At 39.0% G+C, this 144,179-nt stretch overlaps 1 protein-coding gene across 1 annotated transcript; it reads left to right on the forward strand.

Annotated features, from left to right (window-relative positions):
• Positions 1-1,236: 1,236 nt before the first annotated feature.
• Positions 1,237-98,333, forward strand: nxph1 (neurexophilin 1). The gene is made up of 2 exons (XM_041809689.1): positions 1,237-1,575; positions 96,592-98,333. The coding sequence occupies exons 1-2, from the start codon at positions 1,522-1,524 to the stop codon at positions 97,345-97,347; spliced, it is 810 nt and encodes a 269-aa protein (XP_041665623.1). The 5' UTR covers positions 1,237-1,521; the 3' UTR covers positions 97,348-98,333.
• The last annotated feature ends 45,846 nt before the right edge of the window (positions 98,334-144,179 follow it).

The following is a 144,179-nucleotide window of genomic DNA, read 5'->3' on the forward strand; positions in this document are numbered from 1 at the left end:
CTAACCATCGTGGTTTATATGGAGCAGAAAAAAAAAAGCAGCCACTGTAGATCAGTGTTGTCCTTTGCTTATTGATGACTCTTCCTACATTGCTGCTGTTGATTAGTCAGGATGCTCTGAGCGTGAGATGTCGCTCTTGCTGCGTTGGCCTTATCGATCCATGCCTTTCTGCATGATGTGCTTCTGTGTCTGATACAGTTTCACTTAGAGAATTTGTCATAGGTAGATTTACCCACTCATCTAAGTCCTGCTTGGTGCAGGCCCGTCCTAGTCCTGGCATTCTGGCGATTTCTTCTGCTTTGTTGAAAATACTACCGAAGCATGAAATGATAGCAGAGTTTATCCCTAACCCTAACCCTTGCCCTAACCTTAACCATTTCAAAATCATTCAATATCGATGATTTCCCAACGTTGTTTCTAGTTGCTCTGAACTCTCCCAGAGACAGCCTTTGCCTGACATCATCCACAATGATCACATGATCATCATGTTCACTGCCTAAATTAGCCATGTGCTGCCTACCTAGATGAAAAACCCCAATAACAAACCGGAAATGGGTCGTAGTGAAATTACTTTAGGTTTATTACTTTTGTAAGTTTATATTACAGGATTCTTGCAACATCATTTCCAAGTAACATCATTTGTAATATTTTATAACTTACTTTTTACTTATTTGAAAATTGGCCCACTTTAAAGCAGGACATTTTGATCATTAATGTTTTCTCTCTGTTATCTGTCTGATATCCGCATGTGAAACCAGACATAGACGTAAATGCCAGCTAATGGAAACTCTGAACTGACTGCAAAAGACAAATCAAACCTATAAAATAAGGCAAAGTTAAAGTCATTTTAACCTGAGAATGAATTAGTGCCTGACTACTAGTTATCCAGGGAATTGAGTGGGAACTGACTCCTTGTGCCAGCTCGCTCCTCTACCTCCAGCGCACAAACCATCAGCCTTGAGGTGAAGCGCACTCCCTCACCAGCGCCTCTTTAGGTAAAAAAAGAGAGAAAGGACCGAGAAACTTCTCTTTCTTCTTCCTCCCGCCGTCTTTGACCAATCTCCTCTCGTTTTATTCGTCTTTTCCTCCCTATTTTCCTCCCCCCATCTCATCTTGTCCCTCCCCCCTGCAGAGAGAGTCTCCCTCTCTGTGTTGTTATAAAGCAGAAAGCCTCGCAGTTCGCCTCACACCGGAGCGCTCTATCAGACAATCAGGACGTGGAGGTGCTCTCAGCTATGACCCCGCTGCTCCCTCTACCTGGATTAACTCCGCACTAACCGCTGCTCGTCGCCCCCACCCTCCTCTTCCTCCGCCAGCCCCCACAAGCAGCAGCAGCAGCAGCAGCCTCCTTCGGCTCCTCTGTCCACGTTCAAACTCTCTCTGTGTTCCACCCGCGGTCATGGGGTGCGTTGTGTCCATGTTTCCCGGACTGCTGAGGGGTTTCACCGCGCTGTGAGCTGGACACCAGGTGGATTTATACCAGCCGAGGGAAATTAGTGGAACTTTGAGCTTTCTAGGAGGATGCAGGTGACGTGTTGGTGCGCCGTGTTCCTCCTGACGCCGGCACTTTACCTGGTGAGTTGATCCACCTTTACTTTAGATCAACTTTTCCCCCTCCAAGCTGCTCTGACACGAAGTCCTGAACCAATTTTCTGCTTTCGTTTACTCCATATGAAAGGACTTCTATGGATGCGTAATTTGGAGACGCGTCTCCACTGCGGCTGTGGGTTTTCACCCGGTGGTCCATGCATAAACATCTAGTTTGTCCACTGGGATTTCAGACATTATTTTCAAGCTTTTTACACGAAACTTGTGTTAGTTTAGGCTTCTCTGTGCGCATCAGCGCTGTGCGTAAAACGCGCGCACCGTATCCGGATGTTCATTCAGCCTTGTATTTAAATCTTAAGGAACTGCTTGGAGCATGCCTTAATCTTTGGTTCTGTCAACATGCGAGAAAAATTGAAAGTTAAAACAGAAGAAAATAGCGATAGTACAAATATAAAATAGTTATACGCTGAGGAATACGAGTAAAGAACTGTAGTTTTGGATTTAATCCAAAGGTACAAGTGTGTTTAATTATCATGTTGGTTTCAAAGTTTTCAATATTGGAAGTTAAAAGTAGTTTTTCATCTCAATTTTTCGAGTAACAGTTCCATGAACTAGTTTCTAGTGATTATGACACACACGTACAATAAAGAAATAATATGTGGTGCTATACTTCAAAGACAGACTTCATATATCGACTTTATAAATGAATAGGAATCAGTGAGAGGTTTACACACCGGGATAAAACTTCCATAAACACTCGATTTGTGTAAATGCAAGCTTTCAGAAACTACTGCAGTTCCATATTTCAATATTAAAGAAAAATAAAACCTCAAACAGCGGTCACACACCTGCACATGCAGTGGAATCGTCTCACGGGGGCGCCATAACAAACCAAAACGCACGTCTTCACGGCTACCTGGACAGCAGAGAACACTCTATACGGCCAGTTTAACTGGAAACCAGTCACATGGACCAGTTGGGATGTGTTTTTACTGGTTATTTAACTAAGGCAAGCTAGAGAGGAAATATCATATGTGGACATTTTGGCATATCTTCCATTATTAATGAAAAGAAGTCAGTATTTTAAAAACTACACACACAATTTAAATAAACTTTAATTTAAAAAGAAATTGCTTTATTTCCTCCGTTTATTTCTTTTTAGATAAGATTATATATTCTAAAACATGTTTATTTAAAGTGATTCAGCATCTATATTTTTAAGCGGAGCCAAATGGCGCTCTGATGTGCGTCCTTTTTCGTTTATCGCCAAATTTTGGTACTAAAACAGAAAATATTACCTATCGACAAGCTTGCCAATAAAACCATAAAGTTTAAAAGAACAGAAATATGATTAATCATGTGTTTGTTCATATAAAACGCCACATTACGGATTATCAGGCCTGGAAACTGAAGGAAGATTGAACCTAATCTGCCCTAATCAGATCTATAAGATTTAAAATACTTTAAGATTTAGATTTTGATTCAGACATTGCATTAACGATTTTCGCCTAAATCATATACATTATCCAAAGAGGACGAAGCATTTCTACATCTGATTGAAATCCTCTTCCATTGTAAAACACACATAATGCAAACGAGAAGTGTGCCAAATGTGTTAAATACGCATATTGGCATTATAATCGCGCTCCCAAGTTTGGATATAAATGCGTAAAAACCTTTCAGTGCTCATACTGAAACCTTTATCCGCGTGTGTGTGAGCATGTGTGACTTAAAAATTTATCTTTAAAAAACACACAAATGAAGGAAAACAGCATGTGGAAGGATTTGGAGCTCTCCAAGGTGCTGAAAGTATTCAGCAAGTATTCAGGCATTCGTCACTTCTTTTTATTTCATTTTCTTCTTATGTTTCACATTAACAACACACTGGTGTGCTTATGAAGCTATTAGAGCATTATTGGGCCTTGTAATTATACATCTCTTAAAAATACGATTTCAATCAAAGTTAAACGCTTTTTTTTTCTCAGGAGGCCACAGTTTGACCTCTTTTTGACTCCACTTGCTGCGTAAAACATTTTTTCCACAGACCTCATTTTAGACATGTGTGAGATAATTCTCCGTCTTCTACCACCTTACACTACATGAATCATGTTGCTTTGTTTTATTGATAAAACAGTGATTTATTACAGTGTTTCTCTGTTGAGGTCAGGTGTTCCGTGGTGGTGAAAATCCTCGCTGTGGTTCTTGTATAAATCGTGTCCTCCGTGTTGAATTGCTCCATCCCGCGCAGAGTAAACGCAGCTTATCGTGCAGCCCGTTAACGGGGAGCCTTCTCCGCGGCGTTGGCGCGGATTAGAGCTGAACTTTGATGGTTTTATTTCGTGTTAAAGGCTCTTGTCTCTGCTTTAAGCCTCTTGTCTGAGAGCCGCGCCTTGACCCCGATAAGAGCAGCAGAGAGAGCGCAGGTAGACGGCACAGCGCTCCTCATAATACACAGTTACAGAGCACCTATGGGTGCAATATTTAATTAACACGGACACTGTTACACATAGCTATGGAGCAGAACTCCATCTGGGATTATCATCACTGAACGTCATACTTTATGATAAAAAAAGCTTTTCTATACTGAATTTAAAACTGTAAGAATAAGGTGGAAGGATTTGTTTTTAAATCGGTGTGTTTTTAATACTTTACTCTGCTTTTATCATCATGAGAATTTAATAAATTACACAGAATTTAATCATCATATCTTGTGTTGATTTTCATTATCCTAAAATAGGTTGAAAATGACCAAAATGATATCTGTATATACATTAGAAACGGACACATTGTGTGGTAACCTCAACATCTTTGAGCCTACTTTAAGGTGCAGGGGAAATGTGAACGTTAATTTGATTTGGTTTGACTTTAAAACAATAATCAACATATTTTCATTCTTTTAATCACTGCCCTCATTTTAAACGATCTTCCCTTTTATGCCTTAAGTCCCTCAGTCTTCTTAATCTCTGCCAGATTTGATTTTAACACACAATATTAGCTTAATAGTCAGATAGGAATGGCTGTAAAGGTTTATTATTGTATTGCAGGTAGGAACATTTCTCCTTATGTGTACCAGCGATGAATGGGCCATACAGATGAACAGCATGTATGAATGTAGCATAATGCTTCACCTTTCAGGTGAAATATCTCGCAAAACCCTTTTTCATCCTCGTTTGTTCCTGAAACTTTAAAGTGTTCAAAGGTGTGAAGTTTTAGCTGCTGGTGTTTGACGCCTTAGATGAAAGTGTTTGTGGTTATTTGTCAGGATTGTCTCGGTGGACCACCTGCTGTTAAACCTGTTATTCAATTAGGAGAATTAATTTTAATTTGAGAGTATAAGCTGAATAAAAAGGCTCATGGTTTTATTTAGTGCTCTACGTCACTCACAAGAATGACGTTTGATGTTTAGAGCTCTCAGAAAGGCACATGAGGCTTGGTTTGACTCTTATATCTAGAAATGATTTTTGTTATTCAGTGTTGAATATTCAAAAGTAATACTTACAATACCAAAAAAATGTCTTGATTTTATGTCTGTTTCTGAAACAAATCAGCCATCACTGTAAGAGAACAGACGCAGTCTTGTACAGGACACACTCGGTGTTCACTATACGTATAAAAAAGAACAAAATAGACATATGTATTTAGGGTGGGCCTAGATAGCAGATTATTAGATGATTCAAATGAAAAACATTTGTGCGTTTCGACTAAAAGTACCCAGAACTTTTAGAACCAGGGATTTCCCTCAAAGGAACTAAATGGTTCCTGTTGCCCCCTGTTGTCTGTGCTCCCACCATGGTCTGAAGTCCCAGGATGATTGTGCAAATTGACATCCTGATGCAACCAGGTTTAAGGAAGACATAGCTAATCATGTAATTTTTTTATACTTTTTATTTGCAAATACTTCATTTGTAGTTTGAATTCAATGTTTAGTGATTTACACCTGGAACAAGGATGATTTCATTGCAGCTGTATGGGAACGAGGACTAAATTGACAACATAGGTGTGTTTATTTTCTCCAGACCAGAAAGAATCTCCCTGTAGGTTCAGTTATAGAAAAGAAACCTTTTACAGCAGATTTTATCTGCATAGCCTGATGGGAGAAAATGCAGCATGTGACTTTGTAATGGCCGATACTGGACGGAAATGTTGGAACATTGCAAATGTGTCCCTGGTGTCTTATAACCCCATGAGTGTTGAGCTTTGTGTGCATGACATGTAAATGAAGAACAGTCAACAAGGCTGCCCATACGGGAGCCCAGCTGCATGGAGGGGGCCATGAAGTTCAGCAAAAGCATAGTCCAATAAGCAATTTTCTTTTATAACACATTACTGATCTGTCGTATCAAAGTGACAACATTTACATTTTACCATTGTTGCTTCAGTAAGTGGAGCCTGTTTAAAAATGTTAACCATTTTCTTCCAATGGTGAGGCCTTTTGAGGAGCCATGACCTGCACAAAAGGAAAAGACACTGAGGAAACCGTCATGGAAAAATCTGACTTAAACTGACATTTTAAGCAGCAACACTACTGTTCCAAAAACACTGGTGCTGATATTCATAAATATTATTCTAGGAGGGCCACAACGTTTTCATGCAATCCTGTAAGAAACTTGTGTTTTAAACCAATCTGTTTGGCAACATAAGAGATAAACTATGTAATGTACCAGCACTGTAATGCAGCTTAAATAAGTGAGAAGAAATATAGATTGAGTCCAATCATACAACAAGTTGTTATTCCAAGTCTACCAGACAAATAGTATCATAACATGGTTTATAGCTGATGAAATTTAGGATCAATGTGTGTAAAAGAAAAGTTTTGATGATCAGTTGACTCAAGTCTGTGGGCAGAACGGTGAGGAGGGTGCAAAAGAACTACCCATGATGGCCAAAAATCCAGAATTTATTTATGTTTTTAAAAATAAATGAATTCATAAATAAAATAAATCAATGTGTCCCCTGTAATAAATAAACTCATCCAACAAAATGAAAGAAGAAAACCAAGAAAGAAGTCCTAATCTGGTAAGAAGCAGTACTTTTGTGATTTTCCTTCCCTTAATGATTGTGTTAAAACCTCACAAATGTCACACTGTATGGTGCAGCTTCATATCATTTGAAGTTCAAATCCATTATAAAAAGTGGGAGGAAACTACAAAGAGGCCCCCTCTTGGAAAAAAGAGCCACCATCTCCTCTGGGCTTGTTACAGGCCTTAAGGGAAATCTGACTAATCAGATTCAGCTACGCAAATCCTTAGTAGAGGACAGTCCATGTGTGTATATTGGTGTCAGCTAAAATAAATTTGGAAATACTGGCATAACAGTGATGGCTGAACTCCAGTATCTTGCATTTGTAATATTAGCATCATCTTCACAACAGTGCATTTATTGATATTTCCTCTTCAGCACATTTTGTCTCCTCCTATTCCCTCTTGTCGTCTCTTGTTGTATTTTTTGGTGCTATTTTCAGTCTCTATCTTAAGATTTTATTTCTTACTTGGGCCGCCTCCTGTTGTCACAGACACGAGCCCAGACTGCAGATGGATTTGAGGATTTGAGCCATGTTGACTCTGTTGGCAGCATTTTTTAGAACCCTGGCAGGCGTGGTTTCGCTGGGCCTCGCTGCAGCACTGAGACTTAAAAGTGCTGAGGTCTCTGTGCCCCCCCCCCATCCTCTCTCTCCTCCTGTGGGAGTCAGAGGCGCGGTGGTCCCACTGGCAGCAGTCGCAGCAGTCACATTAAGGTGTTATTATCAAACGCTGCAAATGGGGCCTGCAGAGTGGAGCAGTGTGCACGCTGGGGAGGAGAGAAAGTCCCACTGAGATCACTCGTGTGAAACCCCCTCCCTCTTTTCCACCTCAACCCCCTACCCTTGCTTAACAACAGCCACTCTTCCAGGGACGCTGCAAGGAACTGTCGGCCCTAGGAAAAAAAATATGACACTGGGCCCCACCACCACAGCCTAAATTGAGCCTGTAGGAATGTTATAACCAGTCTGCAAAAACCTATCCATTACTAGGAGCATGTCCTCTATATCGGCCACAAAAAACCCTAAAAGACCATTCATTTTATCTTTCCTGTCTGATGTGAGCAAGTTATTACAGCAAGTTTTCTGTTTTAAATTCATAAAAGACCTTAAAGATGTGGAGAACAAATATAAAATAAATGTAGGTTCAAGTGAAACAATAAATAAAGAGTAAATAAACCACAAGAATACTCATTTCAGCTGTACAACGTACGTATTGCTGGCGTCTGGCCAAAACTTTGAATCTCCAAAATAACCACTTTTCGGGGAATGAAAAAATGTGGTGTTTCTCAATGGATTTGACACTGAGTCAGCATCTTTTGACAGTTTTTATTGCTTTAAAATAGGTAATAGACAATAGACTGATTGACAGATGTAAAAGGAAATTCAGCAATGATTACTGTACAATGGGCAACATGTAAACACATCTAAACACATATAAATACATCTGAAAACATCTAAAATACATCTAAACACACAATGCATGATGGGAAAACTCCACTCCCCAGATTTGAAGTGGCAGTGGAGACATGGCAACAAAGCTGTTGGGAATGAACTCAGGAACAGAGTTGATTCACTGCTCTCAACACTGTGTGAATGAACTACATTTTTAACACTGCACAGGAGCATCACTAAACACTAGCTGGAGTCTAAGTGTGTGAATGTACTCTGAAAATCTAACTCTTTCACCCTTTTTTGTTTGACTCCCAATTTTTTTCACTTTGAGAATTTGCTGTGTGCTCTCACTCGTTGTCATCCTGTCAGTAACTTTTCTTCACGTCTGTTAAGCACACGTTCTTCATGTTAGTAAGATTGTTTTAAGAGGTGGGAAGCAAATAAATACATTTACACAAATTGCTGTATTTGTGTAATGTTTTTGTGTGCTTTTACTTTTTTGAGTAGAGTTTGAAATCAGTACTTTTATTTCTGATTAAGTAAGTTTTAACGAGCGTAACTATACTTTAAGTTGTTTTGATGTGAGACACATTTGCACCATGAGTGAAGTTATACATCAAGTTAGCGTTCCCGTATGTGACTAGGTGTTCCTAAAGGATGCATGGTTCATATTCTTCACCAGCATGCATTACCTCTCTATGAAGTTGACTCTCAGCTTTGTTCTTGCCAGAGGAGAACCACTTTCGTAGATTTTCAAGAGCTCTGCAGCTCTGCCAATTTGTTAAAAACAAAATAGTAATTGTAGTTAAACTATATGTAGTGTGGAGCAATAAAGACGCATTTATATTGTTAAATTTAAGTCTAAATGAGTTTAATTACGACTAGTAATGCACAATATTGTTTTGTGGTCAGTATACGATGTGCCAATATTTACAAACTAATTTTAGCTATTACTAACACTGATACGATGTTTAAATGTTGTTCATACTGAAAACTCCAGTAATTAAACACTCCAATTTTTAGCCCTTAACCCTTCCAGCCCAACATTGTCGTATACGTCAAGAAGTGTCACAGATTATAAAAAGTTAAATAACTTTTGAACCATAGATCATAGCTACTTCCACTTTTGTGCCATTCAAATGATGCAATCTATGCCTTCAAATCCCTTATGGAAGATTTTTTTTAGTGAGCCTGGAACTTGGGTGACATTCTGAGGTCTTTAGATATTAAATCCACACCAGTGAATCTGATATTGAACATTTTTTTAAAATCCATTTTCGGAGGTGGGTAGTAATGCGTTACATTTACTCAGTTACATGTACTTGAGTAGTTTTTTTTTTTTTTTTTTAAATACTACTTCTGAGGGTAGATATTGAGCAGAGTACTTTTTACTCCAAACCTGCACAAAATGTAACTCTGTTGTATTTTTGATGAAAAAAAACTATACTTCTTCTCAGTTACATCAGGCAATACACTGGTCGCTACTTTTTCTTGTCTATAATTTATTTTCATTAAGTATTTTTTTACACTTAGCCAAGCTCTCACAGCAAAATCCTCAGCACTGCAGAGTAAACGGAGGATTGGCCCCTCCCCCTCAACTGTCAACAGTTGGAGATAATGGCTTAAGCTGTAATACCTGATTCTCCTTCAGAAAAGCATGTTTATCCTTGGTCCAACATCAAGACTCTTTGCCTTTCAAACGACGAGGAACAACAGCCACATAAGAACTATGACTACTGTGTCTACCTAAAACGGTGGAAATGTCAAGCTTCAAAAATAGCACGTCAAATCTAAGAAAGCACGGTGAGTAAGCTAAACAAGCTAACGACGTGTAACGTATCTCTAAACATATCTCTGTTTTAACTCGCATACTGCAAAGACACAGTTGTGGCAGTGATAAATGATGTTACGTGTCCAACCACCTATGAAACTCTGCCACAAATGTGATTTTACACACATTTAACATTACCTTGTAGGCAATACGATTGTCATGTGCATGTGGCATATCTCTTGTATCAGTGATCATACCTAACATGGTTATAACGTGCGGCTAGTGGGCCAAAATTGTCTTTGGTTGTCATAAGTTTCAGTTTGGCTTGCCAAATTTGTTGAGTGATAATCAGGATAAAAATTCATAATTTGGAGCTAAAAATGTAAGAATTGAATAAAAAAGGGCAAAAAGTCAGACATGAGGCCAGTTCATAAGATTAATTTCACAAATATGAGGCAAAAATCATTAATACATGATAAAATAAATATAGTGAGACTTAAAAGTAAGAACTGCAAGGTATTGTCACATCATAGTGTGTCAAAGTACACATGCCCTAACACTCAGATCAAGATGGAGGCAAACTGAATAGATCATAATGGAGGGAAAGAGAGAAAGAGAGTGTTTTGTTGCCCTCTGTGTCGCTGCAGACAGGAACTGCTTTGAACAAGGGCACAAAAACAGCCAATACAAAAAGCTCAAGGACTTTTTTGTAAATATGTGAATATTTTCAAGACTTCTTGTTACAGAATGATTTTTTTTTTTTTCACTTTTTGGTCCTGAAGAGATGTAAAAAAAAAAAAAAATCTCACTCACTTGAGTAGATTTTTAGACAAGCACTTTTAAATAAGTAAAAAGTATTCAGCCAGTGTAACTGTACTTTTACTGGCACACAAAAGTGGTGTTCTTTTTCCTCCTCTGTTGTTCTCTAAAAGTCAGATTCCCATATAAAAAAAGTAATAACCTCTAAACAGGTATGGCAAGCATGGTGGAAAACTGATTAATATAGAGTGATTATTATGTTTGTCTGTTTTATTAATGTGTATTAATAAGGCTACTCTTCCTTGCAAAAAAAAAAAAAAAAAAAAAAACCAAACAAACAAAAAAACCCCCACTACAATCTTGATTTTATTAGTTTATTCATGATCATTGATTCTCCTGTAAAGACACAAGTCTGTATGTTACCAACTTTATTATAAGTGCTTTTTCTGGAAAAGGAACTAGCTAACCCACAATCCAGTGATGTCCCTGGTGAGTGAAAACCTGTAGTTTTCAGCTGTGGACTGCTATTAGTAAATGTTGGCAGAAAAGTGGGTGCAGGTGGGAGCTTCATACATCGGCATGGTGGACGGAGGATGACTTCTAGATAGAGAGAGGATGAGAAAAATAATGACAAGAGAAGAACCCCTGAAAAGACTGAGAAATGTGCATTATGATTATTGTGGAGCAAAGAAAATCATGTGATTATATCAAGGAAACATACCCCATGTTTTAATCTGTATTTATGGCCCTTGTCAGTCATGGACCCTTATAAGCATCCTTATCATCCCCTATACAGGACCCTGCCCTCTTCAGTGGAGAGGCCTCCACATTAAAGCTGAATAATGAAAATAAAATGTTTTAATTGAGCTGTTTGAAGCTCCAATCAGGAGCAGGCTGGTATTAATTCAATTATACAGTGGAGGAATTTGTTCAAATGCCCACATGCTGCGTAGCTGAACCCACACACCAAACACACGCACACACCGACACAGGGGACTGCAGGCTCTCGGCCTTGCTGCATTGTGTGGCCATCAAGTGGGAACCGTGCAGAGAGTGGAGTGTTATGTGTTTTTTCAGAACAGATGTCGACTAAGTGAACATTTCTCTCAGCTCCTTGTTCAACCTTTGTGCTACTTAGCTTTTAAAGCAGCATGGAGGCGTCACTTTGGAGCTTTTCAAGCTCCGGCTGCTGGAGAGAGGCTGAGCACAAAGGGCTGCAAGTTCAGACTCTGAGAACAACGCTGCAATTCCCTCGCTGTACCAACGTCTCCCCCCCGGCCTCGGCTCAGCCCCGTTACCGGCTCTGTTACACTCAGAAGGTCTTGCTCAGAGACTCGCTGCCTCTCAGGGTGCTTAGAGGTGATCTACACCTGCAGAAAAGGCTTCTGTGGTTTCACTGCACTCAGACCTGGGGTTGTTTCAGGATCATAACATGATTTTTGAGAAGGCGGTTTAAATAGCACTCAAATATATTTATCTTGTTGTTTAGGGTGGTCCAAGGTAAGGATAGGCCATCATTAAAATAAAAATCAAATAGAAATCAGTGTATATTGATTTGAATAGAAGAGAATAGAAAATAGTCTACTTTGCATACAAAGGCAAATTTGTTTGTTGACTTAGGTTTGCATTTATATGACAGAGCATGCTTAAAAACAGGACAAATACATACAATGCAATGAAAACCAGCATATGAACAGAGAAACACAGCACCAGATTGTTCAATGAAACAGTTTTAATGGGACTATTTTCACATCTTGAAAGCATATTTTCCACTATTTCCACTGGCAACTTGTTATAATGGTGGTACCATCACTACATGTTGGGTGGTACATTTGAAGGCCATAAACAGCAAAAAAGAAGGCAGCCAACTGTGGAGACCTAACTCTACATCAAAAAATCTCTCGAACTAAACATGGCTGAGTAAATTTTCAAAGTTTTCATAATATATGCATGCAAAAAGACTGTTTCCTAAGTAAAATTGCCATGAACAAAATGCTAATTTGTTACCCTGTTAATGGCAATTTCTGTTATGTGTTAGCATCAAGCTAACAGATTGATCCTAATTTTGACTTTTCAATAACTTCCAGTGATTTTTATTCTTGAAATGCACATTCCTAGTTGAGGTGCTGGAACAGAGAAACAGTTCACTGGAGTGGTTCTGAGTTATTCAGGTGCTTTTTTGAGTCCTTAAAAGGATTCCAGGAATCATAAAGGTCTTGGTAAAGTCCTTGAGAGTATTTCATAGGTACTTAAAGTCCTGAAGAATGTCTCAGGTCATCTTGAGTTAAGTGATTCCACTTAGAGAAGGTTTATCTGGCCTATTTTTAGTCAAGGTTTATTAAAATAGAAATAATCCTCTTTTCCCTGCCACATAGAAGACAAAATGGTTATTTCTGTGCAAGTAAAATCAAAGATCTACACAACTATGGACAATTTAAGGTTAACTGACGAAAATATATATTACAATAGTATTTTTAACCAGCAGAGGGTGCTCTCTACTTTGGCTTCTCTATTCTGATATCAGTAGCTGAAGTAGAGAAGATATTCAGGTATAAAAAATGGTAAAAAATCATATTGGCCATTCTATGTTGTTACATGTATCCCCTAAGTACTTAGACTTCCCTGGGTTAATCAAGTAGCTTACTTTGACTTTCCACAGAGCCTGTGGCTAGAAACCTCCATATGGATAGATATATTTATGACAAATCATACTGAATACAAAAGAATTAGTTCAAAAGCAATTAATCCATAGTAGCATGAATCTGAATGTGACGGTGCAACAATTTTTGTGCTATAAAGGAGGAGGCTGGGGTGGAGGAGGTTAAGCTTTGCCAGCAGCAGCAGCAGCAGTGGTGCATCAGCATTAAGGCAAGCAGGGATAAGTGAGATGTACATCATATTTAAATAAACCACTGTGTTGAGAGAAAGAGCTGTGCTTGGCTGTGGGAGCTAGGAGGCCATAATTAGGATCAGCTGGTCATCGGCTGATCACAGCTGGGCAAATGACTATCGTGTCCTACATGAACCAACGCTAGGCTTCATTTGTCTTTATAGGCCAGAATAAAGTTGTCTTTTTATTTGAGCTAGTTGAAATATGCCATTATTTTTAGGGGTGCTGAGAAGAAATTTAGGGATGCTTTAGCATCCTTAAAAAAAGAGAAATTATTGTACAACTATTTTTAGTTTTGCTTAACATGCAAGAGCAGTCTAACACAGCCTGTCTAGCTCTTACTGGATGGGTTGCTTAAAAAAGAGTGTGGGGTATAAATTCAGAGTATACTTACTTCTGCAGACACCACTATACTAAAACATCAAGGATATTTGATTTCCATTGTTTTTTGGACACAAGAATTCACCCTTTTGTGCCTTCTTTAAACCTTAAAATATGTGACTTTGTTTGTCCAAAAAATTCCAAAGAGAGAGACTGTTATAATTAGTACATGCCTTTTGCAGCCAGTATTGTGGAGCAGAAGTAATTGCTTGACTTTGTCCATTTTCTTTAAAGAAATATGGCATCATACGTGCTGGAGCAGTCTGATTGATTTTGAAGTTTCTTCTTGTGTTGGTCTGACCTTTGGCGTCCTTTCAGACGGCCACTGAATCTTCAGACAGATTGATGTTCACAACTTTGAATCAGACACATGAAGGTGACTCGTCCTTGTTGTTGTGTTAGACTGCGTTAGGTGAACTGTGACCTCAGTGATCCTCCCGGGGAGTCTCGGGGTGTCTGATCCGAGCTTGGCCTCCCCAGGGGGCTGCTCGCTCCGACAAACACACAAAACAACTCTTGACCTTGGTGTGCAGCCATAAAGTCAATGATAATAGCACCTACTGTGGCGTCGGTGGGGTCTGGTTATTTTTCTTCTCTGCATGCATCGCTGCAGAGACGAGTGGAGAGATCCGGAGGGGGCCAGTGAGGGGAATCTGCGTTGGATTTGCAGCTTTGATGGTGTGAAATTAAGGAGGAATCTCGCTCAAATATGCCCAAACCAGACAGCAGGCTGAGTGTTGTCTGTGTGAGGAGGTGGTTGGCTTCTGTGATTAATGACCGCGGCCTCTATTCTCTCCTGCATGCACTGCTCCAGATTTTCAATCGCGTCCAATGTTCAGAGGTCAGAGCCGGAGCTGATGGTTGAAGGGCGTTGTTCTTGGAGAATCCTCGCCCGGCTTGTGACCCAGGTTTGATCCTGAGGCGAGCGTCACCCCTCCCCTCCCCCCGACCATTCCTGCCCTCTCTGCACAGAGCAATCGGTTTATGGCGAAGCGTGCGGTGCCTTGATAGCAGTGCTTTGAAGCGGTCTGGGGGGAGAAGTGTCACTGAAGGCAGTAGGCGATTAGATAACCCCGTCCAACCTGCTTTACATCAGCAGGTGTCTGTGTGCTCCAGCAGACCTCACCAACTCTCGCTGATGTCTGCATTTACATGACATGATTGTTCATTCTTTATTTAAGGCTCTTCAACACAATCCCATTGTCTTTCTTTCTTTTTTTTTTTTTTAAGCTTTACACGCCTTTATTACTACTATTACTATTACTATTACTTTATTTGTTGTAACATAGGTTGGTCAAACATTCAGATAGGGACCTTGTTGACATGAGCTTGTGGTACAATGCGAAATTTTCTCAAGTGTACCTTTCAACACCATGGGAGGTGCCTCAGCAGATAGAAAATCATATCAACTGGGATTAACCAAAACTTCATTCGATTAAGTTTATTTGACATGCATCATGCACAACACAACTGCTGAGCAAGCGTTAGCTATAAAGTTAATTTACATTTGTGGCCCCTGGGCAGGAAGACGTAAAACACAAATAATAACTGATGTTTGACTTGTCTGGAACCAATGCCTGATGGTTATATGTCTCTATGAGGTATCCAATGCCTAGGTAGTTAAAGTACAGTTGTGGGTTGAGAAGATGGGCTGTGGGGCACAGATGGCCCAGTGGTTAGGTCACGCCTCATGGACGCGGTTGGCCTGGGTTCAAGTCCGGCCTCTGGCTTTTTCGCCAGATGTGATTCCCCACTCTCTCATCCACTCTTTCCACTGTCCTATCTCCACAGTAAAGGCAAAAAAGTCCCCAAATACATCTTAAAAAAAGAAGATGGACTGTGGTACTTTTTTTGCTAGCATAATTTGAAACGATACATTGTCTCCTCCAGTTGCAGTGGTGCAAGCCGAAGGCTTGTAGAAAGGTGTCGTGGGCCACTATGGGTCAGTCAGTAGTAGCGGTGGTTGGTTAACTGGTATCAATAATGGAATTTTAAAACACCCGGTTGAAATACATGTGTTTTGTTGTAGCACACCCATAAAGCATAAACAATGCAGCCATTAGCACAGCAGAGTGATATGTGACAGACAACAGTTCAGTCAAACTCAGAGTTTGGTCATCAGCATGTTTTAGGTCGTGACTAAAGAGCAGCCAGATAACAAGCCAAATGGGACCTGTACATTTCAGTGTGTGATTAATATGAAGCAGAATGATAGAATTAATGGTGGGTAACAGGAACATGAAGCAAGTGTGCTCGCTTTGCAAAGCGTCTCTGTCCTGGGCTCAAGACAGTTGCCCAGCACTGTAGGGACACATATTACAACAGCCTAAACAAATGTTCAATGGTGTGTTTTAACTGGTAACACACTTGTTTTAAGTCCATGATGACTCAAAGAAGCAGGTGATGAAGCAACGCAGATTACAAAAAGTTAGATAACTTTTGAACCATAAATCATAGCCATTTACTTTTTCCTCATTGAAGCCAGCCATTGGGCTGGTCCAGTGATGCTATCCATGCCTTTGTAACCCTTATGGAAGCTTTTAGCAAGCCTGGAACTGGAATTATATCCAAACCAGCAGCTGCAACATTGAACATCTTATTACCCATTTTTAATCAATTTTCGATCATTTCAGCTGCTAGCTTTGTATGCTAACCACCATATTGTATCCAACAATGGTTTGGGATGGGCTGTAACAACCAGTGGTAGACTGTTCCACTGTCACCTCATGCTTTCACAAACTGCACATCTATGACTGTGTATATCAAATCAGAGACGGCCCGAATTCAAGTGACCTCTCTTCAGCACACATTTTCTTAAAGCAGAAGATTGTCCTGAAATAAGGATGTTTAAAGTTTGACTTTGCAACACAAGGCTGATGTTTTACAAACTTTTTAAGACAAAAAGTCCATGTCTGACAAGATGGTTGAACAATAGCTCAGGGCTTGAAGGGTAAAGAAACAGCATGGCAGCCAGGAACGCTACTAAAGCTAAGTAAAATCAATGAAAATCAAGGTACCTCTGACAAATCCTTGGCAACAGAAGTCTGTAGTTGTTTGCATTGAGTGCTTTTACTGTGAAGGCCCACATTAGAAAGCTACTGTTAGTAGCAGTTTGACACACCTAAGCAGAAGAGAAATGAAACTTAAAATTACGAGTGCGGCGACAAATTAGTGAGCAAAGAAAGATTTATAAAATATTTTTTCTGAGATTTTATGCTCAGACATGAGTTCGGTATACCATCACAGTCTGAATATGCATTTAAATGCATAATCTCTTAATTTTGTAACAGCGGATATAATACCATATTTTTAAATTGGCAAAGAAATACAGTGATATGAATTTCAGGCCACATTGCCCAGCCCTACAAGGTAGAGTTGATCACTGCTCAGTCATGGTTTAATCATGGTTTTTCCCAGTGTTGTGTGAATGTGTATGGGTTCGTATTAAGTGCGTTAGTTAATACTAATTAGTTTGTCATATCTTTGATTTAAACTGTCTTAAAGACAAATTGTTCACAAAAGAGATCGAAACTTGAGCTGCATGTCCAAACAGCTATCATTAGCATATGTATGTATTTATTTTGGTGTAATATGCTAGAGCTTTGGGCTTCATGGAGGTGCAGTGGTTAGCACTCACAGTAAGAAGGTTCCTGGTTTGAAATCAGGTTGGACGGGCCTTTCTGTGTGAATTTTGCATGTCCTCCGTTTGCAGGTATGGGTTCTCTTTGGGTACTCTAGCTCCCTCGCACAGTTCAGCACATTAGATTAATTGGTTATTCTAAATAACCCATAGGTGTAAATGCAAACTTGGCTTGTTTGTCCCGCTCTACTAGCCCTTGATGTCTCCCTTGATTTTTGAGCAGTCGAGAGATGAATCGTAAGCTTCCTGGCGATCAGTTTTCTAGATTATCCCACAAAAATATGCCCCTTAGGATGAAATTGTGAGGTTTTTTTTTTTGTTTTTTTTTTTTGCATGAACCTGTCTCCTATTATCTGTACATTTAAGATGTTAGTGTTTTGGCTGTTGTGTCTCAGGCCCCATCGTCTCATGTTCAAAGATGTCTCACACTGTAACACTGTCTGGTTCTGACTGGATACATGCAGCTGTTCAGACTGCAGCTGTATAGTGATGGATGTCCTCGCTCTCTAACCTGATGATGGGCTTGACTGACCAGTGAAACAGAGCGGGCTGTACTCCTCGCTCACCGGAGGAGGAGGAGGCGGAGGCAGAGGAGGAGGAAACAGTGGAAATGGAGAGGAGGAGGAGGAGGTGTGTGCATCAGCAGTGATGGATCTGCCATCGGAGCTCACGTCTGCTGCACAGTCGGACGGTCACGGCGCCCGCTGATGGGAATTACCAGCCATGTCCGTTATCTCCTCCTTCAGATCTTTCCATCCTGTGAGGTTACAGTGAGCGGCCATGCGCTCGCTGTCGCCCCGCTCCACAGACACGTATGGATGACTTGTAACAAAATCAATGACTGATGAACACTCATGTGAGCCCTCCAAACCAGCTTTACACCCATATATTGGCTGATAGTATTGGACTGTTTCTGCTGCAGGGACATTTTAAGGTGGATTTATTCAGCAGTGGAAAACCTGCAATGAACCCAGGCTGGGTCTGAGAGTGGAAACAGCCAGTATGCGCTGATTCCTGAGTCATTTTTCAAGATTCTCATCCTGGAAAGGATAAAAATCAAAACAAATCCCCATATAGCATCCCAGCTAGGTAAACATTATTCATCTACAAGTCACTACATGAAAGGGGTATAAACTTAATTCCCTTTTATAGTTTAGTTTGGTGTTGTTCTATTCAATAAATGCTTTCACAGAAAATAGTCAAATCAAATCTCCAAAATGAAACCCAGCATTGTTGGAAAAAGGGAACCGACTGTCCATTTGTGAGCTACCTTTACTCAATGGCCACAATGAAGATTTTAGATTTTAGGTTTTCCCCAGGTAAAACTTATTAATAATTGGCCAATCAATAAGCCACTTTTACAGGTAAATCCCATTTAGTGAGTACTGCTGTATGCAGATACAAACTAACTGTGCAAATAAGGACCTATGTCTACATCAATGTTGTAAAGAAGTAAAGATATTACATTTTCTGCTGATATTTACAACCAATATGAAAATACAAACCAAAATGTGTTGTACATATTGGCTTAAATCTTATCTGAAAATATCAAACCTATACTGGCCCTAAAAATCTGCCTATATGGCTTGTTAATATCAGTCTATTTCCACTGTAAATATAAATCTATATTGTCTGTAAATATCGGGCTAAAAAAATAGAAAATTTTGTCCTACATCTGCTGTATTTATGAATCTGTATGGTTGTAAATATCAGCCTATATCAGCTGTATATATGGTCCTATTTCATCTGTAATCATTGGCCTGTATTGTCTGTAAATATAAGATTTTATCAAGTGTAAATATAATCCTATATCATCTACTATTATTAGGTTCAAGTGTATGTAAATATCATCCTATAATTTGTAACTATCGGCTCATATTGTCTATAAATACTGGCCTATATCATCTATATATACCAGTCTATATAGTCTAGAAATACAGACCTATATCATCTCAAAATATTGGCCTAAATCATCAATAAATTCTGGCCTATATAATCAATATGTACCAACCTATATGTCTATAAATACTGGCCTATATCATCCATAAATATCAGCCCATTTGTCTATAAATACTGGCCTATATTGTCCATAAATATCAGCCTATTTGTCTATAAATGCTGGCCTAGCTTTTATCTGTGTCAGTTAAAATGAATTTGGAAATATCAGCATTTTGTTTATAGTCAGAAATGTATCATCATGCATCCCTAGTTTTTCATTACAGTACTTCTTTTGGTGTAAAGCTAGTAGTACCATTTTCTCTCATGTCTTTGACAACAGTTTTTGTCCATTAAGTGACCTCCGGTTTGATTCAGCAGTTAGATTGAATAATTGAATTGATTAAACTGACTGTACACAACAGATGCACATAATTATCAGTTCATGCTGAGTTATTTGCAGAAGGACTATGTTTGTGAATAGGACTGATACCGGCCAATAAGGATGTTAAACAAAGGAACTGGTGCATCCTGAGTATTTTTGTGATAAAAAATCTCCATCCTGGGCCATGTTCTGGTTCTGTTGGTGCACAACAGTAGTCTCTCTCTCTCTCGCTCATCCCACTCTGCACTATTTCACTGTTTGCTCGTGGAGTGGAGCAGGGAGGCAGTGCCATTTTTCAACAGGTTTCCCCCTCACTGGGTCAAAAACATGAAAGAAAAGAGTCATATAATGTTCAATTAATAAACTGTTTGGGGTGTCATTTTTATTGAAAAGAATTCCACATTCAAGAAACATTACCAGGACTAGGCAGAGTGTTTTGTCATTTATGCAGTGGTTCTGGACTTAAGGGCCACTGTCTTAATTTATTTGAAGAAAACAGACCAATTTAACAATCTAGGGTAAAATGTAGTTATTCTGCCATGTTTGACAAGATGTCTTTGACTCTCCTTGTGGGTTTTGTCTGACCCTCTGCACTTTAATTCAAGTCATTCCATGCTTTTGCATTGCTTTTTCCAACTCTACCCACTGTCCTTATCTGTTAAAATGGTTTAGAGCCCCAAAATAATCTAAAATTTACTGACAGGCAATTTTACAAAATAACCATTCCCCCAAAATAATCCTGATGGAGAAATAGGCCACAGTGACTTGAATAAAATAAGCTTGCACAATGGCCTATTACCGTGGTTCTTAACCGGTTTAGCCTCACAACATTATTGAGAAATCACATCCAGAATTTCTGGTACCTTTTCAACTATTTAGATTTTTAATTGAAAGTAGTGCAGATGCAACCTTAGACTGTACAAAACATATAAGAGGAAAAAGAGAAAAACAAATTAAACATGCACTCACAGGTTTGTTTGTTTTTTTAAATGGGCACACATTCAGGGCCTACTGACCCACCAGTTAAAGACTATCGGTCTATGAGATGCCCCTCAAAAGCATTTATTTCTGAACCAAATCAAGCTCATGGTGTGACTCTTCCTTTTTACATTAAGCTAGACTTTTCATTAAAGGTACAATAAAATCTTTTCATTAATTGCAAAATGACTTAACCTGTGCAATGTATATTTTTGGTTGAGTACTTACATTATCTTAGATATATCCAGAAGGTTTCAGATGCAGAGATGTCCCCCATTTTTTTGATATTACAGTCTGCCATGACAAGAAACAATGTATTTTTATTACCATGTAAACACTGGATGTTTCGCCAAAGACTGCTACATAAGGAAGCTTGAACTGCTACTGGAAGGTGCTGTTCTGTTGCTGTATCATCATTCATGTTTTGTGCTGCTTACTTGTGATGGACTATGATTATTCACTGCCATCGGTGGTACTAGAGGAGTCTAGTACTGAGCTAAGGGGCTACCTCAGTCCTTTTAACATATACTTTTAATCAAAACAGTGATATACTATCAACCAAATAAACATTGTGGGATAGGTGACTGAGTAATGATTAGCTGCTCTATGAAATGGCTTTCTTGAGTTAGCCGCGGTAGCTAGCTCAAGATTGAGTGCCAGTTTCCTTTCCTCTATCCTTATCCGTTATTTAGCCTAATTTTTACCAAGCGCAGAGTTGTTTGGTAGCCAAACACCCAACTCCACTAAGCTGAGCCAAATAATCTGGATCTCTAAAAAGAGATGAATTTCTCATCACAATGAGCAAAGCTGGAGGTTGGTGAGACGGACATCAGCTGAGGAAACACGAGTAAGATCAAAGTTTAATGGGTCACACCATGGCAAAACTGTACTCAACCAAGCTGGACCATTGTGTGATAACAGGCGATACTTGAGCAGCTCAAAACATGGCCTTCCTGGTAGCATTTCTCTGAGTAGAAATCCCTTGGGGTGTTCTTTGTTGCTGTGTGACGTTATCCCCAAAGAACCTATTGGACTTTTGCACTGTAGGGGGCACTTTATCAGGTTTCTTCTCACTTTGAAAGGCACCCTAGAGTGCATTTTATTAAGTATAGTCCACTGGGAGTGCACCCTAGGAAGCACTCGTTCATGTTTATCTACCATAAGCATCCAAAAGATGCTTTTTTTCTGATTTTTTCAAAAATTAGGGCACAGATAGGGCGATCACCCTCCCTATGCCCTCCTTAGCTGGAAGGCCTCTCATCCACCTTATAATTTATGAGTCCTTAAAACTTATAATCTGACTTTTGGAGTTTATTATCAGGCACTGATCTCAATAAAACATCATCCCCAGGTATTGTCAATACTGAAAAGGGGAAGGAGAGTTTTTTATCCAGAGTAAGTCCTCGAACTTCAGTCACTTTGGGCTGAAGTTTACAGAAAAGTTCTGACATCTGCACTTTTGTTACGTTATTTGTTACAAACTTGAGTTATCCATGTTCTACATCTGTTCTCCGTCTCTAATCTTTGCATCTTATTGCAAATTCCTGATGTTAAATCTTCAAAGCAGCGACTCTCTGCGACAAACCTGTGCTTCACTCTCTGACTTTGTAGTGCAAAACCAGCCGGAAAGAGAGAGAGGAAGAGTGTGAGATGTGGCGGAGAACAGGAAAAGGAAGAGGAAAAGAGGTGAGGTGAACATGAGTGACTCTTACACTCCGCCAGCTTCATGGCGTACAGTATAACAATTTGTTTTCGACACCCACATGTCTGTCAGGCCGGGCTGTTTGTGCTGCTGCTGTCACACAAGCAAACAAGCCAGCGTGTAACACCGCTGACAAGACGAGGACACTGGATTGTCAACACAGATGTTTTTTTTAGGAGGAACAAATAATAAAGCCAGTTAGGTTTAACAGCAGACTGACAACCTCTGTGTTGTGTTTCTCGCCGCTCAGAGATGGAAGGAAAGGTAGAACGGCGTCTGTCAGGATCTGAAATACAAATTTAACATTCATAACTGACTCTGTGAGCAGAAAATCTGCAGATTTAGGCAAACATTTGTAAGTGGTGATACAAATAGGATCAAACAGAGGAGGATTGAGATAGTTTATTGTTATAAATGTGCATAAGTATGATGTAAGACGGATAAACATCAAATTATGAAGGGAAAAGTGGCAGCTCTCGTGATGGTGACTCACAAAGAATGGATTGCTGCTGCTAATAGTGCTAAATATTTTACATCCTCGCTACAGTTGGCACCAATTCTTAGTGGATGGTACACTAATGCATAGTGCAGCTGCACTGGGGCCCATGCAGTATCCTGGACTGTGACACGACTGAGCATTGTCGGCTGGTAAGTGGGCATGTGCAAACCATGGAGGAGGGCTTGAAATATAATTTATATTTTTACAGGGATAACAGCAGGGATTCGAGCACAAACTTGCCACTGATTTAAGAGCATGACTGTCATTGTAGATGTTTGTGAACTAGGTGCTTTTTAGAATGGGGCATAGAGTGGTGCCCGTTCTTCAGTGTCTGGGGGCACACTCACACTTAGCAGTCCTTATCATACCCAAGCATGTTTGACCCCTGAAGTCCGGTTAGTTTGACATGTTTAAGTACGTGTTGTATCACACAGGGCTTTTCCTCAGCTCTAGTGAGGTTGGAAGAGGTGTGCTTTGGCATGGTATGTTTGCTTCCGCACAATGTGGACATGACACATAATCTATATAAAAGTTTCTCTTGACAATCATTTTCAACAACAGAAGCAAAGGGTTCTAACTGCTCCATGCCAACATTTTAGCAGACACAAATATGCAGAGTCAGCTGTATAAGCCATGCATGTCGTAATATGTTATGATGTCTATCTGTCTATCCAGCCCTTCTGAATCTGGACCAATGTTACCCTCTTCCACCAATCTAGTTTCAGTGCTGGTTTGAAGTTATTTCTTAATCTAGCATCACTTTTTGTTTCTCCATAACAGAAGAACTGGCTCCAGGACAGAAGAAACGGTTTCAGCGTGGAAGAAACTCCTTCTTGGTCTAGGGAAAAGAGCTGGTTTACGTCGGTGCATGCATGCTTATTTCTGAGGATCATGGTCAAAGTTATCATTAAAACGACGGCGTGTTAAGGAAAAAAAAAAAAAATCTGTCGCCTCCTCCCTAATGATGTCTGTCACTACTCAGAGTATTTTGCCACTCAGTGGCTGGAACTACAGCCACTCATGCTGGCTTTGACATCAGGTATATATCCTCTATTTAGAAACGTGTATCCGTCAGCAAACAGGGGAACGTTTTTCTATGACGATGAAAGACATGAGACTATAGTTTGGCATATCCATGGAAGAGAAATGAAGGCAATATTGAAGTGCAAAAACAAACAAAAAGAAAATCTTCAATTCCTGTAGTGTCCAATAGAGGCTACAGAACCCATTTTAGTCTCAATATGAGGGCTGTCATGATTAATAGTATTAATCGTTAATGATTAAGATCCATTATTAGGGCACTAATTTTGATTAAGTGATTTTCAATAGTCCCTTTCACCACACTTTCCTTAACCCTCTGAGACTGACATTGTTGTAGCTGACAAGAAGAGGCACAGGTTAAGAAAAGTTGAATAACTTTTGAAAGGTAAATCAATGCCACTCTGGAAGCACTCCGCTTTGCAGTTCCAATGACGCTATCCATGCCTTCATAGATGTTTACGCAGGCTTTTATAGCAAGCCTGGAACTTTGGTGACTTTCCAGGGCATTTAGAGGTTAAATGCACCCCAGTCATGATGCTATTGGATGTCTTTTATCAAAATTTTAAATCCATTTGTCAATCATTTCTGCTGCTAGCAGCTAATGATATCTGCTATATTGTCTGTTCTGTATCCCACAATTGTGACTTGGCGGTGACAACCAGTGGCAGGCTGTTCTGTTGTTGCATCAGACTTTGTCAAACTGGGTATGTGCATCCTTGTGGAGACGGCCTTAACAGCTCATAATGGAGAGAAAAGAGGCAGAGAGTCCGTGATATAGCCCTCTGTGTCACTGCAGACAGGAACTGCTTTAGTTGCACAACTAGAGCTAACATGAAGAAGCCCAAGGACTCTTTGTCACAGAATGAATATTTTTCTCACTTTTTTGTCAACAAGAGATGGGAGAACAAGTTTGTGCAAAAAAAAAAAAAAAAAAAAAAAAAAAAACCCTTAGTCATTATTGTTTAATGTGTTACACTGTTTATTTTCCTTTGGTCTGCAGTCCCATAACTTTCTTAAATTCAAATGACATTTCTGCAGCACACAGTCTTAAAGCCTGTGTTGTCCTAAAATAAGGACATTTAGAACTTGACTGTGCACCACCAGGTTGATCTTTTACAAGCATTTTCAGACAGAAAGTCCAGGCAAGAAAAAATGGTTAGAAATAGTTTAGGACTCAGAGAGTTAAGCAACATCAGCATCACTCTGCAGCTACAGTAATGCACAGTAAGTCCACCACTGCTTCTTAATGTCTCATTTCACTTAAAAAAAAAAGTCAGACAGCTCAGAGGACAAGTCAAAGTCAATTGAACCGTGTAATATTAAACATTTACCCTTTACTGTCCCATAATTTCTTTTCCAATCCATAGCAATTTCCTTTTTCTGTGGTTAAAATCATGTTAAAATCTCCCCATAAATGCAGGTCAGTATCCAAACGGGAAGTCAATTACTATTAGTTTAAGGAAACTGTAACATTTAACATGACACAACAGATTTGAGTGCAAGATAGTGGAATTTTAAAATGTGATCAAAAGGATGTGATTAATCATAATTAGCTAAAGACATTTGAAGATTAATCACAATTAAGAATCTGTATCTTCTGACAGTCATAATTAATATACAGCCTCATAAATGCAGTAAGTGGAGAGTCATATTACCCAGAAAAGGAGCAGAAATGTTCTCTTTTCACCAGAGAGTTAAGTGGTTAAACAGTCTTAACCAGTCATTACCCAGCTCTGAAAGGGTCTGAATGTGAGATATGATTTACTCTCATTGGTTATAAATAAGTGACTGTGTGCCAATCAGCTGCTCTCTGCTGTGTTTAACATCTGCAGCTGCTTCAAATCGCCGGTCTGAGTTGAGTTTTTCACGATTCACACTGCTGCGGGCACTATAAAAAAATTATGAAGTGTTTAATGATAACAAAATTAATTTCAGCAGCAGTGCTCTTAAATGTAGCTTATCCCCACTCTCTAATCAATACATTACACTGTGTCCTTTCTCTAGCTGCAGCAGTGATGGAATAGACCAATCACAGCCCTTATCAGCTCCCCAATGCAGCGAATGACAGGCCCTCATTACTTACAGCTGCCCCAGAGACCGAGCTCGTATTGATTCCCTGAATTACATTTTCATTTTTTTGACCATGGATGGTTTTCAGCGGCTGTGGAGGGCACAGGAAACAGCCAGGAGGAGTTTGTGTCTGCGTCTGACAGCTGTCAGTCAGCGGGATGAGAGGTATCCTTTAGAGAGGCGTTGCCATGAGGAGAAGGAGAAAGAGGAGGGAGGCGGCGTCCTCTTCCTCGTCTTATCTCTCTTTCTCATTTACGGCTCCTCTCTGTCTCCTTGTCTGCTTATCGCGCTCTCTCTGACTTTCTATTCTCCACACTCCTCGCCGCTGCTCAGACTCACATGAATAACTCTTCTTATCGCGCTGACCCCGGGACTTCAAACACCGCCTTCCTTCCTGGGAATCAGATGTTCTCCTCCTTATTGTTTGCCATTTTCTAGATTTATTTCCCTCTTATCATTCCAATACCATCAATTCATGTTTTCCAACCTCAGGCAGAGAAAATGGATTCCATGCAGCATGTTGTTCAAACATATAGTGTAAACATGCTCACATGCATTTCTCTGTTTGCTCTCTGCTCTCTGTTAACATTCAGACCAGAGCTATGGAGGGCTGATTAACACCTACAATAATGCAATTCTCCCTCAGCAACAAAACCATAGTCATATTATTCTAACTATCAATAAAAGAGTATAAATATATCTGTGATGTGAGAAGAGGTTAAAGTCAGGGCGCCAGTTGGTGGAGTTTTTGGAGAGGAATGTTGTCCCATTCTTGTCTGATGTGGAATTCTAGCTTTTGAACAGTCCTGTGTGATCTTTGCTGGATTTTTTTGTTTCATGATGCTCAAAATGTTTTTAGTTGGTGAAAGGTCTGGAGTGCAGTTGGGGCTAGTTCAACGTCTGGAGTCTTCTACCACAAAATCATGGTGTTATGATGGATGTGGTATTTGGTTCGGCATTGTCTTGCTGAAATAAGCAAGGCCTATCCTGAGAGAGACGTCGTCTAGATGGAGGCATATGTTCTATACTCTAAAACCTCTTTATACTTCTCAGCATTGATAGTACCTTTCTGGATGTGTAAGCTGCTCACGTCATAGGCACTGGTGCAACCCCATACCCCATAGATGCTGGCTTTTGAACTGTGAACTGTGAAGCTGGTTGGTCCCTCCCCTATTTAGTCAGCAGGACACGACTTCTGTGGTTTCCAAAAAAGAATTTCAAATTTTGATTCATCTGACCACAGAACAGTTTTCCATTTTGCCTTAATCCATTTTAAATGGGCTCCAGCCCACTAAAGTTGGTGGGGTTTGTGGATCAGGGGTTTGCCATCACATATGGCTTCTTCTTGGCATGAAACAGCTTTGCCTGAATGAGTTTGACACCTCTGCTGTAGACCCTTTGAATCCTATGATTATTTTATGTACTATAGATGGTCTTCACAATTTCACATCAACATCTCAAACAGACAGATTTTGCTGTCTGGTGAACCTTCTGAGAGACTGTCACTCTTTAATGCTCCTTTTAATACCCAGTCATGTTACACACATATTGCCGATTGCCAAAATTCTCCTTCAGCTGATTGTCATTACCACCACTCACTTTTCTGGTCCCTTGTTGCCCCGTCCCTACTTTTGTGAGATGCATTGCTGCCATCAATTTCAAAATGAGCTTATATTTTTCATGAAATGGTAAAATGTCTCATTTTTAACATCTGGTATGTTGTTTATATTCTGTTATGAATAAAATATGGGTTTATAAGATTTGAGCTACCCACAATCCTAGAGTATAACAGTGATGTCTGTGATTGGTGAAGCCTGCTACAACTCATAAAAACGTGTGTACTTGGCTACAGCACTGAGGTCTTTTTTTAACTACAGATGATTTAAATGAAGGAATGATGGCATATTGCCTTGATAAAGACAACATCTTGCATGTTATCAACCTTGTTCTTTTATGAAAAACATGGTTTATTTCACATCTCAGGGAAAACACAATCCTAGAGAGTCTCAGCGACATCTCTGATTGGTGAAGCCTATGTAATTCAACTATTGGCTGTTGCCGAAGAAGTCAAAAGATGTGGTAAAAGTGGGCAGCAGTGTTGAGCTCTATGGCAATAAAAAAGATGGCACCTGCCTCCAGATCAGCAAGTAGAAAAACTCAGCTGCAGTAGCTGATTTCAGCCTGTAGAGGGCGGTCATTTATGCATATTTTTAACACAAAATGTAGTATTACAAAAGTTTTCTCAGCTCCAATGTAGAGATTTGGACCCTAAGAGTAACTAAACCCTCTATACACTCCTTTTCTGGGATATGATATGATGTCAGAAGCCCCAAACGTGTGCAAACTTCCCCAGAAACAAATCAAAACACTGCAGGGCAAAATGGTCAAAATCACACAAAATAACTGCATAAAAAGTGTTTCTTTCAGAAGCTAAATGCCTCTTTGGCTTATATAAAATTCACATAAAATAAAAATACATGACCCAGAACAACAGTGAGGACGCTCTGCCCAGACAACATAAAGTGGACAAGTCTCTTCTGTCTTTGTTCTGATGTAAGTTGTTACCCGAAGTTACATCTCTTGACGTTTTCTTTTTTCTCTGCAGTGAAACTTTGTGCTAGAGTCAGAAAGCATTTCTCCTTTTGCTGCTGTGTTGAGTTCTCTCCTTAAGTTTTATTTAAATGGAGCCATGCTTTCAGGGGACTTCATCAACAGTTGCTTTTTAAACTGAACCCACTCGGCTAATTAAAATAACTGTCTCTGAAGTCTTTCCTATTAGATTAAACTGTTATTTAAAGGAGGCATCCTGGGAAATTAAATTGAAATAAAAGCCATGTGAAAATGCTTTTTTATTTCCCAAAATGAAGGCACAACTTTGCTAAATTTATGTGATTGTCAATGGAGTGTGGTGGCTTTGAGAAGAGTAATGTTGGCTGTTTGTGGTTATAAGAAGTCCAAGGTCCATCTCTGCAGGGGTCCTTTATGTATTATCACATGCTCACCCCCAAATTTCACATCCATCTGTCCACACTCCTGTGTACCCATCAGTGATGTTTGTTTTAACAATTTAATGTCAGTGTTTGTGTCTGCAAGTAGGTTGAACTATGAATTAGTACTGCTGTTATTTGTTATTTTTATCTTTAAGAAGCCTAAACTCCAGTTTACACAACATACTTACCTTTGTAGATAGTAAAGAACCTGATCCTTAATTTTTGGATTACTACGCCATGCATCCCAGTCCATCTCTAGTCTGTGCCAGAAGCACCAGTTATCTCTGTGTCACGTAAGAAAGGTGCTGAGTCCATTTTCAGAGAGGTCACTGACAGAATTTGTCAATCTGTGTAGAGCAAATTGATCCAAACAATAAATCCCACACAGAAACACAAAGAGCATCAGTCAATTTCAAAAATAAATACCACATATGGAATGTGGATTTTTGTTATCCCATCATAATATCAACAATGCATTAAAACCAGAAGCAAATAAACAGGGAATCATCCTCATTAAAGGCAATGAAACATGCTGTTTGGATGTTGTTTTTGGGAACGTATGATTCTGTAGGTTGAGCTGAGCAATGCTCTGCTTACTTCACTGATTGGTCTGTAAGTGTGTCAGTAAATCTCAGCATCTTTCCTATCAAAAAAGTCAGTGTTTAACAAAGAGCTGCAGGAGAGGTACAGCTTTCTTGGAACAGTACCAGGCAGTGAATTTGCCTCTTTAGCATCAAACTGAATTATCACTATTGGCAGATATGAACATTGCTGCTGATATTTACAACTGATATTTTGGTTTTATGAATAAGAAAAGTTGTGGAGTTTTTTGCTGTACTAGCAGACCTACGCCAGATGAAGTCTTTCCTTTTGTTCATCATCATTCCTTAAACTTTAAGGTGTGTTTTAAGGACTGAAGTTTTACTTCTGAACTTCATTTAAATATTCATATCCATATTGGTATTGGCTAAAATTATTCAGATTTTTGATACCAGCAAAAATCCAATGTTGTGCTTCCCTAAATTCAAAAGAACCATTCCACTTCACATCCCAAAACAGCTATTGAATTTACTTTATTATAGAGGTGGGACTTTACCTGAAAAACCTGGTTGGAAATGCATGTTCTCATGACTCTACTGTACAACTCCTCAGCAGCTACTCAGTACTTCAAGTAAATTTCAAAGGAAATACCTTTTACTTTACTTGAGTAGATTTACAGACCAGTACTTTTACTTAAGTAAAGTTTAACCAGCTTGAGTATAGTCCTGTACTTTCTCCACCCCTGCATATAACATGATAAAGCCATAATATAACTTGTAAACACAAACGGTTGGTACAGGCTGGAAGTAGCACTGCTGGGACCAACTTCGATGGTGTTGATGATTTTATATAAAAACATTTTTCCAATAAAGGTTTGGTTAAACTTTGGAGAAGTTATTCTCCATCTTCAAAGGCACTTGATGGTGTTGAAAGGTGCACTGATGGAAAAATCCCATTGCACCATGAGTTCATACATGTGGGTAAACTTTGCTGAAAGACTGCGTTGTCTTTATTTGCAGGGTAGAAGATATGGTGATACTTTAAGAGGTTGTTAAAACATTGCTGTTCTAATAGCTCTCAGTCATTGACTACTACGTAGAGCTGCAGCACTTGATGTTTTATTCTCCTTTTGCTTTAAAACAACATGTACAACTGCATTTTAACAGATATTACTCAAAACTGTTTTTGTTCTAATGGACCCCTCTACAGGACAGGGACACTATTTAAAATCACTAAAATAAGAGACGTTCCAGCCAGACCATCACTTCAGTGATGTCTTCATACTGGTTTATCTACAGTAGACAGGAATCCGTCTCCTCACATAACTTCCACTATGAAAGTCCACAAAAGTATGGACAGCTTGATGGATTTATGATGTGTAGGGGTCAATAATGCTGCCGTTTGGGAAGTGAAGAACGTTAGTTAGACAGTTAAATCGTGGTGAAGGATTGAGTCCCAAAACACAGAAGTGAGCAAGCATTTTAGCATTTCTGTGTCCCTCATCTAGACGTTGATTGGTTTTTTGACTGAATTTTTGGTTAAATGCCTGAAACGAGGTCTGTGGTGAACACAAGCTCAAGGGATTTTACTGTTTTTATCAATTCATAAAGACTATCTCAATGGACAAAATTTTAGCCAATCATCTCACATTGAAGTTTGTTTAAGCATTTATATGCAACATGATATGTTTGGCGTCAGGCTCCGACTTAATCACTCCTCACATATTTTACATACAGCATTTGAGGAGTGACAAGATGACAGCTTAACCCCCCCAGTCGGAGCCAACAGGTGGATGCTGGGGTGGAGGTGGGCTGAAGGCGAGAGCGCAGTGTTGATCCAGGTGCAGCGATGCAGCAGAGGAAGAGAAAAGAAATCTTGCAGCTTAAATAGCCCACTATTTTAGGAGGACGTGAGTCATGTGATTTGATTAAGATGCATGTAAGGTGTGAATGATTGTGCTTGAGATTGCTGACAGAAATAATTTGTAGGCTTTGTTTCATTTTTAAGTATTATAAACTGTTTTTGGACACAGATCTTATTTTCAGCAATGATCCAAAAACACATTAAAAAATCCCATAAATGACGCTAACTTACAGGTAATGCCTACAAAGTCATCACTGCGCCACTCAATTATGATCAAGTTCACACAATATCTGATATCAGTATTAGGAGAAGTCCTTTCACTGTTACTGTCTATTACAGCCTTTTCTAAATATCAGTGCCCTTTTTTGGATTTTATGGTATATTGTGAATGGCGTCTTGCAACTCACCTGCAGTGCCTTTGGGGCCCACCAGAGGGCCATGGCCCACATTTTGGGAAGCACTGGTCACCTGTAACCTCTGGCTTTTGAACAATTGAAACTCAACAAACATGACTTTGTACAAAAGAAACTTTGACTTTGACTTTATGAAACAAAAAAAACAGAACATTTACACTTTATTACATTCCAAAATATGTAAAAATGGTTGGGGTTCACATTGGAAACTTTAACTAAAACTACCCTATGACGACAAACAAGGAACATTTTTATTTTTACATTTCATGATGTTTTAAGGCATTGACATTCAATATTTCAGTTGTTTTCATTAGTCAAATTTGAGTTAAAGGCTGGAAAAGTTTCCAGAGGTGAATCCAAAGTTGTTTCCACTGGTAAACAGGCGTCTTATTTTCACAAACCATCTAAAGTTTGAACTTCTCTCTCCGTCATTCAGCGCCACTCCTCGTCCCCACTACCCCGTCTCTCATCCCGTGTACGCTCCGACATTTATCAAATCAATTACTGCTGATGGGAGTTCCTCCTAACAGGTAGTGAGGTGTCTCGCCGCTAATTCATCCTGTCGCTTTGATGGATTCGCTCCCCGCTCGCCGAGCGTCAGGCCCACAGCTCGGGGAGAGCGTGGCCGATCTGTCAGGCCTCACAAGCCATTACTTAAAACATTAGCTGCCCTGGACACATAGAGAGAAAGCTGCACTGTGATGATGGAGGACAGACTTCTGTGGACTCAGAGCTCAAACGTTTCTCTGAGCCGAGCGATGCAGAGAGAATATGCATGAAGCAGGAGGGGCCCCATCCCTCCCCATGGACGTTATAACCATATTTAAACCACTTTAAAGCTGCATTTAGCTCCTAATCTTGCTGCTTGGAGAGGAAAATCCCACAGGATCTTACATCATGCTGTATTCAAGATTTAGTTCAGAACTCTGCTCACAGAATTAGGTTCATTGTCAAGTATGTTTGTGTTTAGGTGCAAAAACAATGAACAAAAAAAAAGAATAAGGATGTAAGGATGTATTAAAAAGCAGTATGACTACTGTAATAGGATTCAAATGTACAATATGTGGAATTCTTTTAAAAGGAAATATTTAAACCAATTCAAAAAAGACTAAAAATACCTTTCATGCATCTGGGCTGATGATAGCAGAAGCTGGGGGCTTTGTCTTCTGATTGCTGATACGTACGTACGTTCTTGAAAACACACTTTCTCAAAAATTTTTTGGCAGATTTTCACCAAACTTTACACAAATTTTCACCCTGAGTAAAGGATTAAATTACTTTTTGTATCATAGGTCAAAGGTCAAGATCATGAGACTTGTGTGCATCCTTTGCTTGAGAATGTAATTTCTCTATTTGACAGATTTCCATGAAACTTTACACAATTTGTCATCCTGACCCAAGAATGTGTTGATTAAACTTCAGGCATCAAAAGTGAGTAGTCTTCCTGGTCAGGCATACTTCTAACATTTTTACTACAGATAAAAATCAGCCTTTCTTCTTAACTGTACTTTTACAGTCCAGCAACTGGAAACTTTGCAAAAGCATATCACCAGCAGGTTGAAGTTCTGGTCAGTTGAATTCTTACATTACCTAAAATATTTCCAGCAGTTTTTAAGCCATTTAAATGCTTCATGTTTATAGTTGTAACAGCATCATATGTCATGTCAGAATACAGGAAGCTGCTGTTCTGTTGCTGGATCTCATTCATGATTTGTGCTGCTTATCGTAAAATCCTGGTATCTAAGGCTGGCCTTACACCAGAGGACTTTGCTAAAACTTTTAAAAGACTCTTAAAAGACTAACATCTGTGAGACCCTCTCACATCTACAGACAATTCGTCAGCAAGTCGTGGAGTTTTTTAAACACATTTGATTTTATCGTAACACCAAGAGTGGAGAAAGACTGCCTTAAAACTGCTCAAATTGAGTCTTATGACCACCCAACAGCTGAGACAACGGGAGTGAGCTTCGACTTTAGCAAGACTCCCATGATTTCAGCCTGACTTTGGAATTTTGTCGGTGACTTTGGAAGTGGAGGAAAAGACATTAGGTGAAAGGCTGCCTTACGTCGCCCCAGTCCATAAGCCACAGTCTGGTTTCAAAGTCTTCCACAGGGGGGGAAAAAAACATCCTCCTGGGTAATCTTTCTTTTCAGCAAAGTCCACAGTGTGCAGTTTCTGTGCAGCTGTGTTGCTGTTTTAGTACCATCTGTTTTTGCAGTATGGAGTTTGCACATCTATTTGCTAGAATACGGTAGATGAGCTCTCAGACTGCAATGATGAAACAGACTCACAGGCCCTTCTCCCCGCCTCTGCCTGTCACCTACGGTACTTACTCAGGGGCACAACTACCCACCTTCTGAGGGATATGCAGACAAATTACAGGTGCCCCTGTAATTTAATTCAAATGCAGTTATATCACTTTATAATTCAATTTACACAAGTTTTTAATCACCTCCACTTCTGTCATTTCATTTTTGGTTGTTCCACCCTTTATATACTCTCCCTGTTTTCTTTAAAGGCATATTTATGACCTACATGATGGAAAGTAGTGAAAATGTGGAGCTGTGATACCTTTTGGCGTTTGTGACTTTCAGGGGTGCGTTTATTCAACTTACTATTAACTTCTTCAGAAATTTGAAAAATGCACAAAAAATGGGCAGTTTGGTTCTGAGAGGAGGGAGGGGAGAAGAACGGGGTTTTCCAGATGAGGCAGGAGTGACAGTGACGTCCCCTTGCCAGAAAGTGACACAGAGTCCCACAGCACTGCTGCCTCCACAGACTATAGAAAGAATTGGACAAACTCTGTGATGTCAGCCGTCTGCTTACAATAGGCGGACTCAAACAACTCTTGAAGCCAATTTGCGGTGGCTTCTATATTGAAATCGCGGTCTCAACTGAACTTTGGATCAACCTAACGGCCCGCCCACTAAGCTCGACTTCCTGTCAGCTAGCTAGCTAGCATTCTGGATGATAGAATTGTAGCTTCTGCCTGTCGAGCTATATGTCAATCAAGAGAGATGCGCCAATCAGTCCGCAGTGAGGTTTTTCCTAAATATAATCTAAACGATTGTGGTACAGAAAAATCACCCCCGTACAGTGAGAGCACATGAAGACATTAGCTAATGAGACACATTTGGCCTTTTGAACCAGGCTGTAAAACAGTTTATTTCTAGTGTAAAAAACAGTTCTTGAACAGGCGTTCAGACGGGACTTCCGGTGTTCCTGCAGCCAGCCTCAAGTGGACACTTGCCGTATGGCAATTTTTTGCATTTCCACATTGACTTCATTTTTCAGGACCAGAGGTTGCCACTTGGCTGTCTCAGAGCAATCTTTTGAGGTGGAGGATTTTTCCCCTCCACAGTCCCCTGAAACAGGCTGTAGTGTGGTGGTGGACGGTGGTGGTCCTGAGCACTACCTGTTTGAGCGGTTGCCTCCAGCACCGGGGTTACAAAACCCGGAGCTCTTGTAGCCGAGGCAGTGCGGGTGCAGGAGAGCATGGGAGTGGTCTCTGAATGGTAAAGTTGGTTAGAAGGGGTAACATTCTACCTTTAATATAAAATTTGTGACGTAGAAACATACCAATGGTAGGCTTTTTTAACTTTTGGGGGTGGGCTTAACTTTCATGGATTGGCTTTTTCAACTTTCATGGGTGGGCTTTATTTGTTGGGGAATAGAGTGGTGCAGTCTTGACGTAATTTTGTAGGCAAACCCGGATGTAAACATCACATGGGTTCCCTATAGGATTTTTCAATGGGTTTTTGGATCATTGCGGAAAATAAGATCTGTGTCCAACAAAAGTTTATGAAAAGTACAAGTTTTGTTCATAAAGATTATCTTCATAGATTAATGATATAAGCATCATTATTATTTGTTAATATAACTGACAAAAGTAAAAAGCTATGCTATACTGAACTACAACATGGTTGACCAAATTTGGCGTCATCACCTTGAGGATATGAGTGAGTGGCAGGCTCAGTTGCTGTGCTTGGGGGGATGATGTATATGGTCACGACAAACACTGCAGTCCTAGTTAGGTGTCCTTTAGAAACCATCTTTATTAAAAGGGATATTTTGGGATTTTTGAAGTTGGGACGTATGAGGTACTTGGCTATAGTATTGGCATTAGCTTGCAGTGATTTCTGTGAAAGTTGATCCTGTGGTTATTAAGAGCTCAGAGAGATCCGCGGTGTAATTGCTGTAGATAGGAATGTTTTATTGGTGTAGTTTAACCAGTTTTATGTAAAAATGGGACAAAAAAATATGTTGGCTTGCCTGTACATTGTGTTGAAAACACACAAAGGACTTAATTTCCCTTGTCAGGCACTAATTTACGATGCAGCTTTTGGCATTTTGTCTCCTTTGGCCACGCACTGATAGTATCTGATAAGCTGTATGGGTCTACAGGCTTCTACAGGGATAATAACACCACACCAAGCTGAAACAAAGATAATATGAGCGATTTTTGCTGAAGTGCTGATGATGTGCCATCTACTGTGGATACGAGAGAATATTTGTATGAGTACACCAAAGAAGAACATATACAGATGGAGAGCCAATAGACTGACAGAGAGAGCAGAAAAACTTTTTTTTTAAGTTTTGAGCAGGAGAGATCCCGAGTTACCTGGTGATGTTGGTGTGGCAAATGCGAAACCATGCTCAGGATCTCATTCCTGCACCACTCTATTAGTTAAAAGTGGCAGATGGACACCTAAGGACAATCCATTGCCATCCACTGAATGGTATCAGACAGGCAATGCTATGAGTATTTTAAGTTATTATAGACATTCAAGACAATATATTTTATAAGTTAGCTGTAGGAATACGTATGGAAAATTTGTAGTTTCGTTTCATGTGAACATGGGATGCACTTCTTGTGTAACATGGCAAATAAAGTTTTTACATCTTTATTTGCAGTTATCATCGTCAGGTTAATGTAGACCAAGTTTACAGTAAATTAGATCAACCTTACCATGACTTAGTCTTTATTGACAATGATGTGGTGTTTAGATGAGTTTCCGCTCTGGACAAGATAATTACAAGTACCAACCGTGCTGGTCTGGTCTGTGTTGTTTAGTATTCCAGCACATTCTGAGCAGTGAGGCTGAAGTGGCCGCTTAAAATGACAATGAGTGGAGATTAATTTTCAATTACGTTAGATCCCGTGTAGTGTGTGGCAGCTGCAAACAGGTGCAGAAATGACATTGCATGTCTCAGCACTTTATACTGGTATAAGTCATCCTTGTATATTATAAGTCACAGTAAATTTTTTAAAAGAAATAATAGGTATCTAAAGTGGGGGTTATATACCAGCATTTGTTATGGACCACTATTATTCTCTGCCCATGGCTGTGTGTTTAGTTAATGAAGTGTCAAGGTGAGATGTTTAGTGGCCTGTAACAGCTCTGGCTCGTGTGGTCACAGCTTCCATACCAGGTGCATATGAAATGTGTGGTGGTTATATCTCCCTGCTATCTTTCTTTATAAGTTTTACCTCAATAAATCTACCTATGAGCAACTTAATTCATTGTTTAACTGAGACAGGAAAAACAGAATAAAAGAATTCTGTGCAAACAAAGGGAGTTTTTTTTTTTTTACACAGGAATGCCAAACTGGACTTTTTCTGTGAAAAGCACAAACCAGTGGTGTACTTACACTGTGTTTGACTTCCCTATAATTTATAATCATCAGTGAAATTCTACTGATGTGAAAACAGAAAGCTCCTGCAACAGTTAAAACTTAGAGAATGATTTTATTAAACCGGTGCAATTTGGCTTTTGGTCTTCATCAACTCTAAAATATGCCACAATTTTATATCACATCCAAGAAAACATGTGAGTTGCTGGCAAATCTCTTTTTCCTGTGTATTATGTCATATTTGGAAAGCATCTAAATTAGAAAATGGACAACTACTTTTCTTCCTTGCCTCTTTGAGCTTCCATATACAGAGCAGTGCAGCAACATTTGCTTTTTTTTTTTTTTTTCTTTTTTGAATAATCAAAGCAGAAAACTTTGGAAGTGCTTTCAAGAATATGTTTCTGGAATAAAAGAGTGATATTTGGAACAAGACTGAATAAATCTTCAAGATCTGGAAGAAAATCAAGGCACAAACACTTTCTCTAACATTTGTTATGCAGTAAGTTGATGAATTTATGACAATATGTTCGACTGCTCCTTATATCTAAGTGAACATATGGTCCCATTACAGCAGCAGGTGGGGAGCGAGTGGATAAATTAATTAAACAATAATTAGACTTCACATTAAAAGAAACAGATTTCACATGATGTCTGATGATGCCAACACATCCACTCTCTATTTTCAGAGCAGTAACAGTAAGAGAGGAGTGTAATGAGTGTACATGAGTTACCGCTCACAGACAGTAATAAGTAGTAAAATTACTTTTTGAGTAATGAGCCGACACAGAGCATTGCTGGATTCAGTATCCCTGCTGCAGAATCTCTCCCGTATTTCCCCAATAAAACTCCAGTTTATATCTTTGACTCAGCTAAAATTTAAAAACTCTTTGGCTCTCGGTCTCGACTTAATGGCTCAGGCAGTAAAGAAAAAAATGAAGCGGAGTTAATTGGATGTGTTTGCTCGTGCAGATTTCTAACAGTCAGCATAAATGTAGAGTTTAGTCTGCAGGAGGAGAGGACGGAGGAGGAGGTTCAGCTCTGATAGCAGTAAGAGAACTAAAATACCACCTCTGGAAAACTCACTTGTAATGTAAGGGATACATGTGTATCAGTGGCCATGTAAACATTTTGCATTAACAATGCGTATTGTGCATTCATATACCAAGTTGCCATACTTGAGTTCATGTGTCTATATTGCACATTAACAGTCTTTCTTGAGTGATGACCTGATATCAGTGCTTCTTATCCAAACGTCAGCCCATACATCATTTCTGTGGCATTCTTACCGTGGCTTGGCTTCCCTATGTGCTGTGTGAATGGATGGCCAATTAGCCACTAGCCAAGAGGCTAGCAGTGCCTCTTTAACAACTTTTCTCCCTCATGTTGTTGTAAACATACCTTTAAAGGACAAGGTGATGTATGATTTAGCCAGAAAATTGATGACTCAATTACATGTGAGAAGTTTTGAGGCAGCTGTGATGTGTTGTACATGGACAAGTCTGCACTAAGAGGTGGCTCCTTTGGTAATTTACAGGAGCGGTCTACGGTTTCTTTCATTTTTGTTGTTTATATAAAAAGACAAAATGATACCAGATGAAGAGCCATTTGGGAGCTGGAAAGCAGGCTCTTATTATCGAGCTGAGTCAAATAAACCTGATCTCTAAAAACAATTCCCATCACTTCACAGACATAGATAAAGCCATGCTTTTTGTATACATACAGAATATAGCAGATCACGTTAGTTTACAGGTGGTCCTTAAGAGTATTCACAGTCCCCACTAGCAACACCCACAACTCCTGGTCCACAGCACTTCTCACCAGTGTTTAATGTGACAGTTGACTTCTGCCTTTCTTGTTGGTACCCAAAAAGATGCTTAATTTTTTGTCTTTATTCAAGGAAAAATCCCCAAGGAAACATACAATAGTGGAAAGGAATCCAGTCTGGTTATTTACAGCAGCTGTACACTCAGAAAAAAAAAAAAAACCCAATCAGATCAGTTCTCCTCCTGTTGTCATATGTCCTGCCCCTTCTTGATTTTGGCTGGTGAGTAAGGGAAGAGTGACACTGATTGACGCTGATGTGATGAAAGTTTAACTTTCTTGTGACAGACAGCGCAGTAAGAATTGTGACAAAAAACAGATGATGCCAAGGATGTTTTTGGGCTTAGGATGCTAAACACTGTAAATACTGGAATACAGTGGTTTTGTATGGATTTCTTTTCTCCACCCCAACACCTCCTTCTGGTCCTTTCTAACCCAAGTGCAGCTTCAGCAGAGATGTTGAACATGAGTCTGCTCTGCATGACAGTCCTGCCTGTTAAAGGAAAGGTTTATGTCGCCACTGCAACGGGGCTAAAAACTGCTAGTGCTGTGCTCATGGTGATCCACTCTGATCTTTATTTTGATAGAGTCTTTATTATAATATTATGATTTACACTGGTATATTAGAGGCCCCAGCAGAGAGTACAGTCTGACCTGCAATCTTTATAAAGTGTCTTCAGATAACTTTGGTTATGAATTGGTGCGGTACAAACAAAGATTGATTGATTAATGAAGTGCTGCGAACACAAAAAAAACACCCTGATGTGTGCCAGTATGAATTGCATGAACACAATCAATCCAGTCTGGATGAAAGCATCCCAGGCCACCTCTGCGTGCAGTCTGAGCTATCAGATATCAAACCATTTTTCAGCATGCATTGAAGTTTGCCCACACACAACATAAATGAGTTTTACTTTGTATCTGAATGCCTGTAACAAACACAAATCCTTGTAAAAACACTGTATAAATGGGTAAATAAGAGGACTTGCTGATTTTTGTCACTTAGACCAAAGGAATCCCTGCAGCTGCCAGCATTTTGGCTGACTTACTTGCTATGTGAGCAACTGATGATTGTCATGAATTACTATAGAAAACCTGCATGTAATACAGGGCAAGTCTCTAACCAGTCTGATTACTCATTTGGAATTTTCTCAAACAAATAACACTCTGACCCACTGTTTGAAGATTAAGACTAGCTTTTTGAAAACAATTTTAACTATATACTCACTTAATGAGAGGCTAACATCACGCCTTAAAATGGTACTGAGTATAGTATCTTCAGTGAGTACGAGTACTCAGGCTATCAGCACTGATACCTGATACTGAGACCTATTGATGTTGCCTTTTACCTTTCACCTAAAAAATCAAATCAGTTTATCCTTGAGTGAGTTTGAACTTCTTTTGAACCTCAGAAAGTTCTAAAAAATATTGTGTCCAAAAGAAAGGCCTTAAAAAAGGATGAGTAGAAGGGCCAGTGACCTTGATCTTTGAACTGTGACCTTCAAAAATGCAATCAGTGCATCCTTGGGTCAGGGGGAAACATTTTTGCAACATCCAAAGAAAATCCTTTGAAAGTTTCTTGAGATACTGAACTGTAAAACCAAAAAAGGTAAAACTACTCAAAATACATATTGAAACTGATTACATCAAAGTTTTTTTGTGGGGGAAATCGATTTTTTGAGTTATCATTCCTTAGCTTAACTTGACTTTCTGAGTTAAACTGCACAGTGGAAACTTTGTTATTCTTAAAACTTCCCTTTAAATCCAACTCAAAACAACATGTAAGTACTCCTCGTTAACACTATGTGGGTCTTCATCCACAGCAATTTTACCTTATTTCTGTCATATATTTTAATCTTGAACATTAATGCCCCTCAAGGTAGTCCTACTAAAGGGACTACAAGTGATTACGTGATGAATGTACACTGAACCAGGAAGTCCTTTTCACCCCTTTGTTGAGTATATCATCGATGTACAATATATCATGGTTGCTCCCTACAGGCAGGACTTTCCCAATTAGTCAGTAACTTCACTCATTGGTGCAAAACTGTCTAATTTCCAAAGGCATTCTGGGAAAACAGATTGTCAAATAAATTGGGTGCAGTTACAAAAAAAAAAAAAAAAAAAAATGAGTACTGTCTACTGAAAATTAAAAATGTGCTCAGTTAACTCAGGAAAATAGAAATTAAATAACTATTCTGGATTTTTAAGCTAACATCTTCAACTGTTTGGTCTTACAGTGTGTGTTCACAAGAATGAGGCAGAGGAATAGAAACTGTGCGAACATGAACAGCATCAATATATACACGACAACCTCATCAAAACCTATCTAAAAATACTAAGCAGGCAGATTTTAAGAGACCCCCAGAATCTTCCTGGCTCACACCCTGTCTGATCACAGTGTGTACGCTACACACAGCGAGCTCACCATATCAGTTGCAATGATTGACAGACTGAAAAGCATCTTTAACAACTTACCAGCATGTCAGAGGAAAGCAGGATCCTCTTGCACATGTTTGACGCCTGAGAATCATTTTCTACAAGCCCCTAATGCTCGCCTGCCTGCTGTTACCGACACCAGAAACAGCTGTCAATCATAAATCATGTCTATCATTAGTAAGACATTAGTGTTTACTAATTCATTCATTACCCCTGAGGAACATTTATGGCTAACACTCAAGCCAGAGCTAGAGCTCAGCTGTCAGTGGGAGTGTTCGACCTGCTCGCTGTCAGTCTTAACAAGCTAAATAAACAGAAAACAGAGCAACAGACCGGTTTAATACATGACTCAGTGAAAAAGCTCCTCAGGGTGACGACTGAATATATTACTTTGTGTTAAACATTCAGATGAATATATAGATGACTAACACTGTGCAATAAGGTACATGGGAATTCACATAGTTAGAAGGTAACAAATGAGTAAATACCTCCTAGTTAACCTATACTGGCATAGGTACAAGGTAACAAATATGTAGCTAACAGCTAGTCAAACATGTAACAAATGAAGAACTTACTACTACCTTATAACTATACCAAGTTTACCTGTCCTACTAACTACTTATTACCTCATTCATACCCTGGTTAAGTAGCCGGTAATAACTCTTTCATTACCTGGTATAGACATCAATATTAATGTTTATTAACCATTGGTTCATTTGTCATTTATTTCTCTGTTTAATGTACTTTTGGTTACTCATTCATTTATTAAGTATCTTCAAAAAATGTTGGAGATGAAGTTGCAGTAAATTACTCATTAATTCCTTGTTAACAGCAGATACTTACTGGTTCTGCTACTGGTTAACTAGCAGTTTAGTTATTCTTCAGTTACCTAGTTAGTATGCCACTTTCTGAAAAGATTAAATAGCGCTTATTTGTAACTAGTCAGTTTAAGTGTTGGTTACTCATTCATCTCTTAGCAAGCACACCACTTTGAGGTAGTTCAAGTAGTAGTTAGTATCTTATTTGTTCCCTGGTGAAGTAGCAGTTAGTTTCCCATCTATTATCTAGTAACTGGTTGATTTCTCTTTCATTTTCTTGTATTAATGTCAATTTTACTTTATTATTAGCTCACTTATTTACAAGCAGATAGTGAGTCAGCTTAACTAGCAATCAGTTACTCATTTGCTACCCTTGTTATCTACTGTTACACATTGATTCTCTCATGTACTACCCGCTTTAATTACTATGGAAATATTGGTGTAGGAAAAAAAGGTGGTTAATTACTGATTTGTTCTCTGCTAAATGAGCAGTTAGTCACTTTGGCCTGTCTAAGTATCTATGCCAGCTAAGTCAAGTTAAACTAGCATTTAGTTTTTCATTTGTTACCTTTAGTAACTATTCCATTTCAGTCTAGGTTAACTAGCCTATAGTACTCCCTTCTAAGGTGGGCTGGAAGTGCAGTACAAAATTACAAAGTCTGAAGCCCTTTTACAAAGCTTGAAACTAATTTACATTAATAAAGACATTTCTACATTTCATGAAACTAATTTATTTTAGCAAGACACTTTTACAAATAAGAAAACAAATTTACAAAAATTCCAATCCAAAAGTACACGTGTGAAACACTTAACAAATACATTTCATGATTTTTTTTTTTTTTTTTTTTACAAAGAATGAAATGAATTAACATTTTACAAAATTAATTTACCTACATTAAACTTTTTTTTTTTTTTTTCCATGAGCTGAGAAAAACAATTAGAAACAGGGGTATCTTATGGAAGGGGATCTACCAATTGACAAAAGTGACCCAAGTTTAAAGTTTTGAAAAGTTTTTGTAATTTTGTGTCAGATTTTGTAAATTTGCATTGCACTTCCTGGCCACCATACATTTCTTTGCAGGTTAACTAGCAGTGACATACTCACTGGTTCACTGGTTTACTGTGACTGATTTGTGAACTAGCAGCTACTAACTTACTGACTTCCTTACTTAAGAGCAGGTAGCAAGTTTCTCATTGCAGAGCAAATGTGTCCGTTTTTGCCGTAGGGACTAGTTACCCAGCACTCATTCCTTCCCATGTTTACAAGCAGTCAGTTATTCATTGGCCCCTTGCTTTACTAGCAGTTCTTAATTGTTCATCCCCTCCCTTTTTACTTTGCAATTTGGTGAAGGTTAACCAGCAGGTCCTCATTTGTTCCCTGGTTAATGAGCAGGTATTCACATATGCATTCACTAGTAAACAACAGTTTTTTACTCATTTAATTATAAGTAAATCTGCCAATTTGGTCAGGGTTGACCAGCTGCTGTGTTCTTGTTTGTTCCCTGGTTAAGCAGCCGTTTGCTTCTCTGTCATTACATGTAACTTTGCCTATTTCTGTGTAGACTATTTTTTAGTTAACCATCCTTTTTCCTGGTTATCTTGCAGTTAACTACTCATAGGTTCCCTTATTTAGTATAAGTTAGTTACCCTTTCATTACCCTGCAACTAAGTCAAATTTGGTGTAGTTTAACCAACATTTATCAAGGTCATTTGTTAAGGAACGAGTAAATTACTGCTGGATAATCTCCACAGATATTGGCATGGTTACTAGGTAATGAAAGAGTAATTTACTGCTGGTTAACAAGGGAATGAATGATGAACTAACTGCTTTGTATCCCACACATAAATTGGCATATTTACTGGTAACAGTTGGTTCCATTTTTCTTTCCTCCTAGCTTATTTGTTACCTTGTAACCATTCCAGTTTTTTCAATCTTAAACTATAAGTCATTCATGTGTTAACACAATGTGATGTATTTAATCATCACCCTGAGGATCCTGCCTACTGAATCTTACATTAAACTCGTCTGTTGCTCTGCTTTTCTCTGTTTGTTTAACTTGTTAAGACCGACAGCGGGCAGGTCGAAGACACAAACCCACCAGCTGAGCTCCAGCTCTGGCTTATAGTGAGGAATGCAGTGATGGAATTGGCTCTCTAATCCCCCTCCCCTTTTTAAAAAGTTGGACTAAATCCTCAGTGGTTGTGAGCAGCTTTCAGTCAGCAGGAGAAATAACCGCACAGGGCTAATACCGCAGCTGTTCAAATGACTGTGAAATACTGTGGAAAATCTCTGCAGCATCACATCAGACAGTTCAGAGGCAGATTCAAATATAGGAGAGCCTTTATGACTGTATATGAGCGTGTGTCAGACCGTGTCTGTGTGTGTGCTGCAGTGAAGCGGGATGAATCGTGGATCAGGAAGACGAAGCTTAGTTCAACGCTTTAAATCGCACATGTTGCCAAATAAAGACAGCGGTTTCTGTATGGATTAACGATGTGTCTTAACATTAAAATCGCTGACAAATTGATCAAGAGAGAAGCTTTATATCACACTAACAGGCGTGTAATGTGCATAACGTGACGTTTGTTTTGTAGATGAAAGTTCATTCTTCTTATCCTCGATTCTGCAGCTGAAAAAAAAACAAAAAAACAACAGTCTCCTGTACTCAGCCTAATGTCCACTATTTTAGTGTGTGTGTGTGTGTGTGTGTTTGTGAAACGGTGTGTGTGAGTGGGTGTGAGTGGGTGCACATGTAACTGTTGTCTCTAGGGTGGTTGATAGTGGGATAGGGTGGTTGCGGGTGTGTGGGTGTGAGGGAATGACTCTAATTGTCTATATTACGCAAAAGGTGGGGGTGGGTGGGTTTGAGGGAATGTTTTTAATTTGTCTATGTACAGCACTTTGAGTTACATGTCATGTATGAAAAGCGCTTTATAAATAAAGTTTGATTGATTGATTGATTGAACAGAAAAAAACTGTTGAGTGCAGTGCAGTCAGAACCAGACGTTGATTTGCATCCAACCCATATGTTTTTATTCCTGGTTCCATATCATTTTAGTTTCTGTTTTAAATTCCCTATCTGCAGCTTAACCTCTTCACCATGTCTCTCTTGTCTTACTCTTTTTGCATTGATTGTATTAGGGTTGTCACAGTATTGTATAATAACTTTAATACAGTGCTTGTAAGACAATACAAAGGCCTATCAACAATGGTGACCTCAGAGTCTTTTCTGAAGGCTGCCAACACCCTAGAAGAATTCCCTTTCTTTGCAGATGATGTCATGTCCTAGCAGGGAACTCCAGATAGGTAGGATTTGTGCAGTTTATGACTGTGTCAACAGTTCAAATTGCAAAATAGAAACAATATTGAGCTTTTTTTGAGTCCAGATAGTAGTGACACATTCAGGCAAAAACAAAGAACAGTCACGGAGATCCTCTGGTGACCACTCAGCATTCATGGGGTTACATTAAATCTTGATCTTTCTCGTGTTCCTGCTGCCCATGTTTATCCAGCCTCGCTCATTCCGAAGGGAAATCCGTCTCTTTCCAGAGATCTAGGTCATCTGAATCAACTCTGTTTCAAGAGCTAGTTGTTGGAGGAAAGAAAACTGGCACTGGCTCATTCATGAACGACCAATCATTACTCTGTCTCTTACCCCACAAGGTTTATTAGCTTAGCTGTATATCAGCTTTTCCATTAAAACAATTTTTTTTAATCACGAAAACTGGGTAAAAAAAAGTGTTAAAACAGCACAGCCTCTTTGCTCAGTACAAGACTCCTCAGGATTCTTTTTACCTTCATCTGGCTAGGCTATGCTAGATGATGGGAGGCCTGAAGGATAGTAAAACAATTGGTGAAACTGTAGGGGACATAACTTTTTTTGTAAAGTGTAGGGATCATACTGGGTGTATGTGGAAATTTCTGGATGATATTGCAGCGTGCCTATCTATGCAGAACTTAAATATTTCAACTTTCCTTCATTCTTATTCATTATTCACTTCTTGCCCCCATCTGGCACTCATCCATATCACGTGACTGCAACCAACTTATGTGAACTGATTTAGAACTTTATAATTTCAAAACATAAAAAATAATAATATAAACTTGAATGTAGAAGGTCAGTTTAAAATACTTTTGAATATTGTCCTTAATCATGATACTAAATGTGAACAAGGATTCGTTCTCAGTTATGCTGGTGCTCTTCTAGGCCAGTGTGATTTTACATGTTAATTTCAGTGGGCGTGAGCATGGGCAGTATCTCACATATACAGTATGATACAATATGCATGGGTAAAGCACAATACATACATACATACATCCGTTTTCTACACTGCTTATCCCCTTCGGGGTCAGGCTGGAGCCTATCCCAGCTGTCATTTGGCGAGAGGCAGGGTACACCCTGGACTGGTCTCCAGTTAATCGTAGAGCTGACATATGAATGATAATACACAACACAAACCAATAGGGTATTCTGAGCAGCTGGAGACAAGAGATGACAAGATATTAGGGATGCACCAAATATTCGGCCACCGAAAATCTTCGACCGAAAATGGCCCAAAAGTGCATTTACGGGTTTCAGCCAGAAGACTTTTATCATCATAACAAGGCCCCCTATGCGCACAGATTGGCTTACCTGTTTGTGTTCCAGACTGGTCAGAGGAGTCAATTCAGTGAGCTGGTTGATCCGGAGCATTTATAAGTCGTATGTCTGAGGTTTAGAGGAGACTGTGTTGATAAATATTTCACAAGACTAAAGTCCCGTTAGTTTAGAAACAGCTCCAGCTGTGCGAGTAGTGCATCTACGCTACATGAGGCAAAAACACAAGAACTGACTACGGACAGATATGAGGAGAGGACAAAGATCAGGTGGTGTTGGAGAGGAGGATGTTTTTGTTCTTCTGTGTGCCTTAAAAATCAGCACCACTACCACATGCACTCGTCTGAACAAAACTTTGAAAAAATATCCGCAGCAATATCACACTCCATTCATAAAAAGGTTCATGATTTATTTTTTTGTGAAGAAATGCTGATCTATAACTAATTTCATGATTTCAATTTAAAGAGAAATCTTTATTATGATCCCAAAAAGGGGCACTAAGTTGTCTTTTTTATAATTAGTTAATTATTTACAGGATTTTAGTTCTCTCTAGTTCTATGTTTTTATTTCCAAATTGTTCCAAAGAGACCACTGCAGCAGATCAGCTTTTTGCACACTTCTGGGTTTTATGCCTTTCCAGTCTCTGTTTTCACTACATGGATTTACGTTTTAAAATCAGGGGCATGTTGTATTTTGAAATTGACTGGATGCTATGTGCATTCTGGCTCCTGTTTGGGTTGATCTGCTCCACGTAGATGAATGGGGTTTTGGGAGCAGCATCCACTGAAAATAGACCTGGTGACTGAAGTGGAGCGGAGTGGACTAGCACTTCTGGTATATGCTGTGGAATCACGGAGACTGAGGGAGCGATTTGCTTTGAGTGTGCAGTGTGTGACTCACTCAGATGTATGATGAAGGATGTGAAATTTTAGGCTTAGCAGTGCAGTCAGGTTGAGTGCTGTCACATGGGACCCCCTTGTGGAGGGTTCTTGATGTCATTATACATAAATGTTTTTGTTTTTTGGTGTTTTATTCTTTTTTTTTAATCGTGGAAAAATTAAATAATGCTGCTTTTATAAGGATAAAATAATCAATATTTGTTTGGGTACCTATGATACTGGCCCTGCATTTCTTTCGTGTCAATGCCAAATTTTGCAACATCATCCACCACTAATTATCATGTATAGCTACTTCAATCATTTTAATTTATTTGCTCAATCCATGTGATGGACATAGCTCTCAGTCAATGTTGTTTTTCAAAGTAGCTCCAAAAAGATGTTGTTTTTTTCTGAAAGATGTTTTTTCTTAATTAGTTTAAAAAGAGTTTTACCAACTTAAAGAGAATACTTGTGTATGACAATACCCTTCAATAGGATAATTAAGGCATCATCCAAAAGCCTGAAACATCAGCGCAGCTCTTAAAACACGTCATACAGTTTGGTTGGATAGAAATTGACAGAACGCTTTCTTAAGTCATTTTCAACAGGATTCTCTACACAGATAAACAGGCCGATATCCCTTCAGAATTTCAGTGATTCATTGTCTTATAAATCACTGATAATGTTGGAAACAATAAAAAATGAAAATATTATGTTTGTTGGGCTCCCTACATTTTCACTATTTGTAGATATAACATACACAACATCATCCTCCTGATACCAGTATTTGGGAATGTGGAGCATGAAATAGCTTTTGTAGAGCTCAAAGTAGCTACCATGTACAGTAAAAAGGCTTTGGAGGAAAACATCCTTGCTGCAGTGGGTTGTCCACATATGTGGTTCTTGAACACGGTACAATGGCAGCTTTCAGAGATTTGTCAGGCAAGAAAAGATGCAGTGAGATAAATAGTCACCTTTGAGATTTCAAAGTTAATGCAGTCGAACACTAGCCGACTTTCAGCATTAATATGTAAAAGAATGGGCAGCAGCAAACACAGCGGAGAATCTCACCATTATTCAAATCAAAGTCTTCGAGAAGAAAATACATTTCTTACAAGAACGTCTCAGCTCTGACCCCCCAACGAGCAGTTGTGTGGAGCGATAACAGAGCGTGGCGAATGCCATTTAAGGTTAAATCTAGCATTTTAAATCCACTTTCATTTGTAAGCTTGCAGCTTTTCCTGCTCTACCACAAGTGTGAGTCATTTCCAGCTAATCTACATTCCACTTCCTCTCAAGTTGTGTGTCAGAAACTGTGAGTTTAAGCTCAGAATATATCAACCAGAGCAGAGAGAGAGAGAGAGACATTCTTCAGATGTTTTTGTGTTTCAAAGACGGCGGCCGGCGGGGCCAGTGAATAGGAAAAGGATCTGGGTATGTGTAGTTGTTGAAGCACTTCTATTTTTACATGGAAATAAAGGATGGACGGATGGAAACGGAGGTTGAAGGCATAGACCGTAGAAAGTACTGGACAAAGTCTGGGTGACATCAGCTATTTATGATACAATATGATGCACTATGATGCAAAACGTTACAACACAAAACATACAAAAGCACATATATGATACAAAACCCAAAGTTGAAGGACAATACAATGCAGTGTAATGCCATAAAACATGAAACTAGCGCTGTAAGATTTGGTAATAATGTGCAGTTTCAATTATACTGGACAGTAATGTTATTTACAATTGTAATAATAATAATAGCTTTGTTTAGAAAGAGTTTACAAAGTGCTTGATGTGTGCACCATCATGATTACTAAACAAAACTTTTCAATGTGATATGAAAGAGTACAAATTAACACAACAGTACTAATGCTTACCTTTTATTTTGAGTATGTGTTGTGGCTGACATTAAATTTTACAGAAATAACTGCAAAGTTAAATGGATTTAAAGCTAACGGCTTTTTTTTAATTCTCAATCCAAAATAGGGTTAACAGTCTGTTGTACTTTATTATGTTTTTAATGTACATTTGATATTCCTTTTAAAACACTCTTTGGACAAAAGTATTGGCCACACCTGTTAATTATTTAATTCAGGTTTGTCATCAGACCTGCTGCCACAGTTGTATAAAATTTAGCACCTAACCATGCAGTCTCCATTTGCAAACACTTGTGATACTAAATGGGTCATTCTGAAGGGCACGTTGGCCTAAAGTACGGTACTGTGATGGATGCCACCTTTGCAATAAGACTTTGCGTAATTTCATCCCTGCTAGATATTCCACAGCCAACTGTCAATGATAGTATTAAAAAGTGGAAGAGTTTAGTAACAACAGCAACTCAGCCATGAAGCAGAAAACCACGTAAAATCGCAGAACAGGGTGAACGACTGCAAGGGCACATGGTGTGACAATGTTGCCAACGCTCTGTGGATTTCATAGCTGAAAAGTTCTTTACCTCCACTGGCAAAAATGTAAGCACTGTGCAGCAGGAGCTCCATGGAGTTTCCATGCCCGAACAGCTGTATGCAAGCCTTACGTCAGCCAAGCATAAGACACTGGACTGGAGCAGTAGGAAAGTGTTCTGTGGAGCAACGAATTACACTTCTCTGTTTGGTAGTCAGGCAGGTGAATCTGGGTTTGGCGGATGCCAGGAGAATGTTACCAGCCTGACTGCATTGTGCCAACTGTGGATGGTGGTGGAGGAGGGGTAATGTTATGAGGCTGTTTTTTTCAGGGTTTTGGCTCGGCCCTTATCTCCAGTGAAGAGCAATCTTAATGCTTCACCATACCAAGACATTTTAGACAACAGTTTGGGAAAGGGCCTTTTGTATTCCAACATGACTGTGCCCATGTGCACAAAGCAAGGACTATAAAGACATGGTTTGATGGGTTTGGTGTGGATGAACTTGACTGGCCCACACAGAGCCCTGACATCAACCCCATCGAGCACCTTTGATGAAGTAAAATGGAGATTCCAAGCCAGGCCTTCTCATCCAACATCAGTGCCTGACCTCTTGAATGCTCCTCAGAATGAATGGGCTTAGATCTCCCCAGAAACACTCCAAAATCTTGGAGAAAGCAATCCAAGAAGAGGTGAGGCTCACAGCTGCAAAAGGGAGGGCAACTACATATAAAAGTGCTGTGCACTACAGAGCAATTGATGGGGATCCTCATGAGATAAAGAAACAGTAGGGCACACAGTGAAATGACATAATGTGACTCAAAATGATACAATACCATACAATCCATCCTATTCAAAGAAAATGCAATATACAGTGCTTGACAAATTTATTAGACCACCACCCAAAGTAAGGTTTATGCCACAGCCTCCCTAAATTAACAGCATTGGTAAAAATTGGTAAAACCAAAGTCATTTTTTATGTTTCTGCAATGGTTAATACACCAACATGTAGAAGCTCTTTAACCAAAACAATATTTTTAATGCTAAAATATAATTAGCATTTGTTATCCTCGAATTTTCAAATGTACTGATTTACCAAAAAAACTGAAAAAATAGTAAAGCACATTATTATTTCTTGATTAATATGTCAAATTATAGTTATTTACTTGCATTCCTGAACAGAAAAATTAGTTTTTTGTGGTCGAATGTTATGTTTGATTAATTTCTGACTTCTCAGAAAAGCCTAGTGAGCCGGCTCAAATTTGGGTATAAAAAGGTGAATTCAGTTTGAAATTCCTCATTCCTGTTCAAAATGGTAAAACGTGGAGAGCTCATTGAAAATGAAAGAGTCCGCATTGAAGCACTTCATGATGCTGGATGGTCTCTGAGATAGGTGGTCTAATAAATTTGTTAAGCACTATATATATATATATATAGATATATATATATATATATATATATATATATATATAGTAGCAATATCAGTTTTTCCACTGGATATTGACCGTATTGTAGAGTGAATATCCTGGCAATGTAATTTGAACTGATGCTACGTTGGCTCAATGGTACTTGAGGACAGCTTCTAGAAGTGATACCAGGCTACATACAGCATCATTTCTGAAGCACTGACACCGACCAATCTGTCTGTCTGAGCTGTAAGTGAGATCAGACTGCATGCACATGGTCCAACCCTCTCCTCTGTACAATTAAAGCCTGCCTGCCTGTCTGAGGACGTCAGCCGCCGCTGTCCTCTGTGATTAATGGTACACAGCATCGGGCTGAAAGGCGCACTGTGAGGACAATCTCCATTTTAAATGGACATTATTCCTACAAAAGCCCGCTGTGCAGCCGGACAAAAGGCGAGGTCCTGACACAGTCAAAGTCAACGTGCACCTTTTGTTCAAATATCAGGCCGTGTTTTCAGAGCAGGGTTTAGAAACATGGAGGCTTTTACAATTGTTTTTCTATTCTGATCCTGTGTGTGTATGCAGGTCGAGGAGTGGTGACCTACAAAGTGAAATATATGAGGTTACAGAGGAGCCGCTGCTCTGCTGCATGTCTAATGTAGAGAAAACAACAGCAGTACGACACAAATTCAAGCCAACCACTTACACCATAGTGCAGGGGAGGAAAACAACAGAAATATGTCTGTATCTGTCTTTGATCATTGTAATATGTTTGGCTGCAAGAAATTAGAAGAAACAATTCACTGGACTCTCTTCTGTTCAAGTTTTTATGAAGCGTTACCAAATGTATTTAAAACATCAAAAATGTTTTTAAGATAAACTTTCATAACCCCTAAGTATGCTGTTGATCACTGTAAATATGTGGCTTAATTTGGCTTTGATTTTGTGTTCAACTTCTTAGATTAAGCCTTCCTATTTAAACCTGATATAATCATGATGTATGGTATATGATTTCTCTCTTTATGAAAATATAAGGGTATAAGGGTGGCCTTGCATAAAAACTCAGGCCTGAATGTGAGTAATTTTGACCCCAAAGTCCAGCTCATATGACACGTGTCAGCACAAGCTTTCCATACTCAATGAGGTGATCTTGGACGTGATACATGTGTACTTAAGAATGGTTTGCAGGAGATGTGAAAGCAGTCAAGTACAGGATGCTTATCATTGAGTGAAGTTGTAAAGTCTAAACAGCCCCTGTCTCTTAAAAAAAGATATCAGCCCATTTCTTCCCCTGAGCTGCACTGTAGTTAGGATGTAGGTAGAGGTGGATGTAGGTGTCTCAAAAATAGTAGCAGGATAGTTCTGTCTTCTTAGTGGATTTGCAAACCAACTATGTGCAAACTACCATCTACTGACGTTATACAACTGTACTGGCTATTTTTCAGCTAACTGTTAATAGCTCACAGTTTACAGCTAATACATATCCTTTATTTTTGAGTTGCAAGATGCAGAATTGTTCTGGTGATCTCTTAGAATTTTGTCAAGCCAATTTAAAACTTAAAAAAGCAGTTCCTGCAATGTCATCTATAAGCTCTCTGCAGAAGCAGTAGAAGTTGCATCCACACCCCATGTTAGAATGTCCATTCATACAGCAGAAATAAACATGTTCACAGCCTGCATGATTAAAAACCCATTTTGGTCAGAGTAGCTCATATCTGTATTGAAATGCACCAGCAGGTTGATCATGAGGCATGACTCTTTGTCTGTCTCTAGGTTGGCTGAAAGTTTCTGACAGCTTTTTCAATATGGTGGCTGCCATGGGTGGCTTCAAAAGACAGCTTCAGTAACAAATGGCTGATATCTCTCAGACTTTGTCCTATACTTTTAACTGTCTATGGTTAATATCAATCAACAGAAAATCTACAGTAGCTTAAGCATCCAGTATTTTTGTTATGTAAAGCCAACGATTCTCTATGTTGTATTTTTAAGTCTGTTCATGAAACTACTAACTAGTGAGACAAAAAAGGAACATATTAGCAGTGAGAGATGTTAGAAAATATCTATGTACACTAAAAAATTTCGATATTCCACAACACAATGCTGTTGATACTTTAAAGTGCTTATCGCTATTTTACTTTGTGGGGTAGTTTTGTGTTGTAATTCAACCTTGGACTTCTAGTTGGCAGAATACATTCAGCTGTTTGATTCTCTCTTCACCTCTCTTTAGACAAAGAGATCTTGCAAGCCTTCCTACTGGAGTAAACCGTTCACTTATGGTCAGTGATCCAAGCAGATGTGATAACTTATTTTGGCTTCCAGAAAATTAAAGACAGTACGCACTAAGACAAGAGTCATGTCATTTGCAAGAAATACCACATCAGAGTTATAACTAAGACAAGAGGAATCTGCAAGCTCAAAATGAAAGATAGCGATAACATTATGGCTAACGTGAAACGCGTTGATGCCTCGCAACAGACTCTGAAACGAGCTTGTTGAAACTACTGCTGGTCTCTACTTGTGCAACCATAGTTACACAGTCAAAACTTTGTTTCATTTGTAAGGACCTGTGCCGTCTTAGTGTTGTTTAGACTGATGGATTCCATTTAAAACACTGCAGCCTTTCATGCCCTCTCCACAACACAGCCCAGCAGTCCTTAAGATGCTCATGTGGACCAACTTGTCTCCCAGCCTGTCCCCTCACAAAACTCTAGACCTGAAGTATAAAGAGATTGGAGTCAATTTATTCTTTATTGATTTTCATTCATTACAGCAAATAAGGAAAATCCTCATATTCACTGTTTTTTATTTATATATTAAAATTGAATATATTGTATTGGCACCCCCGTACTGCGATACGTATCATATTGCCAGATTCTTGACAATACACAGCCCTAATAGCATTGAGTCATCTGAGTCATTTTAAATAATTAGAAATCTCTGAAAATCATAGCACATTTGTTGATTAAGCACCTAAAGGACAGCTGGGTCTATTTGGTTTAGGATTTGGTGGTATCATATTTTTATTACCCTTAAACTTCATCTATCCAAATTATTTTCACTGTACACAGTTTTAATGTCACATGATTAAAAACATCATATAATACAGGAAGCAGGTCAGACCAAGCACTTGGCTCCAGCAGAGCATGTAGCTGTAGAGCTACATGCATCTTACATCTTCACTGAGATTCAAGAAACAATCAGGATGCTAAGTTTTAGTTACAGGAGAACTGGAAGTGATTATGGGTGCAGAGTTGTTCACACACTTCACAGAGTTACTTTAGGATGGAAGCTCAAGTAAACAGCTTTTTCTCCTCCTACCTCTGTGCAGAGTGGTAACTATCAGACATTATCTGATAATGTGAAGTAATGTTTCCAGTGCTGTAAAGCAGATAAAAATAGTCTGTACATATTGTTTACTGCTTGATCTCAATGCTTATGTTCTGTTACCATACTTAGGGCCTGCTAAGTGAGTTCTTTTTTGACAGGTACTTATTTGATAAATGTGGCTTAAATCATTAACTGGAGATTTGTCATTACTTTTAGAGCAGTGGTACTGCTGCTGGAAACAGACACATACTCATAAGGAATTATAGATGGGGCACAGTACATTGCAAATTTATCATGATGGTAATTAAAGGGATAACATGGCTAGTAATGTTATTACCATGCAGCATTAATGTTATTTCTGTTTCCTTTCTTTTTGGGGGTCATGTTGGGGATTTTCTATGATTTGTTGTTTTAGTTGCAGTCTCTTTTCAGTGATATGAGCACTTCATAAGCGCAGACACACCTGCCATGTGCTCAAAGCCCGTCTGAAAAGGATGGCTGACTTTATAACCATCCCTTCACAACGTGCTTTGATACAATGACGTCCCGTGGCCACTCAGTCAGTTCAGATCCGGTGAAGTGAGCTCAGATCTGATATGGAATTAAAAGGCCAATTAGTCCTCAGGTAACGGATAAGAGCTCGTGTTCGTCTGCTGCTGGGCTTTGATGAGGCGGAGAGAAAAAGACAGACATGGCATGAAATCCGAAGTGCAGCGTTCACTTAGCGGCCTCCACCCTCTGGCTTCAGACACGACACAGCCCTTTGATTTTCCCATTAGCAGCCAGAATAGAGGAGCCACTGACTAAACCAACCTGGCTTATGATGTTCAAAAATGAGCCGTGGAGATAGTGTTAGCGCCTCCCCTCTTCCCCTCACACAGGGGCTTCAGTCGTCGCGATAAGGGCTAATCTCAGCTAGCTGCTGTTCGTTTACAGCTCAGCCTCCCCAGAATCCACATTAATGTAGCGTGGCAGGCCTCATATCCACTCATGCCGGCCTCTCGGAGGCTGGAGCCGCTCTGAGATGCAGGTGAGCACTCGCTGGCTTCATTGGAATGAAAATGAACTACCTCCACAGGAGTGTGTTGAGGCACTGCAGCTGGGAAACATGCTTTGAATAGGAAGCAGCTGGTGTGAATTTAATTGGAAAAGAGCGATAACGCCGGATAAAGGCCACTGATAGGACATCACTTTGATTGTGTTTAAAAAAAAAAAAGCTGTGGGAGTACTTTCAATTATTACTTCTAAGAATCTCCTGAGTGTCCTTTATTAAATTATTAAACCATTCCACTGAAATTCTTCTATTAACATCCTGCTTGTTGTAATGATTTCTACTTGTGCGTGACAACTGCACTGAGCAATATGAGGTTGTTAATCATTATAGGGACATTAAAAACATGCACAATGGGGCAGCCTAGTTACAGCAACAAGCAGCAGCAGCACAGCTGCTTTGTCTGGATGTTTGCAGCATACCAAATCAAGAGTTTCCAGCTGCAGACCTGGAACCCAAGCCCTTAACCAGAAAAAGTTCTTATCCTGACAGAAGTGATGCATATGATGGCAAATCTATTTAAAGGCTGAGTCCAGAAAGTTGAGCTGGTAACCAAATAGCCTCTGATGACCATCCACTTAGTGATGATGTTATATACCCTATACAATGAAACAGTTCATATATACAAAACACCAAGTAGTTATTAACAATGTAGACACTTAAATAAAGATATATGTAGAAAAATACCCCACAAACTGTTTGCAAGTTTGAAAAGCTAAAATGACAGAAATTATCTAAAGAAAAAGCAGGTTTGTTTTTTTATTTTGTATCACTCCTCATTGATTTTAAGCTAAAGTTCATTTTTGTTGTGAGTTGGGACCCAAAAGTGGGTCGCAAAGCCATTTCCAGTGGGTCAATACTGTGTACCCGGAAAAAAATATGTGTCAAAAAATCTATAATAGGTTGTTTTTCTTTTTTTAAAGGACGTCTTTCCATCTCTTCCATCAAGTCTTCTGTTCCATCTCAAGTCCTAACTACCCCATTTTTTCTTAAAATTTTTGGGTATGATTGTTTGAGAACTTTGGGTCCCAAATTACCATTGAGGAGGTTGTGGTGGGTCCTGGTGCTAAATCAGCTGAGAACCACTGGATTACAACACAATTTTCTGTTGGTGTTAAATGTTTGTTTACAAGCTAGTCAAATAATGTTAATTCCATTTGTAAAAAAAAAAAACTGTGACATAATTTTATTGTAGCTTTATAAAGTAGGAAAAGAACATTGTGAATGTTTTTTTTTTTGTTTGTTTGTTTGTTTGCCTGTTTGTTTCTTAACTTATTTGTATGGAGCTTTTTTGCCTTTGGAAAGCTGAAGAGAGACAGGAAATAAGCAAGAAACAGTGCCAGGGCCTAATCCACTGACAGGAGCATCGATGTTTCTAGCCTCTATATGTGCATCTCAGGAAATTTGAATGTCATGAAAAAGTTTTTTTTTCCTGTAATTTAATTTAAGAAGTGAAACTTTCCTATAATATAGGAATATTATTCTAGATTCATCATTACAAAATGAAATATTAAGAGACTTTTTTGTTTAAATTTTTATTATTGTTACTCACAGCTCACAAAAATCTACTTTCTCAAAATATTACAATATCACACAACATCAGTGCATAAAAAGCATTTCAAATACAGATTGTTGAGTTTTGTGTCTCTCATCTTCCTCTTGAAATTTCCCCCAAGATTTCCCCTGGCCAATCACAGTAACACTATGGTAAGCAAACCAGTTTCTGGTAGTTTTGGTTTCACTGTAGGCATGTACCAAGTCCTGCTGGAAAGGAGAATCAGAATCTTGTTTTGATTAGTCAGCACTGCAGAAGAGACGTTCACACGCAACTGTTGAACTGTTTTCAATTGAGTGAGATGTGAGAAGTGATGTGCGACAAAAAAAAACAGGAGCGTTATTAGCTAAACTGCAATGATTTGTATTTATTTCTTGCAGTCACATGACAGCATGGAGGTCTGGAGTGCAATAAAAAGCTTAGAACATCAGCAGCTACCTTTGACCACTACATGGAGCCACAGCACTGAGCAGTTTATTCTCTATTTTCCAAAATGCTGCATGTTTACATCACATGTAAACAAATCAGAGAATTAGTCAGAACTTAGCTTAGGAAATGTGTACATACCAGTATGTCTACAGTAGAGGAAAGTTTACTAAAGTACGGAAAGTTTGACATACCTACCTTCTGTTTGGGTCAGTAATGCTGCTGTTTGGAGGGGGGAAGAAATTCTTCATCATCAAAGCATAGCTGAATGCTAATTAGCTGACATGTAACATGTAATGTTAAAGACAGTCATAGGTTGATCAAGGTAACACAGTATTTGATGCCATGATTAGGAGAAGTCTGTGACTGCTGCTGTATTGTTGTTAAAGAGTCTTTGAGTTTTACTATATCTAATATAATTATGATAACTTTTCAGTACAAATGAGGTAAAAGGGGAGAAAACATTCCTGGTCAACCGTTCAGACACTCATAATAAATCCAACATAAATGCATTACACATTGTTATCAGATTATCAGTCCTATTGGTTTTGCATTTATGTCTAGGAAAGCTATTTATCCTTATCTGGCTTTCGCAAAAATAATCATTACGTGATGTTAGAGATTTATATTTTCTGAAATCAGACTGTGGCTAATCCACCAAGGCCTGCAGTCACTGTGGACGCTGATAGCAGTCAGTCTCTCTGCATTTGTAATCATGAATTATTCCAGTCTGCTCCCAGAGGCCATGTGTAGTTTTTAATTGTCTCAGCCTTGAGCCCATGTTGGCTCAGACTTTTGGTCTCGGTCTCTGACACTGCTGAGGGTTGACTCCACTCATTCCTGCTTAACAAGATGAGATAAATCTTAATGCATTCGTTAGGTAGACCGAAACTGTTCTCACAAGTCTTTAAATCTCATATTTGTATAACTCTCTGCTTTTAGCAAGCATGTTCAGGTGAAATGCAACAGTGTTAAGGTACATAGAGTAGTTTTCTTCTCTATGTTGTTTGTTTCATGTTACCTCTGTCTTGTGACCTGTGTGTCAAAATTAGTGTTACAATCTTGTGTTTTCATGTGTTTCAAATATATGGGCCAGACGTGGCCATCGAACAGGCCAGGTGAATCTGGCACTGTGTTGTTCCTAGAGCACCTCCTCTTTTTGCATTCTTCATACAGGATGGAAATAAAGTAACGTTGGTTCAACACATCAATCAAAGGTTCATAGGTGTAAAGCAGAAAGCCTTCCACAATAAGGATGTGAGTTTCCTCCTCCTTAGTGTCTGACTTTGGGACGATCTCAGTGTCCAGGGTGTTACTGACGCCATGAGATTTCTCAAACTTCACCAGGCTGCCAAACAAATCTACCTAGGGGTACAACTAAAATAACCTGAACCTGACCATCAAGGATTATCTACCACATTTTTCAGATGAAAACCTCTGTACATGGATATTTAGAATGATGTTTCATTAATCAATTATGGTCCAGATTTTGACATTTGAGCACAAAGTATACAAATTCTACATTAGTGCTAGAATTATGCATAGTGACTGCCCTCTACAGGTTATAACCTAGCTATTGCAACTGAAATTTTCTGTTGGCTGCTCTGGAGACAGGTAATGTACATGGATGCACAGTTTCCATGTCCACAGAGCTCAACAGACCACTTATTCCACCTTATTTTCTTCAACAGTAGCCACCAGTAGCCAAAAGTGGCTGTGTTGTATCCACCTCAGCTAAAACCCTTGGGTTTATTTCCTCTTTAATCTTGAATGTTTTCCTTTCTGTGGACTGCTTTTGAGTTTTTGTTGTGTCCTAGATTGACATCCCATTTCCTCCTTGTAGCATCCTTTGTAGTGGAGGTTCAACTAATGGTGTTTAAGAAATATCATGACACCTTGGACAATTTCTTTTTTTTAGAGCATCCTGTAACTCGTCCAGAAATTATCTTACAGTAAAACAACTGACCTAATGCTTGACTAATTAATTTGTCCTGTCACATAAGCTTTTCAGAATGTAGCTGTGTTTTGAAATGATGAAAAGTGAACAATAGAAACATGATTTTGATCTGAGAAAGCAATATCTGTCAACTCACATTCTCCGTTATTGGGCCGTAACTAGAGCCCAAAAAAGAAGCCATTCATAAGACATTTTATTTTTTACATCACAACTATATATATTCATTGGATTCCTCTTTTCACCCTGAAAGAAATCAACAAATTAGATCTTTGTTGAATCAAAACAAAGTTTATCCAGTACTTACAGCCATTAGAGATAGCATTTTCTCCAGAGGATTCAGGTATACATAAAGAACTAGTCCACACAAAGGCAGGTATTTTTGAAAACTTGAGGTATTTTTGTGCATTCTGACCTTCCATAAACATACCAACAGCATTTTAGGTCATGAAAGTGCCTTTTTTGGAAAAGATACCTGAATAGACCACTGAAGTCACTGCTGCTTCACACTACAAAGACACAAACCCTACCACCAGTGTAGACAGTTTTGGACAAGACCTGGTTTGGGTAAGTGGGACAACTTTTAAAATGAAATGGTCACTGAAGAGAAGTAGATAGAAAATGTTTGCATGTAAAGGAAAACATTGCTCACTCTAAGTGAGCTGGTTTTCCTGCACAATGAAGGATGGACTGCTGTTGCTCTACTATGCTATTTATTGCAAATAACAGCATTTTTTTTATTGCATTTCAATGTGAACTAAGTTTGAGAAAGTAGCATATGTGTATGAGATTTTACTTACAGAGAAAGCAACTGGAAATAAAGTCTGCTTTCACATAAACCACTGAACAACACAGGGTCATTGTGTACACCTGTTACTGCATATTTCTTAAGTCTAGTCCAGTTATTTTCACACTTTATTTGCCCAGGACAATGTTACTTAAGTGATATTTAGTAGCAGTGGGAATCACTAGTGGCCCCACGATACGATATTATTACGATACTTGGGTCACAATTCGATATTATTGTGATTTTAAACATTTTGCAATACAGTGAGTATTGCGATACCATTGCGATATATTGTGATCTATGCCATTTTTTTCAACTGTTTAGCTGATTTAGCATTAGTCTTGCCCTCATGTTTGTCGTATTTCCGCAGTATTTTATTTTCATGTAGTACTTCTTGCAAACCTCATGGGCCATATCCATCTCATTCATGCCCTGCTTGCATTCCTAATGTCCTTCCCCTGGTGCTGCCATGTTTGTTGTCTGCCGACCTCACTGGACAAACAATTGTCCAAACAATTGATTTTATTTTTCCATTATCATAGACTTCAGTTCATATTAGCAATTCATTTGAAAAAAATCAATACTAGGTGGATGAGATGATACAATACGATATATCACCAGACTATGCTGTATTGTTTTTTTTTCCTACCCCTAATATTTAGGTTTTTGTTTGCAATAAATTTGCAAAAAATATAAAATTCTGATTTCACTTGTCATGATGGGGTACTCAGTGTAGATTAATGAAAATACAAATGAAATTTTGCAAACTGTAGCATCAGGCTGCAACATAACAAAATTTGGACCATCTCAATCTGATGGTGCTTTTCCACCAAACGGTTTGGTTCATTTCAGTATCATTTGGTGCAGAAATCATTTATCTTGCGTGCATTTCCCCAGCCAATCTTTACTTTCTTGTAATGTGAGGGTAAAAGCCTGTAGTGAATCTAGCTCTAAACTTTTGGTTAGACTACGTATGCTTGGTACCCCAGTAGTGGAGTGCCAAAACAGTAGGAAGGTACGTTTATTTTGGTGCCTTTCAAAACTTTTGACTGTGGAAATGAAAATAACTGTGTACGGTAGTGAGATCGAACAGGACTGCTTTGAGAACCTGCACCATGAAACTTGACTTCCTGTTTGGAAAAAAGCCTGGATTTTTTTGCTCTTATTAGAGAGATAGGCCATGGGATACAGCTGAAAACAGGGATATGGAATTACATGTGGTGAAATCTGGGCTGCGCGTGTGTGGGGCATGACCTAACCACGGTGGCACCTTGGACAAAAGCCAGCTTTATTGTGAAAATAATATTGACTTGACCACGGAAACAAGAAAATATTAAACAAAAATACGTACAGTGAAAGGAATCTACTGAATTGGTTGAAATGACAGGGTACAGAATACTTTGGATACAGACCTGCTTTTATTTTGAAAGAAAAGCAGGAACACCAGGTAGATTTAATATTATAGCATGAACTTAATCACAGAAAAAGGAACTTAAAATGAATTGAAAAGTGTATAAGGAAACAGTTAAAAGGTAAATGCTGATAACAAGTGAAATCAGACATTAAGGAGCAGTGGTGGACTTATTTTACATCATTAGAGCTGCAACTAAATTGCATAGTAAACTGGTGGAAAAAGCACGTTTTATGTGATTTTGAAAATGAATGCATGAATATCAGACCTTAGTCTCATTGTGATTAATGCTTAATACTGACAGCCCTACAAACAAGGAAAAGCCCACCAGTGTAAAAGAAATAATCAATAAACTTTCACATTTGGATTGACTTTGATTTAAAATTGCTCATTCATTGAGAGCCTAGAGACTAAATCTCTTCTTACTCTGCCTTTAAAGTTGTCCTCCGACCTGGAAATCAATGATAGACAGAGTCCAACTTAAAAGCATTTCTGAAATGTAATTACAGGCAGCCGATACAATGAGCAGCAGTGACCCTGTAACTACATCTTTTTGTCTCAGCTGAGTTGTTTTAGCGTGCAGCTCTTATATCTTATTGATCACAGCTCGTCATGGGTGTGGGACGACGTTCTCTGGTGTCAGCTCGAGCAAAAATGCAGCTTTATTGGATTATCGCTTTAATTTGATTTCAGGTAGTGACTCTGCATAGTAATGAGCTGTGGCTCGCTCTCTCTTTACCTGCTGCCTCTTCCTCATTCTGACCCCAGGTCAGCTCCTGCACGCTCTCAATTCAGCTCCCAACCCGGCTGCTCTGGAGAGGAGAATAAACTTCATTATGTGTGTAAGGAAATCAAATAAAGCAGCAGAGCAGTCTCAATCATACTGCTGAATATATAGTTTGCATGTCTCAGGGTGTGAGGAGTCTGGGTTTGAATGTGGAGGAGGGTTATTCAAGTTTATCGAGCCTAAAGGGCTGGACTAAATCACTCCCTGCTGGCTTCAACACTAGAGTGCTGGAGCTGTATACATCTCTGGTGACGCCTTCAAAAGCAAATTCAGACTTTTTAAAATTCAAACTTGCTTTATTTCTTTTGTTATTTTGTTATAAAGTCTTTAGGTTGTTTTACTACTTTTAAACTTTTGTTTCTCATCTCATTTTGACCAGTTTACTTTGAATTTGCCCTTTGAAAAAAGGTACCAAACTCTCAAAACAAGAGCTACACCATCTGGCAAGTTTATGCTTCCAATAAGTGTACACGTGAAACTGCCTGTTGGGTTAAGTAGGGCTTGGGTGGCTTTTCAACCTAGGCCTTGTACCTCCAAGTTATAATCACTTCATCTTTGAGTCAGAGTGGACATTTGTGCAAAGTTTGAAAAAAATCCCCCAAATTGTTCTTGAGATATTGCGTTTCGAAGCAAAAGATAAACATCATTGATATATGACCTATGACCTCAAGAATCAAATCAGTTTTTCCTTGAGACAGAGGGGTCTAAGCCTCCCCAGTCAGGAATCACTGATATCAAATATATCTTAAATTAATGATTCAAGATCTGACTATTACTCACAAAATATCGCAATATCTTATAGAAAATGCAGATGGAAAAACATCACCAACAGAATATTGCATACCCTTTTTAAAAATGATTTATTCTTGGTATTTTTTGCCCTTATTTGGAGAGGATAATCCAGTAGATAGTGAAGGAAATTACAGAGACAGAATAAGAAATGACATGGGGGAAAGTAGCCACAGGTTGGACTTGAACTTGGACTTTCTGCTTGGAAGACCAGCCTTCATACTTGGGGCACAACCTAACTATTAGACCATTGATGCCCATGTTTTGTACTTTTACAGCTCGCTAACACGAAAGCAAGTGCCTTTAATAAAACTAATTTCACACTAAGACGGTTCCAGGACTAGACCTGGAGCTGGTTCACAGCTGGTTCAATCCAAACCAACCTTTAGAGAACCAATTTGTTTTTCCACACACAGTAAAACTGAACAAGTTAAAAATATTCAATTTTTGTTGTATTTTGTCTCAAAGTTTTTGAGTAGTGGAAAAACATTTTTTGAGTAATCCCAGATAAGTTAATTAAACTCAGATTTAGAGGCAACTGATTTTATGTTGGGTTGACTTAACATTTTATGTCAAACTACACTGTAGAAACTCCAACAGTGAAAAAGTATGTTTAAATCCAACTTATATTTAATGTTAGCATTTATGCCGGTTAAGGTAGGTCAACTTAAGTGACTGCAGGTGACTATAACTGAACTGCACACTGAACCAGGAAGTCCTCTTCCATCATCTCCATTAGACCATCCATTATCTTTTGTGTTTGCTCCCTGCAGGTGGAACTTCTCTAACTGGGTCAGCAACTTCACTCATGGTGCAACAGTGTCTAATGCCCAAAGGAATTCTGTGAAAAAACAGCAGATAAAGGAATTATTGTTTAGTAATTTGAGTACAATGACAAAAAATGCTTAAAACAATTGAGTGCTCTTTACTTAAATCTAAAAATGTGTTCAAACAACTCAGAAAAATAGAGCACAATAGCGATTGTGTTTTTTAAGTTAACACAACTCTTTTTTCTTTGTACAACCTTTAACTGGTCTTACAGTGCAGGGTGGCCTCATAGCCACATCTTTTTTCTACTTTAAACCTTTCCCAAATCAGCCACAACCCAGTTAGACATGTGAAAATCTCCTGGGGCCCACCAATATTACCATACCACCAAAAGTGAGACTCAGAATATTAATTTATTATATTATTTTTCATCATAAACAGAGAATTTCAAAGTTTTCAGAGGCATTAAGACTACTGAAAATATATGTGGAGTCACAAAATACAGTACAATGAGCCACTGTTTATTTTGTTTTGATCAGGCATTCCCAAAGCTACCTATATTCTTTATATTCTTCTCTTTAAATATACGTTGTGACTCTGCATACTCTTCACAAATGTGAACATCTCCCAACCTGACACGCCAGATGGATGCGTTCACACATCCATCTGGAAAACCACTCATACACAGCGTTTGGGAAAGGGCAGAGCCTTTGAAAAAAATCTCTGAGGGTGATTGGATGAATGTTCTGTCTGTCACATCTTTACGGGCCAATCAGTTAGCAACAAAACATGACATAGCCGCTACAGAGATGTGTAAAGGAGTAAACTCCAGTACAACTGCATAATGTGAATCATGGCGACTGTAGACATGTCAGTACATGACTTTTGCCGTTTTTGAAAAGAAAACAACTCACTGCTGTTCTTTGTTCTTCATTTAACAAAGAAATGTCATCAAGTTTTGATAAAACTGGCGCTTTGGCAGCATCCACACTAAGTTTTCCACCATGATTGCACTGGCCTCTTGTTGCTGCTTGCTTACGTTACGACTCCGCTACGCCCGAAAGTACTACCCCTCATTGCTGATTGGTCCTGTCACTTTCTAACCAGGCCCAAATGGTTAAGATGGGAGCTTTGCAAGATGGATTCACCAGTGAGAAACACGGAAATGGGTGTATAGATCTGCTTTGCAAGGTTAAACATCTCCAACAACACTGATAAATTTAACAGCAAAAAAGGGGAGAGATATACCATGTGCTCTCGTTGTGTAGTAAACTCCAGATTGAAGCCAGGTGCTCTTGAAGAGTGGAGCATATAGTCGAAAAAAGGGAGAAGCCACCAGGGCAGTCTTTGTATATGTGTAGGTGTATGTGTGCATGTGTACATGCATATGCATATGTATAGATTTATGTTCTGCATTTGGAGATATTTTTCTTATATAGCATATTTTGCTCTTCGTTAGTCTCTCCTATAATTTATCTTGGATGTTATTTCTATCCTAGTGTCTCACAATTATAAGGTGTTATATATTTTTTTCTGGGAATACCTTTAGCATTGTACCTCCAAGCTGGTGTGGCTTCAGCCCTCAGATCGCATGATTCCTTTAAATGAACTTCACCTCTGTCAGTGATTTCATATTTTCAATTTTGCAGCTCACAATTCTTACTTAAACTTATGATTTCGACTTTTTTGATGTTTTGACCTTCACGATTAACAATTCAAAATCCTAAGTCACATTTTTACCTTTTAAACTTGTGATTTTCACTTTCTATCTCATTTATTTGCCTTTTAAAAACATTATTTTGCCTTTAAATGATGTGTTTTGACCTTTTGAACTAATAAGTTTGACTTTATATCTCAGACTTTGAGCCTTTAAACTTATCGTTTTTACTTTTTTGATTTATTATCAGTGTTATTTATATTTTTTTCATATTTTACAATTGGTGAAAGTGAGGTAGACAGTTTTTGTTTAAATGCTGACCTTGTTAGGCTCTTAGGTAAGGCCTAAATTCAGAATCCATGATTGATTTTCACAGTCCTGCCCTAAATAGTCCGGCCCTCAGGACTTCTCATTGGAGCAAATCTGGCCCCAGACTCAAAATGAGTTTGACACCTCTGCCCTAGAACATTGAGGAGTTAGTACCACATTAGAACTGCTTTTTATTATCCATCTTGCAAAGCTCCAGTTTGAAAAGATTGTACCTGGTCTGAGAACAGATTAACCAGTCAGTGTTGAGTCAAGGTGGTAGCTAGAGGCGTGGTTTAGTTGTACTGCAGGCTGGTCAACAATGGCAACAGGATACTATCTTGGATGTAACTATAGTACAACGATAGATTTGATCAGAAGGGCAGAGAAACATGTTGATCTATGCAAGCTGTAAATATAAGCCTATATCAGCTTTAAAATTGGCAAATTAAAAAATTGGTAAGTATCAGCCTAAATGAGCAGTGAAAATTGGCCTATGTCAGGTGTAAATATCAGTCCATATTATCTGTAAATATTGGCCCAAACCAGCTGTAAATATTGGCGGCTATCAGATGCAAATATTGTCCTATATCTACTGTTAAAATTAGCCTTTAGAGGCTATAAATTTTGGCCTATATAGCTGTACATATCTGCCTATGTTGGTGGTTAATGTCGGCCTATATCAGCTGTACATATCTGCTTATATTGGTGGTTAATGAGGGCCTATATCAGCTGTACATATCTGCCTATGTTGGTGGTTAATGAGGGCCTATATCAGCTGTACATATCTGCCTATGTTGGTGGTTAATGTTGGCCTATATCAGCTGTACATATCTGCCTATATTGGTGGTTAATGATGGCCTATAGCGACTGTAATTATAAGGTTGTATTAGCTGTAACCAGGGCTTGACATTTACACCCGCCAACTAGCCGAAGTGGCTGGATTTCAGCCATGGCAGGTAGCAGCGTGACTCTAACTAGCCATGATGGCAGATTGAATTTATCAGTGTCACAACTAATGCTTCACGCTGCCTGTGCTTGACTGTTAGCCGTTATGATTTAGGCTTACAGAGAGGCACACAAAGGCTCGAATTTCCCTCCTAAATAACTGAAAAGGCTGGTCATCCATTCGTACGTTTTTACGCAGCACCAAGGGCTTTGATGCTGCATGACAAACTTATACTGATACACACTCGCACTGACGTGTTGGTTATGTAGACTGGAGGCTTCTGTCTGTTTAGGGAAAATGTTTCAGAATGTTGGAGGATAAGCTCAGACCTGAGCGACCTGTCGCTCGTGCAAGCCAGGGTGTGTAGTGTGTCTGAACATTGTTTGATTAATACATCTATATTCTTTGTTTGTTCAAGGCTATCTAAATGATAAAACCTCTGCAAATGCAAGCATAATTTAAACATTATCAAACCCTTTGATATGTTTCTGTAATGATTTGCCATATATCGTTGATTAACGGATATAAAAGACGAGAGAAACTCCGAAACTTTAAATCAGTTCACTAAGGCAGTGAGAAACGGAGGCAGAAGGATAAAAGTCTGTTCACTTGGGACTCAAACAGAATTCACCTAAACAGGGATTTTTTTTTTTTTTTTGTTTCTAATATTAAACAACAGACAGTACAGTTGTTAAGTGTTCTCCAAACATGACCTTCATGCACAAAATGTAAGTCATCTATTAGTTAAACAGAATTCTAAATTAATTTTAGACATGCATATGAAGACATTTCCACCATACAGAGGAGAATAGAGCAGAGGACAGGAGAAGTTTGACAGTCAACATTCTCTGGTGGAGATTTGTCAGAGTGAAAATTAGAGATGTTCTTGTAATCTGCTGTACTTTTTCCTAATAAACAGCCAATTAACAGTATTTTAATATTAGCATAAACTTAATCTCCACTGAAGAAAATAAAAATCTAAGAGTCTTGACTCTTAGATGACTGTCTCTAACAGTGAGGTATGACGTATCTCTGAAGTGTGCTGTGTTCAGGGAGAGGTGCTTTATTAAGAGGAGAGCTGGTATTGATCATATTGATGAGGGAAAGTAGAGCACGTGTGTCATATCATACCCCTTGTACCAAGTTTGGCATATAGCTCATAGTTTCCAAATACTAAAATTGTGGCTAGTGGAAATACAGAGTGGCTAGTAAGTTTGCAAAACCACTAGCCACCGTGGCTGGTGAGCAAAAAAGTTAATGTCAAGCCCTGGCTGTAACACACGTCACATGCATATGCAACCAACATAAACCCAGTTCTGAAATAGCTATGATGTATTTACATGCAGGAGTCAGTCAATCTCTAACCACATTTTTATTTGTGTTAGTCTGACATCAAGAAAACCGATAAGGTATGATTTCAGTCAGTCAAACATGCATTTTAACAGTCCAGATTAGTTACAGTTCCACATTAATTCATCATTTTCTAACTGCATGTTAATATACTAAGTAATATCAGATTGGTTTTAGTCATATCCAAAGCCTGGGTATCAGTATCAGAGCTGAAACAGTCCTAATTATTTCTGAAAAGCATCTGAGGTTAACAATCATGAATCTAATGACAGCATGAGGGTAACACCAGGATGTAGTAAAAGTTAATATCTCTATGCTCACAAGTCAAATGTTAATGAGCTGCACTCTATTAGATCCTCTGAGTGCCCTGAAGGATTACAGTCAACATCGCTCTAATCAAAACACTAATTACATGAAATAAAACAGCCATGGCAGACGGCTGCAGAATTAACAGAAAGTGTAATTTATCTTTAATTCAGCTAATGACGACATGCATATTTATCTCATTTCACGATTTTTAATGAATCACTGTTTGTTATTCTGCAGGACTGAAAAGATTCAGGAATGTTATGAATTATGAAGCAAATAGTTCAACAAATTTGAGCCGTAATGTACTTTGAGTGGAGTATTTGCAGTGTGAATAATTCAATGCGATTTGTTTAAGTAATAATCCTTCATAATGCATCCTTTACCGAGAGACAGAAGGTGCAGAAGTGGTTGCTTAAAAGCATTTGAGGCGATGGTGGGAATGGTGGCGGTGGCGTGTGCTGGGGGAGTTATTGCTCCACTTACTTTACAAACTGAAAATCTCATTAAGTGTGACACTGAAGATTAGTTGAGAGGGACCAAAGTGGAGAGAGAATGAACTCACAAAGGGGCTGTGAGGAGGCTTTGGCTTTGTTTGCCATCATTAATTCAGCATTGAAACAGCTCGGGGGGAAGCTGGGAGTCGCTGATCAGAAGAGCGGCGGGTATGACAGGCGAACAGGTGCCCCTTCTCCTCTCCAAACACTCGCTCCTTTTAGCTCCCCTCCTCAGCTCTTAATTGAGGTGAGTTGTGTATTTGGGCCATCTGCGTGCTGACAAAATAAAGCCGGCTTTGATTTATGGCACCTCGAGACATATTAGCGTCTGAGTTTCACCAGCTAGAATCTCAACTCTGCATAAATATTAAAGACAACAAGGGGGGGGGGGGGGGGGTGTTACTAGAATTAGAGATCATATTTGAACCAGGACCAGTTTGTTTTATTAATTGAACTTAATCCCATTACACTGTTTTTCCTCTTTATATTACCTTAGATGCAAGTGGGATGTCATGGAGACTGTTTTTATTCCTTTTTGTAGATGAGGCTGGGTCGGAGTGGGACTCTTTTCAGCCCTGGAGTTTCACAGTTGGAACACAGCAAAAAGGTTAAAAGCAGGTTACAAAAACTGTAAGAATTATTCTCGCAAGTCAATCAAAGGCAGTTTCCAACTATTTGAAAAATAATTAATATCCACATTTTTTAATTTTGACTCTTTTATTATCATGACCTACTATGCCACTTTTACTATGCCTACTAGATTTAGATTTAGACAATTTCATTTATCCCAAAGGGCAATTCAGTTTTTGCAGTCTACCCAGACCATACATAAATTCACAAACAGCAAACAGGTAATGTCAGAGACAATAATAAATTAAAAGTCTGCACATAGACAAAGATGCTCATTGACACATCAACCCTTATGTGACCTTTTTAGTAACGACACACCCAGGGTCAGGCAGATTATAATGCACATTTAAGAAGAGCAGCAGATAAAAGAGAACATAAATAAGATTCTTATTTATGTATTGTGACTGTTGGCTCTTCCTCCCTCAGCCAGCAGCATGCTATTTGAGGAGCTGCAGCTGCTGCAGAGGTGATGCTTCACTTTTAGTTCTTGTAACACAGCTACTACTCGCAAAGAGCTTATTTGTGTTAAACATATGTAGTTATGTAGGCTGTAAAATCATACAATTAATTTATTCGATAAACGTGGATAGTTTATGCTGTGTCATATGTTGGGTATCTGGCTCTGCTAGCTTGCGTCATCTTAACTGTCTTTGGTAAGAGAGATTGAAACCATTGACAATGTACACGCAGAACCAGTGTAATGGTGGTGTTTCCAATCAGATGGAGATCTCTTGGCCTGACAAAGCACAGAGAGAGAGAGTTTAGTGAGGGACGGACTCAGGCATGAGTTGAGGAACTCAGCATAATAGTTCCATCTAGCTGACACAACATGCTCATAGCTAAAAATGTGAAAATACTGACTGAGTAGACAGAAAAGTTGTTTTTTTTTTGTTCTCTGCTATGTTTGTAGGCTTTAAAAGTACTGTATAGGTTGGCTTTCCAGTGTGCGCACTCTCATTTTACTAACACAGGTATCAAACATGCTTGCTATTTAGCATGGAATCCATTTTTCTTTCTTCTTCTTGGTGGATTTTTAAAGCAGTTATGTGTGAATCATTACCTCCTGTATCGAAAAGACGCAAGTGTGCTCAGACACAAATTGATATCACCAGTATAAAAACAGACCAGTGGGGGAGCAGGGAAGAGGTAGCATGTGCCTACTCTGAAAACACCCAACACATCTCAACACTAATCTTTGAAAGACTGGGACTTTGCTTAGTTGAAAGGAGGAATCAGATCCAAACTCTCTCATTGCCAAGATATTAGACTGTTTTAGACTGTGGCTTACATAGCTCCATTAGCTGTCTATACTGGAGCTACGTAGATAACATAGCTAGGGCAAAAGCTCATGGATATCCATAGTTATTTGCAAAGCTACGATGCAAACGATAGCAACGTACAGTAGCCACATAAATCACGTAGCTTAGTATGTGGCTACGTTAGCTGTGACTTCATTTGCTAAAGCTCACATTGTTTAAGCTAATTTAGCTACATTGGCTTACGTAATAATGTTAACTATGTAGCTAGTGTAGCTTTGTTAGCTTTAAGTAAAGCTAATGAAGCTAAAGTGTGTTACTATTTACTCATCTACTCCTGGAACAGCTCTATACTTTAGTGTAGTTATTCATAAATGAAACTGCCAGACTTTACGAATTAAGTCTTTTTTTTTCTCTTTTTCTTTTTTCTTTTAAACTGGAAACACGTTGTACGGCAAATTACAGCTATATAAATTCCTACATTACTGGTTTCATCCTCTGATGCATTTTTATGAACTACTCTGTAACATTATCGATGTTAGATTTGCCATTGGGCTGCACATAATAACAGTTTGCATTATCAGCTAGTACATCAAAATCAATACTGTGTTTTGTGGGGGTTAAAAGTGGTCCATATGTGCACTCTAGTTAATAATATTCTAAATGTACATTAGCAAACACAATTATTATTTTAAATTCCATATTCATGAGAGATATATGACTGCACCTGCTTTGAATCAGTGGCAGTGTTTGAATAAAAGAGACGGATACAAATAAATCAAGGCAGAAAAATAACAGGCAGTGCACAAAGGACTGAAAGACACACAAGCCTGCTCTAATGATGTGTCCACAGTCTGCTGACATGACCATTAGGCAGCTCGAGTACATGGGCAAACCGTGATATTCCAGCAGTACTTAGCAGCCGTGTGTCGCCAAGCACCGATAGTTTAGCTCACATTGTGGTACTGGGTGTTGATGGCTGTTAGCGACCGTGTTTCATGGCTTATTCTCTCTGAGGAACACTTGATGAGATGTGGACACACAGCCTCTGAATGCCTTGCTCGTGTCTCAATGTGCTGCTCAATGTAGCTGAGCAGAAAAGCCATCAGAGGATAGTTTGTAATCCGTGTTAACCACAAATGTCTTTCCCTCCTCATGCAACATTTATTTAGGCAGACCTTCATCGAGTCTGCTTTATAATGTCTGCTATTTTTAGTCCCCTGGTGCTGCTGTAGGAACAGATCTTTCCAATGTAAACATAATATAAAATACTTATCAGGAAATCAGTGAATGACACCTAAAATTAGGGTGGTTCTGCATTAGGAACTCTGACTCAAATCAGTGCTAACACAAGTGTAACATCTTCTGAAAAGGTGGCCTCAGGCTCAATTCTTGTGGACTTGTGCACCATCTTTGGGAGCTGTGAATGCAACCCTGCTCAAGCAAGGCAGTGGGCTGCTGTCTGACATCTTCAATAACTGTTGTAACTGTGCAGCATGGCCTGACTTAACTTCTGAGCTGCACATTAGATGTAGAACTATGAGGAATGGTTGTTGATCAGGTCTTAAAAATGATAAATCATCCATAGTAGCAGGATGAACATACTGTTCATACAGCATATATAACCAAATGCCACTCAGTTGATAAGGCAGCTGGGTAACATGGTTGGTTCTTTTACTGTCCTAATCCATTGTGGTTGCAATTTTCGGTCCATCTCTTCTTCTTGTCATTTGGATTGTGGTATGTTTCACAGGACACGTATAAACATTTGTGTTGATGCCAAAAATCAAGAAGTTGTTCCTCCATCGTTGACACCCAGTCATTGTGCTTCCTTCTTTGGTCAGGTTGCCTGAGGGCACCATCAGACATGAAGGATTGACACAACCCTGGTCATTCTCTGTATAATGTTGTGTATTACCAGGGACATGGGAAAAAAACAACAAAGTCTATGCCTTTAGGTTGGCAAGTAAGCATGGCCTATAGGTAAACTGCAACATGCAAGAGGAGGGTAAGATTGTGCTCTAAATGATCATACCCCAGAAAGCAGTTAAAAAGTGCAGAGTTTTAAGCTCTTCTGCTGTGACTGGCAACATGTTTATTATCTAGTTTTAATATGACTTAGATTTGTTGTTTGCATTGTTGGAGGAAGTGCAGCAATTCTGTTTCCAGTGTAGGAAGTGTAGTTCATTTTTGACTTGCATTGCAGTGTTGGCTCACTGAAAGAAAACTACAAGCAAAACGACTGCCAAGTGTGCATAAAAACAGCATGTGCATATTCATATATAAAAATTGGTCTATTGGTATGGTGGTTCCCGCTCCCACCCCCGCTTACTTCTTTTCACCGTCCCATCCCAATCATGTGATTGAAAAGTGGAATGACTCTATATCTGTGGGAATCCCGAAAATATGTCAACCTCTAGTCTCTAGGCGTATCACTAGGGTCTCCAGGTGTTTGACATAAGATCTTGTGATGAGTAGCGCCCTACATACCTAAAAAGTATGCACATGACTGTACAGCTAACAACAGGCAAACATTATAAACATTTTATAGGTTGGGTTTTCAGGGTTGAAACATGTTGAAGCCTTTTGGTATTGTATCATATCGTACCGCAGATAATCCAGTTTAATCACTTCATATTGTTTTTTGTCTTATCCATCTATCTATTTACAACCTTATCCCATTCAGGGTTGCAGGGGAATAAAGCCAGTCTTAGCTTTCCAGAGTACACCTTGGACAGGTCGCTAGTCAGTCAGAGAGTGATCAGATCAGGTCCTCACTGAGTCCTTTCAGGAATTTGATAGAGGTTTGCTTGCAGTCTATGTTGACTTCCAGAAGGTGTTTGTCTCGATGAGTACAGTTGCCCTCTAAAGGATTCTGGAGCTCCACTGGATCCCACAAACGCACAACCAGCTGATGTCTGCAGAGAGAGCTGTGAAGTGTGTTGACTCCCCCTTTGTCTTCTTCCCTGTTGATTCTGAGGTGAGGCAGGGGTGCGTCTTAGCCCCTACAACTTCAGTACCTGTATGGACTGGATAATAAGGTGGGTAACAGGGACAGTGAACTGTGGAGTGTGTGGACTTTGCTGATGATGCTGTGATTCTCACGGAGACTGTAGATGTCCTTGTTGGGGACTTTAACTTGCTGGGTGAGGAGGATGAAGCCTTTGGGGAAGCATGCATCCTGAGCCAAAACACAGATCCAGGCATTTGGGGATGCCTTGGATGCTGCCATCTAGTCTGTGGTGAGAGTGAGGAAGTTGTAAAGCCATTCACCTACCTTGGCAACCTAATCCATCAGTCCACTGACTGTGTGGCTGAGCTCAACTGCAGACTTGGACTCAGGCACAGGACAATGGGTTCGCTGAGCAAGACAGTGTAGCATTCCTGGTATCTGAGCATGTGGACATGAGTCAGAGTCTTTTGGTTCTTGGTCCTTCTGGTCTTACTGTACTCCTGGATGTGGAAGGATAGCCAGAGGCACCGACTGGACTCCTTGTGACAACTTCTCTTTGGGTATTGTTGGAAAGAGTGTGTCTAATGCTGGCTTGCTCAGGGGAGCAGGGGTGGGACGGGTCAGCTGCCTGATACGGCAATGGCAGCTGCACTTTCCCAAGCCTCCACATAGAGGGGCCTTGTCTGCCTAGGACTTGAACCAGGAACCTTCTTTCTGTGAGTGCTAACCCCTGTGGCACAATGCAGCCCACTTTTGATGATTTGAACACTGCAATAAAGATAAATGTAGAGAGAGGATTCATATATGGTTTAAAAATGTGAAAAAAGCTATCACTAGCCATGATTTTAGGAAATCACTATGGGTTGTCGGATGTGTAGTTCCTTTACCTTCTGAAATTATGCGCACAGTCTTTTATGTTTGCCTTGTTCTCTACTTCTGAATGCTGTTTTTGTGCTGAACCAAATGCTCTATAGTCACAGATAATCATGTAGTTGGTTGGCTTGGTAAGAAAAAAAAAGGGTTGATATTAGCATTTACTGAATTGTCAATGAAGGGCATTCACCTCCAGAATCAGGGCTGCCTGTTGAGCTCTACTGGCTTACTCAGAACCTGAAAGACCATTGGTTGTAGACAGTAATGTGTTTAAAGGTGCAATGTGTGCATGGACATGGATGTTAACGCCTCACTTCATATGATTTTGTTTGTTTGTTTTTTTAAGATGTATTTTTTGGGCTTTTTATGCCTTTATTTATAGAGGAGGACAGTGGATAGAGTCAGACTGAGGGATGAGAGAGTGGGGGAGTGACATGCAGGAAAAAAGCAACAGGCTGGACTTGAACCCGGGTTTCCTGGACGCGACCTAAACTACTAGGTCATTTGTGCCCCAGCGCTTTTGTATTTTTATCGCATTGTATCATATCACACTGTAATTGTGGCAGTATTGTGTCGTATCATATGGCACCAGATCCCATTCTACTGTCATACCATCTTATAAAACTATTTCATATTGCCTCATCATTTACCATATTGCTTTTTCACTCAGTTGCATTGTATCCATCAAGAATGTAACATCTTGCAATTGCATGATAAACGGACACGAACTTGGGGAGTTTAATCAATAAAACCAAAAATATATGCAATACATTTTTTTTAACCAATATAGGGTGCATTTAGCTCTCTTGCATCAGTAGCTGAAGAAGCAACCTAAAAATTAAAAACAATGACTAAATAAAAGTGGATGTTTTACCCTTGTGTAGTGCTGTCTCTTTGCTGCTCATCGGTCTGCATGGTTCACCTGTGGGGGACAGTATCAGAAGTTTATCTGGCATCTCATGTCTCAAAGCATTAAAATCTGTGAGAAAATGTAATTGTGAAGCCAGTGCATTATTCATTATAACATGAGTTGATACCATTCCTGTCCAAGTATCCCTTCATATCATATGTTTACATTTGAACAGCACCTACAAGGTCTAGTGTAGAAATACCACTTGCATAGGCACATCTAACTACATGCATTGTTTCAAACATTTCTGCTAAATTTTACCTTGTAGGTCTTCCTGTTTAAACCAGCTGTGTATATGTTTACTGCGATGTACATACTGCCAGTATCATATTTCTTCTATAATGTGGGACAAACTTGTCTCATTTTCCTTTCATAATTTTAAACCTTTAATTTGAAGTGCAGTGTTGACTTTAACCCTAACTGACTCTCCTCTTAGACATTTGTACAGTGAAGATTATCGTGTACAGTAAATCAAAAAGCCAGAAACAGTGATACCTTAAAAATGTGTCTATGGTGTCACAGTGTAAAATGAGCACCCTTACAGGCTTTAATAGTGTGTTCAGCTATCAGCGCGGCGGCTGTGAGCGCTCCGTTTTCTCTTTTACTCAGCTGGACTGAAGGTTAATTGTCCGCATGTTCAGGGTCAATCCTCCTCAGTCCTCCTCCCTATGTGTTGTAAAGCTAACACCCTCAAATTTCCCTCTTTTTCTCCTCCTCTCATTCTGCGTTTCATTCTCTGGCGCTTCTTTCATTCACCACATTGTGTTCCAGCCTTCATTCTTCATTCGCCGGGCATTTTATTCCAGCTTGCCTCTGCAGCTCCCTTGGCGTGAGGATGATGATTGGAAATGTTGAAAAGAGCGGGAAAATCTGGAGCTCATCTCATCTTGGATCTTTTGTCTTCTGTTTAATTTAACAGAAAAAAAACATGAGAAAAGGCCAACTTAACTGTCTGTAGGCATCAAATTCTGGGATGTGATTCTATTTGACTCCATGGGCAAAATAAAGCCAAAACCCAGATATGAAGGGACTTTGAAAGTAACAGTTATCCCCTTTAACCTTGCAATGTGGCTTTTACATGAAGCTTACTATACAGGTAGAAGTCCATGTCCATGGCTCATCCTCAGGGAACATTAGTGTATTAAAGGTAATCTATAACCATTTAAAACATCGCAATATCCCAGACTGAAATAGCCCAGATATATACTTACTGTTTCATCTTGCATTTGCAACTAATGCTGGTCACACAGCCAATGATGAATGTTACTGTAACATACTACTAGAATGCACACCAGCAAACAGGCTGTATACAACTACCTGATGAGTTGGATGTAAACTATAAACATGGTAATTATTTTGAGCTCAAAACTAACAAAATAAACATCAGTAATCAACAGTAACATCAGATTAGCTCAGACTGATGACTGGTGGTTAAAATGTGGTCTCAGTTTCTTAAAAAATTTCCTCCTTACATGGACCTAATGGCCCTGGTGTTATACTTTAATTAGACACCATGTTACCTGGTGATTTTCAGCTGTTTGTTTGGACTCTCTTCAAGGGAAGAACAACTATCCTTTTCATACAGGACACAATGATAAGTTTACAAGGTCACTAGTTGAATCAATACACTGCTTGTATTTTCATGCTGCTGTGCTATCCCATTCTCTACACTGCCCTTACTACACTTGTGTGTACTACACCTTGTGTGATGCACAACCAGCATCTGAACCAATTCAAGGGATGCATGGCAGCCATTGTGCATATGCATGTGCAGTTAAAACTATGCATATCTCTGATCCTTAAACTATTCTTCATATTACGCTCCTGACCAGCAGCTTAGCAGCTACTCTCATCAAGTCAGGAGATTGTCCAAAAATTTTGTTGCCCTCTTTTGATGTCTTAAATACAGACATCTTTGTCATGAGTGGCTTTGAGATGAGATGGGTAAGAAAATCCATTTCACATTCTGGCCTCTTTTAGCTTCTCCCTCACCTCCTCAAAGAGCTGATGGTGTTTCATTATCTCCACTAGGACATTTGGGAAGATATGGTTGTGTTTCACCTTGTAGATCAGCAGGTGTTGTTGCTGAGAAAGAGACGGTCACCTTCATATCCCTCTGGTGAACCTACCCCTTTAATGTTCTAGCATCTTTAGTGCACCTCATGATTGGTGGTTTTATCCTGCTGAGCTGTTTGACTGAGTTTCTGATCTTCATAATGCTAGAATCACATAATAGAGTTAAAGGTCGTATAGTCCTTGTTATTTTTAAGAACTAATGTGCACAGTTTGAGTGAATACAGTCTGCCCTCTCAGGCCGTTTCCCTCTCCAATCATTGAGTTGCAAATTACCACAGAGTCACAGTCAAACGTGAATTGCAAAGCAAGTGTTGTGATTTGATTTATTGTCCCATGCTTCAGCTGTTGGCTGTAAGAAAGCCACATCAATAACACCTGTGTGTTCAGCAAAAAGCGACAAGTTAATTACAAGAACAAATGACAGAAGTTTCAGGATTTCTTCTGGAGAGAAAGCACTGTTCAGGGCACCATGGGGTGCAGATCTGAGTGCATGTTTTATATTATCAGGACACTGTGTTGCAGGAAAATGTGCTTTATTTGGTAGGTATGGAGCCAGGAATAGATTATGCCTTCCTTTGTAGATCCCCCCTCCATAAACCTCAAATGGTTTTGAAAGTTAAAAATCCCAATTAATTTTCCCCACAGCAGATTTGATTACTTGTCATGTAGTCATAACCATCTGTAGTGGACCTACTATGAGCTACCAGAGTAAGAAATAATATATGCTATAATATATGCAACTGTACAAGTACTGTACAAGTTTGTTTGATTGCTTATACATGTCAGGAAAAAACATGATTTAATGACAGTCTGTTGATAGTGAGGGCAATGCTAGTTACACAAAATACTGCATAAACATCAATACATGACAACATTATCAACAAGAGAAATGTAGAAAGTAGAGAGAGGGAGATGCAATGGATTGTGGGGCATGCAATGTCTTCACTGCCAGGGAAATGACATATGCTGTATTGCACCCATTTCAGACATGCAGGTGACATACACATCACCTCAAACACACCATTCCCCACTGTGAAGCATAGTTGTAGCAGCTGGCAGAAGGCTTATAAAAGTACAGGGTAAAATAAATGCAGCAAAATATAGAAAAATCCTACAGGGCAATCTTATTCAGTCTGCAAGAGAATTTTGGATTGGGAAAAGATTTATTTTCCAGCTAGACAATGACCTGAAGCATACAGTGAAAGGTGCACAAAAAGGGTTAGAAAGGATTTAAAGACATCAAGGTGAATGTTCTGGAGTAACGGAGTCAAAGCCCAGACCTCAATCCAATAGAAAATTTGTGGCTGGACTTGTAAAGGGCTGTTTATGCCCAACCTCCATGCAGCCTGACAGAGCTTGAGCAGTTTTGCAAAAAGAATGGAGTAAAATTGCAGTGTCCAGTTGTTGCAAGCTTGACTGAGATGTATCCATACATACTCAGTGCTGTGATTGCAGATCCACTAAATACTGACGTACAGAGGTTGAGTGTTTACGCAGTCACTTATTTTAACCTACATATTTTTTGACTTACATATTAAATTTGCATTACTTTGTAGAAATCTGTTTTCACTTTGACACTAAAGAGTTTCTGTATTATTTTTCTGTCATAAAAGTGTAATTATAGTGAGCATGACTGATTTTGAAATCAATACAAAATGAAACATCCAAGAGGGTGAATGATTTCTCTGGGCACTGTGTTTATTAAAACAAGGTTAATATGGCTCTATAGTTATTATTTTCCTGGTTATTCTGCAGAGGGAGTGGTGTGACAAGCAGAATAAAAAGGGGCGAGCCCTCTGTTCTCTAGATTCCCAATGCATGAGCTCCATCCAGACAGTTGGAAATGAAAATCAAGTTGTGTCGCTATCAAGATCTGTGACTCATGTGACCAAGCTGAAACAAGTTTTGTACCTTCAGAAAACGAGAAAAGGCAACTGTTGTATTGTGCTGAATTCACCCCAGGATTAAAAGTATTAATTTAGGAATTTTATGAATATCAGTAGAGGATTATTTAGAAAGGAAGTTGTACTACCAAAATTAGAACCACTCAAAAGTCATCACTTTTGTGGTCACTTTGACTCATTTGAATTTTGGTAACTGAAGTGGCCATATTTATCCTGTAGATTTGATAATGAAACAAAATCAAAGTGCTTCTAAATGGCATTTGAACTTTCTACAGGCCTTTGTAAAAGCTACATTAATACTGAACAGTAAACTTTGGAAAGAGAGTTTTTTTTTAAATCTATAAAGATGTGGATGGTCGTGTGATGGTGCCATGCCATTATTTAGCATGCATTTTTAAATTACATTATTTTTCTTTGTATAAAATTTACTCCTGGATTACGACACCCAAAGCACACTTTAAAAGCTGTAGTAAATAAAGTAAGACCATAATTTCACCTCTATACAAAGTTTGTCTCATAGAAGTAGTCAAGCAACAGTTGCTATGAGAGTGTGCTCTCTAATTGGTGGATCAGCCAACCAATCAATCTCACAAAAGCTTGAACGTATTGTTCTCTCTGGTCCTTCCTGCCTGTTCTTATGGCTCAGCATGTGTCCATTCATGATTCTGAGGACGTTAAATTACAGCAGTGTACAATGAGTCTCCCCTCGGCTGGATGTAAGACATTGTGAGGCTCTCTCTTCTTTTCTCAGGTATATGGTTTGGTCATTAACATTTTGAATTTCTGCATACCTCAGCTAAAATGTCGACTCTGCAGTTTTCCAAGTACTAAAGTTTCAGACCGAAGATTTCCCCATCCATTCATGGCAGCAAGGAGCTCATGAAACATATTTGCTTATAAAGCAACTTCACTTCATGCAGAGTTCAGTTTTATTGATCTTTGACCCACAATTTCTCAAAGTTAATCAAGAACAATCCCTCCTTTATAAAGTCTCGGCTTTGTGTGGTGTTTGAAAGACTTGAGCTTACCGGGTTGCTGATATCTCTTCTTAAGGCTGGATGCTATCATAAAATCTCCAACTGAACAGCTATTATAATAAAGTGGAACATCTACAGGGCTGCTTTAAAATCTATAGTTTGTTTGCTTGGTTTTCCCATGATATAATGATCCATTCTTGCATGTTTCCCTTGGGTTGGTTTGTGTTCGCACTGTGATATTGTAAAGTGGGCCAAAGCACACATCAGTATATATGTCTTTATTATGTCAGTTTTTCCCACTACACAGGAAACAAATGTCACATTCATTTCATCGTGAGATGCCACTGAGATGCAAGTTAGCGAACTGACTATTGGTTAAATGTGAAGTGGCCCATTTAAGCCAGAAAGAAGCGTCAAAAAATATTTCTGTATGTTTGGGTTCTACACGGCACTTGGTAATCTCAGAGATCTCAGTGAGCATTGCTCCTTCAAACAGGATGTGCTTTGGGAGGATGGCCAAGAGAGTTCTGGATTAAAATGGGCCAAAAAAACATGCACACTCAATTGCATGCTATATTGAAAAAAAATGTGAAGAGTGTTGCTGTTCAACCAGAAAACTTCTGTGTTTGGCAGTAGTGTTGAGCTTCAGCTTCCGGCTACTTGTTCTTTTGCCTCAGCGTATCTGAACAGCTTTTTCTATCCATAGGCTTTGTTAAGAAAAAACCCACCAAATTTAGCCATTTTTCAGCTCTGTTTTCCACTTCAAAATCTGACACAATGCTTTTAGAGGGTAAACATGTCATGCCAACCATAGGTTGTATGCCATCAGAAGAATAAAGCGACAGCTGTAAACTTACCTGGATGACAAATTTCCATTCAGCTCTTCTGGTGGGAATCAATGTCTTTAATTTATCTTCAGAAAGGTCCATAAATTACTGGCATTCAGTAAGGCAGGGAACTCTGGATGGGGAGTGATGCAGGCTACAGGTGTCTTTGAGCCACTATTCTCGTTTGAAGTGCTGCAAAGGCCCCCTACTGCATATCCACAGTAAACATCATCATAACTGAAGTCAAAATGGATAATTTTAGTATAATTTTAGCTTAGACACTTCTTGTTTTCTTTCTTACGAAGAGGACAGCTGCTCAGTTACGCTGAGGTGGAAGAGCACATGGCCGGTAGCCAAAGCTTACATTGCAAAATAGTTCCAAACACATAGGCTTTCTAAGTGAAATGGAAAAACTTAAAAAAAAACAAAAAAACATTTTTTTTAATTTAGTGTACAGTTGATCCGAGATTGTTTTAAGTTTCAGTGTTACCTTAAACACTCAAAATTAAACAGGAACTAAACCCATCTGCTGTAGCTTCCCCAAGCCCATCCTGCATGAAGGGGTAATGCTCACTGAAATTACTGGGGGCTAATGGCACTATACCACCAAGTACCTCATACAAACTAACTTCAAAAATAGTGAAACATCCCTTTAAGTGCCTAATTAACACTAATTTGTTAAAAGAAGTTAATTTAGTGCATGAACAGGAGGGCCTTGAAGAACTCCACCAGTGTTCTGGTTTAAATGTGAGACCATGGGAAACTGATTTTAACTGTTTTTCTTAAGTTTTCAATAGAGCCATAAATGATGAGCTAGTTTGTGCATTGTAAAGATAAAATTCTAAAGAATAATTTGTGATTACTCTTTTGTCTTCTGTTGTAACTGTGGCATCATGGACACAGAAAGACTGGGTTTGTCTGCATAATGGCTGCATCACAGCTTGATCTTCATTATTTTAGGGCTTTTAGACTGCCTACATGAGCGCCGCATTTCATGCGTGTGATGTGCACCCATATGGCGAGATTGTAGAGCACTTTTTTCCCAAAGTCTGGGTCCTAACCCACAGGTGGTTCACATGAAAAATTTCCTTGGGTTACCAAATGAGTTTTGATCATTTCTTCACTACAGTATTTAATGTGACACATATGTCTGCAGTACCTGTTAAAGCCACATGGGGGAGCTCCACTGTATCACACCGCTCTCTCCACCACAATAAAACACAAAAGAAGGCTCTACCAGCCACAAGAGGCTGAGCATGTAAAGGAAGCCTGTGTAACTGGGGTAAAACTGTAAAACAGACTCTAGAGCAGAAAGCACCAGGTCAAGACAAGTCCAGCATTAACGTTAGCCAAACTAGCACCAGCCAACAGCTCAACCTACTGGCCGAGGGCAACACAGAAGGCAGGCTTGATGAGCAAAAATGAAAAAAACAAGGTTTGCAATTGTCAAATATATGTCATACTGGCTTGTTTTTAAAACTATATGATGGTGTACAAAACAGTACTATTATTACATCTTACATGGTGAGTTACCAGCAGAAAGAAAATTGAGAAACACTACTGTAGAGCATAGAATGGTCATCTATTTTTCAAACAATGAGTGTCATGTGTCTCTATGCAACAATATACAGAAAAATATATATATATTTTTAAAATATCTATTTTTGTTGTTGTTTAGCAGATATGTGTGTCCACATCAGTAGAACACGTCCCAGGGAAGAAAACAGCACAGTAATGCTTCTGGTTTGTGTTTTTCAAAGTTTCTGTGGAGAGACTTATCCTGTTTGTGCAGAATGATTTTATTTTGAATTTTTCCGGGCGAAGTTTTAAGATGAATCAAGTCATTTGTAGGAGGATTTATTGAGGTAAAACTTATAACAGGGCTGCACACAACAGCTAGCATAAAAGCCATGACGGCACAAGCTCAAGCTGACGCGCCACAGCAATCATGCAGCAAAGCACCCAGTCAGAAAAGGGTGTACCAACATCACACTTTAAATTATTTATTAATTTATTTTTTGGTACTGTGAAAAATAGCAAGTCATTGACGGTATTTGTGCCATTTTCAACATCTGTTGTTAATAAAAAAGTTACTCTTTAACAGCCATTATAAGAGAAGCTCTGACAGTAGAATTCGAAAGTAGAGAGAAGCTTGATAAAAGTGGAGGATCAAGTGATAAGAAGGAAATATTGTCCTCATTCAGCAAGCTGGATAAAATTCTGGGAACTAAACCAGCTATTTCACCAGTCCATGCGGGCGAGTCCTTTGACGAGATGCTGACCGAACACCAACTAATGTTAGCCTGTTGAATCTGTTTTTTTTGTAAAGCCAATTAGTGTATGAGGACTGAAAGCAGAGTGAAATTACTGGATTTATCCAAATTACTGTGTTTTTTGTGTGGAAGCTGTTTCAGTTGCATTCTTATTCCAAACAAACTGCTCCAGCATTTGATTGGAGGAATGCTTATTTTTTTCTGAAGCAGTTTGATTATAAATCTTAACATGGTGATGCCCTTTTGCTTCTACAAACAATCCAGGTGCAAACGCACCCTAAGTTCTGCATCAGTTCTCTATTTTTTTTTTTTTTTTTTTTTTTTTTTTACCATCCAACTTGACAACATCACAATGTCCAGAGCCTCACTGGCAAATCCGTGTAAACTAAGTGAGGTTTGACTTGTTTTTTTACTTTTCTTTTTTTGTTTAATTTCTTTGTTTTTGAGACAAGGAGACATACCAAGCAGCAGACGGAGGATTCTTGTCTTCAGTGAGTGGACACTGATAGACATTAATAACAGTAATTATGAAGCTGCTCACTTCACTCTTGTCTAAAGCTTTCTGTCACAGCACAAGAGAGGATTTCATCTCGGCGAATGTTGTCCAACTATTCTGCAGAATATCCCGCCCACACAGATATCAGACAGCTTACATCACAAATGCCAGCATGGTCTGAGACCAAAATATGACTATGTCTAGACCCTAATGGTGTTCAGTTTGCACATGCAGGTCTCTGCAGACAAAGGGGCAAATATGAATGAAAAAAAAAAATCATTCAGCAATACTTTGAACTGAGGGTATGTTTAAAAGTAAATAAAACAACAGTCTCGCGTCAAAAAAGAGCCAGCTGAAAGAATAAAGACTTGTTTATGCTTAAAAATGTTTAATTCATGTTTGTCATTTCATTTTTCATAAAATAAAGCCAGTGTATAAAATGATTCAGCCTCGCAGCTTTAAATGATGCTTCTCTAAAGAGAAATTTCCTATCAAAAACACTGATGATTTACTCTCCCTCACACATATTTGTCTTTATATATGGGTTGTCAAACAATGAAAATGCAAATACATGTTTAAAAGCTTGGTCAAACCAGAAATTATAGCTTTGAAATGATTATTAGAACGGCTTATAATTATAACTAACGTTCTCAGTACATTACTAAGCTTTCAGCTCTGTTTACATCTGTAAAGAGGTTTGATATAAGAGAGATGTTAGGCAGAGCAGCTGTAGATCAGTTGGGAGAAAAGGTTGGCTTTTAACCAGAAGGTCAGGGGTTCCTTTACCCAGCTCCTATAGTCACATCAGTGTGTCCTTGGGCAGGACATGACCCCGAATTGCTCTGACTGTTGCAACAGTGGTGTGTGAACAGATATGGATGTGTATCAGTGAGATGAGTTAATACTGATGTATTCTCTTTTTAGCAGCCTTCCCTAAAGCGAATGGGTGAGAAAGCATAGTCAGACGACTCTAGTTACCTCCGCCAAGGAGGTTATGTGATCGGGTGGGTTTGTTAATTTGTTAGTTTGTTAGTTTGTTAGCAACATAACTCAGAGAGTCATGGACAGATTTTCATGAAATTTTCAGAAATGGCATAAGGAAGAACTGATTAGATTTTGGGACTGATCCGTATCACCATCTGGATCCAGGATTTTTTAAAGGATTCTTTACTATTGGGAGATAGGGCTAATGGCAGAGGCCTGTACTGTTACCACTTTACACCAAGAGATGGCGAACATGAGTAACTTCAATCCCAGCAGCATTTTTTGGTGTGTTTCTATTCAAAGTTTTGGAGTTTATAGAGTTTGAAAGATGCACGCCCGGTCGAGGGGACGAGTTGGAGCATAACAGAGAGAAAGACAGCAAATTGTAGCGAGAATATTCACAATGCTGGGAGGAAAAGAGGAATATTCACCCTCTGCCATGACTTTCAGTCTTCCGGTGAGACCATGGGTGTTTCCACCATGACAGTCCACAAGTAGGGAAGCCAATGCTTTGCCTCACTGTGTCTCCACCCCACCAGGGAGGGAGTAATCAGTGATTTAGATTTTGGGAGTGATCCGGATCACCGTCTGGATCCAGGAATGTTTTTAAAGAATTCTTCACTATTGGGAGATAGGGCTGATGGCGGAGGCCTGCACTCTCTGAGTGCTTTTCTAGTTAATTTATAGTTTACTTTTTCTGTGCTTTCCCACATTGTTAGAATGGGCTAAGATTTGGGAACAGTGATTTGCACACAGTACCTTCAGTTTTTGATGGATTTAATCTCTCCTTTGTTATAAAACAGATGCAATTTTTAAAGATTTGGTACTTTTTTTAAATGAATTTTTACATGACTCAGATTAAACTGTTCTGAAGCTATCAATCGCCGGTTATCCACCTTTTAAGATGTGTTCCATTAAAGCAGTGTTCGCAACCTTTTCTAAGAAACAATCATTAAGGGGAACACCCAAAAACTGTCCCATCATTCCTACCTTCAGTCTCCTAAAACAACGGCTCCACTGCAATCCACCAGTGAGACACACTGTGGGGCAAGTTGCTCCAAGTCCATATTCCAGTCCAGCTCCGGTGCGTCCAAGAAGCACCACTCCACTCCGCGGCATGTGGCACTGCCAAACTGTGTCAACACACAGAGCATATTGATCCTAACAGCAGAAAAATGAGCACAGTATCCTGTCAGCTTCAAAATACAACACAATGCACGGGCTCCTGACCATCAAGCATCGCTATATCATCATTGCATCTCCTGCAGTACAAGCAAAGGGTCACTAGGAGGTCACTTTGGAGGTAAAAAACCACAGAATTTAACATAAAAGCACACATCTTTTGTAGCAAACATTAACCTTGGAGTTTTATAATGTATGCACCTATAGCAGAAGCAATTAAATCATGGAATCATGTCAAAATTAATGGCAAATCAAGTCCAAAAAGGCAAAACAATCCACTGTTGACATGCTATTCTCACTTGAAGTCATAGTTCTGCCATGATCTTGTGAGCAACACGCCTCCAGTATGCCAGGTTGCTTGCCTTCAGTTGGAGCAAACCGCTACGCTGTGAAGGGTGGCACAGCTGGTGTATGTGGAAATTACTAGTCACAGGAAAAGAGGCAGAAGTGTAAAATTTGTCCTTGAATCCTGGATTGTTACTTTTACAACTTACCTTTTTGCCATGTGAAACTGATTGTATTTAAAACTTTTTATGCATCCAGTTTCACTAGATAACAAATAAGATATTCCAACCATAAAATGTGTTTTTTCTTACATTGGGGCAGTGTTTATTTCGTCATCTATTTGAATTTTGTTTCATGTTGAAGTCTATTAAAATGCCTTCAAGTTCAAGTGACAGTTATCTTCCTGCAAGTTTTAATCCAGTTTTAGTCAATAAAAATCCTTATATTTTAGTCTTTACTTTTAATCAGTGAATTTATTTTCTTTGAATTAAATTTCATTAGCCATGCTGAAAAATTAATATGAATGTAAAATACATATATCAATGCCCTATTAATGTTTTAACTACTTAAAATACATGAAAGAAAATAAACCTGGTACACCAGATAGACCTTTTCATATAGACACTGCATGCATTTAACAAAGCTCCCTTACAAAGCTTTGTGTGCATGCGCTCCAAAAGTAACATCAGATGTGGCAGGATGTGGATCAAACTTATGACGAGGCCGGTCGGGAGAAGTGCAATCACGTTTCTCTGCCAAGAAAAGCTTACAGTGTGGGTCTTTGCTCCTGTTTAAAATTTAAAAAATGGGGTACAATTCTGATAAAACACCTGCTATTCTAGCCATAACTGCACTGACCTCTTGTTGCTGCTTGCTTACGTCATGACTCATGAAGAAATGCCATGGATTTTGAATGTCCAAAATCCAGCACTAACATTTTAATCTTGTTTGTGTCTCCTTGGCCACAGACCACAGTTTTCATCATGAAACATCTGTTTTTAGCTCGTCTTAGTCTAGTCCTCCTCATAAGTTTTTAGTCATAGTTTTAGTAGATGAAATTAGACATTTAACAGCTTATTTATAAGACAAACTGCTAACTAATTTTAAGTACAACTTTTGTACTGTCACATTCATAAGTTTGACATACTGATGAGGTTTTGCTCTGCCCCTACTGCTCCATTTTCCTCTGAATTATTTAGATTGGATGAATTTTTCAGAAATTTGGTACATGCTTCATCATAGAAGAGATAGAGTGGGACTTATCCTAAGGCTGTACCAGATGAGAACCAGGGGTTAATGAAAATTCCCATACATTCTCATTAAACAAGCGATAATAATGTTTTATCATGCTTTTGTTGAATCAGTCTTCCCTGCTATGGTACTGTCACACACTTGTAATTAATAAAATGTCCTTTAACCACGTAGTTAACTGGTCTAGTCGGCGGATGGCTGAGGCAGAGCTCTAGCCAGGATGTCAGTGTAGAGGGCTGAGATGTACTTTAAATATCTCAAAGATCTAGGTAGATCACAATGGCTTGATTGTTTTGTCAGAATAGCTGCCCCTGTATGTCAAAGAAGAAAACTTTTGCTAAAACTTTTTGGAGTGGTAAAGAAATGTTCTTTCTCAGCCGCCTGTGCAGAGACGTTAGTAAAGCCTTCACGTTTACTCTGAATGCTTCAGACACAGACAGCGCTGCTCTCCTTGCCCAGCAGCCTTCTCTGCCTGAGGGTGACCAACTGGCCGTCTGGCCGGCGGTCAGGTATCTGTGAGGCCGTGCTGGCCGCCGTGCCGGCCATGTTTACCAGATGCACCACTCCCTCAGGTGAGCACACTACAGCTGGCAGCTCCAGGATCCAGCAGACCCATTGGCCCTCGGCCCAAAACATGCTGGACAGTGCCTGAGTCTGAGAGCTGCTCAGATAAACATGTTTGTATGCAGCACGCAGAACCCAAACACTGCACAAGACGAATAATGAGTAAAGATAAACAGCAAAGGCTGAACGCTTTACGCTTAGAGGTGATCATATGCTCTCCTGAAACTTTTCAGTGAGCTACAGCTGGAAAATGCAGCAATGAAACATATCTTACAATGACATGAAAATGAACTTACATATTTGGATTTTTGCTATCTAGTAGTGCTGAGCTGAGTTTCAATTAACTGTCCAATGTGTTACTTTGTGCTTGTTTGGTCAAATAAAACTTGAATGATGATTGGGCGACTCTTCTATCACATTTATTACAGGTCAATCAAAGTAATAGAACATAAATGACATAAAGGTTTATCAGCTTTTCAGTGCCCTAAACTAAGAATTTCCACATATCTCAATTTGAGAATCATTTTAAGATTTATTTTTTTCTACAGAAAAAATGGTAAACAAAACTTTTACATTATGTCATTCAGAGATAAAGTTATTATCTTGGAAGCCCTTGGAGTCCCCCTTAATAACCTTTGACCATTCAATTAAGAACCACTCTAATTAAGCATGGATTGCATAGAGGCTTACAGCAAAATAACAGAAATTGGATTATAATTCAAAAAGTAAGACAGGACTCACTTTATCAAATCCTGAGTGCATTTTCAACAGCAGACACACTGCTGGTATTTTCCTCCATGTGCTGTCTCAGCTGCACTGTTAGCATTAGCACTGCTAGCCCTCAGTGTCAGAAACATTTACAATGCTGTGTCTGACACACTTATGTACTGCCTGCACTGTCTTTCGAGCCTTGAGTTAGTCAGCCTGTCCTTTTTTCCCCAGAAAATGTTTCAAGACTTGCTGTGGTTTCTACAATCCCAGGTATGAAGAAATCTGACCCAACATGTTTTCTTAGTGTGCTAAAATAATGTAGCCTACTTCAGGAACGAATCATATGTCTGAGTTTATGTCATAAAATATACTCACCCAGAGTAAGAATAAGGAGAACATCAGCCAACCCTTAACTGCTGACTGACTCAAACAACAAAAGTAACAGGATCTATCATATGTTTCACATCAGAGACCGGTGTTACAGGCGCATGTTAACTGATGACTGTTAAATGCATCTGGGCTAATAACAGATATCAAAAACTTTTTGTTGTTCATGAACTTTATCTTCTTCATCTTCTAAGTATTAGACATAACAGAAATTTTCCAACTAGATCCATAGGTAAGCAGAGGTCAGTCCATTAATGTTCCTCCCACGGTTACAGCGAGTTAAAAGTCTTGTGGCATCAAGATGCAGCTTTAGGATGACAGCAGGCCTCGTATCGCCCTTCTGAGGTGGGAGAAGTGTTGTTCCTTCTTCGGAGACCAGTGGGCTTCCTGTAGCACACCTGTCTGAACGACATCAAAAGAGGGGAAGAAAACTCTTTGTACAAAGCATGCTGGGAAGATGAGTCTTACTGGGAAGATGGCCCATTGTTTGAAAGTTTCTCTCCAAACTACAGGCTTCAGGACTGCTATGTAGGCCTGGGCTTAGTTTCATGGAATCACCGCATGGCTGGTTCCCACGCCAGTCTAATTTTACAGAATACTTCAATGTTTGAAACAGAATTGATCTGTCCCTGCCATGGTGTGTCCATGCAGTAAACGGGAAGGGTTCTGTATCTACAGCATTATTCTACTGCACAACAGTCTGCTCTTGTAGTAAACTCTCAAGGTTACACAGCCCAGAAAGTTGATGTTGTTGTTGTTTAGAATTAATTTTTAGCCACATTTTAGCACCAGACAAACCAGATTATCCATAACCTAAATGGATTTCAGCAGGGCTTTTAGTGCTGTAGGTAAATCTGATGCATGTGAGAAGCCTGTGATTGGGTGACAGTTGTCAATTAATGGATTTGATCTTTACATCATGTGCCACTGAATGTGTCAGAGGATCTGATGGAGGTTCAGTAAAGAAATAAAATTATATGTGGGACAAGACAAGGAATATCCTGCTTGAGGAAAACAAATGCAGCTCGTGATGTAGGATGCCCCAGCTAGTATGGGACAGATGGCAACAGTAGACATAAGTGTGCCACCAAGGGGTAATCTACATGACATGAACAGGTATCCGTTGTCAAAATGGTACTAAGTAAAAAGCTGAAATGAGCTGAGCCAGATCTGGATCACTAAAAATAGTCAAAATCCCCATTATCAAAGGATGTGCAGTCACTTCAACTAAACCAAACCTGCCTCTTTCTCCCAAATTACTCTGATTGGTCCAGTTATTCACTGGCAAGGGACAAGCGAATCAGCTTGAAGCTCTGCAAGATGGGTCCACCAGATGACAGACATGGAATAAGAACAATCCAATGACTGCAGGTTTAAGTAACTGTATAGATCAGTGGTTATCATATGGCACCACTGGGGCTACTCAATCAGTTAAAAAAATTGCATCATCATCACCCAATGAAATGATATGAAAATTAAGTTATTAACTTGATTTTTTGCTATGTACTACTTTAAGTGCAGTGATTTAGAAATATCCTCTTTGGGCTCAGATAAAAAGGTTCTTATGTCGCTGAACTGCTGCCTGGTGTTTTTATTTGCACAGCTGACTACATGTGCATGGACTGAATTTCTATGAGGATTAGGAAAAGATGAATCCCTTTAAAGCATCTTAAGCGCTTTGTCTTCTGTTTTTATGCTCATTTTTAATAAATTCCTTAGAAAGCACAGTGAGAAAAGGGACTTTTCCACATCCCCCTTCATAAGCAGCCACATTATCATAAATCCATCCCAATGTAATCCTCAGCCTCCACCAACCACAGGTATTCTTCAGCATGAGGAGGCCAGCTCACCTGTTTGAATAGGAGATGATTGCTGAGTGCGTCTGCCTGGAGGAGCCGAGAGCTCTCCGAGTTTAACCCTTCAGGCTAAAGATAGATCCCCAAAGACCCTCTTCAGCTCCATGAGTGGGCTGTTAGCTTCACTAAGCATCTGTTTGTTTCTTTCCTTATGTCTCATGTAGAGCAGGCTCCCCGGGGAGTGACTGGTTCATTATTCAACAGTCTGCATTTAGCGTCTAATTAAAGCTGAATATGAAACATTTCCTTTGAATGTCACATTTCTTCAGGTTCAGACTTTATTCGACTCTCTCTGGGGTGAAATCAAAGCTTTGTAACCAGCTGGGTTTTTACAAGGTTTTAGTGTAAGTTATGACCACTTTTAGACCTTTGCTGGTGGATTATTTCAGCCAGAGTGCTTCAGACTTAAAGTGTAAGATTACAAAGAAACTAAATCAAAAACACGTGAAGACATAGCCCAGTCCAACTAGCACCAATTAGTATTTTTAGGATGTTTTTTAATAATTATGGGCTTGTTACAGTCCTACCTGTTATCAAATCTCACTGTCACTCTTCTGCCCATACATCGTTTCTGTGACTCTCTCACCCTGGGATGGTATTCCATGCTGTGTGCAATAAATAGGGGTGAATTATCCATGAGCTTAGAGGCTTTTAATGCCTCTTTAACAGCTTTTCTCCCTCATGTTGTCATAAAAAATGTTTTAAAGGACAGCAGATAGACTTGATTCAAGATGACATGTTACGAGGGAGTCATGAGGGTGCTGCTCATTTGGCTCTGGGAGCTTGCTTGTCTGGTGATGGAGTGAGGCAGCTCTCATTTGCCATCTTTGCTTTTGTTTTGAAGACTTAATCAAAACAATTAATTTGAGTCATTTCTCATTCTGCAAGATAAAAGTAGAATGGAACCAAATGAAGAGCCATTTGGGAGCTAAAAGACCAGCTCTTATGACAGAGCTGTGACAAACAATCCAGATCCTGCATTACATTAGCCTTGCAAAGCAGATGGATACGCCCGTTTCCATGTTTCTAACTGGTGAATCCATCTTATAAAGCTCCTGTCTGAACTGTTTGGGCCTGGTTCGAAAGTGACAGGACCAATCAGTGACAAGGGGCAGTACTTTCGGGGCGCACCAGAGTGTGAGGCAAGCAAGCTGCAACAAGAGGCCAGTGCAATTATGGCGGAAACCATATGGCCAGTTTTATCAGAACTTGACAACATTTCTTCGTTAAAAGAAGAACAGCAGTGAGCTGTTTTCCTTTCAAAAATGACAAAAGTTGTGTACTGACATGTCTACAGTCACCATGGTATACAGTTCTCTATGGAGTTTACTCCTTCGGTGGGGGCGCAGCTTGGTAGCGGCTACATCACGTGTTTTGTTGCTTTTATTGGCCAGTTAAGATTTGACAGTTCATCCAATCCCCGGCCAAGTTTTTTTTCAAAGGCTCTGCCCTTTCCCAAACACTGTCTATGAGTGGTTTACCAGCTGCTGTGCCAGGTTAGCATTACATTATTTCGAGCAAGGTTGGATTGTCAAAAATAAAGCCATACTTTCTGTTTACAAGCAGAATATAACAGATCCTGTCAGTAATGCATGCCAGTATGTATTCTCTCTACACAACCAATCCCATCTGCATGAAGACATCTCAGACCACCTCTATATGCAGACAGAGCTATATTGGTTATCACACCGTTTTTTTGTGTGCCCTGAGGTGTGTCCACACAAATTTTTAAGGATTTCTGAATGCCCAAAACAGAAATAAAGGCCTGTTAATGCAAACAGGGAAGTATTCTGCCTGCTTTGTACAAATTATATACCAGTCATTTTGGTTTTTACTGGTGTGGTGTTTCCAAACCTTTTTTTTCTCTTGAGCACCCTCTACTTGTGTCTACCACAGCTGAGGCCCCCAGGATCCACAAAAAAGTGATACATTTAGTCAAAAAATTCAATATATTTTTAAATGTTTTCTTTTGTTTGTTTGTTTAAATCCAGACAAATAGTGCCTGAATAGTGCCTGGATTCCCATCACTCCATGTGATGTTTGATGGACATCAGCTGAAGAACCATAATATGTTGACTTTTGTCTCATTTTCTTCGTGTTCTTTAGATAAACATTACCATCAGTGGGATCAGAGCAGTCATCAACAAAAACCAATGAGGTTTACCATGTAGTTTTTAAAGAAAAGATCTGCTTTAAACAAAGAAAGACATGAATCTTACACCAGTCTAATAAAAATATAATAAATATATAATATAATAAAAATATAAAATCCACCCCTGTTGCATGTCCTTAAGGCTGCACCTAAGATCCAGCAAACAGCAGACTTGGTTGAACACAATGGCTGTTATTTTGGTCTTTTTCACCTTTAATCCAAACCTCTCCGTCTCCTCAGAAACACATCTTTATTTTCATACTGCTGCCCAGCCTTTGACACACTTTCCTCTAGTATATTCTCCTTATAAGAGTATGTGTAAAGCTTTGTGTGTGTCCCCACGGGGCCGAGGGACTCGCTGTGGTGCAATTCAATTCGAAGGGCCGAGTGATTGGTTGCGAAACCTTATTTTCCAAGTATTGATTCTGGGAGCAACATGTAAAATGCAAAAACCTCAACAAGACGGATCTGCTGTCACGTCTTACAGTAGAAATCAGGCAATCAGTGTCACATAGCTCCACTGGGAGCCTAATTCCACTCATTGCTGCTAAATAGTGAAAACCCCTGGGTTCATCAATCATCAATTCAAGGAGCACTCTTTAGTTAATAGTCCAGTCTTTACTTGCTGAATGGCCTCTACATTTATCTGTAAGAGCTGGTGGATACTGCCTCTGTTTGACAGGAGGAGGAGATGGGAGCAATATGTTTCACTTTGATTGTTGTAGGCTTTTTCTCGCTTGAGCTGCTGCACGATAATTCCCAGTCTGGTGCTGCCCACCATCATGAGTCCAAATTGGAGATTACAGCAAAGATTGACCATCTCTACCCCCATGAAATGCATCTGATTGGTCAATTTGGTAGAAAACAACATGCTTGATAGCGAGGGTCAATATTTCCTGAATGCTATAGATAAGTAATCTCTTGTGACGGGTCATTTCACCCAATACAGAAGCAAAAATGGGCAGCAGTTCTAGGGAATTAATCTGAGATCTCTTTCCTCCATTGTTGACGAAATCCTCTGGGTTTTGTTTTTATTCAAGAAGTTGAAAATAGAGACAATGAGGCCACATTTTCACAAAAAGGATCCACTAAAAATGAAAGTGTAGAATTGTGTTCAGACAGCAATGTTTTGATTACAACTTCCCTGCATATGCATGTACAAAAATGTGTAAAAACACTGTAGTATGCATGCCAGGCCAGGAGATGGCAGTGTAACTTACCTGCGTGTTTTTTCTAATCTTCTCTTTTGATGTATTTCTCCTAGTATGCCATACATCCTACTATGACACTTTTTCTGTCCTGTTAGAGGTTGCTTATATGACCAAGCTAGATATACCAGATGCCAGTTTGAAATTGATTTTACACACCACATAATTTTATAAATGGCCAATTTTTATCAACAGGGCTGATATCGATAGATGCCAATATAAACCCAAGCATCTGTCAACTATCTAATACCATAATCTGATGATGTTTCAATGCATTATGATCCTTTAGCTTTCAGCAAGACTTTTCCCTGTTCATACTGGAAGATTTTACCATTACACCTCTGTTTGAAAGGGCAAGGGAGCACTCAAAATCAAGGGGAAGGGGTAAAAGTTAGAAATTGGACTGGGCCAACATCTCAGAGGTTTTCAGACCAAACGCAATTCTTTTGAAGACAAACAGCCAAGCATAACAAAAGGTCACCGATTCAACTGTATTTATCTGGTAAACTTGGTGAAAAATGACTTTTCCTGCCATTTTACAGAGTAAAAGCTGTGTTGAGTTCTTATTTCTTGTCTTCATGTACCAGTAAAACCAAACATGTCATCTGTTAATGGGAATTTTTAGTCTTGGCCAAAATGAAATGTGCTGTTCAAAGTCATTGTCCACAACCAATAGATAATAGCTCTCTCCAGTGCCCATCCAAAGCAAGTAACTGGTTGGACTGTAACGTGGAGGGGACCAGTAAGACTTGCTCTCATTACAACCTTATTGAATGCCGTGGTAGCTTTGCATGGAAACACTCTGAATCAGGTAAAATTCAAAGAAGGAGAAAGAAAGGCCTTGCTTGTTTCCTGACTGGCCATGAAACTATTGAGCTACATGCCAATGACAACACAAACTGGTAAAGCCTTGGACCAGAGCTTCTATTTTTGCATTGTAGGTTTTCACATTTCTTTCCATCAAGTGCATGATGGGAAATAAAATCATCGATAAAGCCATTTTCCAAATTCAATGTCAATTCTCCAATGGTTGAATATTTTGAGCGTAACTGAAGTTTATCAACCACTTCCTGACAGTTGTTTTTCTTTCTTCCCTAGGTAACATGTGCTCACGCCTCAAAGTCGGACCTAGTGAAGTCTGGAAGTCCCAAATCTACACTAAAGCATATATGGACAGAAAGCAGTAAGGATATGTCCATCAGTAGGCTGCTGTCACAGACTCTACAGGGCAAAGAGAACAGCACAGCTTTGGACCTTCGCTATGATACTCCGGAGCCCTACTCGGAGCAGGACCTGTGGGACTGGCTGAGGAACTCCACGGACTTGCAGGACTCGCGGCCGCGGGCTAAACGGCGGCCGATGGTCAAGACGGGGAAGTTCAAGAAGATGTTCGGCTGGGGGGACTTTCACTCGAACATCAAGACGGTCAAACTCAACCTTCTGATCACTGGGAAGATCGTGGATCACGGCAACGGCACCTTCAGTGTCTACTTCCGTCACAACTCCACAGGCCAGGGCAACGTGTCTGTCAGCCTGGTCCCTCCAACCAAGATAGTCGAGTTTGACGTGGCAGCGCAGCAGTCCGTCATCGATGCCAAGGATTCAAAGTCCTTCAACTGCAGAATTGAGTATGAGAAAGTGGAAAAGGGTGCCAAGAACACGCTCTGCAACTTCGACCCATCCAAGACGTGCTACCAGGAGCAGACCCAAAGCCACGTCTCCTGGCTCTGCTCCAAACCTTTCAAAGTCATCTGCATCTTCATCTCCTTCTACAGCACCGACTACAAACTGGTGCAGAAAGTGTGCCCGGACTACAACTACCACAGTGACACTCCTTACTTCCCCTCTGGCTGACGTTCTTGTTCGGTTATTGACAGGAACGTGGACAAGTCGAGCACAGACTGGGGCTTCTACCCTTACCAGAGAAATGTGTTGGTTAGCAGTACTTTTCCCAAAACATGTCCGTACCACCGTGTTTGAACAATTCCCTACTTTAATGTTCTGTTTTTTGCAAAGACAGTGTTTTATTTTAGCTGTGAAAATGGTTTTTAGGACTGTATTGTTTTATTTGTGATCATTATCAGTTAAAAATTCTTCATTGTTTTGCCCCTGTTGAACCAAACCTAGATAACAAGCTTGTTAGTACCTCTGGGACTGTTGGCTCTTTCCCCCTTTTTCGTTGTTTTTAATCTTAAGTTCGACGTTATTTTTCAGCTAGATGTTGATTTCTTTGTTTTCCTCTTAAAGCAACAATGCATTCTCTCTCTGGACAACAACACATGGACTGTTTGCCCCCCGCTGTGCTGTTAACGCTCTGCAGTTTATCCTGCATAACTGAATTAACTCCTCATTTAACATAAAAAAGAATTAAAAAATAAAATTAAATCCTCAGATATTTCTACCAAACCTGCAAGGCAGCTGAAGAGGATGAGGAAGATTTAACTGCTCAGAATCCGGAGGTCGCTGTACATGGAGAGGAAAGAAAAGGCGTCGATCTTCAGCTGTTGTCGTTGAATTTGTCAGGTGATTGGTTCGTTCTCAGCTGATTGAATGTCCTATCACCTGACTATTGATTGCGGGTGGTTCGTTGGGGGAAGGGGCTTGCTCATTGTCACTTAATATATCAAATGTAATGTATTGAATTCTATATCTTAGAGCCTAATTTGTATGAATGGTTTGTATTGTAAATAGTTTACCCCAATTGCGCTGCTTCTGTACATGCCCTCCTCCCATGAGCTGTGTGTTTCCCTCTCGTTCACTCCATTTATGCTCGTTCTTGGTTCCCCTGACAAAGAAAATGATGTTGCTGCCCTAGATGTGAATTTCATGAAACAGCAATCCTGTACAGAAGCTGTAAAACTAACTAAATATATTAAAGTATTCCTTGGAAGTTTCTTTATTGGGGGGGTTAGGGTGGGATTGGGGTTGGAGATGTACAAATGAATTAAAGAATACAGTAAATTTTATCAATTGAATGTTGGCGTGTGTGACTTCTTTCCATAATTCTTGATGAAATAATGATGAATGATATTTGAAGCTGTTACAAATTAAGCCTGTTTTTACGCACAACTTGCCAAATATGGCAGCTTGGTCATTGACTCTGCTACTGCAAATTAGGAAACCTTTTCTGGACCAACTCTCAAAGCTGTCTTCTATTGTTGCTGAAAGCAAATAACGTGGTCTTAAATGTTAAAGTCCTCTTAAGGAATAGTATGAAAGCTTAAAGCAGAATTTTCATTTTAAGTTCCTATAAGTACATTTAAGTTATTACCTTTAGTCAAAACATTTATTTCCTTTGAACTAATTCAGTTAACTGAATTGGAATAAATGCATGAGTGATCCAGGCATTCAGGGATGCCTTAAGTGCTACTTAATCCACTGTAGTTCAGAGAATAGTAAGAGCATGGAAGTTGTGGAACAGCTGATCTATCCTGGCAGTGTAATCTATTGATCTGCCAGCTGTGATCCTAAGATCAACCGCAGACTTGGCGCGCTGAGCGATGGGTTCTCTGGGTAAGGGGGCATGACGCTCCCAATATCTGAGCATGTGGACAGAAGTCAGAGTCTTTTGGTCCTTGGTCCTCCCAGTCTTACCTCCAATTTCCACATACTCCACCTGTACTGTGCTCCATTTGCAAAACGCAATGGAACAAATCACTCCCTTTCTAGCCAACTTCACTGCACGTAATGCGGTCTGTCTCCAGAACATCACAGAGGCGCCACTCCGCTCGAGATACGCGCCAAGTCTGTTTTATTTGTGCTGGCTGATGCCAAACCGATTCAGTCCATGTGGATCAGATCAATCCAAACAGTCAGAAGACATGCAAAGCATATGGTCAACTTCAAAAAATAACACAATGGACAGACTCCTGATTGTAAATCATTTATGTATCAAAATTATATTTCATTGTGTAACACAAGCGAAGGTCACAGAGGCGCCATTGACACAGAAAAGTTAAATTTCAAGGAAGAAAACCATTGAAGTTTACATGAAATCACATATCACTTGTAGAAAATGTAAGCCTTTTAACTTTAAACACCTATGGCGAAAGCAATAAAGTCATGGAATCATGTTGGAATGAATGGCAAATCAACCCCAGAAAGGCCATTGTTTGCACTTGGATTGCAGCACAGGTGGAATATGTGGATTTTAAGGTCTAATATACTCTTCTGAGTTATGGATGCTGTCTGATGGCCAGAGGTGCCAGCTGGAGTCCATTGTGACGACTTCCCTTTATGCATATCTTTGGCAAAGCCAAGTGTATAATGCTGACAGGAGAGTGGAGATGGGAATGGTCAGGTACTGAATATGGGAGTGCCAGCTGCGCTTCCTGCACTTTCCTGGCCTGATCAGCACACTACATACTGGGTACCCAGGCCTGAAGGGTAGGAATTGACTTCAGAGGGTGGCCGCTTGCAACATGCAGGGGGCAGCAGGGAGGATATCTGAAGAGATGGGTCACGGGCCTGGTGCAGGCTTGGGCGATTGCCATCAGGAGCCCAGAGCAGAACCAAGGTTGATGCGATGAAGTGCTGAACTGGCATATTCTCCCATACCTGACCTGAAAATTAATATAATTAATAATGAATATATCAGTGTTTACTGTAAAATGCACTGGTGCAAATACTGGCATCCCTCGAATGCTCTCTACCCAATCTCTGCTTAAGTTTTGATAGATTAACAGCACAGGAGACACAAGACCGTTAGCACCACACAAAGTGCTTGTGCTGCAGCTTTTAATGACCATCCTATTCACCCAATGACCTATGAACTTGCACACAATTGTGAAGACAGTCAAAATGATAGCATATTATGATTGGTCTGGATCAGACCTACAGTGTTCCTGTTGTGTCAGCCAAGATAGGGCTAGAGGATAGGACAAGAGTTTGCTGCATTGTCTGATGGATAAATAAATAAAGATGTAGTCTGATCTGGCCTTCAGGTTCTGTTTTCAGTAAGAAGGCTGAGGTTTGGTGCAGGGTAAAAAAAAGAAGCTGTAATTAAATATGACACCCATAGCCAGTTTTGCAGTAGGTTACAAACATCTTGCACGTCTTTTTCTGCCACTGGTAGAGCTCATTTCTCCACCACATTACATTTACTTTTTCTTGAGGCAGAAGAAACGACTGATTAATTACTCGGTTTGTGTTTTGACAAATTACACAGCCTCCATATTTCTCCAGTGTATGGAGTACAAACACTGCGTATGTAAACAGTCTGTGAGAAAGAAGAACACATAAGCTCCATGCCTGACTATAATTACCTCTTGGATCTTCTTCTGATTCTGCACCATGTGTGATCAAGCAGATTTCCTGATCACGGAGTGTGCCAGAAAGTTGGACACATAGAGGTGAACTTGTATCAGGGTCCTTGGGAGATGCGGAGATTGGGATGCGAGACCGATAGCGTCTGCTCTGGGACTCCACAGTGGCACCTGCCATCGAATCCTCTGGCTCGGCAGTTAGGATCAGCAGCCGGCTTTAAACAGATTAGGGGCTCTGGGGGAGGGAAATCCGCTGCCTTTAGCTGGCTCACAACTTATCAGTAATTAAAGTGGATGCCAGGTTTGTGTGTTCATTGGCGGTCCGCGGAGTGCTTTTAGAGCTGTCCTCATTAAGGAGCTGCCTCCAAAAGTTTGCCCTCAATGCTCACTTTTAACAAGCCAGTGGGGATTTCAGAGTATGTGGCTAAATACCATCAGTGTAGGAGCAAACACATGACAAAAAAATTTCTGTTATTTCTTAATACAATCAACACCATGTGCATATTTACAACCTACAGGGATTTCTTTTATTTTGAACATTTAATAGCAGAAGAAAAAGAAAACATGCATTATTTGCTTCCAGGGTCAGCTCTGTCTAAAACTCAGGCTCTTTCACATTAGACACAGTTGTTTCCTTTTATGCCTAGTATGTACACAACCATGAGAACCACTCAGATCAACATTTGTTTATGCTCAGTGTAGACAATGGAGTCCATCCTGCAGACACCTTTTATTGTTCTTAGGATGCCAGCAACAACATCTACATTAAACATGCAGCTGAGAAGATGAAATGGGACCATGTTGCACAGACACAGCAATTTTTAAAGAGACAGGAGATGTTTACAGTTGCCTTTACAACTCTATTCACCCAGCACATTGTGCGCAAGACCACCTCTTTTGGCAGAGTTCAGTCTTTCTACTGTAAAGTAATGTTAACTGAATAAAAATATGTAATGTAAAATAAGTGACTGTATAAATATTCCCCCCTTCAAATCAGTATGCACTTCAGCTGCAATCACAGCACTGAGTCTGTATGGATAGGTCTCAATCAGGCTTGCTGTTAGTGAGAATATATTGTGTTTTGTATTGGAATGATGTAACAAAGTGAAGTTTGGCTTAGTTGGCAGCCTACCAGAAACAGTGGTCAAGGAATGTACTTTTATGGAACTGAAGTGGTCACATGGGGTGACTCTCTGGATCAGGCGTCAAGTGTATAAATAACTGTCAGTGTGTGCATTATTTGTCTTTGGCCTGTGCATTTGTCAATGACTACAGCTGCAAGTAAAATTCTTGAGAGAGAACCCAGTCTTCTTGTCTCTGTGAAGTTTCTGAATCATCCTCTCGTGCCAATACATCCTTCTTTGCAAAACTGCTCAAGTTGTCAGGTTGCACAGGGGTGCATGATACTGCCACCACATTTTGGTCTTCTTTAGATATGTCTATCCCTTAACCTTTGAATAACCCCCCCCCCCCCCATATACTTTAAAAGATTAAAGTGAAAGATGTCCTCTCTGTAGTCATACATTTTTCAGTCAAGTTATGTTAGTTATGTTAGTTCAATCCAAGGTCACAACTGTGGCAAATCTTTAAAACTTTGGGTGGTGATTTCTTATTACATTGGTATTGGTGGGTACAGAGGCTAGACTAGTTGAGAACCAATGCTTTAGAGCCTTGGTTCCCAACCTTTTCCTCAGTGCCCCCCCTACTTGTAAATAAGAAAAGCTCAGACCCCAAAGGACCCTCTTGGAAAAATTAGACATGGATTTTAATTATTTTCATTGAGAAAACCCCAACATAACAACATTATCAGTACACCGTTTTAGAGCCACTTTAGAAAGAAAATAATAAAAAGGATTTAGGGATTTTAAGGGAAATAAACTCAAAATTGCCATTAATTTACTGGAAAAATATAATTTTTAACTTTGAATGTTGTAAATGTATGTGTGCCTAAACTTTTGCTTTATGTATAATTCTGCCTTTATTTAATTATATATTTTTGGGTGGGCTGCATGGTGGTGCAGGGGTTAGCGCTGTTGCCTCACAGCAAGAAGGTGGCTTGTTTGCTTCCCAGTCAGGGTCTTTCTGTGTGGAGTTTGCCTGTTCTCCCCTGTGCATGCGTGGGTTCTCTCTGGGTACTCTGGCTTCCTCCAACCACCATAAGACATGACCATAGGGTTAATTGGTGACTCTAAATTGATAGTGTGAGTGTGCTTGGTTGTCTGTCTCTACATGTCAGCCCTGTGATTGACTGGTGACCAGTCCAGAGTGTACACCGCCTCTTGCCCAATTACAGCTGGGATAGGCTCCAGCACCCTTGTGACCCCCAGTGGGATAAGCAGTATAGACAATTGAGGGATCGATATTTTTTGGCTTTTTATGCCTTTATTTAGAAAGAAGGACACTAGATAGAGTCATAATTAGGGATAAGAGTGTGGGGGAGAAACATGCAGGACAGGGACCACAGGTGGAACATGAACTTTGATCGCCTGTGTTCATGGGGTTGACCTAACCTCTAGGCCATCTGTGCCCAGACATCTACGACTATTAAGATTATAAATCAAACTACTGTTTTAAGTTAAGTGTCTTGTAAAGTTTTGACATTCCATTGTTGTAAATTTACAATGCTAAAAAAATAAAATGTATGAGTTCTAATGTCAGGATTTAAGATTTTGTGACTAAGACAGTGAGTTTACCTTGTAGATTTACAACTTTAAATGATGACAGTTTGATTCATTTTCTTTTGACCAGACTTCTTTGTAAACCGAGACATTATGAGTTTTTCACATGAATTGAATTTTTTTTTAACTCTTTAAATCTTCGTTTTTCTTATAAATTTTCTGGGGTTTCTTGAAACTCTGAAATTCTGTTTTTTTCTTGCTAATATATAACTTAATAATATCAAAAATTTAGATTTTTTTCCCCCAAAAAATGCAGCTATTTTTTCGTAATCTTCAGGAATGGCCCCGATACACCATCATCATGTTTGTAATCCAGATTTCTAAAACATATAACCCTTTTTGTAAACCCCCCAGGGGTGCCTGGACCCCAGGCTGGGAAACACTGCTTTAGTGAATCAAAATGATTCAATCTGTCTTGTTTTGGGGAAATGCAAACTTTTAGAACAAACACAAAGTGCTTAAGCTGAGGCTTTGGATTTAAGTTTTTGTTGCCTTTTTCCCCTTTTATTGTTGGACAGGGTCATTTAAAACCAAATAAGTCTATAGCTATGTTAGGCTAGTGTATATCTAGAACAATAAGTGACATTTATAATGATTTATCTAAGTGATATCCCAGTTTGTCCACTTTAAATACCAAATAATGCAGGCAAGAAAACACTGGACCATCAAATAAAGTTTGACTGATTCTCTTGTGTGATTGTCTTTTTTTTATTAGTATGCAAATCTGCTAAAATATTGTTTTTTGCCTTCATTTGCTGAGCACTTTTTTAATGACTGCAGCTTCAGCGAGTATAATTAAGAGAAACAAGCAGTATATCTTATTGGTCCCGCCACTTGAACATTTTAAACCCACTCAGCGTGCCACTCAGCTGCATGATGAATGTCTGTAATAACGGCACATCTGATATGCAGCCTGGCGTCCCTGTGTTCTCGATAAGAGTCCTCCCCATGAGAAGATGTATCTGTTAAATCGGGGCATCAGAACAATGAGTTTGGGATCCTGCCCACATTAAGCCATCTTTGCCAGTCCCATCCTGACCTAAACGGCAGTTTTCCCCCAACAGAAATTCTGCTTTAATCAAAAGTGGAATGGAAAAAGGCCCCGGCGTGCCTCTGGGATATTTTTCCATTAACCATTTTGACACATGACTGACTGTGGGGGATTATTGGTTTTTGAAGAACTATTAACAGCTGTACATTTGCATTTTAATACAGTTCTCCTCAACTTACTAATGCAATTTGCTTCTCAGCTTTGTTGCCACCACATTCCTGCAGCAATCCAGACTAAGAGCAGGAAGCCCTCCAGCTTTAATCATTTTAATTGCCATGAAATTTTAGTTTGCATTAATCACCTCTGGATCTTCACAATTAGTCACCGGCCATTACAACTGCTCTCCAAACTGTTGTTTGTTTCCTCCCATGGGGATTTGAACCGTGTCTTTGTGGAATCATAAGTGGCACCGAGGGGTTCATCTGAGGTCAGACGAGATGTTTACTTCATTAAACTGTTTGCTCTGCAGGCATCTTTTTTAAATTTATTTATTTATTTATTTAATTTTTTTTTTTTTTGAGAAACTGCTGAAGAGAGTTTCAGGAACAGAATCACCCCACAACAGGTGTACAAATCACAAAGAAGAAAGAAAAAACAGCACAGAGATGAATCCAGTCTCCATCTTTGGTGTGAATTGGAAGGTGCAGGGAGAGAATCAGCAATAAACCCAGAGCAGAGCAGGCACCAGAATGACACTGATTAAGTCAGATATAGCATAAAAGAGGAGCTGGGGTGGAGGAGGGTTGCAAAAAGCAGATAACAGAGGGAGCAGGAAAGCATAGAAAGAGTAGAGCAGTTTAAACATGGCCCCATGAGTGTGATAGGCCAATAGCATTCTCAGAGTGGATCAGCTGGCCTTTATATGAATAAAAGGCCAAAAAAAAAAAAAAAGTAGCAGAGACCAGAAACACAAAAAAACATGAAACATCGACATTTTGTGAAACTAAAATATTGAATGAAATGCAAAATACTATGTGAAAACAAACTTAATGAAACACACACGCACAAAATCATGAAATGCAAAACAATGTGACGGAATGCAAAGGCCATTAAATGCAGGATGCATTTCAATTTAACATGTTACATTTTAAAACAAGTAAACATTTGATGAAACACAAAATGTTTAGAAAATACTATATATATATATATAGATATATATCAAAAAGAAAATGAGATAAGACAGCCCATATCATTTGTATGCCCCCACCAACATCATCATCAGTAGTTAAATTATACTCATTTACTCATTAACTATGCTTTTTCTTCTTCTTCAGAGTGATATTTTTCATTTGTAATAGGTTAAAAACCTAAAACCTGACCAACTGATAGAAACTTTCTACAACATGCAAAGGTGAAATAACTATTTGGACAGATCATCCTGAAGATTTTTTATTTAAACCTCTATTTGATGGTGTTTTATGCACTCTTAACAATATCTACAATTAAAGTCACTGGTTATTTGGGGTGCAGATGGCCTAGCGGTTAGGTCATGCCCAGTGTGCACTGGTCAGCAAGCGAATGTGCAAGAGAGAAATTCAGGGTGTATTGTATTATGAAGCACTCTTAGCATTTGCTTAAACTGCTTTAAAACTGATGAAACATGAAAACTAAATGAAATGCTAAAACATGCCCTGCATATGACTGGGGACCAGCCCAGGGTGTACCCCACCTCTCGCCCAATGCCAACCGGGATAAGCTCCAGCCCCCCGTGACCCCGAATGGGATAAGCGGTTAGAAAATGGATGGATGGGTGGATAGTGATGCCAAAATATTTCATGAACCTCAAAGAAAATAAGTTGAAACGCAAACATCATTGCAAGGAAAACATATTTAAATGTAAAAAAATGGGGAACAACTAAACACATTTTGTGCAAAGAAAAACTATTTGGTAAAACAAACAAGAAATAGTGAAAAACAAAAACGTCTTAGTATAAAAATAGTGAAACAAAAAGAAAACGTAACAAAACAAAAAAAAATGAAAAAAAAAAAAAAAAAAACCTGGTGAGACAAAAGCATTTTCACGAGACAACAAACAGTGGTGAAAAAAAATTGGATGAAAAATGGTAAAACATTTTTAAAAATGGAAAACAAAATCTTGGTGAAAGAAAAGAAAAAAATGTGATTTTTTTGGGGAGAAACAACACATTTGGAAAAATCAAAAATGTTTGTGACACAAAAAAATATTTTGGTGAAAAAATTACATTCAAGCAAATCAACAAAAACATTTAAGTGACACACACAAAAAAATGGTGAAAAACAAACAAGAGATGGTTGAAAAAAAGGAAATAAAAGAAATGCCAAAACATCTAATAAAATGCAAAAAAAAAAAAAAAAACAAAATCCAAAAAAGATAAATCATGTATTAAATGCCAAAACATACGGTGATACCCTGAATTTTTGGTTGATGGCAAGACTTTTTCAAGATTAGAACATTCACAATTTTTTTTAATCCATTCATTTTTGAAAGTTTGTTTTGTTTTTTTTCCAAATGTTTCTACTTCTCATGAGTTGTTTTTGCAGTTGTCCTTCAGGGCCACTGTACTTAAGGATTCTTCAAAGTCCCACTAGACGAGTGATTCACACATCTCGTAGCTCTTGGGTCTCCACTACACCATTATAGACTTGGCCCACACAGTATCTGCATCTTCTCTGCAGGTTGTCTACCTTCTCTCATCTGTAACTCAGATTTGTCTCTGAACGTCAGTCAGCTGTGATTGAGTGGGAAGGTGACACATGACTGTTTGCATGACATTTTCAAAGGGCAAAAGTAAACTGCTTTTAATTTCTGCATCTTGGCATTTTGTGGATTGAAAGAAAGGAACATTTGGTACCAACAAATAGCTTGATGCATAAGGATGGAAGCTGCAGGAAAATTTCCATGGAGTGTTTTTTTTTTTTTTTTTATGACAGGTAGAAAAAGTACAAGGTAAGTTCTTTTAACAGACCAAAACCAGAAAGGAAATAGTCGTGTCACATCATGGATCACAGAAAACACTTGTACTCATTTTTTGCACAAATGAGACATTAAAACACCAAAATATGCTAAATCATGTCATTCTTCATGAATAAACCCCCCCCCCCCCCATTTAATGCTCTGTAGGTTACAGCAGGTAAAGAATTAGAGTTTGTGCAGTTGAATCCATTTTTAAGAGACTGAGGCTGATAAGAAGAGAGGATTATCACTGATCTCTCTCACACTAGAAACCTTTAAATCCTCATTATATTTTGACATAATCATTACTTAACATATGATGACCATGTAATAGGACCACATTAGTGTGAATAACCTGAATTAATGTATTTAGGTAAACTTTATCAAACTTATAACATCCTCCCACTCTTCTTTCTAAATTCCATTAGAGCTCCATGAGTGATTGTGCAATGACACTGAGATAAAGGTTAGCCTCATGTTTAATGATATACATTTCCCAGGAGACACTCTAAGACTGCTATAAGGGCCTCTCTGCGGGTGTTTGTTATCCTTTTAAAAAGTTCAATATCTCATCAGAAAACAATTTAATTAATGCTGATAGTATGTGACGAGCACAGCCGCAGGGTGTTGGAAAATGTCTGATGAAACATGCAGCATTTTAATCTCACAGAGTTAATTAGCCACTGATGTACACTCCCCTCCCCGACACATGCCTTTCAGGTGTTCTCTTTGACCTTTTCCTCTCACCTTTATCCAAGCTCTTCCCACCATATCCACCGTTAACTGCTCCAGAGCTTTAGACTGCAGAGCGCTGCAGGGAGCATGTGTTTTTTAGGCCAACCAGGAAGTTAGCCGTTCCATGTACAAAAAGCCATATATGCACAAACCAATCATAAAATACACATGCCGACACAAGTGCAATAAGACCGAGGTCACCCATAGGAGGGGATAAGTCACTCATAGGAGAGGATAAAAGAGTGAGCTTTCTGAGGCCTTCATCCCATCTCCACGCAGGATTTCTGGAGCTCAGTGAGAGTGACCATCAGGTTCTTGGTCACCTTTCTGACTAAGGCCCTTCTCCTTCAGTTACTCAGTATGGTTGGGTGGCCAGCTCTTTGATGAGTCCAGGTTGGGCCAGACTTCTGTCATTGGAGAATTACGGAGGCCACGGTGCTCTTCGGGACCTTCAGTGCTCACCCAATCAGGTTGAGTTATTATTTTTCCAAGTTGTGCTTTGGGATCAGATTGGACTTCAGAGTCGACTACTGAGCAAATTCAGATGTAAGAATTACTACATGAGTGTAAAAATGTCATTTCAACATGTCTAAATTGTTCATCTTTATAAACTTTGAGTCCGTTGACCCCACAGTGAAGTCTCAGGGTAAGTCGTCTTGAGGTTAATCGAGTCGAGAGCAGGGCGGGTCACTTTCCCCTTACATGGCTGTGACCTCAGAGGTCAGGCTTAAGTGTTTGGTAATAGGGGGGATTAAACACGTACTGTGGAGATACTTAAGCAGGAAGGCAATTTTTCCACACTTGTAGTGAAATACTATTAAGTTAACTAAGTTCATTATCTGCCTAAGCCCATAAAAAGATAAATGATGCTGCACTCTGCTCTCTCTCTGACTATAAAATAGTCTGCCTGCAGCCATAACAGCAGCAGAAGTGAGATTTAAATAAGCTCCAACTCCAAATGGAAATGCTTGAGTAGAAACCTTTTAAATATTCTACATGGAACAGTCGACAAGAATCAGTGGATTTGTGTTGAATTAATACTCATACCTTATCAAAATTACTGTAAATGATAAAGTTATTGTTAAATTCTAATCAATGATACATATAAAGGGAGAGGACCACGATTCTGTTTTCACGAGATATTCAGAGGTCACACAGGATTACAATCACAACTGTCTTTAACTGTGAAACATTTACAAGTTGTCCCTAGAGGGTTTGATTCGATTTGAGCATCTTCCCAGTGATCTAAGTGCAGGCATCTCATGTGAAACAGAGCCAGGCTGTTGTATTCACATCTGTCCAGTCAAACTGGAACAACTGGAACGCTCTGACATGTTGTAAAATAGAACCTTTTAGAGGAAAATCCAGCGGATTTGCTCTTCCATTCTTCTCCCATTGGTCCCCTAGTTATGCCGGAGTCATCTCTTATTGATTAGAGTTCCAAATGTGCTATTGAGTTATTGATGTAGAATTAAAGCGTAATTTACCTTTAAACATGCTCTGATAATTAGCTGAAGTGAATAGTGAAAGAAACTCAATATCTCTTAAATGCTCTGATAGATCACAGGACACATGAGCTCCAGTGGTTTTACTCATAGATCAGCTTCATTAAAAGCTACATGTTATTTACTGTGCTGACATTTTCTGTGTTATAGATGGGTTTGAACTGCTGAACTTATCAACCAATTATTCAATGAACTGTGGAGACCTGGGTGCAGGCGTGATACATTTCTTGCCCCTATAGCATGTCAAACTGTAGCCAGAGTCAGCCGGGACATCATTTTACATGTGAAGATAATTTTAATAATTTTCAGAAGACAAGATCAGAGTTAAGATTAACCAAATGCCCCAAAATCCACTGTACATGCATTGTGCATGCGTTTTGGGACATGTAGTTTAGGAGTGGCATACTAACCTTTGTTTTTAACCTTATATTGAATCAGTACATCTCTAAAATCAATGATAATCAAACATAGAGTCAGGCTGTTGATTTTCATGGCCTTACAGTAACAACCAGCCCCCTCGGAACATAATTAATGCTGATGTGGCCCAGGCTGAAACTGCATTTAAAAATTGTGGAACAATTTTTTGAACAAGGGACAAGATCAATATTGGACTCCCGGAATCTTGGACCATGAAAACATGCATTAATTTGTACTGGAAATCACTTCATGGGTTCAGGAACACTTCCAGTAATCATTGCCTATAAAAACAGTGCCATCCACAAATGCAAGTTAAAGCTGTATTGTGCAACAACGAAGCCATAAGGGATCAAGAATCCCTGTTCATTAAAAATTGACTGAATCAAAATGGAAAACTGTTCTGTGGTCGGATCAATCAAAATTTAAAATTCTTTTAGGAAACCACAGATCCCCTGCCCTGCAGACCTAAGAAGACAGGGGCCATCTGGCTTGTTAGCTTTGTTAATGCACAGTTCAAAAGTCTGCATCACTGATGGTATGGGGTTGCATTAGTGCCTATGGCATAGGCAGCTTATACATCTGGAAAGGCACTGTCACTGCTAAAAATATAGAGATTTTAGAGCAACATATGCTCTTTTCCAGACTCCTCTTTCAGGGAAGGCCTTAGTTTGCTTAGCAAGACAATGCTAAACCACATCCCACACCCATCACACAATCACACAAGCATGGCTTCACAGTAGAAGAGTCACTTTAAACTCACTTTAAGTGAGTCACTTTAAAGAGTAGAGTGGGGGTAAAAGCTAGAAACAGGACTGAGACATTGTGTCAGGGAGGAGGGGGATTATGAATCGTAGATTTATTGATTAACTAAAGGGTCAAATAGTGACAAACGATGGCTTTAGTGCAGTGCGTGGAGAAGACTGCTGTACCATCTATTTTTCTCTCTATGTGCTGGAACTACATCAAGCTCTCACACAAGCAAAAGTGCCAGCAAAGCATTCTTTTCAATAAAGAAAGCTGCTGCATGAGCCACAGCTACAAACACAGCTCTGGTTTTACAGGACTTTAACAGTATTGGCCCTGACATGCTGAGTCTCTGCTGCTTATAAACCTCCGGTCACATTCTGTAAAGAGAGAAATTAGAGACAAAGAATAACCAAATGAATATATTTTAAGATCTGTTGTAAACCGTGAATTCAGATGGGATTGTGCTTACCATGTTCAAAAGAAGAGACCACATGAGCAGCCTTCTCTTATGGTATTCACCACTACTGGCAGTTTTACCATTTAGCAAAGGTAATGAATCGCCTGGGGCCTTGTGCACCAAGGCAGCTCAAGGCATAAGCAAAGGGGAGCATCAAATATAAAATACATTATAAAGATGATTTATACAGCTTCATTAAGACTTAAGTTTAGGATGCAGGTAAGGTGCCCAGAGTGCATAAAAAGACTTAGATGGTCCAAAAAATGTCTGGAAAGAACTCCTGTTGACTGACAGGCCTACATGTAAATTATATCTTGAATTTATGGTGTTAGGTCCACACAGGCCAAGTGGTACATCAGTGGCTCTGTGCTTAGATCGCCAACACCACAACGATAGAGTACAAAAGAAAGAAAAATAAAATTTTCAGACCAAGATCTTGTTCTTGCAGAGACATGCAACAAAATGCACACCTGTTGGCACTTTAAGGCTCATTTATGCACTACGTTTGAACCACAAACCAAAACAGATGGATCTTTCTGGCTATAATCCGCATTCATTTCGTCAGTTTTTTGTATGTTCTCTTAAAGCTTATGGATAAGCATCAAACATTGCAAAAAAAAAAAACTGCCAGTTGTGGGGCTTGTTGTGCGATGTGGCGAACAGTTCAACTCAGAATAACAAACACAATGAAGAAAAAACATTTGAAAGAACTTAATCGAGTGTTCTGAAGGAAATATAAAAGAATAAGTAGTTATTTGAGAATACAAACATAAGCCTATCAATGATGATAGCTCCCCTGGGCACCAAGACGGAAAGCTACAAGAGCACAACAAAGCAGAGGATGGGCCATTCTTTCTTCTCTCTATGGGACAGATGGAGCAGCATCAAAGTCCTTATTCCAAGCAGTTTCTGTCTGCAGTGACTCTGAGTGACACATCATAGCCTCTCTGTGTCTTTTTCTTTCTGAGTCATTCAGTCTCTCCTCCAGTTTCAGTCAGAGCCCAGTCACAATGCATTCTGTGATACAAATGGACAGTATGGCAGCGGGCTAACCTGCTAGCTGCAGGAATGCTCAAAAAAATGGATTAAAAATGGATAAAAAGACATCCAATATCAAAGTAACTGGTGTGGATTTAGTCTTTTGAGACCCTAGAAAGTTAGTCAGGTTCCAGGCTCACCAGAAAATGTTCTGTCAGAGCTACGAAGGCATGGATAGCATCATTAGCATGGCACAACAGAGGGTTTTCAGAGGAAAAACCAGTAAGAGGCTAAGATATATGGTTCAAAAGTTATTTCACTTTGAATAACACGTGTCTTCATGTCATATACAACAATGTTGGCCTCAGAGGGTTACCTAAGTAATTAACTGCTTTCTGATAAGAGATGGGGGGCACACATCACAGAAGAGCAACGTTGGGAAAGTTACTGAAACATAGTAACTAGTTACAGTTATTAGTTACTGCTTGCAAAGAGTAACTGAGTTAGTAATTGAATTACTGCATTGTAAAAGTAACGAGTTACTTTGAAAAGTAACCCAGGCATTACATTTTTTTACTTCAATCTTCATGTAGCCTACACATCACATTCATTTGTGTTGTTGACAGGAAATAACGCTATTTTCAGATAAAATTGTAGCCATTAATATGATGTAGAACTTAGTAGAAATGTTTCTCAACTTTTGACACTGTTAAAGCATGTGCACACTGTTTAAGTAGTCTAAAATAGAAGTACAATTGTTTGCTCTCTAATTTTCTTACTGCATTATAGTCCTCGCTCGTCTTATGTTTTTTTTTTTTTTCTCAATAATTCTCTAAAGGCAGCGGACTCTACAGCTTATATCAGCGTGTCTTTAACAACAAAACGTTCTATCAGCCTGTTTAGTGCTTCCTTAGTGACACACTGTGCAGCTGGCAGTGATTTAAAATCCAGCCATAGTTGTTTACATGGAGCTGCTCCTCCTTAGTCTGCCAGGCTAACGTGAGCTGTACCTGGGTTAGCGGTGTTTGTAGAATCTGGCTCTCTGGAAACTAGCTTAGCTGTAGCGTGTGCTTAAGTCAGTACTTTGTAAGGTTGGAATAACTGTTCTTGGCAGTGGGAAAAGCAATGCTGTTGTAAAACAGAGAGCTCACGCTCAAGTGCTCAACCATGATGCTTGTGCGCGCTTCAGGGCCTGTGTTTGTTTGTGTGTGTCCACAGAGGCTATTCTCTCTCTCTCACAGGATGCTGATGTTCTTATGGTCCTGTCATGAACCAGATGTTTTCTAACCTTCATCAACAAGTTGTCAGCTGTAAAAGTAACAAGTAACATGTGATTGAAATTGTCAGTAATTGTAACGGCATCAATGATTTTAAAAAGGAACGTGTTACACTACTAGTTACCATGAAAAGTAACAGAGTTACTGTAACGCGTTACTTTGTAACATGTTACTCCCAACACTGCAGAAGGGTAAGATATTTAGCTAATTAGTATGTCTCTTTAAACCTGTTATTTACTGGTTCAAGGGCCCATTGATGTTAATCAGAAGTTTCTTAGGATACACAGAAACAACTTGAGAGAGGAGAAATAAAGGGGGGAGAGAGAAATGGTGCCAGTTCAATACCTGGTTTAATTTGGTGTTAAATTACTACACTGCCTATGGCAGTTAGTGCTGGCCTTTGTGGATTAGTTGCTATTTGCAATGAGGCTGATTAGCAAATGAGTGAAGAAATTTTGCACCAAATTTAATATCAAATAAACTAGTAGTAGTAGTAGTAGTAGTAGTAGTAGTGGTAGTAGTAGTAGTGGTAGTAGTAGTAGTAGTGGTAGTGGAGATAAGTTTTATACACATGGGTATACAAATAAATATGTATGCATATGCCTTGAAAAGGGTATTTATTTATATTAACATGTTTTTTCCTATCTTGTTTTTATATACCCACTGGACGATCAGCTGTTTGCTGAAATTTCAAGATATGGTGGAGCCCATGGACTTTACTATTCAGCCTCATATTGGACCAAAAGGAGCTATGGCATGTCTTAATCATGAATGCCACTTTTGTGGTCTTGTCTCTCATTCCAACAGTGTTTAAAAACAAAGAAATAAAGTTTGTATTTCCATACAGAAAGCATCTATTGGCGTTCATGTTGCTTTTGCCTGGAAACAGTGTTCCTATACAGTTGCAGCTTAAATGCCAGTCTTATCCTGCACACAAACTTCCATTTCAAGGCAGCACAAGATGTACTTTTAATTCCTACTTTGTCATCCAAACCGCTGGACCAGTTTACTGGTATAAAGTACTAAGATATGTACCATCATGAGCACAAGTGCAGCAGTTATTATGACAGTCATGGGTACAAATGTATTCTTATTTATTGTATAATGAAAAGGGCTGCTTTGCCTCTGGGATGACACTTTTTAACATTTTTTCTACCTCATTAGTTCATAACCCTACATTTAAAAAAATGGCTGAATCAAAGAGTCCATTTCCATGCAGTTTAAAGCCTTTAATGGTGAACTGTTTTTGTTCAGAGACTCAGTTCATATTTCTCCATGAAAAAGATTTGTCTACAAAAACAATGCTAGGAAAATCCTTCTCTTCAGCCTCTGACGGGTCGTTTGTTGTCTCATGTTCTTTTTGTTTTATTTTGACGGGGTTATCAATTACAGACAATAACAGGGGGTCGGATGGGTGGGGAACTGGGTGACAGAGGTAAAAGAGCTATTTGGATTTCTAGAGCCACTCCAGGCTCTCAATAACAGGATTAATGTAGCCCCTGGTGCTGCTGTTCCGCTTGGAAAAGGATCAATCGGAAAAAGGCAAAAGCGTATTAAAAGGATTATAGATTAGCAATTAGATGTCTTCTGACTGGGGGTTACAAAGTGCTCTCACACACTATTTTGAGTCTTAAGGTGAGCTGTTTGACGGCTGCCTCTGTGGTCCACTTCCTCCTTCACATTATATCGTCTTTACTTTGACACCCAAAGGTTCATGTGAGTCCAAATGCTGTCTGATGCTCTGAGTTCAACACTCGGTTCATGTTCTTGCTCATCTGTTTGAGCTTTCTGTCTCTTGTTAAACAGCATTAAATGAATAGAAAAGGTTAATTTATCAGTATCTTCCTTATATGCTCCTATCACCTCAATTTGCTTTGGATTTTGTAAATCAATACCTTACTTTTCGTTTTAAGACATTTTAGTTGTTTGAAACTGCATCATGTATGAGCCTCTTCCAGCTATACATGCCAACCAAACACAGCTTTACTAAAAGTCGTTGAAGGAAGGGATGCATGATTTTATCTGTATAATATCGGTAAATATTAAAAATGCTATATTTATTCTCATATTATGTAAATATTAGGAGTAAGGGTATATTTTTAGGGAAAATTCCTATTTCAAAGTCACAATTCTTCAAAGAGAATAGAATTTTTTTAAGGATGTAACTCTGGGTTTGTTAGCTGGATGCTAACACACAATGGAAGTCCCCATTAACTCGCTGTCAGATTTGTGCTAATTTTAAATTCAGACATAATCTTTATAGATCATTCCATTGGTCGTTTACGTAAAAGAAAACTTGTGTGAAACAGATTTTTCAAGTGAAATTAGCTTCTTACTAATGAAGTTGTATCACCAGACATACTGCTTTCTTCTTTGTTTTTTAATGGTGTCCGGAGCTCCATTATTTCTCTGTTAATCCAGCCTTTAGAGAACAGTTGACTGAAGTAATATTTAGTGTCAACAAGTTTGACCAGTTTAGCTATAACTACATGATTTTTAATCACATGCCAACTTCAAAAACAACAAAAATAGTAGAATAGTAGAACAATACTGGACATTTGCTTTAGCCATATGTAACCAATAACGTGTTCAACAGCAATAACACGTATAAACACTGTGACACAGCTTCATGTCTGTGTTAAACCTGACAGTAGAAACCGACTAATTGTTACCCTTTTACTACAACCTGCCTGACACACATCACATAAAACCAGAGCTTTGAAATAACTGCAAAAAGACATTCTTTAATCCATCTTTAAGTTGTTTAGAAAATGAAAATTATGAGCTTTTTATGCATGTGCAGTAAAACAGCCTACTTTTAACACATAAACGGCAGCAGCACTTAGCTTCACATTAGCTCTTTAGCACGTTAGCTAGCTGCTAGCATTACGAACAAAACTCTGCTTCACAAATTGTTTTTAAAATATATTTATTAATCCCTGGTCTCCTATCTATTACTTTCTTTTTGTAAAGAAATTTATTTAAAAAAATGTTAAACTTTCAGTTTTTGTAAAAGGCATTACTCATTAAAAAGTCTTACTTATGCCTTATTTACCTAATAACTTGCTTTTCCATGTGTTATTTTGTTAAAGCTTGTTTTAGAGAATAAAAGGAGCACATACAGTCATGGACAAAACTATTGGCACCCCTGAAATCTTTCCAGAAAATACACCATTTCTCCCAGAAATTGTTGTAATTACAAATGTTTTTGGTATACATGTGTTTATTGCCTTTATGTGCGTTGGAACAACACAAAAAAAAATCTGAAGAAAAAAGACAAAATTGACACAATTTTAAACAAAACTCAAAAAATGGGCCAGACAACATTATTGGCACCCTTTTAAAACTGTGAGTAAATCATTTTATTCCAAGCATGTGATGCTCATTTAAACTCACCTGTGGCAATTACAGGTGCTGACAATATAAAAATCACATCTGAAGCCAGTTAGAATGTATAAAAGTTGACTTAACCTTTGTGTTGTGTGCCTGTATGTGTCACACCAAGCATGGAGAAGAGAAAGAAGAGCCCAGAATTGTCTGAGGACTTGAGAAGCAAAATTGTGGAAAAATATGAAGAATCTCAAGGTCTCAAGACCATCTCCAGAGATCCTGAAATTTCTTTGTCCACTGTGTGTAATATAACCAAGAAGTTTATAACCCATGGAACTGTGGCTAATCTCCCTGGACGAGGATGGAAGAGAAAAACTGACAAAAAAATGCAACACAGGATAGTTGGAATGGTGGATAAACATCCTCAGTCAACTTCCACACAAATTCAGGCTGTCCTGCAGACTCAAGGTGCAAAAGTGTCAGCTTGGACCATACATGGTCATCTGAATGATATGAAGCGCTATGGCAGGAGACCGAGGAGAACCCCACCCCCACAGCACCCTTCAAATCTGAGAGACCTGGAGCAGTTTGCAAAAGAAGACTGGTCCAAAATTCCAGTTGAGAGGTATAAGAAGCTTGTTGATGGTTATGCGAAGAGAGTGGTTCCAGTTATTTTTTTTTCCAAGGGTGTGCAACCAAATATTAAGTTGAGGGTGCCAATAATTTTGTCCGGCCCATTTTTTTGAATTTTGTGTAAAATTATGTCAATTTTGTCTTTTTGCTTTTGATTTTTTGTGTTGTTCCAATGCACATGAAGGAAATGAACATGTGTATACCAAAAACATTTGTAATTGCAACAATTTCTGGGAGAAATGGTATATTTTCTGGAAAAATTCCAGGGGTGCCAATACTTTTGTCCATGACTGTATTGATGCTTGCATGTTCCTGTGGTAAACATAAAAATCTATACTTTAACGCTAACCCATGTAAAGGTGTGTTTACAGTTCATTTAGCACTAGCTGGATGATCACTCATGTTTGTGAGAACTCAAACTCACATTTCCTGCTTCATTTGGTTCCTCCACTGTAGATCCATGTGTTCCACACAAAGAATAAATAAGACAGATCCTTCAAGAAGTGACCTGTGACAGGCTCCACGTGACATCAGCTGTGAGCGCGTCGCTGTGAGACGTCTGAACCATTTGTTATGTCCCAAGGTCAGCGTGATGGGTCAACACGAGCAGATCCTGGAGAATCAGGGAGGTTTCTGCAGCTTTAGTCACATCAAACACGAGTCCAAAGACCACATTTCATCTCCCAGATTATTCAATAGAAGTTACCAAGGTCACCACTTTGGAAGTATTTCTGCTTTTTATCTAAGAAAGACAGTTATGTTGCTGATTTTAGATGTTTGTTTGCAGGATATTTTTTAATTTAACAGAGCAAACATCCTCTTTTAACAACAGACATTTTTTATTTACTTGGTGTTTGATTCAACGTGATTTCTACATACTCTACAGATTCTACAGGTATGTAAAGATGTAGATTCTGTACAGAAAGGTTGTGATTCTCCACCATGTTAACGCACAAATTCTACATCTGCAGAGTGATCTGCATGCAACACATACTTACGCCCAAATTAACCCTTTCTAGTCAGTTGTTGTGATTCTTCAACATATCCCACATACAACAACTGTTGGCCGTGTTCTTCACCCATCATAGCTTTGTGGAAGAGTGGCAAACAGAAAGCCACTGTTGAAGGAAACTCATTAAATCTCAACTAGAGTTCACTAATATGAAACTTTTTATACTCACTCTATCTACCCTTTCAAATTCTTTGGTACAGTATTTTTAAACCTGTATGCCCTCCAGTATTTTTCGCCACATGGCTCTGAAGGTGAGGTCCGTTTCTCCTCTCCGTTTGTTCTCCCAGCATGAATTTCAGACTCGAAGGAGAATTGAGGCAGGAACTCGACTGTGTCCAATCTCTATTGATTCCCGGCCTACCTTGGCCTGCGTCCTGGCTCCGGTGTGGACGCACAGTGTGGGAAAGTGTAGAAACAAATGGACTCCTTCATTGGTTGTGACAGCCGAGCGGGATTTGACGGACAGGAACTAATTTTTCCATCATACGCAAATAAAAACAAGAGAAGGAGAGCGAGTAAGTGGCTTATTAGAGGCAGGTGTTGAGTGAACCCTATAAATGCAAATATCAGTTAGCCTGCTGTGTTTGCATCACAATGGATATGTTGTTATTTTTATTTCTGCTAAAAATGCAGGAAAAAGATTAACACGTTCCAACTTCAGATTGTGTTAGAAGTTTTGATTACAGCTTTTCTTTTCCTATAAAAGATAAATCAACTGCTAATGGCTTAAAAACACATCACGATAAGGGTTTTCTTTATAACCAGTGTCTGTATTTTTTGGTCCTGGCATTTATTTGTTCCAGTAAGACAACTCAAACATTATCAATATTCTTCTCTTTTTTGATGCAACATGCTGCTCTAATATCAGTGATTTGTTATTGCCTTTGCCTGATTTTGCTGCGAAAAAGGACCAGAGCTCCGTCTGCATGAGGTTGCGTGATTAAACAAACTGAATAATGATTCATGATTGAGTATCATCCTGACACTGTATCATGGAAATCCCAGCCTCTGTGTTTCCTCATTGAGCTGCATTTTTTTCTGTTTGATCACATTAGTCATCATCTCAAAAGGCAATCACACCTGAGCATCAACACAAAATTTACATGCTGTTCAGCAGCCACCAGTGTCTGTCCTTTTTATCCTGACACTGAACAAAGAGAAGGACATGAGCCCCAACACAGGTTTCTAATGAGTCATATGTTAACATTCAACAATTTACAAAGTAAAGAAGGTTTTTTCTAGACATGAATTATGAAAATGCAAGACTTAAATTCCATCTGCATAGAAATATGCATGCAAAGTACACTCCAGAGCAAATCAATGCCTATCTAGAAAATCTATGCACTTCCACAGCATGCATTCTCTACTTTTCAGTAGTCCTTAAATCTGTGTTTAAATCCTCTTTTTTTATTGGTTTTGAGTAGTATTCTTCTTTTTTTTTTTTTTTTTTCTTGGAGAAACTGTATTTTGGGTTTATTAGCTGCAAGTCATAATAATCAAAATTAAAAGTAATAAACTTTTTAAACCGAGTATTTTTGCACAAAGGGTTAAATAATTAAACTGAAAACACACATTTCTGAGTGATGTTTCATTCGTCTTTCTCCTATTTTTGCTTTTGTATTACAAATATATGCATTCTGGTAGAAAATAACGTTTTCACAAGGATTTGACGTCTCTGACTCATTTAAGAGCAGCACCTGTTTTTTAACCTGAGTGTCAGCTTGCCTCTAGTCTTCAGAATTCAGTTTTTTAAACTGTTTTCCTGTTTGAAAACTCACCCTGACCTTTTTTGCTAATGAAAAATTAAAATTCTCTGTAAGTTTTTATCACTACAGAACATTTATTGTTACTGCTCTGGTTTCAGTGCACCTTGTTGGTGTCCTATAGTCTGAGTGCTGAGCTTTCCAAGAGCATAAATTATGAAGTAATTGGAACGCTGCAAATATGTGAGATGATTCAGAGGGAAATTTCTGAGGTGATTACACTCAACGAGTTCAAAGCACTTATCTGAGGACCATTAAAACAGCCATTACTGCTCAGCAGATGACACCTTAAGGTGCTGAGGAAAGCAGCCAAGGAAACTACCAGAGGACTGCTTGGAGATGTGTTAGATAATGCATGCAGAAAGATATTTAAAGATATGTTAAATAAATGTGCTTTGTCCACTGTCCTAAATTGACAGAACTGAACTTTCAGGCTTGAGATAAAAAGCAGACAGTGACGTCAGTAAAGCCGTCATCAGCTGTGTAGTCCTGCTCCAAGTTTGCACTCTGGTTTCAACTACAGAAACTATAATGCAGAGAACATTAATCCTTATTAATCCTCCTGGTGCTCCACTTTGGCAAAATGAACACAAACAAACTCACATTTGTAGGAATAATGTTACTTATTTTTGCTTTGTTAGGAGCTTCTGAGCCTCTGCATGTACAGAAAATTGACTTTTTCACATTGCTAGTTAATGAGGACTACAACCTACTGGTTTAATGCCTTAAGGGTCAAGAAGAAGGGCTGGGGTGGCTGCTGACATTGACCTAGGTAACTCTCTCAAATCCCATTTAGACTACGTATTATTTCTCTTTGTCCTGAATGGCGTTTGTCGCTTTCATGGGTTGACTTTCCTAACCTTTGTGGGTTGGCTTACTCTGTGGTCAGGATTTATATGTTGGGGAATTAGTTAAAGGGATATTTCAGTGAATTTGGCCATATCATGTACCTAGCAGTAGAAGTGGCATAAGCCTCCAGTGATTTCAGTGAGCACTGCTCCATTAAGAAGTACTTGCTGGTTGTACCCACCAGGAAGCTAGGCTATACAGTGTGACAGAAGGGTACAGTTTCTTCTCAGAATTTAGTGAGCTTTTGGTCAAAATGGGCCACAAAGCAATGTGGCAAATTCTCCTTTATGCCCACTCATGTTACTGACTTAATACCAATTTACCTAATTAGATGCAAAATGCTCATCTAGCTGTTTTTCATTACCACTTTCTTTTTCAGCCTTTAGTTGCCTTGTCCGTACTTTTTATGAGATGTGTTGCTGCCATCAAATTCAGAATGAGCTAATATTTTTCATGAAATGGTAAAATGTCTCAGTTTTGTCATCAGATATGTTGTTTATGATTCTAGTGAGAGTAAAAAATGGGTTTATGAGATTTACAAATTGTTGCATTCTGCTTCTATTTACGTTTAACACAGCACCCCAACTTTTTTGGAATCGGGGTTGTGTAAAATACAAATGATAGATGGTTGTTCATATAAAATAACAGGGCAAATCAAAACAATCCCTAACAAAATCAAATATGACAATTGATTTTTATAACATCCTAACTCTGAATTTCTGAAATATTCAAATTATGAAGAGGTTTGGTCCAACCCAAGGAAATCAATTCTCATCTTAGCAATTTTTCAATATATTTTCAACATTACTCTTTCTTTAAATGTCATCTTTATCATGTGTCCATCAAAATAAGCATATTTTTCTCTTTTTTCTAGAATTGTTTGAAGTTTATACAATGAAATTTTCGCTAGATTTTTCTTGATTCCCTAGATTTACTCATTTATGTCAAACAAGAGTCTTCTGTTCTAATTTATCTTTTGTCCAATATTACCTCTCCTCACACAGCCAAAGACCAATATTGTGTCCAGACGAGTCCCCGGTCTGCATAATGACTGCTGTCAGTGCAGGCGAAGGGGACACCATGAAGAATTTCCTCCAGAGTCATCATTGTCATTGTGTGGAGCCTTGTACTTAGCCCTGCCACCTGCAATTAACGTCAGTGGGAAAGTGTTACCCAGCTGACACTGAATTTAACTCTATGACGGGCTGTCAGGCGCTCGGCTTTCTCCATCACAAAGTCTCCCTCGGCAATCTGCAGAGGAGAAACAATCAGATCTGTTTCTACTATCAAATCAAATATTTGAACGTGTTTCCACGGAGTGAAAGATGATAGATTAACCAGAGACAGTTTAACAAACAGCTGATTTGACCAGGAAAACTTTGGATTTGTGACAATTTTACTGTAGTAAAAGATAAATGGATGCAGCACTTTAAATGAAGTTACCAGTTTTGTTTTTTGGATCCTTATCTTCATCTGGACACCAGGATTACAGGTTTTTTTTTACTGATTTCAGGGCTATCATGAGGCAGGCAGCATACCCTGTAAGGTTTTTTTTTGTTTGTCAGTAGTTTTTCTCAGTGGTTTGATATGTTCAAACTCCACAAATATCAACAAAACGACTTTTTAAAGAAGCAAAAGTAAATTATTATAGCTGTAAATCTGATTTCAGCTGATTGTTGTAAAAGGGGTTCCCAGCTTTTAAAATAAAAGCCTGACTGGTAAACAGTGATAATATATCAATAGTAAGTATCAATAAGCTTTTAACTTTCATCAGTTATATGGAGGGACCAAATATGATGCTATTATTAATTTATGAAGATTATCTTTATGAACAGAACTTGTAATTTTCCAAAACTTTTATTGGACACAGATCTTATTTTCAACAATAATCCAAAAACCCACTGAAAAATCTCGTTCAGTTAACGATGACTATAATCTGAACTCAACTCTACACTAAAAGTAAGACCTTAAAACTCAGCAGATCAGCCACACAGTGGAATAATTTCTAAGGTGACAAGGCATGTAATCACAACATATTGTGTCATATAGCTGTAAATGACTGACTGTTGCTGGACTGGTTTTATGGGGAAAGGCAGATACAATTGTCAAGTCCATTGGTATTTATCGAAGATTTTGCCTTTTTGAAGTTGCTTTTGTGAAGTAACATGATTTCTATTCGGTTAAACAATTGTGTTATTTTCATGAACACGTCATGAAGTGAACATATCCAGCAATTTAACCATTTTTACAACACAATAGAAAAGTTTAGAGCTGTTCCGTGAGAATTTGTCAGATAAAATTTAAACTAAAGATTTAACTGGTTTTCAAATCAAATAAGATCAAGTAAGACATCCTGGGTATGTTGATCTCATTTGAAAATAGTCTACAGCCTGATGTTTTATGAACGGACTGTACCTGTAGTGAAAATAAGTGAAAGAATCACTGCAATACAGAGAATCAATTTTGTATTAACACAGCTTCCTCATTAAATCAGCTTTCTATCCATCACTGATGAACCAGGCTGATCTGTGCCATCAGGCTTTGGTTCCTTCCCTTCCCTCGATTTATGACCACATATAAATGTCCACGGTTCAGGAAACAATATGATCACCATTGAGCCCAGACATCCCTAATTTAAGCAGATATTACTGGGGGGGTCCAGTGTCACATGAGGGCCCAAACAACTGCCTAATGGTAATACCACCCATGACCAAAGGGTCTGGTTAATGGGTCTCTGCTTTACTTGACTTACTACCAGCATCCCAGAGCTCAGGTTGATAACGCTGTATAGGCATTACCAGTGTGATACTCTTTAAAACTGAACTATGCAAAAAGCCTTTGCATTGACATGGTTAGGGTAAGTAAAGATTTGTGGTAACAGTCAATAGAAAACAGGTAAAGGATCTCTCCTTAGCTTCTCTGATTCCCTTGTTTCTTTTACCGTCTCGGTGAAGTTTTAATCATCCCTCCATTCCTCATGTTCATGTCTCACATCCATTCAGTAATTATGAGGTGTTGTGCCATTCCTGTGTTATTCAGAACCAAATTGTCAAGTCTTGATTTGGCTCATTGTTGATTTCATTAGGCCGAGCTGCTCCAGACAACAAGATCTAATGAAAAGCTAAAGTGAAAATAGCGAGCCCGTTGTAATGCTGCATTCTGGGAGCTTAATGGCATTAGTGTTTCGTTTTTCAGAGGCTAACGATGCATTGTGCTCCTACCTATTTGTGCTCCGAGGCAATGTCTCTGCATTATGAGACGTTTTTAATCGGCTTTGGTCGCCTGTGTCTGCTGACTGCGAAAACAGGCTGCGTGTAATATCATCCCAGCCCAGGTACCGCTGTTGCTATAGCAATGGTAATTACAAAAGGTTCATTAACTCACAACGGTTTTGCCAGTCAAAGGGGGGTTCGCATTAACAGAATTTACATATTGAGGAAATTAACACAATTGGCATGAAACCAGGGTCATTAAAATGAGAAGCAACCCAACAAAGCGGCTGGAACATGTACAGGAGGAGTGAGGCGAGGCAAGTGTGCATGACTTTATTCTTTGACGAGACCAGAGAGAAAAAAACTCTGCAAAGTTGAAGTTTGTTTTTAGGGCGTAAACACGATGCTTGAAATGTTGCTGAAATGTTTCTTTGTTTTATGTGACTCACTAACCATGGTACCTTTAAAGATCAAGGCTCCTAACGGTTGTTTTTCCATGGCGTCTCCCTAATTACCTCCACCAAGGAGGTTATGTGATCGGCAGGGTTTGTTTGTTAGTTAGTTTGTTTGTTTGTTTGTTTGTTTGTTTGTTAGCAACATAACTCAAAAAGTTATGGACGGATTTTGATGACATTTTCAGAAAATGTCAGAAATGGCATAAGGAAGAACTGCTTAGATTTTGGGAGTGATCCAGATCACCGTCTGGATAGGAAAATTTTTGAAAGGATTCTTCACTATTGGGAGATAGGGCTAATGGTGGAGGTCTTTGCTCTCCGAGTGCTTGTCTAGTTGTATCTAAGAAAAGGTGAAGCCCCCTGGGACCCTCAAAAAAGGAGATACCATTCAGTCAAACATTACCATCAGTTTAAAATGTTTTCATTGCTTAAATTAAAAAAGAAATAGGTCTGTAAACTTGTTTTTAGCAAAAGAAATTGGTGAAAAATATCCACCCAGCACTCTATTCTGTTTTAATTAACTACATGTTAATCTATATGTATACCAGGCTTAATGCAATTTTAATCATCTTCCCCACAAATTGTATTATAAAAATTCCCCATAATTCAGGGAATCAGTGTTGGATGTTCTGAATTTACTGGAGGACCTCAGACACCTCTTTGATTTTGTCTGACTCACTGTGCTCTGTACTGCTGTGAAACTCTACTAGTCAAGCATCTCAGCAACTGAGCTGCCTTCTTAAAAATCATTGCATCCCACCCTTATTTTAACAGCTCTTCCAGGACAAAAATGTATTATTTTACTTTTTTATAGTACAACTATTTAGAATCAGCTCAACACACCTGCTCAGCATTAAAAATGTGTTATGATAAACTGAATCGAGGCAGTAAATGTGCCAGAAATGATCAAATTTGGGTGTTCATGAACAAAGAAGATTATTTTGCACTATACCATTTGACATTTTGTAAAAGGTTAAAAAAAAAATCAGGAAATTCACTCCTGGCCAGGTTTACCATGCCTCTCATTTTTGATAGTTTCCCCTGCAAGAAGTGGTGTTAATTTTTCTCAGTTCAGACTTTAAAATGTCTTTAATTTGATTTTTAAAAGCATGTAGGAACCCTGAAAAATGGAGGGTGAAATGTTCCTGTGGCCTTGATCTGGACATTTGACAGTGAGGAGCTGTTGTGGTCTGATTTTCACAACTCAACTTTTTTGTAAAGAGCAGAAAGCAGAGCTCTTGTGAAAGCCATCCTTACTAGTATAAGGATCTGTGCCTTTTTTAGCATTTTACTTTGTTGACTTTATTAACAAACTGACTTAACATAACACATGACAGACGTACTCGACAGCAGACCAACTTCTGATGTAGCACATATACTCTCAGTCCTGTCTTGTAGCATCACTTTTTGATCTGTGAGTGATACTCAGCCACTGTGCCCAAGTCTGTGGAAGAGGTGGTTTTGGCACAACCCATACTTGGCATGGTCTGAGGGCGATGTGGATGCAACTGTGTCTAAGACTGGGAGGAAGAAGTTTGCCTAAATAGATGAATGAATGGCCAGTGGGTAAACTAACTAACCTGTTTAGCCATTTAAATGTTTGTTTGGATGTAAACAAATGTGTTTTTTGATGTAAATCTAATAATGCCCTTCACTTCATTAACAAATTTCAAACTGCCCAGACGATCTCATGGCACTTCATATTAACTGATAAATCAGTCAATATGAATCTGTAGTTCAAATCAAATGGATGAATATATGACTCATAGGGATGTCACGGTGTAGGTACCAGATCTGTCCGGAGCCTGAACCTTCATCCTGCACTTTCCAATGACGTCACAAACATTGTTGACTACGGCAACTCCATATGGACAAACCACAATGCACCCGAGTTAATTGATGGATTAATATTTTAATTATTTATTCTAAGATAGATATTCTTGTTTTTTACTGAAAGTGACTGATTTTTTTTTTTTTTTTTTTTTTGGTAAAGTTCTTATTACTTTTTACTGAAAACAGTGGGTTTTTTCATTAAAGTCCTTCTTTTGTAGGTAAAATTAATATTTTAATTATTATTGGTAAAGATATTTGTAATGAAAAATATGAAGGTTAATAAAAGCAAAATGAAAAATTATTGTGTAATTTATTGCTTTCAAAAACAAATTATTTCCCCCTCACTTGATAAAATACTGTTTAAGACATCAATCACAGATCGTCCTTCTGGTAGACTGCAAAAGAAAACAGCGAGCCATGGCCATTTCAGAATAGTAGATGTCACAGAATTAAATTTTTTATTCAAAATGATGTTTCTCACACCCTCAGCATTACTGGCCAACCTACAGAGGGTTGAAAGCGGGTAATTTAGAGGTAAAGAGAACGTCAAAGTATGAATATCATTACGACACTGAAGCTAGCTGTCATCGCAGAAAGCTAATGGGTTTGCTATCCCATAGTGTGAGCTTCCAGCCAATAAAAATGTGCTACGCCATCACAGCCAATCACAATGTTTCACGTCATCAGCAGGTGCAGGCCCCTGGACAGATCTGACAGCCTGGACACATCTGGTACCTACACCAGCATCAGAATCTCACAGTATGATGATACCTCAGTAACAGGTCCATGGTACGCATTAATTGAAGTATAAAAAATAACACAAAACAACAAATAAAGACCTTGTAAAAAACTGATATTTGCATTTATTAAACAACAATTTCAATTTGATTATTACAACATGTGCAAAAAGGTGTCATAGGTGCTTCATGGCATGGACGTAACCCTGCTATTATCACTGACATTGATATTTCCTTTTCACACCTGTCAATTGATTTGTTTTGTTTTGTTGTGGCAAGAAAATAATATAAAGTATGATCCAGTCAAGACAAAAATAACTCAAAGAAGCTCTGAGAAGTTTCTCATGGTAATAATATGTAAAGAAAAGGAGCATCTTTCTATTAATACAATATTTAATGTTTATTCTCCTTAACAGCTTGATATTACATTAATAATAATAATCCTTATAGTCCCTGCAGACACACCTCACAATAACAATTAAAAGATCAATAAAAACAAGATATTAAAGTCTTTATTTACATTGAAGCAGAGTATTCATTGATTTATAACATCCAGCTGGGTAAATCTGTTGATATAAAATGTTCTTCCTAATCACAGCCTCATTATTATGAAGCATAAACACCTCTGAAGAGGAATCATCATCAAACATTTGCAGTAAAGATGTTAGAGCCGTACAAGTCTTGATTTATGCTTCTCTTGGCTCCAAATGAGAGTAGAACCCTCTACTGATCAGTCCATGCTGTAATAAGACTCACATATTCTCTTTTTCTACTATAAACATTCATTATATTAACATTTATTCATGTGAATTCTTGACATGAGGAGAGAAACTCAGACTCTAACATGTTCTCACATTAACAACGTGATCAGTCATGGCCTTGTTGTGACACCTGAAAGCTGGTTTAGGTCAGAGCCAGACAGGACTAGATAGTCAGTAAAAATAAATACTCTATGTAGAGTCTTGTACGTGTCAAATAGTCCAGTATGCAGAGTATTTTATGGGATGATTTCATAGTGGAGCCAGTAGCCTGTGTGAGGATTTTCAACTGTTTCAGATATTAAGCAGAGGCAGAGGAATCCATTGATCTTGAGGCTCAATTACAGCGCTGTTTCATTACTGTTAATAGTTCTGAGTGGAAGCAATACTAAGTTAAACAGCGGAACAAATGAAATGAATTATAACTGCATAATGAAAGTGAATTTCCTCATGATTATCCCTAAAGGTCACTGGGGTCCCTCAAACATCCTCAGGAGGTTTGATTCAGTTTCATCTGGAAATCCCCTCAACGCTTCTTTATACATCAGCGGTGATGATCCTAGGAGTATTACTTCTACAAATGTACAGTTTCTTTAAGAAGTTACCTGTCATCATGAATATGCATTAGATGCAATGTTCATAACCTACTTTAAATAGCCATAATTATGGAGTAATGAGTGAGTAACTAGCTGCTAGTCAAACTACATGAAATTGGCATGCTGCTTAGGTAACAAATGAGTACCAAACTGATAGTTAAACTGTAAACAGTAAGTTACTAGCTACCAGTGGCAGCTGGCGCTAGGGTGCCACCCCCCCATCACTCTCCACAAAGAGAGGACATAACTGTCATTGAATATTTTTTTTAATCATTTGCTTTAAATATCAGTAGATTTATATGAATATAGATAAGCTCCATAATGCGCTGCATAAAGATGATTTATTAAGATATTTAAATATATAATGTGCAATAAATCAGTAGATCACGAACATTCTAAGCGTTTGCCTTTACTTCCTGCTTACTCATTTCCTCCCTGGGGCACAGGGCTCCTGCGCCCAGAGCCTTCCATTGACTGCCATTTTAAGGCTGTGCGTACGCATTCACTCATCTCCAGTACAAGAGATAGGAGCTCTGTGGGTGCAACATGACTGCGCCCTAAAGGGATTACCACTAACCACTCGCCAGACGTCAACAGGTGGCAGCAGAGAGATACGCTTCGTAATTTGAGACACACAGAAGAAGTCATGAACCGTCGGGGTAAATACTGGCTTTCTGCCAGAAACTGCGCCTGTGTTCGTTTTTTAGCTCATCAAGAGATGCTAGGAAGACAGCAAAATACAATAAGAAAACTCAGTGGAGTGTTTAAGAATAAGACGTTTTGAGAGGAGGACACTAGAGGAGAAACTTAGAATTAAAGAGCTTGGACCTGACTGGCCAGATATCAGGATGAAGCAACAAAGCTGTGACTAATCTTAAGAAGTAAGTAAGTAAATCAATCAATCAATAAAAGTTTTGTGTGTTTAAGCATTTTTGCTGCATTCAGGTCTGGTATATATTTTTTACTCAACCAGTCACTATACTACATAATTTTGTCATGTATTAAGTTTATTTGTAATAACGTGTGATAAATTAAAAATTTAAGTTGACTGTGATAAGAGTTAGCTATTTGTGGCTGCTGATGGCCCTTATTATAGCCATCTTATTTTAATATTCGTTCACCAACCAAACAAATGCAGATGTAAAAACGGCATATTAATATAACTTAACTTTTGGTGTAGTAACATCTTTTGATGTACCTCACATACATATGTTTTTCACCACTTTCATAGTAAGGTATGGTTTAATTTGAGCAGAGCAAAATGTCATGCCCCATGATGTCACCGGGCGCTGCAGGAATTATCCCTTAAGGCTACAATGATATAGAATCACAGAGTGGATCATCTCAATACAGTCTGTTATCTGTTGTCACTGCCTTTGTTGAAAATGAACTACCAGCCAAATGCTGGCAGTTCATTTATGGTTATCATTATTGACATTCATTATTATCATCATTATCATCATTATTGATGACTTGAAAAATACTCTGATTGTCATTTGCATAAATATTTTGGAAAATAAGAGAAAAATGTCATTTGCTTAATAATGTGGGAAGCGGTGTATACACAAAAAGTCCATGCCCTTTTTTTGCAGTTTGATTCATTGGTGCCATTCCTTTAAGCTGTAGAGACGCAACAGCTTGCTATTGGAGAACAACCCTACCCACACTGCGTTGCATGTAAAACATTGCCCTTAACAAATACAGCGCTACCCATAGAAGAAAACCAAAGTAAATGATCGAAAATGGATTAAAGGTGGACAAAAAGACACTTAATATCCGATCTAACACCATGGATTTAATCTTTAAAGACCCTGAAAAGTCACCAAAGTTCCAGCCTCATTAGAACAGTGTCCTTAAGGGCTACAGAGACATCAAGGGTAGCAAACAAACGGTAGTCAGCTTTCAGAAGAAAAAAAAAGTAAGTCTCTCTGACTTATGGTTCAAAAGTTATTAACGTTTCTAAACTGTGTCACTTCTTGTTGTATACGACAACACTATCCTCAAAAGTCAGCCAAGTTCCAGGCACACAAGAAAATGTTCTGTAAGAGCTACAAATACATAAAGAACATATTTAGAAAGGCACAACACAGAGCTTTCACAGGAAATAACAAGTTAGTGTCTACAAGTTAGTGTCAAGCAATTTACAAAGGGGTGTGCCTGCAGCACGCATCCGTGCCGCGTGAGCTCTAAGGGTTAACAAGGAAATGATTAAGTAGCTAAATGCTAAATAACAATAGGTACAAACTGCTAGTTAACCAGTCTGATAAGAAGTTATCTACCTGTTAACTAATGGTTTACTGGTAGCTTGGTCCACATTCATTACCCAGTAAAGATGTCAATGTTTTTGTACCTTATTGTTAGATGTTATCACTTCATTAATGCTTAACTAAGGCTTTTTTAGACGACAAATGGAGTCTTTGTTGCTTAAAGTGTGTCCTCATGCAGTAGCAGCTCCTCTTTGACCATTTCCTGTGCTGATATTGTTAAGTTTCATATAGTCATACTGTAATCTCACTAATTATGTTCATATTTGGGTTATGTCATGTTCCTGCATGCGTCTGCAGCCACCCGTGCAGTAAAATATAATCCCAGCAGGAGGTCGTCCTCTCTGTGGGCCCATTATGACTGCTGCTTATTGACCCTTCTTGTCACATCATGTACTAGCTTACACTCTGTATTGCCATCCAAGCACATAATTAATCACTGTGGCTGTGTGTTGTGACTTGTAGCGAGGTGCAGGGAGCTGCGGACTTGATAAATCACCCAGAGATCGAAGTACGCTCTGCGCCAAAGGGCTTTGAACAAAATACAGCCACCTATGAGACGGAGATCAATGAGGCTGTTGACCTGCTCGCTCACAGCTTCAGTTTCAGCGTTTAAAAATGTGGAGGCTCGCTCTGACTCCACGTGTAATTATTCTGCACTTGAAGTGAATATTCTCGCACAAAGATAAAACCGGCTTCTGCTTCTTGCCTCTTTTCGTGGGATGTGTTCCTTCAGCTGTGGCTCTTTTTTAATGACAAAACTATCGAGCTGGCACAAAACAAATCTGAGTCGTAATCAATCTGCAAGTCAAGATTTGAGACGGATTAAAACGGCTGAACGAGAAGGAAGAACAGACCTGACTCTCAGCACTTTTGAGGGACCAGAGCAGCCACAGGGTGGGCTTGATATCTTTTTCTCAGCTTTAGCTCTCTGACTAATGAAAAGGCAGACGGAGCTCAGTGGGAGCGGCCTGATGTCGCTCTGAATAAGTGACTCCTCACAGGTGGAAGTTCATTAACGACAAAACTATCGAGTGAGCAATTCAGGCTGTAATCACTCTTCAAGTCATGAATCGGGAACGTACAGGGATTCATTTATCAGTGCTACACGTTTTTATTTTAAATCAGGCAAAGACAAAGCAATGAGATTAAAGAAAGTAAAGTTAAAATTAGGATTCTGCTCAGCACTGATACTTATCACCCGGTAGATGAACTGTTTACCAATCAGAGCCTTGTAGAAAAAAGGCAGTGTCGTTTGTTAGAGATTTCTAAAAGGCTGGCTTTAACCTGGGTGATTTTGGGCCTGATTTATTCTCCTTGACATCGTGGGGTATGGCCTGATTCGAAGCTTGTTACAGCCACATATAGTTCCGAATAATCCTCAGTAGGATTATTGTACTGCTTCCAATCAACTCAGAATCTCCCTGATCTGGGATCGTAAACATCAAACATGTTTGAAGTTCCAGACTGGGTTTCCACTGATTGAACTCATCAGTAAGTCTAGTGTAGCAAATTCTAAAGCCACTCGTAGTGGATTGTCAGCTCAATAACTGAATCACTTGTGATGGACAACTATCATGGACTATGGACAATTCATAGATCATTTTGCACAAACATGTCTGTATAGGCCTTTTATACTGGAATTTTCTGAATGAAAACAATTCATATTGATGTTTAATTTTTCTGTTTGGGTCCCTGGGGTTTTAGCTTTACTTAGATTTGAGTGGGGGGCCCTAAGGAAAAAAGCTGGGAACCACTGCACAAGACAACTCTGGCAGACTGTGAGACCACTGAGACCACACACCTGCCGATCTGCCAACGACAAATAATCATTGGCACTCAGGATGTGCTTTATTATTATTTCGACTTATTTTGACTAAGTACAATTGCACTTTGGATGTGTTTCCATTGAAGGGAGTTTTGGGCATGAGCAGCACAGTTCTCATAAAATCTCATCTCACCAGACTCCGATGCAAGAAAACTGGACTTTCAAAACCAGTTGTGTGTTGGTATGGTTATGATTACATCTACAGCGGTTGCCTTGATAATTTTGAACATAAGATGAAGGCAACAGATGATAATATAGAGGCAGAGTCTGTATGTATGGCATTAGCCACATATAAGGGTATAAGTATGATGTTTACAAAAGTCTCGGTCTCCTCTTCTGTCCACACATACCGCGCCATGTTGTCTCGGAGTGAATTGGTCATGTGACACTGTACGTTACATCCTGTGACTTGTAAATGCAGAAAAAATGTTTCCATTGCACTTTTGCAATATATTTCTATATCGAAAGGTCTGAAAAAGTCCTCATGAGAGCGCAAAAATGTTTTAGAAACATCTGAGAGTATTAGCGAAATTTAGGTGTTTCCATTACCAGTTTTTTATTGCGCTATTTAGATTTTGCACATTTCTAAGGGTAATGGAAATGCAGCAAGTGTGTGGTCAGCCTTAGTGTAGATTGGGTTCAGTAGTTGATTTATTAACACCAGTTGTGTTAAGTTAATTCTACTGAGTAACAGAGCTCTGTGCTTACTATCCATCTCATCATAGGAAGCTGGGTTTCCATTACAGTTTTTCGCAAAATAAAAGTGATATTTCTTGAAGGGATACTTCGACATTTTGGCAACTTCGCCCATTGTCATAATTCCTATAGTCTTAGTAATAGTTTTTTTCCTTTAGTTGTCGGTGCAAGCTGTTTTTAGATCTGGGGGGACCAATATACCAGCTGCACAGCTAACGCTATGGAAGCAGGTGGTATTTTTTGCTTTCCCTCATCAAACTCATTAAATACACAATCCAGCAACTCCAAAACGTGGACAAGTTGTGACCTGTACATTCACTATGCTATGAAATAATCATGGAACATTATGAGACGGAGATGTTTTAAAGTTAAATGCAAAGCCAGACCAACACTCCAGACATGGCTGCTGCACTGTGTTACTCCGCCCAGTGGTTTACTCAAGAAATAGTTGCAAGTATTTGCTTTATGTGTCGTAATGTTGCATAATTATACGTCATTATTTCATAGCATGGAGAATGTGCACAACTTGTCCACGAGAGCGTTTTGGAGTTGTTGGGTTGTGTATTTGATGACTTTGATGAGGGAAAGCAAAAAGTACCGTCTGCTTCCATAGCATTAGCTGTGCAGATGGTATGTCGGTCCCCCCAGAGCTAAAACAGCTTGCACCTACAACTAAAGGAAACAAACCTATTACTAAGACTATAGGAATTATGGCAATGGGCGAAGTTGCCAAAATGTTGAAGTATCCCTTTAAATTTCGATTAAGTACAATTGCACTTTGAATGTGTTTCCATTGAAGGGAGTTTTGGGCATAGGCCTTGCAATTCTCGTAAAATCTCAGCTTGAGTGACTCAGCTACAAGGAAGCTTGACGCTCAAAACCTGTTGCATGTTGGTATGGTTTTGGTTACATCTATGACGGTTGCCTTGATATTTTGAACAAAAGACGAAGGCAGTGAATGATAGTTCAGAGGTAAATGTATGGCAAAAGCCACATATAAGGGTTTAAGTATGATGTTGAGAAAAGTCTCATCTCTTCTTCTGTCCACACGAACCGCGCCATGCTGACTCGGAGTGACTGGTCATGTGACACCATATGTCACGTCCCGTGACTTGTAAATGTGTAAAAAAGTGTTTCCATTACACTTTTGTGATATATTTCTATTTTGAAACGCCTGAAAAACCTCCTCATGACAGTGTAAAGACTTTTTAGCGATATTTTAGGTTTTTTTTTCTAAATTCAGGTGTTTCCATTTCTAGTTTTTTATAGCGCTATTACAATTTTGCACCTTTCCAAGTGTAATGGAAACCCAGCTAGAGATAGAGAGAGCTTCATCCACAGATTTCAGCCGCATTATTTGAGTCTTTCTTTGAACTTGTTTGCTTTTTTTAGTTTCTCTAAGAGTGTCAGTGCTGCCCTAGTCTTTTGAGTTGCAGATTGTATTTAGCCTCTGACTGTTTTTCTGTGTATCCATGAGCGCTTTTAATATGTAATCAGCTGCTCAGAATCAAGGATTTGTCACAAGAAAGCTAAATTATCAGACCTGGGCTGACAAAAAGATGATTTTTGAAAATGAAAAGACAAGCAGATAAAAAAAGAGAACTCACTTTATAAAGTCCATCAACAAAATCCGAAAAAATATAACTAAAAATATCTAAACAAAAGAGGAGGAAACAAGACTCAGGTGAGCACAATCAGGGCAGATGCTCACTTTGGAGGGAAAATGTAAAACACTGAACTTCAGAGTATGATTATGCACTCCTGAGAAGAAACTAAAAAAGGAAGGAAAAGACAATATAAAGTAACAACAAATCATTTCAGGGCAGTGACTGGATAACAAGAATCACAATGGAGGCATGGTTTGATAAAAGAAGCTAATTTTGTTTTCATTTATATAATACAATTCTGATTCTTCCTCTTTGCCACCACTGTAGATTTGAGAGGATGTCCCTTTGATCATTTCTAATCGTCCAGACAAAGGAGCGTCAGTAGGTGATCAAACATGGAAAGAAGTTAAAGTGGCATGGGGCAGAGGCTGAGGATTGCATTTTTGGAGTCTGACATCCTAAAGAGTAAAATCTAAAGAATCCTGACACTGGCTGACCCAATAACAGACTCACATTGACAAACCCATAAACCACCGAGGTAAAGTTCAACCAGACGATCAATCATGTTCCCTCAGAGATTCAGAGGAGGTCAAAGGTCGACAGATATGAGGCTTTGGAGAAAAGCATCCTCCTCGTTTCTACTCTGAAAATCAGAGGAGCGTTTTGTAATCAACAGCAGAGACACAGAGGAGAACGAGGAGACGTTCGACAGCAGAATCCCTGCAGACAGCTGAGAGCGAGAACTAATAATCAGTTTGTACTCTGCTGATTACGGCCTAATCATGGCCTGAATACAGGCACCCGCTCCATCTCTTCTCTGCCGCAGCACGTCACCACAATCTGCACAAAGACGAGGAGGAAGTCGATGCCTATTATCTATTAAGAAGCTTCCCTGCAGCTCTGAGGCTGATAATATTTACAGTCAGCGATTAAAGCTCTTCATTTGCATCAAAATGTACACACAGAAAACAAGAGTTAACATGAGTGCAGAAATCAGGAGAAGACACAATCAAATTATTACTTCAAATAAAACAAGTCAATCACTTTATTTTTTTAATATCTAATCTTGTTATAAAACCATATGGGCTTATGTTTTTGTTAATGTTTTTATTGACATCATTATTTTAACTGAGTCCCATATGTAGTTTCATTTTCTCTAGCCCAGAAATTACATTTTCCAATGAGTGGCAACTAATGTTAACAGAGGAAAAATACCTTATATCTTGTTGTTTGTATTTTCAAAAGAGCTTTCCTCGCTGTGAAACATTTTTTAATAAGAAAACATGTTATGAACATCTGTACTTGGACTTAAATAAAAACAAAAATCAATGAAAATAAATTTAAAGATGTTAGTATTTTAAATATTTAATATTACCTTACTAACATTTTAAAAATGACTGTCAAAGCCTCTTTCATGTGGCTTAGTAGGTAGAGTTGGTCGTCCCGAAGTTGGAAGGTTGTCACCTGTTAAGTGTCCTTGGGCAAGCTAATCACAGTGTGCTCGTGTACATTGTATGGTAAATGAGTATAGATGTGTATAAGCTAATAATGATGACCAAATCTCCATAGGGTGTGAATAGGTAGGTGTGACCTGTGGTGTAAAAGTGACCTGAGTAGTCAGATGACTAGAAAAGACCTATACAAGCTCAAGTCCATTTATCATTTACCATCTATAAGAAGGATGCCCAAAACATTGGCAACCTGAGCAAACAATTATGAATATATAGGATTCTTACTGTTGGTATTTATAACAGTTACTATCTAAACTAAAACATCCTCCATCGACTTAAAAATGTAAATGTATGCAACACAAAAGATATCTTTAGGGCTTTAAATCAAAGGAATAAGATAAAAATATTTTGTGCAAATTATTTGCACAAAATATTTATTTTTTGAGCCTGTAGCAAGTCAATACGAGCTTCCACACAAGCAACATCATTTCATCAGTGAAATCACGGCGGATATTTTTTTAAAATGTGGACGATTTTTTTCAAAGTTTCGCTCCTGATGAGACGTCAAGTTTTAAGGCAGACAGAGAAGTAAAAAAGTCCTCCTGTCGAACACCACATGATGTCTGCCATTTTTCATACCTGTCTGTAGCCAGTGCTAGATGTGTTTGCCTTACATAGCCTAGTAAGAGAGAGAGACAGGCAGCAGGCAGCTTGACATATCCATGTAAACATAAAAGTGCTACTCGCACAGCTAGATCTTTTTCCAACTAACGGTACTTTAGAAATATTTAACAACACAGTCTCCTCTGACCAGGGTTGCCAGATCTGGTTAACAAATCCAGCTCAATGGCCCAACGCTTTATTCAACATAAGCCAGTAAAAACTCTGCCACACAACATATATTGCTTGTGTGCATGCAGGTGTGCTGCTTCTGTGCGTGGCGTGTATGTTTACATGCCAGTGTGGCACAGCGGATCTTTGGTTGTGTGCCATGTTCTATGTTTTCCTGCTCTTCTGTTGGTTGATTTTGTTTTATTTGAGGGTAAATAAAGTAGTTTATTCTGCTTCGGATATTAAATTTACATACTCTAGACACTTAGAAAATGGGTCCATTCAACCTGCAGACAAAAAAATCTACCCGCAGCAGTACATAAAAAGTAGCCCATTTCCGCAGGAAAACCGCAGACCTGGCAACCCTGCCTCTGACCTCACACACATGGCCTACAAATGCTCTGGATCAATCAGCTCCCTGAAAATTCTCCTCTGACCAGTCTGTAACACAAACAAGTGAGCCGACTGGTTGGCGGTACCTCGTTTTATCTTCTGCTCCACTGTTTATAAGAGGACAGGAGAAAACACCCTAGACTTTTAGGGTGTGAATGTTTTTTAGAATATGCATAATGTATTCACAAAATCACATCGCTCCTGATGTGCACCGTCATCACAAACTGATTCATGTGACACTGCAGAGGAAAAGATGTCTCATAATTCCTCTGTCCTTTTGATTGATTGATCATTGCCTCCAGTCTCTAAGACAAGCAAAAGACCCAAGCCAGATACTCTGGATGCAATTTTAGAGACGTGAGATGTACCCACAGTCATTGCTAATAGTTAGCAAGCCAGTACTTAAGGCTAACTACTCCATAATCACATTATCAAGACCTAATTGTTACCAAAATTTAGATCTTTAGCTACCTCAGTTGAGTAGTACCACATTACCACATCAGGCGAATGAGAATGCTGCTTTGCTCTGTGGGCTCACCAAGGAGAAAGGCGGGCCTGTGGGAAGAAATGCCTCCGAACTTTTTATTCTGACGGGTTGGGGCACGTAACCACACAATGACTAGTCCAAACGATTTTTTTAAAAACCAAACAAAGTGACAATAACCTGACACACCAGATGGATAAGTTTCACACATCCATCTGGAAAACCTTTAATACTAAGCTTTTGGGAAAAGGCAGAGGATTTGAAAAAAACTCGGAGAGTGATTGGATGAACGTTCTGTCTGTCACATCTTTACGGGCCAATAAGAGCAACAAAACATGTGACGGAGCCGTGACCAAGGTGCGCGGCTACTGAGGAATAACGCGAACCATGGTGACTATAGACATGCCAGTACATGACTTTTGTGGTTTTTAAAAAGAAAACAACTCACTGCTCTTTGTTCTTCTTTTAACAAAGAAATGTCATCTTGTTTCTAGTTGCTTACATCACGACTCCGCCGTGCCTGAAAGTACTGCCCCCTCGTCGCTGATTGGTCCCGTCACTTTCTAACCGGGCCCAAACAGTTCAGACAGGAGCTTTGCAAGATGGATTCGCCAGTGAGAAACAAGGAAACTTTGCAAGGTTAGTGTGACAGTATTTATTCACCAATCTAGGTGGCAGTAATGTTCATGTTGGCTAACTGCTGTTAGACAATAAAGAAGAGGAAGAAGACAAGTTGACTCCTGTAGCAAGAGCTGCAAGATAGATTGGCCTCTTAGTCCACTCCTTAGGTCAGGCATTTTTCTTTTTTAAGTCTCTGGATGTGAAAGCAAAGAGGGTCAAAGACATTACCGATGCTAATATGCTAAAGGCTATGCACGGACCCTGTAGAAGTAGGTGAGTTTCAGCCCCTATATCCCCATGTGGTCTCTGTATGTTGTTACAATGTTTCCATGGCAGTCAAGTCCTTCTTCATGATACGTTTGGTACATTCTTTTAAGTCCTTTACTCTCCCATACCAAAGTATCACCATGAAAAATTTTTGGAGTTAAATCTGGATCCCATGCTTTCTATTAAACATATAAACCCAGTCATCTTTGACCTTTTTATTTTGTTTTATTGACCTTAAAGATGAGCAGGGGTATAGGCCAGTTCAGAGACCAAAATAAGATGTGATTCCATGAAAACTTTTATAGTTTCCTCCTCTGGGTGGTGAATGTGGTCGATAAATTTCCCAGATTTCCTCCCACTTTGCAGCATTAGTGAGAATCAGTGTAACATGATGTTGATGAGTGTGGTGATTTATCCTGATTTGGTTGATGAAGGATCCTGCTGTCGTCGCTGACTGATTATGGAAATCAACAGTAAATTGTTTTTGAACGTGGGCCACTTCTCCTCAGCGCGCCATGAAGGGCACGAGGAGGCGTGCGCCGTAACTCACCGCCGTGATGTCACACTTGTAATGTAATTACAATCCCATCTGTCTCTCATCGTATGACAAGCGCAAAATGTCCAATTATGGTTTCGTTTAAATTGTAATTAGTTCGGCCCAATTTGGCATCCTCCAGCGTGCTGCATGCGCCTGATCAAAGAGAGATGCATGAATCTGGGCTGCAGAACCGGAGAGATTTCTGCTCCCTGCACGTCGTACTCAGATGAACTCTGCTTTTTAGGCAAAGCAGTAATTAATGCAGAAACAGTCACATCCTGAGTCATCCTGCTCACTTATCACCACTTTTTCTTTTGGCTCCTGGAGGTACAGACGTCTCTAGAGCCTGAGGAGAAACATCTCCTGGCACTCACAAGAGATTTTTTTTTTTTATTCACAAAGACTTCTTAAAGTGAAACTGCATGCCTACTTCACCATTAACAGCTGAAAATCATATGGGTGTTTAGGATTCCTGTTAATCTGAGTACAAATCTGGACATTTGAGGTCAATGTATTTAAATTTTACATAATGTACTAGAAATATGCACAGTGTCTGCCCTCTGCAGGCTGAAACATAGCTACTACAACTGAATATGGGTCTGAGGGCAGCTAATGTTTTTGGTATCAGCGTTCATCACCACAGTATGCCTATTTTAATGTGCAGTTAATCACCTGAATATATAAAATTTATGACATTTAAATTAACTTAGAATAATCCTTTAAGTCATACATGGGTAGGGTCCCTTCCCCTGATGTCTCCCATTTTCGCATCCAACCAATTTTCTAAAATTCCACTGGTTGCCACAGTCACCATCAGACATGAGCGTTGCAGTCTAGAATCTGACCGTTAGATGTTGGCAACAGGGTCCAAAACTAACTTTTTCACTCACCAGCCAGGCTGGCTGGTAAGTGAAATTTTTTACCAGCCAGCCAGGCAGATATTTTACCAGCCAACCAAATAAAAACTGCTTCTAAATGTAATTTGCTATCAGTATTATTTAACATGTCATTTGGGTCTTGTATGCGATTATCAATCAATATTTTAATAGTATGCACTAATACTAGCAATAATGTATGCTAAAATATGAATAACTGTTTCAAAAGTTAAGTGTAATATTTGGGTTAATAAATTCTGTAGTATTTTTCCTACAGTGCAAAAAGGGTCTTTCAGTAAGGAATTTTACCTGAATCACTGACTTCAGTCTCCTTTGGACTGTTGAGACATATGATTTTAGCTCAGCCAGACTGCAACAGCCCTATATAAACATGACATTACATTTACATTACATTTTTGTCTAGTTTTAGTCATCTTGATGAAAAATTAACTTAGTTTTTGTCAGTTTTAGTCATCACAGATCTATTTTTGTTAGTCTTGGTCTAGTTTTTGTCATGGATAAAAGGCTGCTGACAAACAATTTTAGTCAGAATTTTACTCTACAAAATTAAGACTGTAATGGACAATGTAGGAGAGAGGAATAGGGTCATGAGAGAGACACAAAGTGAGTAAAAAGACCATAGATGTGTGGTTTATTTTTCTAGTTATTATTCTGTTTTTCTTAGAAGTTTAGTTTTCTTACATTAGGTTTAGTTTTAAACCTTATGGTCCACTTAAAAGCCAACACCAAATCCCAGTGAAACATTTACATTTTTATCCATATGATTAATAATGTGTTTTTTTGTATACAGTCTTCATTAACAATCTAAATGGAACAAAGAGACAACAGAGAAAACTGTGAAGGCGCCTTCACAGCGCGGTTAATCTGCAGTCTGGATCTGGAGGGGTGAACATTTCCTGCTCTGACGGACTACTGAGGAGGACTAGGCCGCCTGTGAGAGCTCTGGGGTGGGGAGGGGCCCACGGCGGCACCTGCTGCACACAACGTGCTTTCACATCAGAGTCTCCAAAAGTCTGTAAAAGTCTCAAAGTCTCTAAAAGTCTCCAGTAACACCAGAAAAACTCACTAGATTTGTCACTAGTCGCTTTTTTTCTTTGAAGAGTCGCTACAGGGGTCTAAAAACTTGCTAGTATAGAAACAAAGCTGCTAAGCTGTCAACACCGCAGCTGTCCACCTCGGCGTGCTGTGAATGACGTCATGACTCACGCACTTATGTGACCAAAGATCGTCTCGGCCTGAAATACACATTACTCTGCAAGGAAACCAGCTGATACCAGCATTATTCTCCAGTAACAACAAAAAAGAATTTTTCGCTGCATGGTAAAAAAAAATAACTCGCCAGAGTGGCGAATGGTCTTAAAAATTTACCAGCCAGAGACAAAATCTACCCGTAATTGGTGAGTGGCGAGTGTTAGTTTTGGACCCTGGTTGGCAAGATTCACAAAATTTACACACTGTACCTTTAAGTTTTAAAAATATTTAAAAAATGAGACAGTAGGCTAATATCTGTTGTAGGATGTCATGGGGGTGGCCAACGCCGCCCATGAGGGGGGTAAAGGGGAAAGCTTTCCGGGGCCAAATGGGTGAGCCATGGAGGTTAGGCAAATCATGGTTCAATGTAACTTAATCTGTGATGAATAATTTGATATTTGACCTGAAAAAATAGCCACTCCTATAAAAGCCACAACACATAATTTTATTTATTTATGCTGTAGTGCATTAAAGCATTTTTTAAAATGTACACCCCTTTCCTTAAAACAGAATTACTGTATCATTGGTTATGTTAATGATGTGGATTGGCACACTAACTAAACTATTAGAAAAGAAATTGAAATAACAGCTACTGTGGCAGTAGGCCATAGATATACCGGACAAGCCCACCTGGAGTTGAGTGAAAAACATCTCCTCTGTCATGGAAAGCTTTCAGTGTTGCTCTCTGCCCTTATTTCAATTTAGGAACGTTGTTGAGTTCAGACAAATTGCACTATGGCTAAGTCCAAACGAATCTCCACTAGCAGGCCTTGTATACAGCCACTTGCAACAACAAACCCTTTCCTTGTAACTATTACATACTCATGCCAAAGCAGGTCAGCAGAAGAGCGAAAACACCTTTTCTGTCACAGAAAGCTTTCAGTGTTATCTTCTGCGTTTGTCTTAATAAGGAAATGATGTCAAGTTCTGACAAAAGTGCTGCTGTAGCTAAGTCCAAGCTAATCACTCCACTAGCAGACATTGAATACAAGCGTTCACACAAAAAGTAACCCCCTTAACTATCGCACACTCATGCTTAAGCAGGTCTGCAGAAAAGTGAAAACATCTTTCCCAATATGCTTTTAGGGTTGTTTTTATTCTTTACATCATACAGAAATGTAGTCCAGTTCTAGTCAAACTGATGCAATGCTAAAGCTTCACTACCGCTCAAAAGTTTGGGATCACTCGGAATTTTTCCTGTTTTCCATGGAAAAACTCATAAAATTAGTCTGAATAGGAAATACAGCAGATGAACTGGACCTGCTGACATTGTCAGAGTTAGAAATAATGTTTTTTTTTTTTTTTTTTTAGATTTATTTTTGAGCATTTTTGTGCCTTTATTAGATAGAGGAGGATAGTGGATAGAGTCGGAAATAGGGTCAAGAGTGGGGGAGAGACATGCGGTAAAGGGCCTCAGGCCGGATTTGAACCCGGGCCGCCTGCGAACATGGGGAGCGACTTACACCACTAGGCCACCTGCTCCCCAGAAATAATGATTTTAATTAAAAAATGTTCTTTTAAACTTTGCCGTCATAGAAAAAAAAACACCCTTTGCAGCAATTACAGCCATGCAGACCTTAGGCATTCTAGCTGTCAGTTTTTCAAGGTAAACTGATGAGATTTCGCCCTATGCTTCCTGGAGCATCTTCCATGAGATGGGTTGGCTTGATGAAGTTGTCGTTTCTACCACACGATTACGGTGCTCCCACAACAGCTCAATAGGGTTCAGATCTGAAGACTGTGCTGGCCTCTCCATTACAGTCAAAATTCTGGCTGATTCTTTAAATATGTCTTACACATTTTGGAGGTGTGTTTTGGGTCATTATTCTGTTGTAGGATAAAATTGGCCCCAAGAAAGTGCCATCCACAGGTTATGGTATGCCACTGCAAAATCTTGAGATGGTTTTCCTTTCCCAAGGTCCCCTCCACTCTTTACAAATCTCCTATTCTACCACCTCCAAAGCACCCCAGACCATCACGCTGCCTCCACCTCTCTTGACTGATGGTTTTAAGCACTGTTCTTGCATCTTTTGATTTGTTCTGAATCTCTCAAATGTTCTTTTGTTTGATCTGAAGACCTCAAACTTGGACTCATCCATACACAACACCTTCTTCTGGTCTTCCAGTGTCCAGTCTTTTTACTCCCTTATTAGTAAAATGATTTTTAGCTGTGCGACATGATTAACTTGGATTAGCAGCCATACTAGGAGATTGATACAGAGGACTGTTAGTTGCTGATAACTGTTTGTGAACTGCATGAAAATTTGTTTCTTTGGAAAACAAAGAAATTTGCCAGTGATCCCAAACTTTTGAGCGATAGTGTATATCTGAGGTATTTAC

Source organism: Cheilinus undulatus, linkage group 16 (genome assembly GCF_018320785.1).
Source record: "Cheilinus undulatus linkage group 16, ASM1832078v1, whole genome shotgun sequence".
Lineage (NCBI taxonomy): Eukaryota > Metazoa > Chordata > Actinopteri > Labriformes > Labridae > Cheilinus > Cheilinus undulatus.

What these genes read in the sequence shown, in the direction of transcription:
- nxph1 (XM_041809689.1), top strand. Translation starts at nt 1,522, where the DNA reads ATGCAGGTGACGTGTTGGTGCGCCGTGTTCCTCCTGACGCCGGCACTT. An exon ending in TGACGCCGGCACTTTACCTG is followed by an intron (nt 1,576 to 96,591) that starts GTGAGTTGATCC and finishes TTTCTTCCCTAG; the next exon opens with GTAACATGTGCTCACGCCTC.